At 38.9% G+C, this 127,967-nt stretch overlaps 5 protein-coding genes and 2 pseudogenes across 11 annotated transcripts; 6 read left to right on the top strand and 1 right to left on the bottom strand.

Moving 5' to 3' along the window:
• The first annotated feature begins 2,318 nt into the window (after positions 1–2,318).
• EMB2004 (RNI-like superfamily protein) lies at positions 2,319–30,264 on the top strand. 3 transcript variants are annotated; one of them, XM_088975920.1, is made up of 19 exons: positions 2,326–2,635; positions 2,724–3,015; positions 5,604–5,813; positions 7,022–7,080; positions 7,229–7,366; positions 14,820–14,894; positions 15,004–15,087; positions 15,203–15,264; positions 15,460–15,529; positions 23,402–23,477; positions 23,578–23,708; positions 25,203–25,262; positions 25,377–25,451; positions 25,528–25,632; positions 29,369–29,464; positions 29,564–29,644; positions 29,725–29,826; positions 29,911–29,991; positions 30,146–30,264. In XM_088975920.1, the coding sequence occupies exons 1-18, from the start codon at positions 2,591–2,593 to the stop codon at positions 29,977–29,979; spliced, it is 1,830 nt and encodes a 609-aa protein (XP_088832046.1). In that variant the 5' UTR covers positions 2,326–2,590; the 3' UTR covers positions 29,980–29,991; positions 30,146–30,264. The 3 variants fall into 3 exon arrangements, with proteins under 3 accessions (XP_088832045.1, XP_088832046.1, XP_088832047.1); XM_088975919.1 differs by having other exon boundaries at positions 2,319–2,635; positions 29,911–30,264; XM_088975921.1 differs by lacking the exon at positions 29,369–29,464 and having other exon boundaries at positions 2,340–2,635; positions 29,911–30,264.
• A 3,857-nt stretch (positions 30,265–34,121) lies between these two features.
• Positions 34,122–36,372, top strand: LOC148862934 (gibberellin-regulated protein 11-like). 2 transcript variants are annotated; one of them, XM_088975923.1, is made up of 5 exons: positions 34,122–34,781; positions 34,858–35,258; positions 35,441–35,488; positions 35,617–35,659; positions 35,803–36,372. In XM_088975923.1, the coding sequence occupies exons 2-5, from the start codon at positions 35,205–35,207 to the stop codon at positions 35,985–35,987; spliced, it is 330 nt and encodes a 109-aa protein (XP_088832049.1). In that variant the 5' UTR covers positions 34,122–34,781; positions 34,858–35,204; the 3' UTR covers positions 35,988–36,372. The 2 variants fall into 2 exon arrangements, with proteins under 2 accessions (XP_088832049.1, XP_088832048.1); XM_088975922.1 differs by having other exon boundaries at positions 34,494–35,258.
• Positions 36,373–44,710: 8,338 nt separating this feature from the next.
• On the bottom strand, positions 44,711–44,953 carry LOC148862933 (large ribosomal subunit protein eL43 pseudogene; annotated as a pseudogene).
• A 6,017-nt stretch (positions 44,954–50,970) lies between these two features.
• On the top strand, positions 50,971–70,757 carry LOC148862932 (calmodulin-binding protein 60 A-like). 2 transcript variants are annotated; one of them, XM_088977227.1, is made up of 7 exons: positions 50,971–51,394; positions 52,201–52,276; positions 60,905–60,957; positions 61,067–61,560; positions 67,595–67,755; positions 69,648–69,854; positions 69,940–70,757. In XM_088977227.1, the coding sequence occupies exons 1-7, from the start codon at positions 51,261–51,263 to the stop codon at positions 70,546–70,548; spliced, it is 1,734 nt and encodes a 577-aa protein (XP_088833353.1). In that variant the 5' UTR covers positions 50,971–51,260; the 3' UTR covers positions 70,549–70,757. The 2 variants fall into 2 exon arrangements, with proteins under 2 accessions (XP_088833353.1, XP_088833355.1); XM_088977229.1 differs by lacking the exon at positions 52,201–52,276 and having other exon boundaries at positions 50,995–51,394.
• A 6,682-nt stretch (positions 70,758–77,439) lies between these two features.
• SDH7 (succinate dehydrogenase subunit) lies at positions 77,440–100,120 on the top strand. 2 transcript variants are annotated; one of them, XM_088977226.1, is made up of 5 exons: positions 77,440–77,562; positions 77,666–77,734; positions 85,796–85,898; positions 99,568–99,689; positions 100,060–100,120. In XM_088977226.1, the coding sequence occupies exons 1-4, from the start codon at positions 77,506–77,508 to the stop codon at positions 99,648–99,650; spliced, it is 312 nt and encodes a 103-aa protein (XP_088833352.1). In that variant the 5' UTR covers positions 77,440–77,505; the 3' UTR covers positions 99,651–99,689; positions 100,060–100,120. The 2 variants fall into 2 exon arrangements, with proteins under 2 accessions (XP_088833352.1, XP_088833351.1); XM_088977225.1 differs by lacking the exon at positions 100,060–100,120 and having other exon boundaries at positions 99,568–100,058.
• A 17,239-nt stretch (positions 100,121–117,359) lies between these two features.
• LOC148862930 (LIM domain-containing protein WLIM1-like) lies at positions 117,360–123,805 on the top strand. Its single transcript, XM_088977224.1, has 6 exons — positions 117,360–118,278; positions 118,371–118,784; positions 121,172–121,268; positions 121,368–121,408; positions 121,508–121,597; positions 123,175–123,805. Exons 2-6 carry the CDS (start codon positions 118,647–118,649, stop codon positions 123,382–123,384), a joined length of 576 nt encoding a protein of 191 aa, XP_088833350.1. The 5' UTR covers positions 117,360–118,278; positions 118,371–118,646; the 3' UTR covers positions 123,385–123,805.
• Positions 123,806–123,953: 148 nt separating this feature from the next.
• Positions 123,954–126,610, top strand: LOC148862929 (pentatricopeptide repeat-containing protein At3g62890 pseudogene; annotated as a pseudogene). The gene has a single exon (XR_016109748.1). The product of XR_016109748.1 is annotated as a pentatricopeptide repeat-containing protein At3g62890 pseudogene (transcript).
• Positions 126,611–127,967: the final 1,357 nt, after the last annotated feature.

The raw sequence follows: 127,967 nt of genomic DNA, 5'->3' as shown, positions 1-127,967 counted from the left end.
TTTACATTTCTGCCATACTCATTTTTTAGCACGTTTTCTTAAATGCACAACGATTTTTCCTTTTAGCTGTAATGGTATTCATCTATCACATAAGATTCCGAATACACACCTCCATTTTGCCCATCTTGCTCTGATTTTATAGATGGTATATTCCTCAATATCTCCTTTGTTATGAATTATTAGCCAATCTTACAAAAGTGGTCTCATTGAATTATGTATTGGTCTTCAATATAATCCTAAGTGTACTTTAATCTTCACACCTATCATTATTAAATTTATATTGTATATATATTCTATAGCAGTCCTACTTATTTTAAAACCTCTCGTTTTTTATACGGTTATCCATAGGCCTGATTTTGCATTTAATACTTCACTAGTTTATTCATTAACACTATGTCACCAACAAACATTAGGCACCATGAACCTCCTATTGAATATGTTTGGTTAATTCATTTATGACTAATGCAAATAAATTAGGGCCAAGTGCTAAACCTTGGCAAATACCCATTGCAACAATAAGTTTTGATTTATTCCCCACGAATGCTCTAACTTGTTTTTTGCACTCTTATGCATATTGTTAATTAGGTCTACATACCCATTTTGATAATCTTTTGTTAGAAGAAAAGGAGAAGAAAGGGGAATGAAACGTAGATGAATTTGTGCACCACTTGCTATTGGCAAGTGCTTTCTTTGTCTCTCTTTTCCTCTCCCTTCCTCTCATGTTGGTTAGGGGTGCAACTGAAGCAAGCTTTAATGGAACAATTCAGGATTGAGTTTAATTAGGCTTGATTATTATAGAATATAAAAATATATTTTGTACTATATGTTATTTTTATGCTATATATAATACACACATATTTATACATTATAAAAATATATTGTATATATTTGTAAAACATAAATATATATTAATCTTTAGAAATGGATGAAGGAGAACAGAAAGAACTTAAGCAACCAAACAAAAGTGAATAAAAGTCACAAACAGAAGTAGATAAGCACATCTCCAATCCGTCACAAACGGTGAACAAAACTAACAGGAGAGGTTTCCAAAAGAGACTGTAACTGACAGGAGAGGTCGCCAATCCGCAAAAGACGGCATGGACATAAACTATAACTACCATCCATAACCAATGTTCAAAGTATCGACACATATTGACCGATACGTTTCATTCTGGGACCCCTCTGATATGCCCCTACAGTGGGTGTGTCGAAGGTTAGACCGGTTCAGGGGTAGAGGAGACCTAAACTGCCCCCTGAACCAGTTGCAAAAAAAAAAAAAAAAGTCTCCAAAATGTGTATCGATTTACTCGATACGCCCCTATCGGCATATTGGGCGTATTGATATTCTGAACCTTGTCCATAACGCCGGAGAACTACGAACTGAAATGGCAATGAACTGCATTTATTGGAGAAATTGCAAGCTGACTCAATCGTATATGGCAAAATGTGAAACAACCTCCACCGGTGTCAATTGCCCAATAAAGGATCTAAGAGAAGTAACCCCATGTAAAAATGCCCGCAAAAGGAAAAGAAAGCACAAAAACTCTTAAGTGACAAAAGAAATTAAAGCATGGAGGATGAGAGAAATGGAGAACAGAGAGAACAAAAGAACATATGGGAGTAAGAACGAAGAATAAAAACAAGGAGGGGATAAATGGAGAATAGAGAGAACAAAAGAACAAAAAGAAAAGGGACTCCCCGAAGAGAATAACCCCTTAAGAAAACTCTAAGACGAAAAGCGAAACAACGAACAAAAACCTCATGAAAACTCGAAAGGAAGCCTCTCTCGAAACACAAAGAGAGTTACACGGTGGTTTCGACTGTATTATATGATCATTTGGTTAAAAACACTTGTTTACCTATATATAAATAATTTACTATTTACTATCATTTTTATAAAGCTTATATCATCAAAAACGAAGTTCCAAGTTGTTTCTATCACAAGTAATTATAGGCGTAAAGTATAATTAGGTCTAATCGAGTCAGACCTGATTATTCCCATCAATAATTAATTCGGTTCTAACATCTAAGTCTATTTTATACTTAATAGTCGGTTCGGATCGGTCCACCCTATCCCGACCAGACCCAACCAATTGACATGTGAAGGTAACTTTTGATCCACATACAGTATGCCATTTTGGTAGTTTTACTGAGGCTTATTTATTTTTTGTTTTCCTTTTTATTTTTGGAAAAGAGGTTTATTTATTTTTTATGTATTTAGTTTTGTATCCGCTGAAAACAAGATAAATACACAGATACCTCAAAAAGGGAAAAAAATCAGGACTAATAAATAGTAAATACTTTGAAGTTTTAAATATATCTTCATTTTTCTTACAGAAGAAAAAGGGGGAAATAAAACATAATCGACGGAGAAAGGTATGCTCTAGTTGTTGTTCTAGACTAGAGAGTAGAGGGACTGGAGACTGGAGACTGGAGAGGGTGGTTACCGCTTTATCCCCCGCTCTACTCAACACAAACTCTCTGCAACACGAATAAACACGCAGAGGCAGAGAACTCGCTCGATAGGGGCAAGGATAAAGAACCCAAGTTCTCTCGCGAATGCATTCCTAACATCCATTCCCGCCACTTCATGGGTTCCGCATCAACCATCTATTTCTCTTCCGCTCATCCTAAGGTAGGCGCCCCCCTCTTTCATTATCCATTCCCACACATCAACTGTAATCCAAGTCTTCTTCACCTCGTTCCATCTTGATTTTCCTCAGGTTGCGTTCCACCCCTACTCTCGCAGACACCAACTGCAGAATGGACTGTTAGGCACTACATCCTTGGGCTATCATGCGCATCTAGTGTTATTTCCTACCACACTGCCGGTTGTAAGGAGGCGAAGCTTGACTCCGAGGGCTGTTTCTCGAAGTGATGGAGCTTCAACCCGGGCTACCGGAGGTCGGAGGGTGTATAAGCAATCCCAAGCCGTAAGGCCTTTGCCCCGTGTTCCCGCTAAGGAGCTCGTCGCGGCTGTTGCACCTGCCGGCGTGTTTGTTGCTGTTACATTTGGTATTATTTCGGTCATGAATTCATCCATTTTGCTCGTAATTCATTGTCATGTTCCATTTTTTTTTTTTATTTTATGTTTTGTCCTTGTTTCTGTTTAAATTGCGGATTTCATATTGAAGTGGAACGATAGATTATACATTCCAGTCATAATTGATTCGCGCTCCTGATCCTGGGTGTTTATGACATTACTCCAAGTGCTCTATCATAATATGTAATAGTAGTATTTCCTAATTACAAGTGCTCTATCAAAAGGGGAAAAAGGAAAAATAAATTCGAAGTACTTCTATTGCCAAATAGTTAACAGGCAAAACTTGCCTTGTGTTGTAGCCAAGTATTTCTAACTTTGTAGAATACATGAGCAAGGCATTGACTATCCCTTAGTAATTTTAGATGCGCTGTACAAATTGAACAAGGTTGGTGCTTCTGAAAGTTTATAAAATTTGGGAACTTCCGATTGGTTCGCTGTACAAATTTTAGGGCCCGTTTGGTTTGCTGGAATAGGGGTCCGGAATTGGATTCAAGTGGGCCATTCCTATTCCAAGTGTTTGGCTGGGCGGAATTGGAATCCCATTCCCATTCTTGGTGGAATGGCATTCCCCCATTTGAGGGAATGGCTTCCCCTCCCTTGGGAATGAAATCCCATTCCAGCTGATTTTAATTCCCATTCTGATTCCTGTCTGAACTAAACAGACTATTGGAGTAGACCATTCCAATTTCGATTCTGATTCCAACTGTGAGCTAAACGGACCCTTAGGAACATTGGTATTCTGCATATGAAATGTTAAATTTGAATCAAATAACTGTTGTGAAAAATTATGGTACTTTGGTATCACATTTTCTTTCTTTCTTTCTTTCTTTCTTTTTTTTTTTTTATCTTTATCCTTTAAGAAAACATTCATACCATATTTCTTTAATTATTTATCCTTGTTCACCCTCAAGAAATCTTTGGATTCTATGCAATGATGGATGCTATCCCTGGTACAAATGACTGACATGCTGAAGGGAGAGAATATCATGTAGTGATATTGGTTCCTTTATGATGGATTGGCTCTTCATTCCTTCTAAGTTTGAAGGTGCTTAAGGATCCTTATTTGGAAAAAGCTTTTGAAACATATTGGACCTTATTGTAGATGATGCATAAGCATATAGTTGTATCTTTTGTATCCTATTGGTGGGAAATGCTTGTTCTTATGGTTGGGTGTCCTCTAAGCACTTTACTCCTAGTAAATTAGTTAATGGTTGTTCATTTCCTCGTATCTCTTATTTCTTATCTCTTAAAGTGCAATCATTCAACTTTTTGTTTTCCAATTATACCCCCCAAAAGACAAACAAAAACTCTAATATATGGGGTCAAAATGGATATTTGATAATTTTCAGAATTCAGAATTCAGAACAACATTCTCTGAGTTCAGAGGAAAGAAAAGTTCACCAATACCAATATACCTCTTAATGTAATTATTGCACTTTCAGATGTTAGACTTCAGAGCATCACCAATATCACTGGGATATGTGCACCAGAAACTGTATTTTAAGATGCCATCAGAAATTATCTGGAAAATGCAGGCATTTGAAAATAGAAGTTTAACTGCCTTTGAAATTTCATGTATTTCAGATATGAAAATATGCTTTGGATCGGATTATTTACATGATGGCATTGCATTCCACCTTAAATACTCACATAATTGGTTGTATGTTCCCCCTGCAATAAAATTCTATCACCTATCCCTCTCTAGATGCATAGTGTATTATGTCGTTTATCCTAAAAAAAAAAGAAAGAAAGAAGGCACACAAGACTTGTACCTTTCCATTCCTTCTGCTCAACCTTTGAGTGTGTTTGTATTCACTATTCAGGGGAATGGAAAGTGAAAGCAATTCCATTCTCCCACCGAATCAGTGGAAAACATTGCTGCCCCCTCCTAAAAGCATCTCCACTTAAATGGAGGAAAAGACAGCAATAAAAGGCACTACTTGTGGGGTTCCACTCAGCCTTATTTTTTAAATAAAAAATAGCTACCTGAAAATAATGGAAAACTAGGAAATTCCATTGCCTTTTAGTTTCTGCTTCAATCCAAATACAAGTATACAACCTTAATGAAATACCCATAAATCTTATGTCTGAGACTGAGACAGTAGAAGAATGCTGGAATCTGGATCTTGGCATCCTTATAATAATACTGCATATTGTTTGGGATCAAACTTGCAGCACCACTTGATGCTGTTAAGATTCCCACCCTTTCTTTGACTGTTGATATATCATGCCATTGAATTAACCACCTATACACATAGACAGCTGTTTGGATTTTGGAAATCAAAGAAGCATATATTTTCCCTACCTCTCATTTTGCTTGATCTTTAATGAATATCTCACTTTTAAGACTATAGCTTCATTTATTAACTCAATCTTTTTTCTTCCCCCACTTTTGTCAGTGCTTGAAGCACTGATTTAGCAATGGCTTCTTGATTTGGGTTGAAATCATATGACGAAGTTATTAAGGTTTTTGTTGCAATTCTGTGGTTTCAGCTATAACTTGCCATGATATCTAAAGGAAGTGTTGATGGTTATCATAATTTTTGTTTCTTACTGACAGTTTTATGGAAGCTTGTGGAAAAGTTGCTCTTGCCAAAACCAGGAAAACCTTTAGGGGAGAACATATCTTCCTCACCAAGAATAGGATGGTCATTTGCTGCTGGCACAAATTTGTCACCAGATGCTAGTTACAAGATCGAAAGAGAATCCAGACAGAAATTGAATGAATTTGCCAAAGAACTTAGGACATACAGAAGTGTTGACATGTCAGGTATACTATTCAGATTGATAAAAAAGTGAAATTGTGAGGGATGCTGCTCATGCATACATGCTAATTGAAATTATCATTGATTATCTAGCTATAGTTGCATTGCATCCCTTATGTGTAATACAATTTAATTTTCGAAAAACTGTTAAGGTATGTATTAATAAAGATCGTCACCCTTGTACTTCAAGGGACTGTACTTTTTTTTGGTAAGTGATGTCAATTGAGAAAAGGCTGTAAGCATGACAAACTAATTACAAAACAGCATATTGGGATCAAAAAAGGGATTATAGTCTCATGTTTGATGTAATATTGACTAACAGTCAAGCTTTATGTTATATACAATTTGACATCATTCTTTCTAATGGCTATCCACTTGAGAGGAATTCAGGAAGGAACACTCCATGTCTTTTTTTTTTTTTTTGATTGGTATTTTTTGACTGGTCCCCCTTGTCTTTTATTTTGATGCAGCACACTCTTATCGCATTATATTTTCTTAGAAATCTTTTTGTCCAATTCGTATTACATCTAGTTGAACATGGTCTATACTTATACAAGTTTTTGCTCTCACATCTGATTGAAATTAATTTACCTTCTCAAGCTATGGCTGCCAAGGTATTTGGCCTGGTCAGTCTTTGAACTCAGGAGTTTCTAGCTCTGACTGGGTAGCCAAGTAGTTGTACTTTGCTTTCCCAAAGAAAAATTCTTTTTTGATTTATTCTTATTATGTTGGAAAATGTGTGCCTCTGTCCATGCTCACATGAACATCTATGTGCTTGTGCATGTGCTTGCATACTTTAATTGTATGATCAGAATAGGATGAAATCAGCAAAAACTATCCAGAAATTGGCATTCCTAGAAATCTCAATGTGGGTGCAGAATTTTTTTTTGAAGGTGTGTAAATTTATTTGCATTATAAATCAAGAGGAGACCACAAAATTACAAATATAGCCCTTTCAAGAAGAAAGTACTGGCAGTACAGGCCATTCACAACATATACCAAAAAAAAAAAGAACTCTATTACTGCTGATGATTTGGCTCTACTGGGAGTAGAACTGCTCATATGATAAGTTGCCAAACTCCTTCCTGAGAGATTGGGCCAGGCATACCAGGCTTCCTGATAATTTGTCCTTTTACTATTCACTCCAATGAATATTAAAATGCACCTTGTATTCGTGAAAAAATGTGATTTGATCTTACCAAGCTGTTTATAGGTTGCAACTTTGGGGATGAGGGGCTTTTCTTTCTTGCTGAGAGCTTAGGCTACAATCAGGTTAGAGCTTATGTAATCTTTAAGCTTCCATAACTTAAAAAATGTTCATTATGGGATATCTATTTTTAGGGTGGTACTTCTTCTTCTAAGTGCAAAATATGCATGTAGTCAAGGATGTTTGTTGATTCATCTTTCCATTGTGTTTTAGGCTGTAGAGGAAGTTGATTTCTCTGCTAATGGAATAACTGAAGCTGGAGTGAAGGCATTTGATGGTGTTCTTCAGTCAAATATTGTCTTGAAGACTCTCAATCTTTCGGGAAACCTTATTGGAGATGAAGGAGCTAAGGTAAGGTTAAGTTTATAGCCACATTTCTGCCATAACATTATGTTATTATAACCAGTAAAAGTAGGTATGGCTATGCTAGCTATCTTCTAAGGTTCAGTAGTGTCTGATCTCTATCTAACTACTTTTTCTATATAGTTTTCATGAAAATGACATAAAAAATCCTGTAACTTTTAAAATTCTGTAGTGTTCATTCTTTTAAGTAAAAGAATGGAGTAGGAATTTTAATTGGATATGGTTCACAATTTTGAGAACCATTTGAATCAAGTACTGATTGAAATGGTTTCCAAAACTTAGACAAAGTTCTGTTATATGCACCAATTAAAAAATGGCCAAGTTTCCTTTAGGTCCCAATTCCGATATGATTCCCATGCCTCATTAGCCCATGCTATGATGCTACTCCTGAAAGAATGCCCATGGTTAAAAAGATAAACTCTAGACTAATTATATGACTCAGTGACCCAATTGTTGCCTGTGATAATTTTTATAAGTAAAAGAAGGAAAAGAAGTGTTTCACTAAAGCATTGTTTTTTCATTCACATATTGGATCTCACAAAAGTAAAGTGACCCAATTAATAAATGATCGCTTTTACTAAAAATCTCTATTTTTTTTTCCAAATGTAATAACTAGAAGAGCTATCGGTAATGGTAATGATGATCTACATAAAAGAGCTGCATAAGTCAATATCAACATACTCATGTGCATTACTAACCATTGGAATTGAAGAGTGGGCACTAATATTGTAGATAGATGCATTTCAGTTAAAAGACCTGAAGTGGCAAAGCCTTGGGTAAAAATAGCACTTGGTGTGGTTATTGCGTTTAAATTATATTTATGTTATCCAAATGAAAATCAACAAGATTTGAAGTTAGAAATAGAAATCACATCCTCTTTTTTTTTTTCAAGGAGTAGATATAAGGTTATCAACCAAAAATATCATTGTCAACAGTGACTAATTATGCAATTATAATAATCAGTTCTATAGAATATGGTAATGAACTGTATAGAAGTAATCACTTAAATAAGATACTAATATATAGAAATTTATACTTATATTATTATATATACTATATGGTATATAGTAATTATTCATAATTATAAATAAAAAATATAAATAAGTATAGGTAATGTGAAAAATTTGAAATTTAATAAAAAATGATGCATAAGATAAATACAAGAAGAGATTTGCCCACCCCAACATTATTCATCCCTTTTCCTACAAAGAATCTTGTAATACCCGTCCATAGTTTCATCAGTTACTCATCTATCAAGAAGAAAAGGAAAAAAAAAAAGAAGAGTTTGTTCCGATAATTATCCTAAAGCCATTTTGGATGTGTAGATGCTTGCTGAGAATTCTCTAAAGGCTGGCCTTTGGAAGGACTTTTCATTTTTGTTTTGTTTTATTTTTACTTTGGGGGGGGGTGTTGGTGATGTTATTGCATAGAACCTTCTATTTTTCTTTTCGGGTTTTGTGTTTGAGATATGCTTGCATATCGTATACTAAAACTCCGATTAGGTCTACATCCACTCTACCCCTCCCAAGATCCCAAACAGAAGGGGCCATCATTGATTGTGTTGAAGTTTGACCTGCCCTAGAATTCTGTCTTGTTCGTTGACTGCAAAGTAAAGTAAACAGCAAGTAGGAGAGGAAAGAAGAAGAGAGAAAAGAGAGAAAGGCTGGTTCGAATTAGAGAAAGAAGATATCCCTAGATTCGGCCAGACATGTTATTATATTATTAACTTATTGGAAAAGACTTAAGTGCCCTTCTTTAAGTAAGAAGCACTCGAACTAACATAACAGTACACATCAACATTCTCAACAAGTACAAAGACCGAAATACCCCTTCACTAACACCACTAACACTCCCCCTCAAGCTGGTGAGTATATATCATATAATCCTAGCTTGTTACATATGTAGTCCACTCTCCCCCGACTCAAACCTTTTGTAAACAAGTCTGCCCACTGGTTTCCCATACTAACATATGTAGTTTCTATCACCCCATTCATCACCTTCTCTCTCACAAAATGACAGTCAACTTTGATGTGCTTGGTTCTTTCATGAAACACCGGATTGGAAGAGTTATGAACCGCTGCCTGATTGTCACAATAGAGCTTCATTGGAGTACTGATGTCATATCCTATCTCCTGTAGAAGGTTCCTCAGCCACACTAATTCACAAGCAGTATGTGCCATGGCCCTATGTTCTGCTTCTACACTGCTTCTTGCCACAACTGTTTGCTTCTTACTTTTCCACGTTACCAGGTTACCCCCCAGAAAGGTGCAATAGCCTGTGGTGGATCGTCTATCAGACATAGAACCTACCCAATCAACATCGATGTATCCTTCTACTACCAGTTTTCCACCACTCCTGTACAGAAAACCACGACCAGGAGCTCCTTTTAGATACCTCACAATCCTTAGCACTGCATTCCAATGTGGGACCAAAGGTTTCTGCATGAACTGACTCACCACACTAACCACAAATGAAATATCTGGCCGAGTAATGGTTAGATAGTTTAGTTTGCCTACAAGTCGTCGGTATCTGCCAGGGTCTTCAAATACTTCACCTATATCACTGCTCAGCCTCGTATTTGTTTCCATAGGTGTCTCAGCCAGTTTAGTACCCAACAACCCTGTTTCTTCCAATAAATCAAGCACATATTTCCTCTGACACAAATTAATGCCATGCTTAGATCTTGCTACCTCTATGCCCAAAAAGTATTTCAACTTGCCAAGGTCCTCTGTCTGAAAGTGTTCCTGTAGGAATGCCTTCAATCTGTCAATGCCCATTTTATCATTCCCAGTCACAACGATATCATCCACATACACCACCAATATTATTTTGCCTGCTGAAGAGTCAAAACTGAAGACAGAGTGATCAACTTGGCACCGTTTCATACCAAACTTCTTGACCACCTCACCGAACCTACCAAACCATGCTCGAGGGGACTGCTTAAGTCCATAAATAGCCTTCTTAAGTCTGCATACCTTACCATCCTCCCCCTGAGCAACAAACCCTAGTGGTTGCTCCATGTAGACCTCTTCGAGCAAATCACCATGCCAAAAGGCATTTTTGATATCTAGCTGATGGAGAGGCCAATCATACATAGCGGCAAGGGAGATGACGACACGAACTGACTCTATCTTAGCAACCGGGGAGAATGTCTCTGTGTAGTTAATGCCATAGGTTTGGGAGTACCCTTTGGCAACCAGCCGCGTCTTCAGGCGCTCAACACGACCATTTGGCAAGTACTTAACACTATACACCCACTTACAACCGACAACCTGCTTCCCAGGAGGAAGAGCGGTGAGGTCCCAAGTGTGATTATGATGCAGAGCAGAGAGCTCTTCTTCCATAGCACGGCACCACTCTGGAGAGGTAAGGGCTTCCTGGACATCCTTAGGAACAACCACAGCAGATAACAAAGAGATGAACTGGTGATGGGAGGCAGAGAGGTGGGTAAGTGAAACAAAATTGGAAATAGGGTGAAGGGTGCAAGTACGTTTACCTTTCCGGAAGGCAGTAGGAAGATCTAGGTCAGAGGCTGGTGTCGGAGCTGGAGCTGGATCTATTGACGGTGATGAAGCTGGAGGAGCTGTAGCCGGTACACGCGGGCGATGTGTATACACGTGACGGATGGGTAGACGGTCAACCGACGGTGGCACCGGAGGCAAGGACGTAGGCATCACTGGAACCAGAGGAGGTGGATCAGCCACAGGAAGAGGAAGGGGAGGTGGTGATGAGGAGGAAGCAGCAGCACCGGACCCCATGAAGAACGGAGTAGACTCGAAGAATGTAACATCAGCACATACCAAGGAATGACGAGAACTGGGATGATAACACTTGTACCCTTTCTGAGTTCGGGAATAGCCAAGGAAGATACACTTCAGGGAACGTGCATCTAACTTGTCAGTCCCGGGACCCAGATTATGAACGAAGCAGACACACCCAAATACCCGAGGAGAAAGCGGAAACGAAGACATGTTGGAGAATAAGACACTAAAAGGAGAACGACCATCAAGGATAGATGTGGGCATCCGATTAATTAAGAAACAAGAGGTGAGCATTGCATCGCTCCAAAAGGTTTTGGGAACATTCATGTGGTGCATGAGGGAGCGTGCCGTTTCTACAAGATGGCGGTTCTTTCTCTCAGCCACCCCATTTTGTTGCGGAGTATAGGTACATGAAGTTTGGTGTATAATGCCATGTTGGTCCAAGTATTCTTGAAAAGATGAAGACAAGTATTCACGTCCATTATCAGAACGGAAAGTTTTGATGTGAACACCAAATTGATTGCGGATCTCAGCATAAAATTTCCGGAAGATGGCAAATAATTCACTTCTTTCTTTCATTAAATAGAGCCACGCCATTCTTGAACAGTCATCAACAAAAATAACAAAATATCGGTGTCCATTATATGGCATCACTTTATAAGGACCCCAAACATCTGAATGAATTAAAGAAAAAAGACACGGTTATCGACCCTAGAACGAAAGGGAATACGATGGTGTTTCCCAAATTGACACGACTCACAATCTAAAACAGAAAGTTGACTCAATGAAGGGACTAAGGACTGCAACACTTTCAACGAAGGATGACCAAATTTACAATGCCACTAGAGAGGAGAAATGGATGACTGAAGGGCCATCGACGTTCGTCCACCACCATCAAGATAATAAAGTCCACCGACTTCATGCCCTCTACCAATCTTCATCCCCGTCTTGAGATCCTGAAAAACACACATAGAAGGGTAAACTGTGATGGAGCACTTAAGGGACTTGGTCAGCTAACTAACAGACATAAGATTAAATGGAAGCTTAGGTACATATAAAACAGAGGATAGGGATATAGGGTCTAGGTCAACATTACCAACACCACAGATAGATGATGTGGAGTCATTAGCAAGGGTAACAGATTGTGATGTTGAGCAATGAGTGAGAGATGAAAACACACCTGGAGTTCCCGTCATGTGATCGGAGGCTCCAGAGTCAATAATCCAAGGGTTGGGTGTGGATACCAAACAAGCCATACCTGAGTGTGCAAAGGAAGTTGTGTTCTGCTGCGACTTGGATTAAACAAACCTCTCATACTCATCCCGAGAAACACTCACCATCTCCTTGCCTGGACCATCTGAGGGAGTAGAAGGCATCGGGTCAATTGACCGGTTCTCCTATCTAGAGCTGAAACTGGTGTCACTAGTCATGGCATGGTTAGCCCACGTCGAGGGAGGACCATGTAAGTCATAGCAATAGTTAATGGTATGTCCATCCAATCTACAATGAGTACATTTCCGTGGACCCGAGCCACGTCCTCTACTACGAGCTCCCCCTGAATCTCTGCCCCCAGTACGACCACCACCACGGATATGTGTAGGTCCACCACTACTACTCCTGCCAGGCTGGGCTCCTCGAGCCCCAATTTTGCCACCTCGACCTCTCGACACTGCAAATGCTGATTTATCGGAGACATTAGAATCCATAGATCCAATGGAAGCCCTCCGAAGACGAGCAAACACCTCCTGTAAAGATGGAAGAGCAGATCCCCCTAGTATCTGAGCTCGTACTGGTTCATACTCAGACTTCAGCCCCACCAGAAACCGTGTCACATCAAGCTGCTCTCGCTGTTGCTGTTGAACTTTGATATCAGAAGTGAGAGGATGATAGACATTTAACTCATTACGGATATTCCTCACACTGGCATAGTGCTCCTCAAAGCTTTGATTTCCCTATTGCAGATTGAAGTATTCCTGATATAGTTGATATACCCTAGTGGTATTATCCTGACCTGAATACAATTTCTTAGCATGATCCCGCACCTCTTTGGCGAAACCGTGTCACATCAAGCTGCTCTCGCTGTTGCTGTTGAACTTTGATATCAGAAGTGAGAGGATGATAGACATTTAACTCATTACGGATATTCCTCACACTGGCATAGTGCTCCTCAAAGCTTTGATTTCCCTATTGCAGATTGAAGTATTCCTGATATAGTTGATATACCCTAGTGGTATTATCCTGACCTGAATACAATTTCTTAGCATGATCCCGCACCTCTTTGGCTGTGTCAAGAAACATGAAGTTCACACTGATTTTGGGTTCCATACTGTTCCACAACCATGTAATGATCTGTGCATCTTCTTGTTCCCAGTCTTCATACTCTTGAGAGTTAGCGGGGGGTTTCTCCTCTCTTGTATGCTTCACTTTCTTCTTCGCCTTCAGAAAAACCTCTACAGACTTGGCCCAAGGGACATAATTCTCTCCATTTAGTTTAATGGAGGTCATTTGGACATTCAAGTAGTCAGTAGAGATCATGACACTAGGTTTACTATCACTGTTATCTGCCATTGCCGAACTCCCTTATCACTGAATTCTGAGCACTGAATTATGAGCACTACACACAGACACTTCACCGAAATCTGCACACTGATTTCAACAGCAATAAATGCTGAGAACTGCAACACCACAAACCCTACTCACCGAAATCTGCACACTGATTTCAGCAGTATTAAATGCTGAAAACTGCAACACCACAACCCCTACTCACCGAAGTCTACACACTGATTTCAGCGATATCAAATGCTGAAAACCACACTTGTAACACCACAAACCCTAATCCACAGCTACGGGAAGTTTCATCATTAAGTAGACACTATTGCCCTTTGAATCACACACAAACTAGAATAAACCCTAGCATACTGCAATCAAAAACCCATCATGCGAACTGTACTACACCTCTCATGTATTCCATAACAGAAAATATGCATAAAAAAAACTTTACCCCATCGCCTGAAGGCCAACCACACGAAGGGCTGAGACACCACTGCACCACACGTACCAGCCCTAACTAGGGCTTAGAAACCACAGCAACCAATCACCACCGACACAATCGGAGGCATAGGAACCTCCTAGGGAAGAGGGCGATCACTCCTTTTCAGCCCTTTTCCTAGTCTCCAACTCACAGCTGAGAAACCCAAGAGAAACCCTAATTCGAATGCGCAGAAGACAGAATTCTAGCAAGTCTGATTTGTTGAACCTCGCTTTGATACCATGTTGAAGTTTGACCTGCCCTAGAATTCTGTCTTGTTCGTCGACTGTAAAGTAAAATAAACAGCAAGTAGGAGAGGAAAGAAGAAGAGAGAAAAGAGAGGAAAGAGAGAAAGGCTGGTTCGAATTAGAGAAAGAAGATATCCCTAGATTCGGCCAGACCTGTTATTATATTATTAACTTATTGGAAAAGACTTAAGTGCCCTTCTTTAAATAAGAAGCACTCGAACTAACATAACAGTACACATCAACATTCTCAACAAGTACAAAGACCGAAATACCCCTTCACTAACACCACTAACAGATTGGATAAGGACTTTTTTTTGGCCTTGCATATTGTATACCAGTGCCATTGGTCCATATTGAGTAGCATAGCTTTGTATTATCAATAAAGAATGTCTTCCTGTTTACAGTGTCTGAGTGATATCTTGGCGGGGAATGGAAGTATTGAAAAGCTCCAGCTGAACAGTATTGGTTTAGGAGATGAGGTTAGCAGATCTTCTGAAGCATTCTTCTGTATTGATACACGGCTTCTTTTGGGGTGATATAACATTGTATGTGCACTCCCTTATTTACTTGCTTGTTTTTGTGGTGCAGGGAGCCAAGGCTCTTGCAGAGATGTTAAAAAGAAATTCAAGCCTACATGTTCTTGAACTTAACAACAATATGATAAATTATTCTGTATGTGATTCTCTTTTTTTTTTTCTATTTTATTTTTTGGCCACCAAAAGTTAGTTTGAGCTGTAATTGGTGTCAATTGAGCAGTACCTTTTCTGCTTTTGCAAACTGGTGGTAGGGATTTATGAGTCTTGCTGGAACACTTTTAGAGAATAATACAATCCGGTCAATACATCTTAAGTGAGTAATGCCTATTCTTTATGTATGTATCCTGTTAGTGTAACTTTGTTTTATACCATTAAGGAGTTAATATCTGTAATTCAATACTTGCATCATATCTTTGATGCCAACAGATTTTTACAATAAATATCCTTGGTTGCTCATTAACTTTGTTTCTTTAGGACTTATGTGCCATTTGCCATTTTGTTTTTGTAGTGGCAACTATGGTGGCGCTCTTGGGGTCGCTGCTCTAGCTAAAGGGATTGAAGGGAATAAGTCTTTGAGGGTACAACTTTGTTCCAGTTACTTCTCTCATCTCTCTTGATTTTATTACAAAAGATGAAAATAATACCAATTTTACATCAATCACTCCTATGTGTTTATGATCTTTGAAGAACTTATATGATAAAGTAGGCTAAGGTAGAAAATTAATACGTTGTAAGAAAATTAATGGGCTGCACAACAGGGGTAGCCTGCCCCCAAACCCCTAGACCCCCCGCCCCCCAACTGGGGTGAAGGCGGGAGTCAATCCCAACTCTCCGCTACAACCAGCTGGAGACTTAAACAGCATGCTAGCTGACACCTTCATGTTGTAAGATTGAATTAGTGCATTTGTTATGTGAAAATTATATTGTTATCAGAATCACACACAGGATCCATACAAACATCAGGAGTGTTCGAATGCAAACTTGGCAACTAGGGCTTACCATTATTCATGATCTATTAAAATTACAATCTGGTCCTTGGGTGGATATTTTTTCAGATAAGTTTCAACATGTTTAAAGTTTTATTTGAAAATTTTGTAAATCCTTTCAAAATAACAGCATTTGGAGGCATGACTTCACTAATCAAGGCCAGGATTGTAGAGGGGACAAGATGACTGGTGCAAACTGCAAAGTGGACCATGAGACTGGTCCACCTAACAGAGGTGACATTTGGGTGGGTATGGGTTGAGCTACAAGTCTACAGCCCACCCATTTAAACCATTTATGACCCATCTGCATGGAGCCTAGATGGGTGATGACCCACCACAGACCACATCACCCTAACCCAACCCAAACTGCATCATCATCATCATCATCTAAGCCTTGTCCCAACTATATGGGATTGGCTACATAGAGTCCTGTTTTTCCATTCTGTTCTGTTCAGCGCCATATCCATCACTAAATTATGGGCACTTAAACCATTTCTTTATTACTTCCACCCAAGTCCATTTTTGCTCTGCCTCTAGCTCTTATAGCCCTTCAACTTTTGGCAGATATCTTTCTAACAAGTGTCATGGACGGTCTTTTGGAGCTACTCCTAGGTTCCTTTGTATCACTTCCTTTCTAACCTTGTTCTTTCTAGTTTTACTACCCATCCATCTAAGCATTTGCATTTCTGCCACACTCATTTTTTTTGACATGTTTCTTAACTGCCCGACAATCTGCTCCAAGGTTTTAGATATCGATACACCTGATATGCATGAACCTTGTGTATGAGGTATTTCTAAGGCACACATGCCTTTTTTTCTTTTTTTTTTCCTGAAGTCCACAGAGGGGTCAATCTTAGGCCTGACCACCCCCTGAAATTGCCCCAAACTCAAATATACTATTATTTAGGCATATCGGGGTGCTACAGGAATGATATGTGACGAAACTTTGATCCTTGCTCTGCTCCATACAAATAGATGGCTTTATGATTGTTTTGTAGATTCTTCCTTCTAGTTGAAGTGGTATTCGCCTATCACATAGAACTCTAGATGCATTCTATTTTGCACATCTTGTTCAAAGTCTGTGAGTGACATACTCCTCAATCTCTCATTTGTTATGAATTATTGAACCAAGGTAATAGAAGAGGTCACGTTTAGTTATGTCTTGGTCTCCAATCCTAAGTGTACCCACTTATTATTATTATTATTATTATTTTTAGCCCTGCTTATTTTAGAACCTCTTGTTTCTTATGCAGTTGTCTCTAGACCTAATTTTAAATTTAATCTTTCTCTAGTTTCATCAATTAATACTATTCATCAATACAATACTCGTGTAGTTGTCTATAAAACTAATTTAGGTGGTTATAAAGTTGATATCAATACAATACTTTTAACTTTTCGAAAAGAATAATACTAATGGTACCATGCCTTCAGCAAACATCAAATACCATGGGACCTCCTTTTTCATGTGTAGTTAATTCATCTATGACTAATGCAAATAAATAAGGACCAAGTGTTGAACCTTGGTGAAGACCCATTATAACTGTAAAATCTGGTGTTTCTCCCACAGGTGTTCTAACACTAGTTTTTGCACCCCTGTACATATCTTTAATTAGGTCAGCCAGATGGGGGCGAAGACGAACCGCGATCTGGGACTCCAAATCATTGCTCAGGTGGTGTCTGTGTGTCATACTGTTTCAAGATGCCATGTGTCATGATGTCATTGGAGGGCCAAATCCACCCTCATCAATTGCCCCTCACTCCCAAGTTGAGGGCAGCTCGGCGAAGGGAGTAGATTATTCCTTTGGCCCGGAATGACTATCTGATGAGCTCATAGTTGTTGGCGCTAGTCCAATTTGCTCATCAGGTTGGAAGAGTCCAAGTGTTTGAATGCAGCCTTACGCAGGACCTCGCCGTCTTGATTATCGGGGCACGAGAGCAAATTCATCCGCTTGAGGAGAGGTGGAGCAGGTACCCTGAGGAGATATACCTTATTAGGGATGTAACCATCAAGGGGTTCTGCGATCAGACTAAGTACCTCAAGAGCGAAGCTCATCATGCCGTCCTCAAGAAGGAGTTCTAACTATGTGATTGCCTCGTCAAGTTGCTCCATTCAGGTAGACTTCGACGCAATGCCCCTCAATCCAACTCTCGAAGGAGTTGATAACAAGGTTGATGCGGAGCCTAAAACCGAGGTGGAGGTCGACTATGAAGAAATCAGCCAAGTTTGCATTTCTGCCATGGTGTTGAAAGTGATCTAGTCTTCTTTTCCTCCATTTCTATTTCCTTCTCTTTTTTGTGGTGAGATGCTGACGTCCTTTGAGATCGATTTAGGCGTGCTGCCGAGCTAGAATAACGGGTGGGCTGTCCTTCTGAGGTCAGTCTTCCTATTGTCAATGTGCTTCGAGGTTGGCTTGAGGGAGCCTTAGCTAAAAGCAATATGGCTTTCCCTTAGAGTTCGGTTTAACCAAGTTGCTGAGGTGGATAGTCATTTTGTTGTAGCTTTAAAGGTGGTTGCTTCTATGTCATCACTTGGGATTTGCTTCATCGGGTAGGTGCTCGCAAGATCATGGCGTACATGTATTGCACCTGCTTCTGGAATTGCTGGTCGCCTCCTACCGGAGTCATGGGAGGCTCACCTAGAGGGGGTGACTCTATTGTTCGCGGGTCGCCTACTCTCACGGGAACCATGAAGGGTTTGACCTCTGAGGTCGGTTCCACATCCAGTTCACTTCTAACTCTCATAGGAGCCATACAGAGCCCGATCAGTAGTGAGGCTTCGCAGTTTGGGCTGGGAGACAATTTGGGCCAAATCGTTGAATTTTGCCCAGGCTGGTCGTTCATGTTCTACCCCCCTTGTGATGATTGCTTTTTTTTATGAATAATAATAAATTTATCGATTCAGAAGCAAATTTAGAGTGAGTTCATACATCATCCCAGCGAGAGGCGCGAGCTGCAGCCCCTCCTTGAATCTTACAAGTAAACTAGGAAAGAAAAACAAGAATCACAACTGAGCCCAAAATAATTCTTCCCTATTTACCCCTTGCTTAGCTAACATATCTGACAAAGTATTTGTTGATCTCCCCACCCACTGTACAATGACCAACATATTCCTTGTCAACCAACTAAATTTCTTCATTTCATTCTTGTATCGCTACATAGCCTCTTCAGAATTTTTCAACCAACCCACCACCACCACTTTGGAATCCCCCCCGATTATTAGGTGTTGTACCCTCAGCTGGTTTGCAAATTGCACCCATTGTACAATAGTTAAAAGTTCTGCCCTGATGGAGTTCCCAAATCCCAAGGGACTTGAGTAAAGCAACAAAATCTCTCCCTTCACATTTCTCAAAGCACCCCACATTCAGGATAAACCTGGATTACCCATGCTACTTCCATCAAAGTTCAACTTTAGTGAGCCTTTGGATGGAGACCAACTTGTAATTGATTTGTCCTTTAGAGATGAACACCTCGCTACTATTGACCAATTTCTCCAAAGGTCATTAAAGGAGAATTGATGAAAGATTTCCAAGGTCTTCAGCCAATGTATTGCCCTATTTAACACACAGTCTTTCAAATCCTGGCTGCTCCTTTCCTTTTCTTGAAAGATTCTAAGAATTCTTTCTTCCCAAAGAATTCAAATCAAGGCAGCACGAGCACATCTCCACATAATTCTCCCTATTTTTGTAGGCCAATAAAAGGTAGAATGGTTGAAGAGCATGTGAACTTCTGCTGGTAGACCCCTAAACAACGAAAGTAGCCAAGCCCAAAGGTCTGCAGAAAAGGGACAAGATATTAATAGATGGTAACAATCCTCACCGTGAGCTCTACAGAGGATACACCAATTAGGAGAAATACAGAGGAAAGGTCTTCTCTTTTGTATGTTATCTAAAGTGTTTACTTTCCCATGGAATACTTCCCAACAAAATGCCATAATTTTTGGGGGAACTGGCCTACACCAAATTTCTTTTGACGGAAAGGGTTGGTGAGTAGAAAGTTGAGAGATGGACTTGATGAAAGAACCACAAGTGAAGGTCCCATTAGGTCTAGGAGTCCAAACCCTCTTATCTGGCTTGGAGGGATCCAAACAAACCTGATTAAGACAACCAAGCAAAGCAGAAAGAGAATCAATTTCATCATCCCTAAGTCCTCTACGAAACCCAAAATCCCAAGTAGGATCTAAGGGTGTTCTCAAAGGTGAGACAAATTTTGAGACCACCTCTTTTTTGTACAAAGAAATAGAAAATAGCGAAGGGAACAAATCCTTTAACGGTATGTCTCTTACCCAATTATCCTCCCAAAAATGGACAGAGTTGCCAGAACAAACTTCATACCTGATAAAATTGAGGAATTGAGGAAGGGTGTTGTGAATAGCCTTCCAAGGTGCTGCTAGGTTAGCTTGCCTCGATACACCAACATCCCATCCATTCTTTGACCTCCCATGAATGCTTCCCACCACCTCATGCCACAATCTCTCTCTTTCCAAAGGCCATCGCCACAACCATTTCCCTAACAGAGTTTGATTTTTTCTAGTTACCCTCTTAAGTCCCAAGCCCCCCTCTTCTTTACTTCTGCACACAATTTCCCAAATAACCAAGTGATTCTTTTTTTCTTGTTCCGGCTCCCATAAGAAATCTCTCATGAACTTCTCCAGTTTCCTAGCTTCCCTAACTGGTATCATAAAAGCAGACAAATAATAGGTAGGTAAGTTAGCCAAGGTAGCTCTTATTAGGGTAATTCTCCCTCCTAAAGAGATATAATTCCTCTTCCATGAGGCTAATCTCTTCTCAAACTTTTCTATCACTGGGGTCCAAAATCTACTCTCCCTAGGATTTTCCCCTAAAGGAAGCCCTAAATATGACATAGGCCAAGCAGAGGTGGAACACTCAAGACACTCCGCAATAGTCTCGACCTCCCCTACCTCCAAATATACCCGCTATGCAACTCTCTTCCAGATTTATTCTCAAAATAGAGATACTTTCAAAACCTTTTATTAGCTTCTTTAGGTTTGCTACCTTTTCGCTAAGACCTCCTTCACAAAAGATCATTAGGTCATCTGCAAACTAAAGGTGGGTGACGAGGACTTGGTGTCTCTCTATTCTCCAACCCCTAATGACATCTTCGTTGTCAGCCTTAGTAATGATCCTACTAATCACATCAGCTACTAAGGTAAAAAGGAAGGGTGAGAGTGGATCCCCTTGCCTGACACCTCTGTAAGCTGGAAAAAAGTCCCTCACCATACCATTTACCAGAATAGAGTAGTGACAAGTACTAATACACCCAAAGATCCAATTACACCACTTGTCCCCAAACCCACAGTTTTGCATAACCTCTAATAGAAACTTCCAATCCACCAAATCATAGGCCTTTTCAAGATCCAATTTACAAATAAATCCTCTCTTACTAGACCTTTTCATTTCCTCCACACACTCATTCGCAATTAAGATCCGATCTGTTATTTGTCGCCCTTGAATGAAAGCCCCCTGTGTTTCACTAATGATAGAAGGGAGGACTGTTTTGATCCTCAATGAGAGCGCTTTAACCAGAATTTTATAAATGCTTGTCACCAGACTAATAGGCCTAAAATCTTTTGGGTGGTTGGCATCATTCTTCTTAGGTATTAGGGCCAAAAAGGTGGCATTAATTCTAGGGCTTATAGTGTGATTGTTTGCAAATTCCTTAAAGACTTCAACTAAGTACTCTTTCACCACCTCCCAACAGTCTTGATAAAAGCCCATTGTAAAGCCATCTGGACCCGGAGCCTTGGATCTATCCATTAGAAAGACAACTTTCTTAATCTCTTCTTCCTCGAATTCCCTTGTGATGACTGTTGATACGTATGTTGGCATTGGCCAGTAGTTCGGTGCCATGGCTGCACTGCATTAGCCCGCTGATCGTCTACTCATATTCAAACCTCTAAAAGATGTGAAGCAGTTCCAAAAGTTAGTGGGAAAGTTGAGTTATCTGTCAATGACTCGTCCAGACATTGCCTATTCCGTTGGGGTTCTGAGCCAGTTTATGCACTCTCCTAAGAAGCCACACATGGAGGCAGTAGAGAGAGTCCTTAGATACTTGAAGAAATATCCAGGAACAGGCCTACTATTCAGTAAACACAATCACCTAAAGGTGGAAGTCTTTACAGATGCTGATTGGGTAGGAGCTGTGGATGATAGAAAGTCCACTAGTGGGTATTGCACATTTGTGGGAGGAAATCTGGTGACCTGGAAGAGCAAGAAGCAAAGTGTGGTAGCAAGGTCAAGTGCTGAAGCTGAATATAGAGCTATATGGCACATGGGGTGGCTGAAGTCCTTTGGCTAAAGAACCTTCTAGGGGAGCTTGGAGTTGTTGTTCATAGTCCTATGTCCCTTTACTGTGACAACAAGGCTGCAATAAACATCGCCAGCAACCCAGTCCTACATGAGAGGACCAAACACATTGAGGTGGATAAACACTTCATAAGGGAGAAACTGGAAAAAAGGGAAATTTGCATACCTTATGTCAATTCCAAGGAACAACTTGCTGATGTCCTTACAAAGGGGCTTCCGTGCTCGCGGCACAATGAGTTAGTGACAAGCTGGGCATGATAGACATCTTCAGCCCAACTTGAGGGGGAGTGTTGTAAGGCTTACTTAATTGTTACTACAGTTACTTGTTTCTTTTTTCTTCATTCTTTTTTCTTATTATTCTGATTCTAGGATATGCCTCCAGGGGCATACTTGTAATTTCTGATTCTTTTATGAAGTTAATATAAATAGAAAACTGGCGGCGGCCAGTAGTTACTTTTTCCCTCTCAACCGTACCTCTCTCTCTCTCCCAATCCCCGCGAATCACCACAGGAACTTGAGTTATAAAACCAAAATGAAAGCTGGAAGCTCAAAAAATGAGCAAGAAAACCTTAAAACCCAGCCAATCTGCCTAGGCCTGTCTGAGCTGCTCAGGCCCAAGGCCAGCCTGGGTTTTGTTGGGCTTAACTCAATTTGGGTCTGGCCTGGCTTGGTTAACTTGGGCCTTGACCTTAGATTAGGCTGGTCCAGGACTGAGGTTCTAATATCAGTGTTGGGTTTGGTTGGACTGAGTGAAGTCCTCTGGGCCCTAAACCAAAAATGGATACTTCTCTTGGGACCTGCTCTAGATCATTGTCCTCCTTGTTTCTTTTTCTCATTTGGAGCATGCATTTATTTCTGTTCTTACTCAAATGAACTAAAAGCAAAAATTTAGCCCAACTATTTTGGGTTGGCTAAATGAATCCTATTTTTCTGTTTCTTGTTATACATGTTCAGATATAAGCTTCTGCTCTTCCCACAAAAGATCAAAAATATAACAAAAAGATGGAAACCACACTTACACATAAATACCTGCTATACTTTATTTGCAATAACAGAATGACCATGCACATGTTTTATGCGATAGATACATGAACTTCCACTATTCATGGGTTGAATATCTCATGGTTAACTGCATGTTCAGGAACTTCATTTGAATGGAAATTCTATTGGTAATGAGGGTGTCCGGGCTTTGATGTTAAGCTTATCAACACACAAAGGTTTGCCATTCTCTATATCAATCTCCTCTTTGCCCTTGTTTCTACCTTGCAGCCTGTAATTTCAAATTAATGTGTATCTGTTATGCATGGTTGCTTGCAGGGAAACTTACACTTCTGGACATTAGCAACAATGAAATTGGTCCAAAAGGTGCCTACCACATAGCTGAATTTACCAAGAAAAGCAAGAGCTTGTTATGGTTGAATCTTTACATGAATGACATTGGTGATGAGGTATTAATGTTTAACATATCTTGTTCTCACCCTTCTAGTATATGCTGCTGTAAGGCTTGTTTTTTTCTTATTTTTATCAACTATCACCTGCTACCCATTTTTGGACAGCATGGTTTCTTTGTTAATGAATTAAAGTCATTCTGTTGATTATAAAAAAGATAGTATTTGTAGTTATGTACTTTGTGAGGAAGGGTTATGTGAACTAGTGTGAATAAATGCTGCAAACAGAAAACAGAGTGTCAATTTTAGTCTTAGGCTAGTTCAATGAGCTTTTATATTATCATGAACAGAACATTTAACATGTGTTTCTGAAACTGGATTGAACTAGATAGATGGATGAATCATTTGAACCACCAAGGAATTTGCCTTCAGTGTTCAAATTAATCCCCAAACAATGATTTGACTTAGACCATTGACTTTGTCAAGAACCGTTTGCAAACCATTTCTTTCTGGCCTGACAGCTGGGAGAAGGTGGTGTGATTATGATAATAACTATAAAACTGTTTTAACTATAGAAATAGAAACTAAGTTTCTCTTTTGTACAGTGATTGGTTATAATCACCTTCTGTTTGAGGTGTAAATTCAAATTTTACACTATGGAAAAAATGAACCAATTTAGTGATCGGTGGAAATTAAAACCGGTTGATTTTGAAAATTTACACCTACCTTGTTTGATTGTCAAGGTGTAAATTTGATGAGATGGTGCAGAGGAGGGAAGCAGGGGAAGAAGAAGAAAAAGGAGGAGAAGAGAGAAAGAGAGAACAAAAGAGGAAGAAGAAGAAAAAAGGGGCCGACTGGACTACCTTGTTCCGGGTCCTCTCCGACTCTCCTTCAGAGGTGGGTTCAGATCTGCCGTTGCAAGTGGTTGCAGCGGCGGTGACGGAAAGAGAAAAAAAGGGGGAAAGAGGAAGAAGAAGAGAGGAGAAGAGAGAGAGAGAGATCACTCGCAACGGAGCCAACCGCAGCCGAAGGGGCCAACTGGACTAGCGCTTTTCTTCCTTCTGGGTCCTCGCCGGCTCTCCCTTCGGAGGTGGGTTCAGATCTGCCACTGCAACTGGGTTGCAGCGGTGGTGACAGAAAGAGAAAAAAAAAGGAGGGGGGGGGGAAGGAGAGAGAGGAAGAAAGAGCGGTTAATTTTACATCAATAATTTTGATGTATATATTACATTGATTATTGATGTAAATAAAATTCAAAATGAAATTTTACACCGATTTTCAGTGTAAAATTACATGTCTACCAAACACCAGTAAAATCGAACCCGGGTGTAAACTTTACCCCGGTTCGATTTTCCACCCCAAACAAATGTAGCCTAAAGGAAAAAAAAGGAAGAAAATGACCTATTGTTGTCTTAAACGATATCCACGGCATTATTCAGTCCCATTTCATGGTACTTTCTGTTTATATATCCATTAAAGCACCTTTGGAAATACTTATGAGATGGTGATAAATGTGCTATTTCATTGTTGAGTGATCTAATACTTATGATGAACCAGGGAGCTGAAAAAATTGCAGATTCTTTGAAGCAGAACCGCTCAATTACAACCATAGACTTGGTGAGCTTAACATGCATCTTATGATTCTTTTACTGTTGCACGTTTACTTCTTGAAACTTGAAGGGTCTTAAACCAACATTTTCTCAAGGTTTTTGATTGAATGGACTCTGTCAGGGGGGGAACAACATTCATGCTAAGGGGGCTAGTGACATTGCTCAAGTTTTGAAAGATAATTCTGTCATTACAACTGTAAGTCCTCTTCTGTTTCTATCTTTTTTTATATTTTAGCACATAAATATCCTTACTGCATTTTTTTGGTGTGCAGTTGGAACTTGGCTACAATCCCATTGGACCAGATGGAGCAAAGGCTTTATCTGAAGTTCTTAAGTTTCACGGAAAGATAGAAACCCTCAAGCTTGGTTGGTGTCAGGTAATCCATATCTTTCTACTGATGTTAATTCGAATTCAAAGTAGTTTTTTATCAATAACTGAAAGAATTTCATTGAAAACGATTAAAGAAGTTATAGAGGGAAATTCTTCGAGTTGCTGGTAAAAAATGGAGAGGGGAGATGAACTCTCTTAGCTTCCTCCAAATTGTAAATAAAAGGAATACAACATTGCCTAGAAAATATTGCTTCTTCCCACCCCTTGCTTAGCCAATACATTGGCCAAGCAGTTTGCATCTCTCTTAATCCAGTTCAGATGAATTTCCATTCCTTGTGTTAGATACCTGGACTTCCTTTTTTTCATTTATGTAATCCCACCATCCCATCTCCTCCTCCTTTTGAAGCCAGTCAATAACAAGCTTTCTGAATTATTTATCAAATAGAGCTTTGTGAGTTCCTTCCATAACAGCAAAGATTTCAGCTCTCAAAGAATCACTCACTCCAATAAGGCCAAACAAAAGAGCCCTAATTCTGCATCCTCGTCTCTACAAGGACCTCCTATGCCTGATGGTCCTAGATTACCTTCACTACTACCATCATAATTTAGCATAATAAATCCATTGGTTGGAGGGGTCTATGACAGTCTTGTAACAACTTTTAATGGAGCAGAGTCAACCACTTACCTTCACTTTCTCATCAGATGAGCATTAGGGACTCCTTTAAAGATTTTCAAAGTCTTCACCCAATGGATCACTCTAGTTGTAATTGCTTGAGTTAGAACTTCCCTACCTCTTTTCTTTTTCTGCAAATAGTCTTTGATTTCTTTCTTCCCATATTGTCCAACACACAACAGTTCTCGTATTCCTCCATAAAATTCTACCCCTTCTTTTCTGCCAGCTAACAAAGGTAGGATCAAACAAGCTTTGAACATTTGGCAGGGGATTCCGCCTGCACCCAAACAAGAAAAGAAACCATTCCCATATTGGAAATACAAAAGGACAAGATATTAATAAGTGATGGGAAGACTCCCAATTAGCCTTATAGAGGAGACACCAGTGAGGAGATAAGCACCAGTTAGGTCTTTTCCTTTGGAGAAAATCACATGTATTAACACTACCAAGAATCACTTTCCAACAGAAGCCATCAATCCTAGGTGGAATAAGCTTACCCCAAACCTCATTAATTTGAAAAAGTTGGCTACGAATATCATTCATTTGTGTTTGGAACACAAAGAAAAAAGCGCATGTGAAGGTACCTGATAGGGAGAGAGTCCAGATTCAAAAGTCACTTCTTGAGGGGTCCAAATACACTTTCCCTCAAGGCTTTGGATAAAGGTAATAGCACTATTGACCTCAGTCCCTTGGACCTCTCCTTAGGCCCAAATCCCAAACATATCCAAAAGAGTTGGAAGAAGTCACAAATAAAGCAATAGGTTCATCCCTCCAGTTAGGGATTGCATAAATTGAAGGAAATTGCTCTTTGAGGGTTAAATTACCCAACCATAGATGCTTCCGGAATTTAACAAGATTACCAAAGCAAGGATTATACCTAACAAATGGTAAGAATGAAGAATGGCATGGATAGACTTCCAACCATAGATGCTCCCAATCATTAGCTGCAAGTTTATGAATACTAATAATCACTTTCACCCACAACTTATCCTTGTCAAATGGGAATCTGCAAAGCCATTTAGCTAGTAAAGCCAGCCAAATTCTTTTCCCAAGTATTCCCCAACCCTATCCCATCAAACTTCTTACTCCTACCACCTCCCAACTAACTTGGCTCCCACAAGAAATCTCTCATCATCTTTTCTATCTTCTTGCTAACCCCTCCTGGAATCCTAAAGGCAAACAAGAAATAAATTGGCAAATTTGCTAGAGTGGACTTAATTAGGGTTATCCTATCCCCCAAGGACAAGTAGCTTTTCTTTCAAGAAGCCAGTCTTTTGGAAAATCTCTCGACTATCAGGTTCCAAAAGTGACTTCCCCTTGGATTATCCCCCAAAGGTAAACCCAAATAGTTCAAATGCAAGTGATCCACCTTGCACTCTGACAACTCAGCCCCTTCTATAACTTGTCTATCCTCCATGTTCAAGCCCACAAGACAACTCTTATCCTAATTCCCTTTTAAATCTGACATTGTTTCAAAAATAAGCACTACCATCTTCAAATTTCTCACCCATCTTGAATCATTTCTATCACAAAACAAAATCGTATCATCATCAAATTGTAGGTGGGTGATAAGAATCCTCTCTCTACGAATTCTCCAGCCCCCCACCAAATTCCTAGCATCAGCCCTAGAAATCAATTTCCCAAGAACTTCTGCAATCAATGTGAACAAGAATGGGGAAAGGGGGTTTCCTTGCCTTATTCCCCTAATGGCTTGGAAATGATCCACCACAGTTCTATTGTCCAAAATCAAGTAATAATGACACGTCTTGATACATCCTGAGATCCATTTGCACCATCCATCACCAAAACCAAAATTTTTCTTAACTTACACCAAAAGCCCCATTCAACCAAATCATAAGCCTTTTTCCAATCCAATTTACAAATCAGTCCCTTCCTTTATGATCTCTTTATCTCTTCAACACGTTCATTGGCAATTAAGATCTAATCAATAATTTGCCTATCCTTAACAAAGGTCCCTTAGGATGATGAGATCAAGGAAGGTAATACCAGTGTTTTAAAAGCGCAAGGCGTAGGGGCCAATTTGCATTTGAGGTACAAGGCAAGGCACAAAAATACAAAAAAATGCTAAAAAAAAAAGTCCGAAAATTCAAAAACATTGTCAAAAGAATAAAAAGCAATAAAATGAAAATATTAAACATAATATTAATAAAAAATAAAACTTAAATTTTAAAATAATTTTTTAAAATCCCTATTATCTAAAATTAAAATACATAAACATAACATGTAAGGCATATTCAAATGAAAATTTAAAAATAAAATCAAACATATAAAACATTTTTCAAGCATGTAAAACCCACAATCTCTTTTTTTCCTCAATTGCATTACTTCAAGTAGCTAATGTGATGTAAAACATATTACATTCCTAATTCTACGCCCCTCGAGGCTGGGAGCTCTTGTTTGGGCTTGCCTTGAGGGGCATGGTACGGGGGTCCAGGGGCGGAGCCCCCGACCCAGCTACCAGGTTAAAAAAAAAGCAAAAGAAATTTTCAAAAGGCACATACCTGAGCTGAGCCGCAAGGCGCATCAGGCATACACCTTTTGAAAGGGTTGCACTTAGGACCTAGGCGAGGCGCATACCCTAAAATGTGCCTCGCCTGTGCGCCTAGACGTGCCTTTTAAGTCACTGGGTAATACATCCCTAATTCTCCGAGAAAGCACCTTAGCAATGATTTTATACAAACTATTGATCAAACTGATTGGTATGTAATCCTTATGGTGCAGGACCTCAGGTTTTTTAAGGATTCAGACAATAAATATGGAATTAAGCCCCAAATTGATTACATCTCTCCCAAAAAATTGGTTATAGATTTTTGTAAATCTTTTAATACTTCCTAGCAATCTTGGTAGAAAACACGGCTTCTTTGATCTCCTCAATCTCAAAGCTCCTTCCCAACCAATCCTTAGAGTTTTCAGTCAATTTGGGCCAATCTAAACCATCAAGCTACATTCTTCCATCCAAAGGTCTCCTAAAGATTGATTTGAAGTGATCCACAAAGTCTCAGACAATCTCATTATGATGAGTCAAAGTAACACCCCCTGCCACCAATTCAAAGTAGCTTTTGACAACGAAGATTTGAACTTTTTGCAGATAGGGGCAAAAGGTGCAGAATTCATAGCAGATGCTTTGAAATACAATACAACCTTGTCAACTCTGGACTTGCGGGCAAATGGGATTGGAGACGATGTAGGTGTCTATGGATGAAATATCATTATGTGTTGCTAGATGCTTTTTTGGTCTCTTTCTCTTTTGTTTGGATTGATTTTATATTACCTTTATTTGCAGGGTGCTATTGGTCTAGCTCGCAGCTTGAAAGTGGTTAATGAAGCTTTAACTTCTCTTGACCTAGGGTTTAATGAAATAAGGGTATGCACATCTTGCTTCTTGATATTTTAACTCATATTGCAAAATCTAGCAGCATTTAATTGTTTTGCATGCATAAACAGGATAATGGGGCATTTGCTATTGCTCAAGCACTGAAGGCTAATGGAGATGTGGCAATTGCATCCTTGAACCTCGCCAACAACTTCCTTACAAAATTTGGGAAGGTAGCTACACCTCTTTTACTTCTTACTTTTTCTCAGTTTATTGCTTGAACAGGTTTACACATCTAATTTGATGCAACCGTACAGAGTGCCCTGACAGATGCAAGAGACCATGTGTATGAGATGAGTGAAAAGGAGGTCAACATTTTTTTCTAGATGACTTCACAGGTAGATCCCTTCTTTTTTTCTTTTTTTTTTGTGTAAATACTTCATGATGATGTCCGTCATGTCAGAGGCCATTTTTTTCAGTTGATTCATGTTTGCTAAAGTGTTAAGAGCTTCATTCTCTTGGTTTAAACTCGAGTTGAGTTTCTAATCACAGGAGAAAGATTGGGAAGTTTTGACAGTGGAATGTAGCAGAAATCCATCCTTTTCTGATGAGAAATATGATATCCCCTATTATTCATGCGAGGGAAATAAAGTAATGCATTTTTATGCTCATTTAAGTGTTCATATGGTAGAATATGGTGCACAATATAAATTTCTGGCTTTCCGACAATGACCATGAAATTGGGGTGCAAAACTGACAAACTTCTTTCAACTTGGGAACATGGAAAACAATGCTTTCACATGGTCAGGTAGAGTTCTCCTTTTGGGGCAAAATTCTAAAAGAAAAACGTCTAGAGTATTTGTAGAATATTCGATCTGTAGACTCTGCCAAGTGGACTAGAATTCTGCAAACATATTGGTTGGGTTGTTGCGAGGTTCAAAGTATTGATACGGTGCGGGCGTATGGTATTGTATCCTTTGGGTCCATAGGTGTATGCTGTGGATCCCCTTTATTTTTATAAAAAAACCTCCCCAAAAATTAAGTTTTGAAAATCATAAACGTGCATGGTTCTTACTTTTTAGTACTGATATGCTTCTGCCGATACACGGGCATATTGATACTTTGAACCTTGGGTTGTGGCTCAAGTGAGAGAAGACCCATCAGCTTGGGCCCATGGGTGTATGCTGTGGAGTCATCGCCTGCAAGCGTAAGAAAACTGTCCCGTTTAAATTAAGATTCTGTTTAGGCCACTAGCCAATGTTGGTCAAAGCATTTTGGGGTCTTGGTAACGGTGGATTGGATATAGACCTATCTTTTCCTTTCATGTTTTTCACACAACGCCCACTTTGAGATTAAAACCCGAGTTTTCATGCTTGTCAGTCAGATTTTACCATTACACCAAACAATGGCCCCTTGAGGGCTATTTTACAGTAAGTTTACTAGTGTATGTTGGTTGTCTGAGATGGAAGCCTAAGGGGGTGTTTGCTGATATATGTGTTTCTTTTTTTTTCTTTTTCATTTGTTTTAGACAAATTACTGCCACATGATCAAAATGATATATTTTTTTAAACCCCCTCAGTTTGGCAAGCAACCTCCAATGAGTATGGACACGGTTTTTTCAAAACAAAACAAAGCACCAGTTTAAAACCATCTTAGGTTATGTTAGAAATGTAGATTCAGCTTGTTTTCTCATATTTGGCATTTTGATGGTGTGTTCATGGTTTTGGGAACTTGGACCTGAAAACATGAGTGTTTAGACATTGAAAACTACCCTCATCATTATATACTACAAATTTAGTTTCAATATTATAAAGTGGATATTTGTCTTGAGGTCATAAAAGCTAAATTCAAATACTATTTCATTTATGTTTTACACTAACTTTCACATTCCATAGCATGTTTTCCTATACTAGTGTGATGTAAATAGAAAAATCTTTGCTGCCGAAAGACATGATACCAGAAGGGCTTGGATCAGTCAAACCCCCACCTCTACCCCCTGGTAAATTTTGATAAATAGCTCTTGATACCACTTTAATACCAGTTTATTGGTTAAAGTTCTTCCAGTATCATAGTGGGACCCAATGTAAACAAGTATTTGTATGTTCAGGGGGTTTACATGAGAGAAGTAATGGTGAGTATACAAGTACATCTGTTAATAGAGTCGACTTTATAAGTATATACATAGGAAAAAGGTTCACCAGTCAAGTCATCCTCTGTACAAATCAACCAATTTCTTCCATTTGGAGGGTAATCCATTAGATTGCTTTTTTTAGAAGGCTAATCCATTAGATTACTCACTTGCTTAATGCGAGTCCATATCATCCATATGACCACCTTGTTTTCGGTGGGTTTCAGTTTTCACGTAGTCCTATGTTGTAATTTTAATAAAATTCATCTTTAGAATTGGTGTTTTCTTTTAGGCCCTGTTTGTTTTTTTGGTAAATTACTTATTCGGGTAAATACTGAGTAAGTTTTTGTTGGGAAGCACTTACCCAGTTAAGTGTATTTATCCATATTCTTTTGATTCTCATGTAAATAATGCAATGACTATTTTAACCATAAAAATTTATTATTAAAAGGGATTTTTTTGTCCCATTCAAGTGTTGGGCAACTTTTCCCTAGGTGAGAATGTTATTTACCCACCTAGGAGATGGATATGGCTTACCCGGGTAAATGGTACCTAGGAAAATAAACTTTCCTTAGGCCCCAGTGGGAACCAAAATCCCGTTGACCAACTTTCACTCTCTCAAAATCCGAAAAAAAAAAAATGCCCCCTTATTTTGGATAAACAGACCGTAAGGTGCTACACAAGACTGGGGGTAGTATGTCACCACACATTCAAAGGATCAAGAATTGGTCTCATCTTCTCAATGTATCAAGGTATTTTTGGGTTGAATTTTTTAATGATTACAGAGGCAAATTGGAAGACATTCTAATACTCATTTAAGCTCCCACACAGCAGTGTTTCACTCCAAAATCTCTATGGAAACCAGAGGAAACTAGGCAAAAAATGATGTATCATTCTCAATGATGTTGGACCATGTGTATGAAGCTTATGTGGTTATCATGATCTCCCGAAGCTGTAATGGTGAGGGTATCCGAGGGTTGCATAATAAACTTGTTTGTCTGCTACTAAGCGCTTTACAAGATCACCAAATGTGTTTTAACTGGTTGTCTGTTCATAATTTGTATTACACCGTCGCACACTCTGAGCTTGAAGACTGGTTATATATAGCCTTCTAAGTGCCAAGGGATTCTCAATCGATAATTATTCTATTGGGAACAAACGGCCAGAAAACCAGATGAGAAAATTGGGAAGAATTTTTTTATAAGAGTGCCATGGCCACTTGGCCAGAGCCAGGCTCTGCCGCTCTGGTCTGTTCTGGTGGGTTAATGATTAATAAATGGACCAGGTAGGGGTAGGGGTAGGGTTGGGTCCAGATCGACCATCATCCACGTGGGGCTGGGTTAAGGTACGAAACGTTGGAAAGCTGGTTTCCATGACAGGGCCAGCTGTAATTACTCTGCAACTCTCATCAAATTCCTCCTCACTCCTTCATCACAATTCCCAACAACATTACGACGATTTTACAGAAACGAAATGATGACAATTACGTGCTGAGACTGAGAGTACGGACTCCTCGCAGTAGCAGCCTAGCAGGTACCTTTGGGTCCCGCGTGTGTCTGTGTTTGTTTTTTAAGTCTGTAGTCTGTACACCTAACTTCACCTCAACTCAACACCTGCACTTTTATATCTGACCGTCGACCTTTGCGCCAAGCCGCCAATTGACTACACGTTACCGCTCAGAGCTATCCCATTCTCTTCTGTTCTAGTTTTCCATCACATTTCCTACTACTCTATCGTTTTTATTAAGGAGAAGTACGGATACATACGATACAGAATAATGAATTCCAGCCACTCCTACAACTAGCCCTCTCCCTCTATAAATTACATCCTGCCCGTCAGATGCATTCCCCCTGTATTTTGGTTTTAGAAAATTACTGATTGATATTTCTCCCTTAGGGATTTTTCATTTTTGGACTGCAATCTCCTCGGATTAATTTATAACCGTGCAATTTAATTTTGATTTTATATTTTGTTAAGAGTTTGTTTTGATTCGTTCCGATTCCAAACAAAACAAAATAAGGTAAAAATTGAACAGAGATTAATCAGAAATTGTATTTAAATGGTTTGCACAGTTATACTTCCATACTTTTTGCACCGGTGCAATTTCATTTTCACTGCAAACAAACCAGGCCTTGGGGTTTAAAAAAATATTTTCTTGCAATTGTATATCAAATACTATTAAGAAGCGTATAAAGTTATGTGCATTTTTTGTTATATATATATATATATATATATATATATTATCCATCCATTTATTCCATCTAATGCTTGGACTTCGGTGATGTCAGATACATGCTATAATAATACATCACGGCCGGGTAATAAAGTTGTTCTGTCGCAACCTGCTATAGATATTAAATAGTCGGAGTATATTGACAAAACATCCGTCCTCTGTAGCACAACTCAATTCCAGCACATCGCTATTCATCACGGCCGGGTTGAGTGAATTGTTGAATCTCCGGTAACTGTACAATGAACGACAAACTTTGAAGAGAAAGGGAGTTCTACATCGTGTCGTTACCATCACAGGTGACGGAATGGTGCATCAGAAGCGTGTCGAGATCTCGGGATATCATTACTGATTATTGTCACCCAATGCTTGATGACAAGTGATGGAGCTGGAAAGCCCTCAATCCGGGCCCAGCTTTTAAGTCGGACCCGTTTGGCAATTTTTTTAAAGGTCGAAGTTTTGACAGTCATGGAGTGAGCTTTTGCATTATAATGTTATAGCTTAAAAGATTATAAATAAACCTAAACGGAACCAAACACAACACATTTTATTTGTTGACTCCACAGTCCATACTCTAGACTCAAGAGTTGAGATAAAAAGCGCGAGCTAGACAGGGTAATTTCCCAAAGTCGCATGCCCAGTGAAGCCAGTCAGTGGGTACTACCATTTCATTGCCGTAATGAAGAAAAGGACGTGAATTTGACAAGCACGCTTAGCTGTCTCCCCTGTCACACCTTCCATCTCCTGCTCTACTCTTCTCTGTGCTCGCGCGCGCGCGCTTTACTTTGAATAGTTCTATTCACTTTAATGCTCCCCAACCGACAGCTCCGGTATTCTTCTTTCCAATTCATTCCTTCACTCCTGTGTTTACTCTCTCACTCTCACCTTTTCCAATATTGTATTTAGATCCATGTTCCAATATTGCATTTGTTACCGCTTCACGACGGCATGGGCGATTATGCGTCTACGGTCGCAGGAAATCTTCTACGAGCTTGGCAGTTGGCACAACTCCAGCTTCTATTAACATAGGTTCCAGCGGTTGGACGGTTTAGATTAATCCATGTGCGCAGAGCAGCATAGCTTAGATTTTCTTATTGGTCTGGTCGGATCGTAAATATAATAGCGGGGCGTGGGTAGTTTCTATCTAGGGTTGACAATGGAAATGTTATAAAGAGAGATGGAGCCACGTCTATCTCTGTCTGCTAATCACTTCTCTGCGTCTACTGCACTTAGGCGACTTCCAGCTTGCTGAAATGGCGTTACGTGCTCTTCTAGTAGTAGCGGTTTTGCTCATCTGCGTTTCTGAGGTCAGTAAGATGGAGATATCTTCCAGTTTCTACTATCCTTCCAAAAGAACTTGGAGCACAGAGTGTCACTGTGTGGAGTCTATTTATCTGTGGCTATGTGTTGATTAATTGGTTACCTTGAGTTATTCTTGGTCTCTTCTTTTGAGTTTCTTGATCACAATGTGGCGTCTTGTATATTGTAGGTTCCGTCGAATGTTGCCATAGAAGGCGAAACGAACTATCTTGACCAGGTCTGTGGTCTGATATCAATCAAAAACCATTTGGATGTTCCTTTCTATAATTTTATTTGAGTTTGGAAAATGTTTTAAGTGTTTAACCCACCGATAAGCGCGATTTTCTCTTCTGCCTTTGTCTGCAGGTTGTTTCGAATGGTGGGAACAGAAGGCTTATGCAGCTCATGGGTGAGTATTCTTCTTTTTCTTTTCTGAATTTTTTATGAAGGAGAAGCGTCTCATTCATGCATCAAGATTCAGAAATCCAACTGGGGGAACCTTGAATGATGTTTTCTGTTCTGTTTTGGGGGTGTTTTAATTTGTTGTTGTAGATTGCGATGGGTTGTGCAAGGTGAGGTGCAGCCTACACTCGAGACCGAACTTGTGCACAAGAGCATGCGGGACATGCTGCAGGAGGTGTAAGTGTGTTCCGCCGGGGACTTCCGGAAACAGAGAAATGTGCGGCACATGCTACACCGATATGAAGACTCACGGCAACAGGACCAAGTGCCCTTAGTAAGCCAGCTCGCAACGACACCACACAACTAGAGATTAGAGGCTACAGCGACTCTGTTATACCACTACCAGAGAAGAATTGATAAAGCTTCTCATTTTAATTTGTCATCGATCGGCTTCTGTTTGTGGACTGTGGTTCTTCAATATTACAGTAGCTAGAAGGTACTACTATGGTAGTTGCAGTAGTGTTACTCTTTTACGTCATGTTTGGGTTGGTATCCCTGTGATTTGCTTTATATGGACCTATATCTGTAATGTGCTTTAGCTTCGGGGGTGGCTAGTTTTAATTGAATTTCGAGTCATTTGAGTCGCACGAGAGAGAGAGAGAGAAGCGCATGGCTGTAGTTGATGAGGCTATTATTAGTAAAATGGAGATTTTATGTTTAGCCTTTCTCTACTGTAGAGTGTAGAGTAAAGTGGTCTTGCTATTTACCAAATGCCTGATCCTACTTCAAGTTTACGAATAAACAAAACAAAAGCAACCTTCCCTTAAACGCCCTTTTATTCTCCACCACCACCGGCGTTCCAGTTGACTAGTTTCCGACCGGTCTCTGGACAGCCGAATGGGGGGTTCAGGTTGAACATCAAAACCCTCTACTGTGTGTTGAACTTCCATTGCTGGATATTTGGTTCATTACCATGCCAAAGAGGCAAAGACCCTTCTTTGTCGTCACTCCAGTCCAGGTTGTACATGGAGGGTGCTTTAATTATTGCAGTGGGCATTCTTCTTCCTTGAGTGGATGGGCCAGATTTTTGTTGTGTAGGTTGGGAGTTGGGACCCGGGACAACTTATTCAATTTTCAGCCCAATAAGTATATGAGGCCCATGACCCATGCATGTTGCAGAAAAACCTTCAAGTGGAAACTGCAAAGCCTTAGCTTATATTCTCTGTTCTTCTACTTCCTGCAATTAAAAGGTAATAATTTTACGGAGTCGGGATCTCCTGCACTCCTCTTGGTGTGAGATGGGGTGCTCTTTCATTTACTGTTTTACGCGTCATTTATCTACAACAGTGTGAAGTCATTAAACCGCTTATTGCCTCTCCTCTCCTGTTATACTAACTAAATGACATTTATGCTTGAATCACTAAACTATTTAACAGGAAAACGGATTATGATTAAGATATTAATTCATTTTTCTTTGTATTTTAGTCATTTCTATCTTTATTAATAATAATTTTTATTTTTTAAACATATTTTTTGTTTTGATACGAAGGATATATAATATTAATGCATGTTCAAAATTTTCTATAAATTTTATAAAAATTTTATATATTTTTGTTTATTATTAATTATTATTTAATTTATGACATAATAAAAATTATTTATTTACCAAGAAAAAATGCAATTCTAATATATTATTTGAATAGTGGTTTTTAATATTATAGTCAAATAAATTATTTATATATATATATATAGATATATCATTTATATATAATATATATGTTATTTATTATTTATTTATAAATATGTTGTTTATACTGCATTTTTGTAAACTTTTAAATAATTTTTTTATTATTATTATATTTTCTTTTTCTTTTAATAATTTATTACTTTTTTAAGTTAAATCGGATCATATTAGATTCGGATATCCAATCAGATCTTCAGATCAATTAAATCATTGAAACATTTGACATGGTTAGTGTTAGACATTAATGCTCTTTATTTTTTATCCTAATTTTTATCTCATTTTTATCTCATTTCTATTATTAATGAAAATAAATCTCATTAATCACACTTTTTTATATGAATATACTCAAAATTATCTACAAATTTCTACATTTTCTAGAATTTTATGTATTTTATTTTTTAATAATAACATCATGTGTTGATCCATAAAAGTAAATCTTATTTCGCATTTATTTGAACGTGGCATTATAAAATGATGATGATGATAATAATTAGTAACCAAAGGACCTTACTAGTTGAACCGTTAACCTATTTAACCAGGAAAATGGACTATGATTAAGAAATTAATTCATTTTTTTCCTTGTATTTTAGTCATTTCTATCTTTACTAATAATAATTCTCATATTTTCAAACATATTTTTGTTTAATATGAAGAATATATAATATTAATGTATATTCAAATTTTTTTATAAAATTTATAAAAAAATTCTATATTTTTATTTTTTATTACCAAGAGGAAATGCAATTCTAATATATTGTTTGAACATTGGTTTTTAATATTGTGGTCAAATCAATTATTTATATATATAGCATTTATATTATTTATATATAATATATATGGTATTTATTATTTATTTATAAGTATGTTATTTATATTACATTTTTATAAACTTTTTATATGATGGAAATAGTTGAAAATTATTTATATTTTTGTTTTTTATTTTAATTCTTATATTTTCCTTTTTCTTTTATTAATTTATTACTTTTTAAAAAAAATTAAATCAGATTGTATCATATTTGAATATATGACATTTTGATCGAGTTCGGATTAAAATCAATATTTATGAGATCCGATCGAATTTTTGGATCAAATAAGATTTGAATATACCGATCTGATATGTTTGCATCCCTACCAAACCACTTGCCTACGACAACCTATGTAATTAAATTATTGAACCATTTGACATGGTTAGTCAGGTCATGTGTTAGATATTAATGCTCTTCATTTTTTGTCCTAATTTTTATCCCACTTCTATCATTAGTGAAAATAATTCTAATTAATCATACTTTTTTATATGATTAATATAAAATATTATAGAATGTACCCAAAATTATCAACAAATTTCTATATTTTTCTAGAATTTTATGTATTTTATTATTTAACAATAACATCAATTTGACATGGATAGTTTAACCACTAAGCCACCACTTGAATTGAAAAACCATTTTGCTTTTTCGGTTGATTTTAAATCATGTATTCCATTTTCATCATCGATAAAAGCAATTCTTATTTTTATTTTTTTTTGTTTAATATGGTGAATATATAACAATATAATTGTATCAAAATGCTTTATACAAAGCTTATATTTTGACCCAGTATGCATGTATGTATTTAATATTCGTTAGCTATGACATCATAGATTGACCCATTTGGCCCAAAATGTCAAATCATTGACCTACTTACCATCTATATATGGAAATTGTTTCATTTTCAAAATGGTTTTAAATTGTGTATTTCATTTATATCATTGATAAAATAATTATTATTTATCATACTTATTTTTGTTTATATTATTAGTATATAATATTATAGATGTGTCCAAAATTATTTCATTTTTTTGTACTATTCTATTTAAAAAAAAAATTACTTTTAATTATACATCATTAGTTAACTTATTTGATCCAAAAGGTTGAATACTAACCCACCCCTAGATAGGAAGATAGTTTAATTTCCCATCGATTTGAAGTTGTATATTTGATGTCCATCAATAATAAAATTATGTCTATTTTATCATAGTTATTTTTTAATATGACAAATATATAATAGTAGAAACATGTCTAATTTTTTCCAAAATTTCTTTTTTTCTATATTTTTTATATTTTTAAATTTGTATTATTTATTTATGACATCATGAAATTATCCATTTGACCAAAATGGTTGAAGTACTTATCCACAACCTAGATGGAAAATATGATTTCATTTCTAGGTTTATTTTAAAAATATAAAATTCCATTCTGTTAATAATCATTGTGTATGGATTTATTAGTGGAATTTAATGATGATAAACAAAAATATTTTTTATTTTTCTAAATTTGTATTATTTATTCATGATATCATGGAATTATCCATTTGACTCAAATGGTTGAACTATTTACCCACCATCTAGATGAAAAATATTTCATTTCTATGCTTATTTTAAAAATATAAAATTTCATTCTATTAATAATTATTGTGTATGGATTTATTACTGGAATTTAATTATGATAAACAAAAGTATAAATGTTGAATTCAATGAGAGAATGTAATTTATTTAATGACTTAAATGTGAGGCTTAATGAGAGGTAATAGAACGTATTTAATAGTATTCTTTTAATTACATCATTTGTCCTTTGAATGGAGACGGACTAAATTCAAGAGGAAAGGTATTCTGATAAATAAAAATCCCAAAAGCCAATACCTCTTCATTCACACTTTTATAAGTAGTATAGATATAGATATAGATAAAAATTAAAAGAATTTTAAAAATAGATTTAGTTGATCAGTTTGACAAAGAGGATAAAAGAAACAGGAAAAAACATTGAAAAGAAAACCTAGTTATTTCTTCTTTGAATAAGGAGAAAACCATTTAGAATAGAGCCCCTTTTTTCTTCGATGGGAAAGTAGACCAGTGACTTGAAAGGCCACCAACAATCACCCCATGAAAAAAATCAGAGAAGTTTTTTGAATGGTTTAGAACATTTACAATATTATGGATACAAGGTGCAGCATAAGACGAGAAGCTCAAACAAGCTAAGTGTTGCAAAAGGTGATTTAATGAATCTCTCTACAACCTTGTAACCTTCTTGACAAGATAGGCATTATAGGTGATTCTTTTCCTGATTGGTGATATTACAATCAGTGATAAAACCGAAAATCTCTCCATTTTTCTTTCACTCTTCTTAGAAGTACCAATCGTCACGAAAAATCTTGGTCCAGCCATAGATATCAGATATCTATTGTTTCTCATTGACTCCACTGTATCAATGAGCGACGTGACTGTGAAAAAATAAGAGCATGAGATATATCTATGGGCTAAATGAGGTCCGCTGATGAAAGAACTAGGTTTTTTTCTTCAATGGTTTTACTTTTTCCCACTTTTCTCTTCATCTAACTCATATTGGGCATTCAAACCTGTTTTCTTTCTTTCTTTTTTTTTTATTTTATTTTTTACATTTGAAAAATGAGAAAGAGGGCATAATGGAAGGAATGGCCTACCGTTTGATGATTTCGCACATGTGAGACGTGGGTATTATGTGTGGCTGGCATGTTAAAAGTTGAATGGAAGAGCATCCTGTCTCACACTAACTAGAGTGCAGGAGATCGAGGCTCAATTTTACGGAGCACTGGCACGTTGGGGAATTAGTGCCAACTTTTCTTTTCCTGTCCACCAAACAATGAAAATTTCCATGGCCCATTCCTGCCTGGGCTGTAAGCTTGTCATTGTCAGAATGGCCACGAGGGTTAAATCCAACCCAGAAAGCATTCTTTTTGGGCTGGACCTGGTCGGACTGGAACTACAAAGTCTATTATTGGAAAGAGATGGACCGTGGACATCAGAGAAAAAACAAAAGGGAGAAGCTCCAGAAATTGAGTGGGTTACTCAAAGCAGGAGTACGTTATATGGTACAAATCGGATTTATTGCCCACTACTCTCTACTGAATTTTGATCTTCTACCAACAAAATACATTACAATCCTCTATCAACTTAATCTAACATCACACATCTCACCATGAGAATGGGATTCATCATAAAAGTTTCATCATAAAAATAGGATCTACCATGTATGAGATGTGCTGTGTGAGATAATGCTGATATAGAATTGGAATGTGTTTTATTAATAGGTGATCCAGATTCCTCTCTACTCATGAATTGCAAGAGCCCGGATCATCTGTCAATAAAACACATTCCAACATAAAGGGTTCCAGTCTCATGGTGAGATGTGCGGTGTCAGATCATATTGATAAGGGATTGGAACACATTTTATTGGCAGATGACCTGTGATCCCAACTTGAATTACAGCCACACATTACCATGTTAAATTATTAGATGCATGGCTACAATTCACAACCAATATAGTGTAGATAGAAAAAGTGAATAGGAAACCCTAGTCCTAATTGGTATGGGGGTATAACAGAAAAAGAGAAACCATTGGAAAGTTGTTCTTGATTGCTGACTTAAAGTGAGAATATGAGATGGTAGCTAAGCTTCATGCATAGATTTGACGTGTGCAGTGGATCCAAAGTTCCAAATCAGGGTTAATTTAGGAAAGCTTCGGAAGCATTGGATGTTGTGACTCGTGAGACAGGATATCCACTACTTAATGGCCCCATGGTAAGTATGGTTGGTGGGAACCCTCCACTAATGATCCCTGATCCCTCTGAACATATACGCAGATTGCAGCAGGTGGAAGGGTTCTAACTTTTAATAGGGATCTGGATTTGGTAGGGTGGAATTGGAATTACATTTCCCCATTTGAAGATGGTCATCGCCTCTCCCTTTTTTGGGAAATAGAATCCATTTCAGCCGATTCTGATTTCAATTTCGATTCCAGTCCGAACTAAACAGATAAGGAGAATAGACCATTCCAACTCTAATTTCAACTGTGAATCAAACGGGCCCTAAGTTCGGCTGGTTTGTTTGATTTGCAGTCAGAAACAAAATCAAAATTCATCGGAATCAGATTCCGAATGAACAAGAACAAGGAAACTAGAAAACTATTTAATCTTAGCTAGCTATATGCCTATATTATAGCCTAAGCTTTTGTTTCTCTTTTCTATTTAATTTTTAGTAACAATGAAGGTAGGGCTGAGCATTGGTCCCGAATCTCCTGATATTGTTGGGTCGAGGCGGACCCATTACCAGCCTGTCTTAACATAATTCAGTATCTAGGCAAGCCGAGGCCCAAACTTAGCCCAAAGAGATGGACCGGAACTCGGCATGAAAACGAAAGATGGGCTTTAGGTTCAGGGTGATTCAAACTCGAACGAATAATACAAAAGAATAAGATCAAAGCCTCAAACGAATAATACGAAAGAATCTCCATAATTTGTGTTCGTAGAATCAACACCTGCATTATTTAATTAAAGTAGAATGCACACAAACTTAACAAGGAAACGTATTATACCTTGTGCCTAAAATGTTGGCATCTTGTGCCCAAAATATAACTTTTGTGATCAAATTTTGTCAGTTTGCTTTGTCTCCATATCAAAGGCCCAAAACTCTTAATAAATACTTTTATACGTACATAAGTCTTATCTTTATCTCATACCACTTGTGTAGGGAAGTTGTTAGGAGGTAACTTGGCTTCATCTACTACCACTCTACCAAGGAGACAAAAAACCTGCGAATAATAGCATAGATGGTATCTTTTTGGTACATCAAGAGAAAGACCCCTTCAACTCACAATGACCATTTGACCAAGTTGATTTGTCCACAAGGTTGAACCAAGATTCTCTCTTCAAAATACAAAGTTTTGCACTATATATATTTATTTGTATTTGCATTCCTTTAAAACTGAGCCTACACAACAGATGCTTGATTTTTAACTGTAAATCCGCTTAGCTGCGCAATGCTTTCATACAGTACAAGGATGGAGACACCCCACCAATCTGTTGGATTCTAGTCCATGGTTCTGATATCAAGAGGTGGCCCACTTAAGCTGGGCTTGTACCTATAGAACTTGTCAGAGACAAATGGGGACAAGTATCGGGTGGTCTCAAACTCAAGTATTCCACTATGTCGATATTTGATGGGAAATTCACGGTTCAAAGTTCAAACAACACCTTTTTTTAAGGGTAAACCTCCCTTAATTTTTTGATAAATATTTTTCAATTAGATTAAAACCTGTCTTGTCGAATTTTTCATTAATAAAATCATTTAAGATGCCACATTTATCCTCGCTAATAATTCAAATTTTCAATTTAATGGAATTCAACAACGATAGTGATCACTGATCGTCGACGAAACAGTCCTTTGAGCAAAAACTCACGAGGGTTACTAAGCAAGGTTTTTTTAGACAAAAACCAACCTCTTTTAGTCATTAATTAACCAAGCTCATCGCCAGAAATTAGGGCCTCATTTCCTTCGTGGGAATAGGGGTATGGAATCGGCTATTCCCATTCCAATTGTTTGGTTGGGCAGAATCAGAATCTCATTCCTGATGGTGCACGATCTAGATATTCCTAATTGGAAGATGATCTGATCTCCAGTTATGTAGTAGAACAGAAAACCCATGGTAGCTAACTTGGCGAGGTCACTCCAATGTTTAAGTCAGTAATTATACTATAAATGCGAACTGAATACTTGAGTGCTTGAATGCTAGTGAGTAAAATAATCACGCGTACCTTTGCCTAGGGATTTCATGTCCTTATATAATGGAGTAGTCGTGGGCCTTACGAAAGAGTTACGGGATCTCTGGGCTGTACAAATAAGGTTTGTTCCGTTTTTTAAGGAAAGCAATTTGTTGATAAGGTTTATCGTTTATCTCCGATTCAGGCGGAGCCAGGATGAGTCTCATCATGATCCCGAGAAATTCAGGGTCCATTGGGGAGGCCGTTGGAGTTGATTATGTGGCATTTCGTCTCTTTAACTCCGAATTGGCACTTCGATTCTTTAGTCCCAAACTAGAATGAGTATCGAGGTGTCTCTACACCGAGGTGGTTTTTTAAGCCAAGGTGACTGAATACTCAAGCTCCGAATGTTGCAAAATGGGTTCGTTTGGTTGAACTGTCACCCCTCAAGCAGATCGTGTCTACATGTCCCATTCTTAATAGGTCGTGCCAAATCACCCTTCATCAATTCCCATTCCTGCTAGAATGCCGTTCCCCCATTTGAGGGAATGACCATTCCTTGCCCCTCCTTTGGAAATGAAATCACATTCCTATTGATTTTAATTCCCATTCTTATTCTTATCTGAACTAAACCGATTATGGGAATTGACCATTCTAGTTCTGATTTAGAAGGATTTCAATTCCGATTCCAACTAGAAACCAAACGAACCCTAGGAAAACTTGCTAATTAACGAAATAGAGTTGCTGTAAGCCTGCAACAGCTGCCTATCCCTCTGTCTGTTCCCTCAAACGACGGATGGTGCTCTTCATTGTTGTGTTCAGGGTATAAACACCCCCAACCTTCACTTTACCATAGTCCTTGCACAGTTGCACCTTTAGATTCCAATTGCTTTTCTCTTCAGAGCAGACTGGCTTACTTCCATTTTCTTAATTTGCCTTCTTAAATTGGCACTGTATCTTGTGCTATTTTTTGCCAACAATTCCGGCCTTCTTAGTTCTCTTTGTCATGTTGGCAGAACTCAGCTGATGAAGAGCGGAATGTCATGAGCAAATGCAAGTAACCAATTTACCTTTTGTCGACTTTCATTTTTAGAACGTTAGAAAGATTTAAAAGAAATATATTATTAGAGTTTTCATCCATGAGATGCTCATGAGATTTTGGTCGAAGACTTGGTCATAGCAAGAACAACTGTCCGTGCCATTTTGTGTGGGCCTCTCTTTTCTACTGTGTTTATTTTTTATTAAAAAAAAAAAAAACTTTGGCATCATTCTTGTCCCTTTCAAGGGCAATTCTTTGCCATCTCAGTGCCTATCTCAAATGGGCCTTTGATTGCATGCACAAGTTGTCGTTCTCCACTATGAATAATAAATGGGAAAACATGCAGAAAATTCAGAAAGTTTAAAATGAAACTTGTGGTTTTTCGGTGCTAAAAATACCCTCTCCGGCCCAACTGCTTTTAACAGCCCAATAGACCAAAATGCTTACCAAACAGTCAAAGACCCCAAAATCTTAATATATGGTCTTGTTTGAAAGAACTACCTAAAAACACTTAACAAATGCCACCAAAGTTTCTAGTTTTCCAATTTTCCATCCAACATAACCCCTTTTTGCTACCGTTGAGTCTTCATCCTCCTCGACACAAGATATTTTTCATCACCTTTTAACATTTATCAATCCATCAAGGTCCCACATGATAATAGCATGAGCATAGGCATAGAGAATACCAACCATCAGTTGGAATCTCATCAATCACCTAGAATGCATGATTAAGAAGTTTGAAGGCATTGGACACTTCAGCTTGGCCCCCAGCTCCAAGAAGATAATTCATTAGAGTTTGTTTGCTTGATGGCAGAAATGAAGAAAAACGTACATCCACAGACCACAATTATTAGCATCTACTACTGTGAAGCTTTTTCTCTACATACCTACGTGGTCATGTATTTACTAGTGCAGGCTAAAGGTAACATTAAGACTATATTTGGTTTGTAGGAAAAGGAAGGGAAAAGTAGGTATAAACCCATTATAAGGTTTATAAAAGCTTTCCTACCTTTCTTTTTTTTACCTTTTCCTTCAAACCAAATACACCGTAAAGGAAAGGTTAACGGTTAACCTGATCATGCCTATTGGGATTTGAGAACATCTCACTTTCGTTCATGGGATATGGTTTCTGATGTACGGATTTAATGACTGGTTGTCCTATCTCTCTGTCCTCCCATATAGCTAGGGAGATACAAGACAACAACCCCATCCATTAGTTACATCATTTCCTTCATGTTTTAACAAAATATAAATACAAATTATAAGTAAGAATTCTAGCGTTAACCTCTGCTTTTAGATTCCCAAAACCCACAGGCAAACGGTTTTTCTTTTCTTCCCTCCCTCTCTACCGTTATAATTAAATCTATTTATATTTTCTTTCTCTTTCACCGGCTGATATTGCACCAACCCACCTTCTCTCTTTCTCCACCGGTTATTCTTCCCCTTCCACTCTCACTCTCCAGCTTGAACTCTCTCTATTTCATGTTTTCCTTTTTTCTTTTTAATAAACATCATGGACTACTGGTCATCTATTCTTTATTGACATGTATATATATATATATCTGATGAAAATAATTGAAAAATATTTATATATTTTTTTGTTTTTTTATATAAAATATTATTTTTTCTCTTATTAATTTATTATTTTTCAGAAACTAAATTAGATTAGATCATATTCAGATATCTGACATCCTTAATGGATTCGATCATATCTAAGATTTATATTATCATATCAAATTTGGACATTCAAATCACATCCGATCCGCTTGCATCCTTAGTACTAAGCACCCAAAAATTGATACGAATCAAGAAGACATAATTCATGTATTGGATTATTTGGATACCTAAAAACTATCCGGCTTGATAGCTTCAAATACCAATTCGTACTGAACTGAACCAATCTGATTTGATCGGTTTGACTGGTTATGCAGATTTGAAAATAAAAAGAGCAAACAAGAGAGTTTCACTAAAAATAAATTTATTAATTAGAAAATATCATAAAAATAAGGGAAGATAATAGAAAAATATTAGTAGCTTTGTTAATTAACAAAAAAAATGATATCATAAGTAACTAATAAAATAAGAGAAGTTTTCACTAAAAATAATATAATTTTTTAATATATTAAAAGTAATGTTTATTAAGAGAATATTAAAAATCATAAAGTAATAGAAAAATGCAGATAAGGGAAATTAAAATTAGCAACTTACTTTGCACAATTTAATTAACAAAAATTAACATAATTAATGCAATAAAAAATTGTTAATAGACTTAGAAAAAATATTTTACTAGTTAAATTTGATAAAAACGAATAAACATGGTTGAACTAAAATCAATAAAATTTATTCTTTATTTTAATTTAATCAAAAAGTAACTCTCCCCCACCCTAATTCCTTATAGATTTTTGTTTTCTTTAATTTATTATACAATGCATAACCCACGACTAATGCTTAGATGGATAGGGTTAACGTTCAGCTTGGCCTGATTAGAAATGTCATAAAACTCCTATTTAAATTTCATTTAACAAAGCTTGTGTGCATTTAACATAATAGAATTAATAAAATATAATAAAAATATTAAATAAAAAAATAAATAATAGTTCACGTTGAAATTAATACTACTTGATCCATTTGATGTTCTCATTAGGCTCCTGCCACAGTTTCTGTTAACAACATTCGTGCATCATACGGGGCCAACTAAAATGTAAACATTATTAATATTGTTTATTTATTAGTGTATTATATATATATATATATATATATATATATTCTGTGTATGTGTTGCAAATACCTTAGTCCACTTGGTAGATTTTTTCAGATTCCTCTTAATAATGGATTTATTAATATTCCCAATCAAAGAGATCAATTTGGTTTAGGAGAATGACTAAACTGAAAATTTGATTAGGTTCTAATTGAAACGACCGAATGAACACTCATGCACATCCTTCTGCCCATTGAGAACATCTCCAATAAATTTAGCATGCATTAAAATATTCAATGTTGTGTTCATAGATTTTTTTATTTCCTTTTAGAAGATTGGGCCGGGCTTAGCGGGCTTGGCAGGCTTGGCTTCAAGTTTCAAAGTTGAATCAGTTCCAACCTATCAACCAATGATTGTCTATATGTCAACTTCACCAAGAAGAAATAAAGGATATTATCTAAAACTCACCATGAATTTTTAACATTTCTCTTAAACTGACAATGACTTTTCAAAACCTCTATATAGCCCCATGTCGATGAGTTTTATTATCCAAAATTTACCTTCTATTAGGTCACCATTAATGAGCAATAATAGAAGTTGTCCACATAAACATTTAAATATTTTACATGACTAAACTACTCCTAAAATGAGTTCAAATCAACCCCCACAATGTTCAACAGCACATCCCCACTGTGTATTGGGAATATCTTCCTAAGATATCTTCATATCTGGTATTATCATCAGGAGATATTCCCAATGCACAGCAAGTATGTGCTGTAGGATGTTGTGGGGGGCAATTTTGTGGCGGCTGATTTGGTCTCCCCTAAAATGACTAATAAACCTTATTAAAAATTTTATTATAATACTACCCCTGATTGCTCATATAATAGTTATGCATATATTTTAAAGATATGTGGGCTGCGTCAGTCATAGGCTGGCTTGAAATATTAGCCCCAACGACTCTAAAATTTGCAAGTCTAGAGTGGGCCTAATCATGTCAGACATGGGACTATGTAGAGAATTTGAAAAGTCATGATAATGTTAAAGAGAAATGTGAAAAAGTTATGATGAGTTTTAGATGATATAAAAAAAATAAAGGGTGATGAAGCTAGATGGTTTAAATTGAATGATTGTAAGGCCAACGGGCATTATGATCATTTTGGCTATTGGTGTATATACCATCAAGTTTTTTTCCCCTTCATAATTTCCAGTTTTTTTTGAAATTTTTATTTTTTTTAATTCCACATAATTACCAATTAAACCAATAAGGAAATAACATTTGGCTTAACTATTTATAACAACTATAAAGAATGAAAGATTTGCTTTTCTAATGTTTAGCTAAGTGGCACCACTTTTTCCTAAATTGTCTATAATTCATATTTCTCTCATAAATTATCTCTAACTCCTATTCATCTCTTAAATTATATATAATTTAGTAGATAGATTCTATCATAAACTATCTCTAATTCCTATTTATCCTCTCCCCCACTTTTTATCTATATCTATTCACAGAAAGTGTCAATTAAAAAATTTCAGAAATATTTAAATATTATAATGAAATTACAATACTAACTTTAAAATATTTATTCAAAACAAAAAAAAATATTTATAATAGATTTAATAATATTCATATTATTAATAATTCTATATTTTTACAAAACCCATCATGAAATTATGTAGTAACAATGAAAATTATAAATTTACAAATTATTCAATTTAAATGTTATTCAAATAATAAAAATTTAACATTAAAAAATAAAATATGATTTAAATATTTCAATAAAAATATATTAAATAAAAAAACATTAAAATATCTAAATAATTATATAACAGAATATTTAATATTACGTAATAAATTTAAAACAAAAAGTTCATATAATAAAAACTTTTAAATGTTTTACATATTATTTAAATATTTAACATGACTAAATTTCAAATATTTAAAATAATTAAATCATGTAATAAATTTAAAATAATTGTTAAAAGTAGAAAAATAATTATAGTAGATTTCATAATATTCATATTAATAATAATTTAATATTTTACAAAATTAATAACGAATTATGTACTAATAGTACTAAATATAATTTTATAGTTTATTAAATTCAATAAATAATTAATATTTTAAAATTTTAAACAATAATATTATTTAAATAACTAAATAATATTGTAAATAACTAATTTCTATTATATAAATTAATAATTATAGAAAATAACTTTCCAAAAAATAACATTTTTTAGTAATAATTTTACGATAATAGTTTATTTTCATTATATATTTATATGTACTAAAATTAATATTTATTGTATTTTCAGTAATTGTTTATTATATTTTTGTGATAAATATATTTTCAATAATTATTTATAAATCTATTTTTGTTTTGTTACTTGATAGAAATTTCTTAATAATTATTGAAGATTAAACAACTATTATGTAACTTTTGAAATTTAATTTATTGTATTTTTGTTATAAATTTACTTTCAGTAATTTTGTATTTTTTATAATTTATTGATTAATATTTATTAGAGATTAAACTATTATTTGAGATTACACTATTTATTGACTAATTTAATATATTTTTTGTATTTATTGTATTTTGACTATAAATTTGTTTTCAATAATTGTGTACTTTTGCTATAAAATTTCAATAATTATTGGAGATCAAACTATTAATTTAGCTAAAATTAGGAGTGTTCAAGGATTGGTTCAGTTCTGTTTTGCAGGCTGTTTTGCCTACCAAATCGATTTGGTCAGGCCAGGAGTTTGTCATCCAAAATTGACTAACCATTAGTAAAAAACCGTCAGCTCAGGTTGTATTGATTTGGGTCTATTTTCAATTTGGTTTGTTTGTTTAAAAGATTTAAGCTTAAAAATTGAATTTAAATTTAATAAATTATAATGGTATTATTAAAAAATAAATTAAATTTATGATATAAAATGTTTTAGACTTAGAAATATGGGAACTTTCTCACTTTTCCATATTAAAAAATCATATTTAAAATATAAAATATTAATATATCTATAGTCGGGTCGACTTAATTTTAATTGCTTTACAAATGGTCAAACCAAAATTGACCTAACTTAATTGGGTTGAAAATCTGCTAAATCAAAACTGATAAAAAATATTAGAAAACCAACCAACTCGAATAAAATTGTATTAAATTAATTTTATTAAAAAATTAATAATTATATAATTTAATATATTTCTATTATTTAACTTTGGCTTAACAAAATTGATGCATCGCGCGGGTTACCTATATATATATATATATGCCACCAAGCCGCCTATGTGACCGAATGCGTGTCGATGTAACACCTGCTTACATTACGCGCTTTGAGAAGTTTACCTCTATAACGTCCCTCTCTCTCTCTCTCTCTCTCTGAATTTGACAATTCATCTTGGATACTTTAAGACTTAGAGCCAAACTGTGTCATGGTCATGGATAAATATCCAGGTTTTGGCACTTATCTACTTGTAAAGCTTTTTGCCTTCCTTATTTATTGCCATTCCTATCTTTTATCGCCCGCTTAAAAGATAGCCCTATCTTCTTCTTCTTCTTCTTCTTCTTCGTAGTTGATGATCATCAGCTGTTTGTTGCTTTTCTTCCAAACTTCGAGTATGTCGCATAAGCGGCAAACTGAAGATGGAAAGATTGGGTCGGCAGGCAACAGCCCCGAGGAGAAGCGTCCAAAGGTTCCCGCCCTGAGAAAGTGAGAGAATTGCAATATCTCCCTCTTTTCTTCTTTATTACTAATACTAGTAACTGGAATTCCATATTATAATAAATTGGGTATGCTCAGGCAATTGAAGATTTTAGTGGGTTGTACTTGTAATCAAGAAATATGAACTGGTTTGCTTCATATTGTGAAAATAGAAGAAGAAATGATATGATTGTGCTTTTTATTATCACAAATTTAGTGGTTATGCTTTTCATCGGTATTTATGTTTTCGATCATAAGAAATGAAATGGATTTCCTTATTATCGTGAAAAAAGAAGAAATAAAAGATGGGTTAGGACTTTGCTTGTTTTAGTGAAAATGGATATTAGTTTGGTTAAGTTCTGGCCATTGTCTGAAGGAACTGCCGGTTAAAATTGAATCATAATTGCAGGGAACAACGGTTAGAGATAAGTCATCTGCTGTACCTCTTTCCTTTTGCTTTTCTTTTCTTTTTCTTTTTTTTTTTTTTGCTTGTTTTGATAAGCAGTTTAGGAGGATAGATCTTTGTTCTAGTTATAATGATGTGGTGAAAAAGGGATGCTTTGGATGCTGTATATAAGTAAATAAGAACCATATAATGTTTTGATCATCTTCCATTAGCAAAAGAAAAGGAAAAATGAAAAATAATATGAAACTAATTAGGCATCATCTGTCAATTTGCTTCTTGTTTTCAAGGCATTTGGGCTTTGGTTCTTACTTTGGCTCTCATTTTGTTTGTTGCTTTCCAGTCTGGTTTATGTATTGAAATATGCTAATACTGCTTTTTTTTTGTGTTTGATATTTTATTATGAGGTTAGTGTGATATTGGAAGTAATGAAGACGCAAGCCATTCAGAGATTCATTTCTACTTTGGAGCCCTTAATCCGTAGAGTTGTGAGTGAATCACTCTCAAATAATTTGGCTTAAAATTTAAGTTAGCAACATTACAAATAGTTGTTATATTCTAGTTTGGAGATAGTGAATGAAGATTTAAACTTTTCTATTACAATTCTTTTTGTCCAAAATGCTACCAAAACCTCAGCGGTGATTCTTCTAGGAATGATGCATATCTGATTCTTGTGTTGCTCGTCTCATTATCTCCAAGGTCTGGTATTAGCTATTTTTTTGCTACAGCTGCTTCATGCATTTGGTGCTAGAGTGTTATTCAGAGTTCTAATTTGGGGCTACTTTTTTTATTATCAACTCAAAAGGCAATTACTTCATAATTGATTTTATTTTTGTTATTTCTCTATTTTTTTTTATTCAATAGGTTTTCCATCATCTATCCAACAAGACCAAGATCTTGTTGATTTGACATGTTCTGAGAGAGTTTTGGTCATTTATCTAGTAGCAGGTTAGTAATTGATTAGATTTGGAAATTGTCATGAAAGAGTTCAAAGGCTTAAAGGGGAACTGACATCAGAAGGCAATTGGAAGAGATTGTCAGTCCTTGACTCTTTTGCAATTTTGTTTACTTAAACTAGAAGGTTGCAGCATATTGTATATTCCGTTTATGTTTGGTGTCTGTTTAGGAATCTCACAGATGTAATATCTTTTCTTTTCAACTTATACAACTTTAGCCTTGACTAACAAAAAATTGATGGGATTTAAATCCTTTCAAATTTTCAGTTTTTCTTGGAATTGTTTTTGGCTTATTTGGTATAGTAATGAGTATTTAGAATTCTTTTAGGAGTTAGAGTCAATATTTGAATGTCATTATGTGTTACTTAGGATTTTTCTTAGTTTCAAAGAATTTAGTAGTTGTGTTTGATCAATTATTTGAGTCTAAGGGGCCATTTGATAACCGATGAAATGCTGAGATTTGTCTTTTAGTGAATAAGCTTTTAAGGAGATTGTGAGCTTCTTAATGGCTGAAGCTGAATTTAGGTTGATTACTATACTGTTAGACCCATGGGAATAACCACAGGAGCAACAGACCCAAGATATATCAGGGTTTATTCAAGTAAAAGGTTAAGAGGTCCATGTGGACATAAAAAAATGCAACAGCCAAGAGAAGTCAGTTGTAACAACCAAGATTTGTCGTAATCAGTTGTAGCAGAACAGTGATTTTGTTGTAAGCCTATATAAGGCATACTATTACATACATCAAGGACAGGAAAAGAATACCATAACTCTCTCTCTCTCTCTCTATCTCATCAGGAGTCTAGACAACTCGAAGTGTCTTTTAGTTAGGCAGTTGCTTGTTACCTAATGCATACCCTTGAATATGTTATTGTTTAAATATGTTAACCACTTAAAACAATAGGTCATTTAGTTCAGCCACTTCAGCCATTATCAAATGGCCCCAACAACAGAGACTATGAAGGGAGATCTGAGCTCATATTGAGTTTATATGTAGTATCATTATAATTGGAATTTTTATAGTTGGATAATGAATTTGAGTTGAGTTGAAACCCCTCTCAACAAGTCTATTGATCCCCTCTCTTTCACCCAGGATCAAAAGCCCTTCTTGCTTCTACCTTTTCAGATCTGAACCTTCTTTGTTGCCTGCCATAGCTGATATATAGGACACCTCCCTACTCGTCTCACTTCAATTTGGCATCAGATTGAACCTTAGGAGTATTAGCACTCACAGTTTTACAATTTCAGTATAGATGGACATAGGGAAATTCTAGAGATATTTCACTAAGATATTTGGAAAATCTAAAAAATCGGGAGAGTTTTCTAGAAACATGGAATTAGTTCATAAACCTTCAAGGAATTGTTAGAACTATTATTGCACATTTAAGGCTCAAAAAACCATAGCAAAGAACTATATAAATCAAAAGGAGAAAATTAAGAGACTTTAATAGGTATCTTTCTCTTTGTCTCTCCTTTAGTCTTTTAGCCATCCATCTTCTCTTCATTAAATATGTCACTTACTTTCCATTTTGACTTTTGTCATTTTATTAACTATATGTTTTGATTAGATTGAAATACTTTTTTGTAGTTATATGCAATTTTCTTTTTCTTTTGAATTATAAGTGAGTTAGTAAGTGAATCATATCAAAATAATAAGCCAATTGTCCAATCACATTCCCCGTTGGATCTTTTGGGAAAATATTTTCAAAAAGTTGTAATGATTTTAATGAAACATCAACAAGTTTTTTTTTTCAACAATATTCTAACATTTAAACCATAAATATATATTTTATCAATGAAATTCAGAATATCACAGATATATCGACAAAATATTAGAGATATTTGGAAAAAAGTATTTTTGAAAAATTTCGTATCACCACCTAGCAAAATGGAGATATTTCAGGGATTTCTACCAAATATTTCTGATATTGTGAACAATGTTAACAATATTCATAAGGGGACGACGAAGCAAGTTTAGCCTTCGGACCCCCTCTCAGGGAAGGAGCAACAAGACAACAAGGTGAGTATTGACAGTCTTGAATCTGATGCAAAGGTGATTTTGCAAAGTAATGAAGAAAAGAACGAGGTTTGAGGATGTGTGCCTCTTCAAAAACTCTTTGTAAGAGAAGTCACGATTGGTAAAAGTCTTGGTCTGTGTCTTGTTGAATGTTTAATTTGTTTGGGGTTCTTGAGGTCTATATGTTGGTTTTAGTAGTTGTGTCCCTCTCTTGGGTGATATCTTATCACCTTTCTTTTGTATTCTTTTTCTTTTCAATGAAAATTTCTCTTTATTCTTCAAAAAAATGTTAGCACTTTAGGTTTATCGCCATGCCTTCAAATACGTGGTTGATCCTTTCAAGTTGAAAATCATCTTGCATTCCTAAAACATGTTCATCATATACCTGAAGGAAAAGAAGAGGATGGAATGTGCGTTAAACTTTTCATCAATGTTTTAAGACTCGGATTGGACCGGATAGTTGGGCCATTCAATATGGGAACTGGAAGGCATTTTTTTTAAACCCGGTTTTTATATTTTCGAGAAATTGGAAGAACCGGTCAAAACCTGGTGGAACCATTAAACCAGTCAAGTTTCAATGATCCAACCAGTTTTCACGATCTACCCAGGCCACTAAATCCATATAAACCTCAAAAATGCATATGGGAAGACTTGAACCTAAGACCTCAAACTTATATGGTTATACCTATAAGTGCAAAACCATCAAGCTATCATTCATCTTTTGAATTTTTGTCTATATATATATCGTATAAATACATAAGTATTTTCAATAAAACACTAGTACCAAGACTTGAACCTTGTTAATTTATGTTAAGAAATGATCTTTTACCGTCCAGCCACCACTTACAATTGAATTATTTTTGGGAAAGGTTAATTGGGATTTTATTAAAAGTTAACTGAGAAAAGCTAATGAAGTACAAGGGCCTTAGAAGGCAGAAACAAAATTACAAGGGCAAGTCTTGTAAGTAGGGGTAAGATCTATTGGAGTATGGTGTGATCCATGCAGTGATGTGGGGTGTCTGGGAAGAAAGGAACAACAAAACTTTTGAAAGCAAAACCAGGAATATTGAAAACCTGATCTCTCGTATTACCTTCCTATGCAACATTTAGGTTATTAATTCTGAAGTTTTTGAAGGTATTTCTCTATATGACCTTCTGATGCAGTACAAGAGAAGGCCGATAAGTTCTATGCAAGTCGGGACCATTCTAAGACATATAAGAAGCAGAAATGATGCCATCGACCCATCTTAGTAAATATTTACTGATATAGCATCATCATAGGAATTCTATCTTAGTACGTTTTTACCAAGTTGGCGCCATCTCAGAGTTTCCATCTTAGTTTGTTTTTACCAAGATAGGACTTTCCTTTTGAAGAATTTTAGTAGGATTCTATTTTGGGGTGTTTTCTTAGATTAGGATTTTATTTTTTAAGGAGTTTTAGTAGGATTCTATTATGGAGTGTTTTTAGATTAGGGTTAGGAGACATAAGGGTGTATGCCTAAATAAAGAGTAGCTAGGGGAAGGCTAAGGCAATTCTCTTGTTATCAATTTTCTCTTAATTGTTTAGTGAAGAATTCTTCTTCCTAAAATTTGACTTTGCTCTTTCTTTGAATCTTTTCTTACGTGTTTCGTTTCTGTTTTGCATCACCTTCAGAGTAATTTAGCAGAAGTCCTCTACTCGTGTCTTGGAAATGGTTTTACTCAAGCAATTCTTTCTAGGGAGGAGAATCTGATAACTCTAAGCTTTGATGGTAGTGCTCAAGGATCCACAGGTCAAGCAGGAATTCGAGTAATCCATGGGACAGGGGGGAACATCTTTTGGGCTTCCAATGGGCCAATTGGGAGAGCTGACACTACCAAGGCAGAGACCTTAGCTGCCCTCATTGGTCTCTGTTATGTCAAAATGTTAGGCCTTTCCTCTATATCCATCAAAGGTGATTAAGCTAATATGATAAAATGGCTAAGGCAGAAGAGCGGAGGACCTTGGAGGCTTGCTCATCTGCTGAATGGAGCTAAAGATATTTTGGATTCTCTAGTGTGAAGTTGGTTTGCATTCCTAGGGAACTAAATACTATAGCTGATAGCTTAGCCAAATTTGGAGCCCATAGAGGCTTACAATTGAATTATGATGCAGGGTGATCTGGCCCGACCTCGTAGCATGGGGACACGTGGACATGACCTGGCATAAGTGACAACTCAGCGCGGTAGTCTGGTCACAACTCGGCGTAACAAGCTCGTCGAGGCCCAACCAAACGACTTGGCGGGTTTGACAACTCGCTGAGAAGCAAGGCCCAGCTCGCCCCAAGCCTTAGGGTGGAGCGCCCTGATCTCCCTCCGTGCAAAGGGACCCAAGCACCCCTTGAGACCCAAGCTCCTCCTAAGGGGCTCCGAACTCTCCCTCCCTAAGAAGGGAGCACCCCAGCTTTTGGCTAAGTGTCTCGAGGGAGAAACACCTCAGGACAGCACTGTCGAGACCCCTTTCGTACTTGCTTAAGGCTCGCCTCCAGTGCGAGCACCTCGGCACCTCGGTGCAAGGCAACCCAGCCTTGGGCGGTTCGGTGCAAAGTAGTTCAGCAGCCTGTAGGGAAGATCCGCCTGACATCCGTACCTGCCGGATCTGGTGGCAATGCCCACATCTCTTGCCAGGTAGTGCCGTGCCTGCCATCTCTGAAAAGCATGGCATGCCTGACGAGTCTGTACTCTGCAGCAGTAGCCTGCACCTGCCACCTCAACCCTGGCAGTAACGGCTAGGGCAGTGGCGGTTACACCTAATGTGACTGAGCTCCGGTATAAGAGGACCCCGACCCTCACAAAGCAAAGGTATTGAAGCTAGCACTTTCAACACTCTTAACTCTTTGTGTTTTCCTTGAGTTTTCCTCAGAGTTCTAACTTAGCCATCGGAGTGTTCCCACCGGGAGAGCTCCCCGGGAACCCTTCACGTTCCTCTTCATCTCAGGTGCCATCTGTCACAGCTAGGAGTCAAGTTTCAGCCAGCTAGGAGTGCCCAGATCGTGCAGCATCAAATTATATACAAAAACTATTTTTTTTTGTATTTTTTGCAACTTGCGGTCAAACTGTTTGACTTGGTACGCTTTCAGGTTTTGTGTTTGGTCCAAGTCTTGAAACATTGTTTTTCATTAAAGAGTATGATGCAGCCAAAATATATGTGATTTAGTTATTGATAATGGTAGTTATTTCAATGGTACATCATCAATATACTAAATTTACAAAGGCTCATTCTCAACCCTATAAAATTACCTGGGACATGCTATCATGGAGGCTTGGAGTCTACATTGAATCTCATTGGTGTGATGTCTTCCCATTGAAAGTAGTAAATAGCTTGTGGGAATGACCATATAGTTGAGAAAATTATAATATTTATGACTATCTTGTTGATGAAGGCTAGCTTTTGTATTGGGAAGTCCTCTCTCTTAAGGATAGATTCCCTTCTATTGATGCTCTTTCTTTGAATAAATTCAAAACCGTATCCTTTGTCCATGGTATTGGAAACTCTTCAGATCTAGGGCTAAGGAGAGGAGGACTTAGGGACTCTGAAATGGAGGTTGTTGATGAGATCCCATCTCTCGAGTACAGTGTTCTTGGACCTTTCTTGCTTGGATGGTAGAGTTTGGTCAGCTTCCCCTTCAGGTTTTCTCTTGTTTCTCTTTCTTAGTGTCCTCCACTCCACAAACCTCACAGGGTCTTTTTCCAACAAAAGAAGTTTGGTGTAACCCTGTACCCCCCCAAAGGTTATGGCCTTCTGTTGGGAGGTATGTTATGTGCCATGGGAGAACTCACCCCTAAAAACTAGCTGTTAGAGGGAGGGAACTCAAGCACATATATACCCCACAACAGCATCCCATACTACCGATGTGGGATACCTCACATTAGCATCCCATATTACCAATGTTGGACAAATGGATCGTAACATTCCACCATGCTCCGCAATCCCGACACCCACGCAAGCTGGCTTTGCATTAGTCCACCTAGTCCCAACCGAACACTGCAATACCGATGTCACCACCAACGCCGCACGATTGCAATTGGGAGGTATAATGTAGGCTTTGATACCATTTGTTATGTGCCTTGAGAACTCACCCCTAAAAGCTAGCTGTTAGAGGGAGGGAACCCAAGCACATATATACCTCACAAGGGCCACAATAGCATCCCATACTACCAATGTGGGATACCTCACATTAGCATCCCATACCACCGTGGGACAAATGGATCGTATCATGTGCCTCCCAGTTGCAATCGTGCGGCGAAGGCGGTGACATCAGTATTGTAGTGTTCGGCCAAGACTAGGTGGACTAGTGTAAAGCCAGCCTGCATGGACATTGGGATTGCGGAGCGTGGTGGAATGTCACGGTCCATTTGTCCCCACATTGGTAGTATGGGATGCTAATGTAAGGTATCCTACATCTGTAGTATGGGATTCTGTTGTGGGGTATATATGTGCTTGGGTTCCCTCCCTCTAACAGCTAGCTTTTAGGGGTGAGTTCTCCCAAGGCACTTAACAAGATAGTTCTTAAGAAGATCAACACTTATGATACGCTTCAATGTGGGAGGCCCTTTTGGTGCCTTTCCCTTTATATGTGTATCCTTTGATGTGGTAGTGGCGATACAGTTTCACACCTACTAATATCCTACCCTTTTGCTTCTTTTATTTGGGAATGGTTTTCTTGTCTCTTTGGTTGTAGGTGGAACCCTCCCTCTAATGTGGCAGGCCTTTTTGATGCAAGCTTTTTAGACGGCTGAAGAATAGGAGAAGGATAATGTGGAGAGCCACAAGAGCAGTTATACTTTGGTTGGTGTGGGAGGAAAGGAATAACAAAATTTTTCAGGGGCTAGACAAGACTAAGGAAGATTTAATTGATAGCATTTCTATGAAGGTAGCACATTGGTTGAGGACTTTAGACTTGTTCAAGGAACCTTCAATGGCTGATATACCTAGAGGTTGGAATGTTGTGGCTTGTTCTCCTACTTCAAGGTCTGTGGTTCTGGAAGATTAGGCCCCATTAACACAGCAAAAGATTAAATTGAAATTTGATGGAAGTTCAATTGGTAATCTGGGTCCATCAGGCATAAGGGGGATCTAAGGGATGGAGAAGTAAGAGTGTTGACTCTCTACTCAGGATCAATAGGGGTGGGAGATTCTTTAAGAGCTAAAGTGATGACCCTACTCCATGGCTTGAGGTTGGCTAAACAGTTGGGACTTCAACAGATTGAAGTGGAAGGGATTCCAAGCTGGTAATAGGTTGGATGCAAGCAAATGATCTAGGGATTTGTTAAACAGATTGAGGGGAATAAGGTGTTTGTTATGGGAGATTGGTGTATCCTTTAGATGGATTAGAAGGAAAACAAACGGGTTGGCTGACACCTTAGCTAAACAAGGGGTTACTAGGGAAGAGATTTTTTTTTGTGCTTTGCTGTAATTTATCTCATGTAAAGGGTCAACACCTTTTGGGTGTGTGATAATTGTACTTTAGTCTTTAATTTTGAATGAAGTTATCAGTTCCAATAAAAAGAGGTTACTTTTTATTTTCTCCCTTTTTTCTCTGAGTTGTAAAGGAGCTATAAAGATTTTGAAAGCTTGTAACTGTGGGCATGGACAATCTGATTTGCAAGGTTAAGCAATGCTGCGATAAATAGCCATCTCCTCTCACTTTACAAAATTAATAGAAGGATTGACGGTGTCTTTTAATTCTTTTCAACCATGTGTTTTGCTTGATAAGTGTCCCACATCCTCTAGGTTAATGGACTCTATTAAAAGGCTGGAATTAGAGTAGTGAAACAAACTCTATCCATGTCCTCCATTCTTCTCTGTATTTTTATCCTACTTTTTTGTTTTCCCATTCAATTACTGTCTGAGAATCGTTACCAAAGCTTCTTTCGTTCGAGTTCTATAGTTTTCTTCCTTTTTGTGCCATTATGATTTTGGTGTCCTGTTATTGTTTAAGTTACACTGTATTGGATGCACAGTAAGAAAATTATATTTAAAAAATGACCTGCTATTACTAATGAGGATAATAATAATTGTTTATGGTTTCATTAAAATATTGTCTGCTATGCCTTGTTTACATCTATGAAGTTGTCAAAAGTGCTGCAGGAATAGTTTGTTGATGTTCTATCTGTGCTTTCAGGTAAAAGAAGAAGTTGATGTGGCATTTAAGAGGCATCTAGCCACCACTAAACAGTAAGAGCTAATTTTTACTTGGTGAATAGTGCTTATTTTCTACTCAGTAAGCTTCCCTCATCAAGATAATAATTGAATGGTTTGTGATGACCTTGTATTTCTTCTTCAGAAATTGCGACAAACAGGTAAACCCCTCTATGACAAGAAGCTTACAGCTACAATTTACAACCAAGCTTTCTCTTCCAGTTTTTACTGGCACAAGAATTGAAGGAGATGAATGTTCTCTGGTAAAGGTAGTTCTAGTTGATGGCTTGACAGGGCAGGTTGTTGACTCAGGTCCTGAATCTTTGTCCAAGGTGGAAATAGTAGTTCTAGAGGGAGATTTTGAAGGTGATGAAGAAGACAACTGGACGGTTGAAGAATTTAACAATAACATTGTTCAAGAAAGGGAAGGCAAGAAACCACTTCTTATGGGAGAGGCTTTTCTAAATCTTTATAAGGGTACCGGCATTGTAAGTGATCTAGTTTTTACAGATAATTCAAGCTGGACAAGGAGCCGTAAGTTCAGGTTAGGAGCTAGAGTTGTTGATAATAACTATGATAGAGTTAGAGTGAGAGAAGCCAAGACAGAACCTTTCATGGTTAAGGATCATCGTGGAGAATGTGAGTTTTCTGTTACTATTCTTTTGTTACAACTTCATTCATGTTTCATGTTGTCAAAATATCTTGCAGATATATCAGTTATGTGAAAGTAATTGCTGAAGTTTTTGCCTAAAAGACATACAGTATACAGTTTTTGCTGATATGTCTTACTTGTATATCAAAATAGGAAAAGACAATTTCTTTAGGAATCAAATCTATGGAATGAAACTAAATCTTTGAGGATTTTTTTTTTTGGAACAATTGAGCTTCCAATGTATCTGATGTAAGACCAAAAATCCTTGAGAAAATACAAAATAATTTTAAAACATATTTATCGTTCATTTCCAAAACTGTATTAATATGGTTTAATGAGATATGCAAGAAAAGGGATGAGGGATACCCAGAAAAAAAAACATGAAATTAAGTATTTGTAAATCTAAATATTAATTTACAATTTGACATTCTCCAATAACATGTATGCATAATTTGTAAATCTAAACTGTATTAATTGGTTTCATTTTGAAAAATTAAATGAAGTTTGCGTCTCTACTCACACATGTACATGCACCTATGTATGTATGCATACATGTTATTGACCTCCTGCATCTAATATATGTGGAAGTCCTTTTTCTGCTTTATTTAATGTCAAATAAAGAATGACCTCTTGAATCTCTTATTACCACTTGTATCCACGTCTTTCTTAGCCTTTCCATTATGGTTTTAAGCCTTCAACTTGCAGAAAAGTACTGTTCTCCGACACTGATAGGTTACTGCCTATCTCAGGGCTCCTTCGAGGGCAACCGACCTCCTGAGAGAGAGAGAGAGAGGGGGGGGGGGGAGAAAACGAGTAGCTGGCCGTTACATTGCAGAGAACCAACTCAGTTGGTTATGATAGTGGAATTAGTTGGGATTCCATCGAACGTGGCTTAGAGCTGCTCAGGTGTTGGGCGGGGATTCCTCTTACTTGTATACACCATAGTGATGGGTGGTCGAGGCCCATTAGCATAGCGGCCTGGGCTTGGGCCAGCTCCTGTGTTCTCACCATCTCCTCCCCCCTTCAGATTGACCTTGGCCTCAAGGTCCAGATCTGGGAACTGGTTTTGCAACTCCCAGTAAGGTTCCCAAGTGGCGTCTGTTGTAGGTAGTTCCTCCCACTCAACTAGAGCCTCCTGGATGACCTGTTTCCCCTTTTTAACCCACCTGAAGTCCATGATGCTCTTGGATTCAGTAACTAGGCCTCCGTCATCAGTGAATGTGGGCAGTGTTGGGCTGACGATGGCCTGGGGGCTGGTGCACTTCTTGAGTAGGGACACATGGAAGACTGGATGAATGCAGGAAGAGAGGGGAAGCTCCAGCGTATAGGCAACAGGACCAATTTTCTCGAGGATCTTGTAAGGACCGAAATAACGGGGTCCAAATTTCGGCCAGTCCCTCTTTGTGACTGAGACTTGACGGTAGGGTTGCAACTTCAAGTAAACATATTCCTCGACCTGATACTCCACCTCACGATGCTTCTTATCATAGTAGAACTTCATCCTTTGTTGGGCCCAGTTCAGGTTGAACTTGAGTTCTTGCAATATCTCATCTCGATTGATCAGTTGTGTCTCTACTGCGGCCTTAGTGGACCCTAGTTCATATGGCAAGATGGCAGGAGGGTCGCTTCCATACACGGCCCTGAAGGGGGTCATGGCTGTACCCCCTTGATAGGTAGAGTTATACCAGTATTCGGCCCAAGGCAACCATTTGGCCCATTGCCGCAGCCTATCCCCTGTAAAACACCTCAAATATGCCTCCAAACACCTGTTTACTACTTCAGTTTGGCCGCCGGACTGTGGTGATAGCTGGTGGACCGGTATAGCTTAGTTCCCTGGAGTCGAAAGTACTCCTTCCAAAGCTGGCTAAGGAAGGTTGGGTCCCGATCCGAGACAATTAACTTGGGAGTCCCATGTAACTTGGCAACATCCCTGATGAAAACTTCAGCAACCATTGCAGCAGTGTAAGGGTGTGGAAGTGCTGAAAAGTGTGCATACGTGCTCAGGTGATCGACAACCACCATTATGATGGAATACCAGTTGGACTTGGGCAACCCAGTAATGAAGTCCATTGAGATATCCTCCCATACCTGGGCATGTATTTCGAGAGGCTGCATCAGTCCAGAAGGTGCTTAAGAATCATACTTTTGCTGCTGACAAACAACACAGGCATCCACATATTGTTGGATTCTTCTTCTCATACCAACCCAATAGTAGTGTGAAGGTAGCCGTTTATAAGTCCGTATAATGCCAGATTGCCCCCCTTGAGGAGAGTCATGAAACAGTTGCAAGAGAGCAGGAATGTGAGGGGAGGAGGAAGGTAGCACGTACCGTCCCTTATATAGGAGGTCTGGGCCCATCATGCTGTATCCTGGGACTGAGGTGGGGTCCTGCTGATAACGGGCCCTTATCTGGGCCAGTTTTGGTGCTTGACAAGCCTCCAACCTGATTGTCTCGAATAAGGGATGAGTGGGCTGGGAGCCCGTCAACTGATGGAACTCAATTACCTTTTCGATCAATAGAAATTAAACTCTCCTCCACGGTTTGGGTTGGATTAGCAGGTTCCTAGCTTTCTCCTTATAAGTGGAATTACAAGACAACTCCCTCCTCCATCCTCTTCTCGAATAGAACCCTTTGCCTCCACTTCTCTACCTTCTCTCTCTCTCTCTCTCTCTCTCTCTCCCCTCCCCACTTCCTCCTCTTCCAACACAACCATCACTAAACGCACACAAAAACAAAAATCAACATTCCTTTTTTCTCTTTCATCAAAGATCATATGTACCTCTATGAAATTGTCTTCTACCACTAACCAATTGTAAGCAATGCAAGTCCTGTGCTGGCCCTGTCTAGCTTGTCTCCTTTAACAGCCGGCGCGCAGCCTTTCTTTTCACAACAAGAGGTGTTTGAAGATTTGACGGTTGTAGAAGTTGTCACAGAACGTGTGGTGGAACCTGACTATGATTTGCTAGAAAAAGAGGTTAATATCCATATCTTTGAGGAGCTTCCAGTTGAGAAGGCGGTGCTTGAGACATTCCCAGTGGAACAATATGGGAGCCAGGACAATGAAGTGGGGGTGGAAAATAGGAAGAGGAAGGCCGTGGAAGAGGTGGGAAAAATAAGTTATAACAGGAGGAGAAGAGTGGGGGATCTTGACTCTGGATTGGAAGGGGACGAGGGAGAAGTAGAGAACCGAACTGGCTCTATAAAGGAAAAACAGGAGGGAGATAGTGACAGAAGGGGCAAGAAGGGTAGGGGATCAAGGGATTTTGGAATAGGCATGTAAGGGCAATATGGATTTAAATACCTTAGTTGAGAAGGAGGTGTTAGTGGGTAAATCGTTGGGTTTATTCTTCTAGGGAGGGGAAGATTTTGCAAGAAAGGCCTTTGAACAGTTTGAGAAAGCCAGGAGGGAAGAGAAGAGCAAGAGAGAGGAAGCCCTTTCAGGAGCAGTGGCTGGGACAAAGAAGGGGGAGAGGAGGAGTTTCTGGGGGAGGATTTGTGAGAATTTGGGCCTCAAGCTGGTGTAGGGGTCAGGCAGGATCTTCTAGATGAGGATTTTGAGCTGGAACGTTAGGGGTCTGAGAGAGAAGAAAAGAAAGAGCAGTGGTCAGGAATTTGATTAAACGTTTCAAACCAGAGGTTGTCCTTCTCCAGGAAACAAAGTTAGAGACTTTCAACATGAATATGAAGAAAAGAGGTTTGGGGGAAGGGTGGCAGGGAGTGGCTGGAACTGGACACTGAGGGGCACGTTCTCAGTTTCACTGTTAAAAATTTCATATGGAAGAATAGTCTGGAGTTTCATCCCTTTTGCTGTGTGTTGGGTCATTTGGAACAAGAGGAACAGTAGGCTGTTTGAAGAGAAACCAAAAATATTTAGATGTTGGTGGCCTCAGTAGGACATTGTGTCTCGGATTGTGTTCTGGTGCTCCCAGAGTTTGAAATGATTAGTAGGGACACAGGTTTGGAGGTGAATTTTTGGAATGTACTTGAAATCCAGAATTTAACAGTCATTAATATGGAACTTTCTGTTTTGTAGTTGCTGTGTTTTGTTGAGGTGCCATCTTGTCACCTCTTTTTGTAATCTTTGTTCTATTAATAAAAAAATTATTATTATTCTTAAAAAAAATTGTGGGCTCCTAACATAACCTGGATTAGTTCTCTCTCCACATCCAGATCTTGAACCCCATTTTCAACTAACTTCACTTCTCAAACACTCTCATCTTCTACTGCTGCAGTTTTGTCTTCCTTTTCTTCATCAATTAAGATCTCCGTTGCTCTCTTACTCAACCACCTTATCACCTCTAATGGAACTTCAGTCCTTTTACTCATCAAAACCTTTGGACCTCTAGTTGTATCCTCACTTGAAATTATATTTCCTTTCTTTCAAGTAGGAACTCAAACATGATCTGTCTCCTTAAGTTTTAGGTTTACATTCGATGGCTTAGCCACATGAAATTGATGGACCAATGCATAGGTCTACCTCTCTCAAACCGACAAACCTTCTTAGCCCGATCCAATGTTCCACAACCATTTGAACGGTTGCCAAACATCTTAGCTCCCACATGATTCTTGAAGCTAGGGGTGTTCAAATTTGGTTACCTAACTGAAAACCAAAATGAATAAGATAATATGGTAAGGTTTGTTCAATTTTTAGTTTGTTTCAGCTTGCTAATTTTTTTAAAAGAAACTGGTTTTTGGTTCAATTCATGAAAATGGCCTAACTGAAATGTCAGTTGGGTTCCAGTTTTGAACCAAACCGGATCAAGCCAACTGAATGAACATCCCTACTCGAAGCCACTGCACACCTTACCTTCATTAGTATTCTTAGTTTCCAAACAGCCCTTCTCATCTCCCTCTAGTCCCTCCCTTGCTCCCCAACCTTTCGTCTGTCTAACCCTTCAACTGCTGACTGTTCAGCTTCCTGTCAGCAGTGGTCTATTACCTGTGGGAACTCTTCCAGTCATCTCAGAAGAAGACAGCCTTCAACAGCACTCCTCAAATCAAACCATTCTCCAGTGAAATACAACACCAAGGAAGGGACCAAATGCACTGCTGTTACTTCTACTAACAGTCTTTCCATCAACAAGTTTCTCCAGCGACTGGTATGAGGATCAATTCTCCTGAATCTACTGCAAGTCTCATCAATTGCACGAAATGACTGCATGAACCATGCATGAAGTGGTATCTCAAAACATTTATCCAAACTAGATTTGTTATCCCATTTTCTCATATTGTGCCAACCAGTGGATTCCATCTTCCTAATCTCAGCTCCAGTGATCTGACTTTGCCTGATTCCCGTTTTAGAACTTCTACCACTTCTGAACTCTTTAAAATGAACAGAAAGAAACCTGCATTAAGCTCCCAACTTTGACAATTCCCCTCGTTTGCCAATCTGCATTTTCCCATCTAAAAACATCCTCCTCCTCAGGATCAGAATTGATGAAATGCCCATTTAGACATGCCTGTAAAAACTTCAACCAGCTAGTGAGGTTGCCTTTAGACTTCACAATCACCTCCTTCATCTTTGTCTTCCACTGCAACAGTTATTCTCTCACACATGCCATGGAAGTGAGATGGGCTGCACTGGACTTGATCACTTGTACTGCATAATTGTGAACCAATCAATTGGGAAGAGAAGATACACAAGCCACAGGGATAACAATGAGATGATTGTGCCCTTGATCAAATTCAGTTTTTTTTTTTTTTTTTGGGTGGCATATTGGATTGAAACTTCTCTTTAAAAGAGGCTGATTTTGTGAGCATGTGGGTCTCTTTGTTGTCTCCATGTGATTGCCAGATGAAGATCCCCTCCCTGTCTACCTGCATTAGGAGAGAGAAAAGGAGTTCTCTTTCAGTCTTCTGTTTGCACATCCCTCTACCTGATCATGTATCAAAGCCATGGCTAAGAGAGAAAAAAGCGTCTTTATTGATTTCTTGTTGACTTATAAGTTGGAGTATTTTATGTGTATGAGAAAACAGATGGAAAAAAGAAAATGACCTTAATTTCTGGTTTATTTTTGCAGTGTACAAAAAACATTATCCTCCCTCTCTTGTTGATGAAGTATGGCGTCTAGAAAAGATTGGAAAAGATGGTGCTTTTCATAAGCGGTTAAGGAGGGAAAACATCAACACTGTGAAGGAGTTTCTTACCTTGCTCTGTATTGATGCTTCGAAGCTCCGGAATGTAATAATCCTCTACTTTTTCTCATCATACTCTTTTTACCATAGTAGCATGATCATTTTTTTATGAATAATTAGAGTTTTACTAAAATACTTAAAGTAAAGACTTTACAATCATCCCTTAGAGTGGCATGAGCTGCTACCTCTCATACAAAGAAACAACATATTACAACTGTGCCCTGAATAAACTAGACCTGTTCACCCCTTGTTTAGCCAAAGCATCCGCGATCCCATTTGCTGATCTTCTCACCCATTGTAATCCTTAAATTCATGTTCCTGGTTGGCCTAGTAAATTTTTTCATTTCACACCTGTAGCACCAAATTATAGACTCAGGATTCCTTAGCCATTCTGCCACCACTTTCAAGTCCCCTTCTATGACCACATTTGTCAAGTTTAGCTCACTAACTATCTGCACCCCTTGACTTGCAGCAAGCAGTTCAGCTTTGAGAGAGTCCCCCATACCCACAGGACCAGAAAACAGTGCTATAAATTACCTTCTCCATCTCTCACCACCCCTCCAATTCCACAAGGGCCTGGATTACCTTGGTCACTCCCATCAAAATTCAGTTTAGCAAAACGTTCAATTGGTGATGTCCAGGTCACCTCCACTCTGTCCTTTCCCTTAGAGCTTTTAGCAACTATCTCCCAATTCCTCCAAATGTCATGAAAGGAGAACTGGGAGAACAACTCCTTCTCTAAGAAGATTCTTGCATTCCTCTTTTCCCAAATGGTCCAAATCAAGGCTGCTCTGACACATCTCCACATTACCCTCCCTCTCTTTGGCCAAGTAAAACAGGTGAGATCAAATAACATGGTAACATGATCATTTGAAACCTAGTTTCCTATTCATGGTCATGCAGTGCTATATTTTGTTAATTTGTTCAAATTGAGATTGTCAGATATTATCACTGTGAAGCTTATTACAATCATGTCATATTATATTCTATTTTTCTGCTTTTTTTTCTAAAACTTACCATTATCAGTTTGGAAAGAAATCGTCATCATCTAAGCCTTGTCCCAACTATATGAGGTCAGCTACATGTGTGTGTATCACAATTCCCATTCTGTTCAGTGATCAGCTTTGAAAGAAATACCCACTCAGTACAAAATATAAAAGAATTAATATTGTAGGTTCCAATTTTTTTTTGGTAAAAATGTTGAAGATATCATGTCCTGAAATTGAAGAGAAAACAATGCCAATGGGTAAAATTCTGACAAATTGCTGGGAACCATCCCCATAGGGATGTCAACAGACTCTGAAAGTCCGAAATCCGATTCAGTTATCTTAGATTTGGATGATCTGTTTACATAATTCTATCAGATTTGGATTTTATGAACTGCATCCAAATAATAATCAGATTAGATGCATATTTAACTCCATCCAATCCAATTAAAATATGAATCTGATTATTATATTGATTTTAATAAATAAAATTTAATATAAATATATAATTATATATAATAAATTCAATATTTCATATTTATATTAATGTATTATATATAAATTAAAAGTAATTAACTTTTTAAAAATTTTCTTTATTTTTTAAAATGAACCAGGGTCTGATTAAATCCAAATAAGATCCGAGTCGAATAAGATCTGAATCCGATTGGATTTTGGATTTCAGTTTTCATTAATCAGATTGAATTTAGATGTTGTTGAATCATATCTGTTTACAGCCCTACATCGCCATATATTATTTGGGGTGCCACCTCCTCCCAATAGTATGGATATATGGATTTTATGATAATTTAAATCACACTTTTAAGCCTTTGCCAGAAGTGATTTCTATAGTTTTTAACCGGTTAATTTCATTTTTGCGAAAGAATTGGGTGTTTCACCAGCTACATGAACTCAACACCCCATTATGTGCATCGCTAACTATACTTGATTTCAGATTTTGGGTACTGGTATGTCTGCTAAGATGTGGGAGGTCACTGTGGAACATGCTTGGACATGTACGCTTGATAAACAAATATATGTATATTACCATCCTGATACTCAGCAGAGAGTGGGTGTGGTCTTCAACACTGTAGGACAAGTCTTGGGGCTCCTTTCTGAACAGCAATATATTCCCAGTGATGAGCTATCAGAAACTGAAAAGGCATGGTTTCTTCTTGTATGGTAGTTTCTTTTCCTCCTATATTGCTTCGATCTTCTAACTATTTGGTGATAAACTGTTCCACCAGGTTGATGCACAAAATCTGGCAAAAATTGCATATGAACACTGGGAGGAAGTAGCTCCTTTGGAAGCTGGGTCCATTACTGACTCTTCATGCTTATCTGCCGTTTGCTTTCCCTCAAGCTCACCTAGTTTGGAGAGTTCCTATGGTGGAAAGTTCCTGGGTTCTCACCAATCAGGTGGGTTTGGTTTTGATCAGGCAAGTTCTTCTCCAGATATAATTTCATCCATTCTATCCATTGGGGGTACAAGGGGCCTGGATAGTTACACCTTGCAAGGTGAAGACAACATGGATTTTAGATATGCCAATCCTTCCACTATGGCAAGCCAAGATACTAGCTCCCTTATTTGTGACACAGAATCCTTAGCAACTTTCCATGGTGAAGACCATCTGCAATACTTTGATCCAGAGCATGGCCTTCAACCTCAGGGCTTTATTTTAGAATCACAGGCTTGCCTACATGGTGCTGTCAGTGGCATCCTTGAGGCTGGTAGAACAGGCAAAGCTTACACACAATGGACAATTTTGTTTAGCCTCCTGAGATGGAAATTCTCAATTCGGAGGATTGTGGCTTCCAAGAAGAGTCAGGTGAGAGAAACTGAGAGATATGGTTAGCAAATGATATGAAGAAAACATGCATTCTAATAGTGGATGCTGTCCCATTAAGTTTGTACAGCTGTAGAGTTTTGGGGCTTTTTAGTAGTATAGAAAGTAGATGGGGTTGGTAGAGTATACCATATTACCATTATATTGTTCATTCGAGAACACAGCAATTTTCGTCAATCATATTAAAATACACAGATGCAATTGCTTCTTTGGATGAAGTTGACATCTTCAGTTGAAGCTTTGTAATGTGAGTGATAGTAACTGAATTTTACTCGAGGAGTTGATGAGGGCACCCGTTGAATTACTCCTATATCAGGATGAGGGCAAACTCATGATAAGAATATGAACCATTCATTTTTTTTGAATGGAGTTCTTTTTTCTCTGACAGATGGTCAGAACTTCATCTGGGTTCGAATCCTACTGAGAGGTCCACTAGAGATCAGAAATTGTTGAAGAAACAACAAGATGTTTCTTTTGTCCCTTCCAGGTGATTGGAAAATAAAGAAATGGTTGATATGTTCAAATTGGTGTTAGAAACGTTTCCTATTCTACAGTGTTAGGGGCTGTTTTAGTGCGAGAGTTGTTTGGTTTAGCTGCATTTCATGGCTGTGTTAGGGGCTATTTAACCAATAATAATGCCCCACGTCAGTCATCAAGTGTATTTGCTCAACCCACTCCAACCTCTCACGTCGCTTGCATAGCTGAACTGGGAAGTTATTATTGGTTAAACAGCCCCTAACACCACCATCAAGTGCAGCTAGTTTCGGCTATTAATGGCTTTGTAATTACTTCCTCTTATATTTTATATCTCTAGTCGTTGCCTTGGTTATATTTTGTACAATTTTTACTTCAAAAAAATTGGCACTGAAGAACATAGGTTAAAAAGAATAAGGTCTTAAACTACATGACAAGACACAAATGAAATATTCTAAGTTTCCAACTAGCCCATTAGTGGAACCTGACTTCTTTAAAAAAAATAGTGGAACTTGACTCTGACAGCCCCTCCTATTGGAGTATTGGGTGGGTAAAGGTGAATTGTGTTGCTAGTTTTGAAGGGGAGGGTTCTGACTTAGTTATCTCTGTTCGCAGTTTGGCTAAGTGTGTTCTTCGGTGGAAGATGCTGAGTGCAGAGATGTTCGGTTCGGCTGTTTGAGAGCCCTCATCCCTCGATAAAGATAAACAGAACCAAACACCCTCAATATAAATAGCATTAGAAGAACAAAAATGATAAATGCCCCACACAAAAAAAAAAAAAAAAACTAAAAAAAAATGACATGAAACCAGACCACTTTGACCACTTGTTTCTGGGTCAGTGGTTTGGCTGTTTGGTTCAAATGGATCAGTCTCAATTTAAAAAAATAAGTTAAAATTATTAACCGTGTTGAACCAATTGATGGTTGGACTGCCCAGGTCCATGGGTTGTTGATTAAATCGATGGTTTTTAGCAAAAGAATGGTTCAGGAATAAAGCTGAACTAATTGTCTGTCTGGTTTCCGGGCCAAATGGTTAGGCTATCTGGGTCAACCACAGTTTAATAACCATGATTTTCATTTGTAGGGAGGAAAGTTTTGAATGTTTGGTGAGGTGGCTTTGACATCCACGGTGAAGAAGTGATTGTACCTTAATAATAGGATCATAGTATCCAAAGTTCTATCCCCAACCATCTTCTCCACCCTTCTCCTTAAGAGAAGAGAAAGAAGAAAGTGGAGAAAAGAAGAAGCAACAACAGAAGCCATGTTGTAGTGCTAGCCCACGCTTGAGGGGTTGAGCCTAGGTTTGCCGATTGTGGCAGTGCTACAGTGGGCTGATCAAGCCACCAACTCCAAGTTTGTGGCAGAGGTGTGGGACCGGAGTCGGGTTGAAAGCTAAGGTCGATCACAATGGGATTGTGAGTAGAGAAGAAATCAAATCCTGTATAAGAGAAATAATGGAGGAAACTAAGAGGCAGGAGTTAAAAGAAGAATTGTGAGAAAGTGGAGGCAATTCGCTATACAGGCAATTGACAAAGGCGGTAGCTCAGATATGTACATTGGTCAATTTGTTGGACAGTTGATCGCTGGTTAAGGAGAAATGGAGGAGACTGAATGTTAATATATCGTGAAAGGGACCATTTTGATCCAGTCCACGATAAAATGTGGCATTATGTTTTGTGTAGATGGTCCCCGTCTACAAGATACCATAAGATAATGTGGGCAGGGACAGGCCACACCCCAAATGATTGGTACATTGCAATAAGAAATCTCATTTTTGTAGTAGGTTGGGCCAATTTACTCAAACCGAGAAGCTGACTCAAACTAATTCTTCATGTTTGGGTTGGTTTTCGCTCAAGTTCAATCGGTTTCAGGTGACCTACTCATCAACCCGAGCAGGTCATTTAAATTGACAAAATACCTTGCGACTGAATCAAATGACCGTTTTCTAATGTTTGTTTGGCATCGATGCTGTAGATACAACACCGTTTTCTAATGTGTGGGTTGGAAGCACAATTTTTTGAGAAAATGGTGTCTATTTTTTGTTTGGAAATATTGTTGCCAGGTAGGACATTTCTTGGAGCAACAAAAACGTTTTTTGTTTGGTACCAATGCTCAAGGAAATGTTTTCAACACTGGTACAGTGGTACTTATTATCAAGTGCTGCATCATGTCCTTGTCACTGCCACCTCATGTCCCTGTTGGTAGTAACGAGTTGCAGGTCCAAGAAATGCCAAATCTGGTGTTGCTCCAAACTATGCCTTCTCAATTTCCAAGGCGTGGCTTGGAGCACCGCTTTTTATAGAAAAATGGTTCCAAACAAACAGACATTTTCTGGAGCACCATTTTTTTTGACGTGGCACTGATGTGGTGTCATTTTTTAGAGCAACGGGATCGATGCCAAACAAACGCTGTATATGTTTGGCATTAATGTTACAAATGCAGCTACTGATGTGTGGGTTAGAAGCACCATTTTCTGAGAAAATGGTGTTTTTTTTTTGTTAGGAATCGTTGCTGCCAGGTAAGACGTTTCTTGGAGCAGCAACAACTTTTTTTGTTTGGTACCAATGCTCCAGAAAATATTTTCAGCACTGGCACCCATTATCTAGTGCCACATCATTGCCTTGTTGGAAGCAACAAGCTTCAGCTCCAGGAAATGCTAAATTTAGCATTGCTCCAAGCCATGCCTCGGTGCCTTCCCGCTTTTCCGAGGCATGGTTTGGAACACCATTTTTTATGGAAAAAAAGGTTCCAAACAAATGCCCATTTCCTAGAGCATTGTTTTTTTTCCAATATGGCGTTGATGTGGCATCATTTTATGGAGCAATGGCAACGATGCCAAACAGACACTTTGTGGCTGATTTCTCAAATCACATGTATAATCTTATATCAATGCAAGGTTTTTAAAACCGACCCGATCAAGGGTCTAATTTTCGGGTCAAACGGACCAACTGTTTGAACCAAACGATTAGTCTGTTCTAATAAAAGAATAAAAAAAATAAAAAACAGTCAAAACTATTGAATGATTCAAATAATTCAACTACCCATGTCAGCAATTTGCTAACCAAATCAACGTTTTTTTTATAAATATCCAATTTTGGAGAAAAACGAAATCAGTCACATGATCGATTTCAGTTTTCTCAATCCGTCCCGTCAGGTCCAGTCCGGTTTTGAAAACCATGTATCAATGAATCCATGTGTAACTGAACACTCGTCACATCACATGCTGATTTGAAGTGCTGGAGAAAAAAAATGGCCGCCAGCTAAGTAAGTTTCAAAATCCAATATGATAAATATGCATATTCCTTTATCCAACTAATAGCTTGCACCTTGCCCTAGAGGAAAAACGACCTCTCTAAATGAAACCCTATCAACTTTCTTTAAATATCTTTGACTCAATGCATGATTATCTTTAAAACTTAAAATATTTTCACAACCATCATTTACAAAAGATAATTTAAATGTCTTAATTCATTGATTGGATTTAATGATTAAAATGTTGGGGTTTTAAAAGTCACTCCACCGTAGAATTCATAATTTTATCTTACTGTTCAGAAAAATAATTTATAAGAGGAGCTAAGAATAAATACATTTGGAAAAATAATTTCTCAAATCTGAGGTGGTGGAGTGGACTATAAAAAGGTCTAACATGTTTGAATAACACCACTTGCAAAAAGATGAAAGGCATTTAGATTTTTGAAATTTTTTTATTCTATTTTAAATGTCTTGACTCAACTATTGAATTTAAAAGATTAAATTATTTTGGCAGCCACTAGATGGTAATGGATATATAATATTTTATATTATATGATGTGTAATATTTATTATATATATAGTCTTGATACTTGCCCTCGTTCCTATGGAGGCTATAGAAGTCAAATCAAGTAATTTAATATCATCTTAATTACCATTTAAGGCTAAATTGTTCAAATATTTTAAATTTTAAATAACAAATTTAAAGAAATATAATAGAAAGACAAAATCTAAAACATTCTAGATAATATGTAAAAATAAGATAATGAATATATTACGGGTTGGGTTAGGCATATGGTGTTCGGCATGGGCCCATGCTTGGTCCAAAAAATTCTATGCATAGTTGAAGCTAATGGCTCAAAAATGTAACTGTAAGCCTCAATTAAAAAAAAAACAATGAATTAAATAAAATTTATCTATATTATATAAAGTGGATATTTGCCTTAGGTGCAGGTCATAAAAATTAAATCCAAATGTCGTATATATTATGCATATGCATATATATACCTCAAAAAATACTTACACTAGTAAATAATAAAAAATAGCATACGATAAATTAGAATAGAATGATAGAATTTACAAGCATTAATAGGCCTGTAAGGCTCAATTTTTGAACAAATATGTAGGATGAAAAACCATGTATATTTATTTCTAAGCCTTGTAGTTGCACTACACATATTGTATATGTAGTTGTCCCAAATTGAGCCATAATTTATCAAATATGTAAAGTACAAAACCTTGTAAATGCATCTCTAAACCTTGTATTTGCACTCTTAGAAGGAGTACAACAAATACAAATATGTAAAGTGAAAAACCTTGTATTTTGTATTATTTTTACTTATTTGCATACATATTTGTATTTGTACTATTTCCAAATTGAGCCTAAGCTGTGTTATTAATTCACAACTTGATTCCTAAGCAGTACAGTAGTTTGTTTGTTTGTCTTTTTTTTTTTTTTTACTATGTTGTATTTCATGTTGAACCATAATACTACCTTGTTTCTCACAATTTGATGCTTGGATATTCAAAAATTGCATATTTCCTTGACTAATAAGTGAACTATAACATGCTTTAAAAAGAAAGTTGGTAGAATGCAAAACCAAACATGCCCAAGATTTAGTCATACCAAACCTAGAAAAATAATACATCATACCACTAACAAAATCTTTGGTGTCAAACACAAACTTCGGTTTTAGCTCATGTTGAGGGAAGGTACCAAGTTTACCGTGATTGTTGAGCCTTACCTTCATATCTTTCAATGGATCAACAACATATGGTTCCCAATTGTTAATGTCTTCTTTGTGGAAAACTTTCTGTGGTCTATACTATTCTAGCATTATTTTTAGCTAGAATAGTGTAGAATAATAACAAAAAAAATCCCATTTGATTTGACCGATAATGAAAATTATGAATATCCATTTTAGCCCTTGTTACATTTAACTCTTTTAAAACCCTAAGATAAATTATGAACTCTATTGCTTTATTAGCTTTTCATATTATTTTTTTTATTTGACCCATAATTATGAAAATATTATTTTCATATATTTAAACTCAAAATAAATATAAAACAATCGTTTTGTATTAAATAACTAAATTCTCATAGATTTTGAGGCTTACCCGTTTTTATACCTCACACCTTGAGGTTTAAGGCTTATGTCTCTTTTTGGCATAGGTTTAAGCCTCAAGCTTTATATGACTTTGTGAAGTAGGGGCTAAAATGTCATCTTAGTAAAGTCAAGTACTCGTTAGAGAATTGATTCATTAGGGGTGTTCATAGAAAACTAAAAAATTGAACCAAATCGAAAAAACCAAATTAAAAATGTGGTCAACTGAACCAGTGAGTTTGATATTTTTGAAAAACCAAATGGCCAATTCAATTTTCGATTAACCTAAAAAACTAGCAGTTAACCGAACCAACCGATATATATATTTATATGTATATTATATATATTTTAATATATGTTACATATTATCTATATATTATATATAAATATATATGCATTATATACAAACATATATACATATATTATATTTATAATGAGCTATTTATGAAATCTATTATATATCATTTATAATTTATAAAATAATATTATGCATATATTTATATAATATATATTATAAATATAAAAAACTGAAAAATCAAAGAACTGAATTAATCAAAAACCAAAACGGATCAATTAGTTAACTGGTGGTACCAGTTTGACTTCAATTCGGAGAAATAAAAAAAAAAAAACTAATAGGACCGATTTGGTTTGGAAAAAATGTCTATAATTTGGTTAACCGAACCGTAGACATCCTATGGTTTACCAAACATCCTCACTCCAATAAATGGTTTGAGAAAGGGGTCGCCAACAACAATAATACTTATTTGTCAAACCACTTATTCTTCAAAAAATAATCCAAATAGTATTAGAACTAGACTAGTAATAAAATGTCCTGATCTGGTCTGATTTTTACACTACCAAACAAATTTTCAAACCATAATTTTGAGGTTTCCTCCAAACCAGATCGAACCGGACTGTGAACACCCTAAAGCGACCCGACAAGTCATTTGTTATTTGTCCAAGATTCTTGGGTCGTGCAGGGAAGCCCACTAAACGACCCACCTAGCAGATCCGCTTCCGTAAAGAAAACTATTGGTAGTTTTTTCAATGACGGTGGGAAGCCATTCAGCTTCGCTGCTGTCGCCGCTGGACATCTCTCTCTGGTGATTCTCTTTAATCAAGGTTTTGATATCGCAGTAATGGCCTACCTACTGAAGCAAACCGCGATGTTTTCCCGTTTTCGACCAAATTCTCAGGTGGTTTCTTTGTTCTTCTTTCTTGAACTGTTATTCTTTCACTAAACAATCATGCAAAAACGCAGTCATTCTCCCTTAAATTTATTGTGCTTGTGTTGAGCAGAAGACGGGAGATTCCTTTGCTTTCTCACGTCGCCAGTTGCACATCGAACCAGGGCCTCGCGAGAAAGCTGTGAGTACTCATTTCCCTCTTTCTGTCGGTTTTTTCCCAGTTTAGCTCAGTTGTTTGTTAGAGTCATCTAGATCGCTATGTTGTTTCTTCACTTCCTTTTCAAAAGAACTTTTATCTGATGCATCCAGAATTCTGGGAAATTCCTCTATAATTGTTGTGTTTTTCATTGTTTTTTTTTTTTTTTTTTTTGGGGGGGGGGGGGGAGGGGGGGTATGACGATGGTTATCATGATGTAAGAAACCGCAGAATGAATCTAGCAACGATTGATCAAAGATTACGAAGTTTTGATCTGAAACTAAAACCCGACTCCATCAATTGAATGAAATAAAACAAACTTTTGTTTCAGGGGGCACTAAAATCAGTAGAGAGGCGGTGATTCTGTTTCCGAGCTCAGCAAAATATCTATCCCAAACAAATTCTGCAGGCTGTCCTACTTACCAACTTGCCAATAGCGTTTCACTTACTACAATGATCAGTTGTAAACCGAATCCTAGTAAGGTTGAAGAAGCACTAGTTTGGCGCTTTTTGTATATTTCCAACATGTCTAGATCTAATCTGTTTTTCTTTTTCTTTTCGCCTATCGTTTCCTATTGAAAACGTGCCCATTAAAGCAACGCTATTTTAAAACGTTCCATCTCATTTTTAGGTTTGCATGAGAATCATTCTAAAACAGGAACAAAAACTTTTGTTTGATGTATAACTTTCATGCTGATGAATCAAGTGATTGGTTGATCTGGGTGACACCAACTCTGCTTGATGGTGGTAATTTTAGTTTCTTATCTTTTTTATGATACTATATTGTTTGTTTTATAGAGGAGCACCTAATAAATTAGAAAAATGATCCAATCTGCTATACTGCTTGATATAAGCACTAGCTCTGAATCTGCAAATCATTTGCTTCTTTTGTCATTTTAAATCCCATTAAGGAATAGGACTAAAAAACTGTTCCATTTTAAATTATTCTTCATGTGCTAATGCCTTCATTGCCTTAGAGAGAAGTCAATGATAAAGTAATTTCAACCAATGTTTTAAAATGCGGAGGCGTGACGTGAGGCATTCCACTACCTAGAGGCGTGAGGCATAATTCAGAACGTAAGAGGGAATATGCCTCCTGAACACAAGGAGGTGTAAGCCTCTTTAAAAGGAGGGGGATGAGGAGGAAGAAGGAGGATCTCATTTTTCTTTATTTTTAATAAAAATCTTTTATATTAAAAAAATGAAGATGTATAGCTCTAGTTGAAAGGGGGGGTCTTGTGGGAATAATTTATATGATTAAGTTCCATATGACATTTTTCTTTTTCTCCTTGTTTAGTCAAAATAAGAATCAACAATTAATGTACATAATAATCAACAATTTACATGGAACAATCCCCACATAAATTTTCTCCTTGAAACTTTCATATGACTTTTTTTTTTCTCTTTGTTTAGTCAACATAAGAATCAACATTAATGTACATAATAAATCTCATTTTTCCTATAAAATGTCATTTAAGTAACAAAATGATCTTTTAGACCTTTTCCTATAAGTTCATAATGTTGAAATTCAATAAAATATGGTCTACTTTAATAGTTCATGTTTTTTATAGATAGATTCACAATTCTTTTTTTTCCCATTTTTTGAGTCAGACTCCCAAACAATAATTGGTTGGATTGTGATTCCCATATCTGTTTCCATGTAACACTGGTTCAAATTAGATAAATCTCTAGAGAGAGGCAAATGTAACAACCATTAGTCTCACAAAATTTTCTGTGGATAGGGATTTTTTGTACAACAATAGCTTTTTTTTTTTCTATTTAGTTTCTTTGTTTTGGAAAATCCATTTATTAATAGTTATCACCTTTTTTATATCATCTCATAAACCAATCTTTTTTTTTCTCATTAATAAGAAAAGATAATTCTTCTTGGTAGGACAAAGGGGTATAAATGAATATTTAGAACTTAAATGATGCTTAAGAACAGTTGGAACTAAGGAGGATGGTTATTTTGCCTTAAAATGCCAATCCCAAGGCTGGATAAAGGAGGGTTGTGTTACGTTGGCGAAACCCAAAATTAATATTATTGAAGCAAAGCCATCATGGAGGAAGGCTTCTCCCTCAAAGCATGGCTAGGTCTCCCTCTCAGAAAAAGGGACTAAACAATGTCAGTCCCATATAGATTTAAAAACATTTTGTTTCCTTGTTCAATAAGTAGCAAAGGCGCAAACCTTTGTGAACCACTTCAAGACACTTTATGAGTGTCTGACTGTCCGAGGAGTTTAAGAGAAGGTTTAGAGGATTTGGAATGGAGGGTTGTGTATAGAGAATTGTTGGACACTTTAGAAGAGAATTTTGAATTACAAGAAGTGAAAAATGCAATTTTCTCTATGGATTTATGATCTTGATGATGGTTTAAAATGTCCCTAATTTCCCTAATATTTCCATTTCCATGGGTAGCGATATGAATTTTTATGGAATCGACATTTCCCCGATGAACACTACCAACACTATGTGGAGTACAAGAGAGAGTTTCCATGGCATACTTCCATTTCCACTTCCATGGGTATTAACATGAAAATTTACTGGAATTGACATATTCCACATTGAACACTATCAATACTATGTGGAGTACAAGAGATAGTATTATAACATAAGTTGGTGACAATATTGTAGGTATATGAAGTAGCAAGTTATTGTCCACCTAACTTATATGATTATCACTTTGAGCTAACTCAATAGTCATTTCAAATATGAAGTTAAAATTAGTTTTTTTTTTTTTTTGTTTGTGTGATAGATTATTTAGTTAATCTATTACAACCATTTACATTTTCTATGAGTTTGAATTTTGTTTTAACTCATTCTATTATGAAACTCTAAATCTTAAGGTTTATAGGGCAACTTTAGAACATATTCTTTTGTCTATAACCTTAGTTTCTTAGCTTTGTTTAATGATTTAGAATAAGATAATAATTTAAAAAGGTGTCCCTATGCCTCTTCTATCATTTCATAAAATACCATTCTATATTTTGCACATTTTACAATGCTTCCACCATATCTATAATTTTTACAACATTTCCGTACGATATTTCTGACATTTCTGACATGTTTCTTATATTTGGATGACCGACATTTCCACCAACTTCGACATTTCAAACCTTGTTTACAATGGCATTCTATCAATATTGTTGAGAGATTATTGGGGGCGACTTAATGGAGGTTTTTGAAGAATTCTTTGAGAGGGGAAATTCAATTCGGAAGCAAATACAACTTTATTGCCTTGATACCAAATAAAGTAGATGTAATTCAGTTGAAGGATTTCAGACCTATAAGTTTGGTGGGAAGCATGTATAAGGTGTTGATCCTAAGAAAAAAAAATGTCCTCCCTTTGCTGATCTCTCCAAATCAAGAGACCTTTGTTTTTGGGAGACAAGTAATGAATCAAATACTCATTGCCAATGAATGTGTAGAGTTTAGTAGAAGGGAGAAGGAAAAGGGGTAGGTTTGTAAGTTGGATTTGGAAAATGCTAATGACATGGTAGAAGGAGGGTTTTCTTATGGAAGTTCTCAACCGTAGGAGTTTTGGAGCAAGATGGTGTAGATGGATGAAGGGTTGCATGTTTCAAGTGAGATTGGTGCATGTTTCAAGTGGACATGAAGGTCAGTTAATGGATTAGCTGATATCTTAGGCTCTAAAGGCTTCTAAGATTTGTCTTGTAAATAGTGGTACCAAAAATAAATATATGTGTCATTGCCCCATCATGAGGGCAAGGTCATTAGCTACTAGTTGGGAATAAGACAGCTGAATCGATTAGAGTGATGCTTTGGAACATAATAAGAGAGAAACAGAAAGTTGATGTCTGAGAATACCTCAAGGCCATGATTGATTTGGTAGAAAATAAGAGAGAAATAGAAAGTTGAGGGGAAGTTCTCAACAAATTTTGTGAAATTCCTTAAGAACCTTCCCTCAATTTTCTGTTTCTCTCTTATTTTCTTTCAAACTTAATGCAGCCCAAATGATGATATACAAGCTGAGATTCTGGCTGTGAGGGAGGGAGTGCAAAAGGCAAAGGACATGAATGCGAAAAAGCTGATTATAGAAGGTGATTCAAAGCTGGTAGTAGATTGGCTGCAAAAGGAGGAGAGTGGTTTCTGGATATTCAGCGGTGAGAAGAAGAATTCAAGTGGCTAACTCAAGATACGGAGGTGAAGGTTTGCTAGGTTAAAACGTAAAAGAACTAATGCTTTTGCGGATGTTCTAGTGAAACAAGGGGTGTGAAGGAATCAATTGTTTTGGGCACAATTGTAATCTGTTAATTTGTTCCCCCCCCCCCCCCCCGATGGGGGAGAGTTAAGAAAGGTTACCTCTCCTCTCTTGTGTAATTTTCTTATTAATTAATTAATTAATTAATGAAATTCTGTCATTGATAAAAAATGATCTACAAGTAGATAGATATTGAAACAGATGTTTACCATAGAATTGAAGTTGGGTCATTGAAATGGGGATGTACTTTTGGATTACTCTATGTTTAGGAAAAGCTTCATTCTATCCTAAGGTAATGATCCATTGTAGCTAGCCACTCATCATGGAGGCATGAAATAAATGCAGTTTGGAATGTCCCTGGTTTGGGGGAGGGGCATTAAATTGAACTTTATGAAAGCTTCCTTGGAAACCTGGGTCAATCAAGTATAATGGAGCTTTTGGAGACCAGGTAGATCAAATTTTGATTAGTTATGCAGGGTCAATGGGGGTTGGCAACTCCATAAGAGCAGAACTACTTGCACTATGTCAAGGTCCTAAGCTAGCAACAGATGCAGGTTGGAAGTTGAAATGCATTGAGGTTGAAGGAGACTGCCAAGTGGCTGTAAGCTGGTTCATTTCAGGTGAAGAAGGTCCTTAGACCCTTAGATTTCTGATCATGGAATTCAAATACCTGCGTCCAATCTAACTCAGTCAGATGGATCCCTAGGTTGGCTAACAGTCTGGATGACAATTTAGCAAAATTTTTTTTTTTTTTTTTTTGGGGGGGGTACACACAATGCACAAGAGTGGGTTATGCCAAGGGTAGGGAGTATAGAGAACATACTTTCTTGCAAACCCCAATAAAATATGGACACACCAGCAATTGTTTTAGATTGAAAACAATCGTCGGTTCCAGGAACGGTTATCTTATTGGTAAGGCTGGTCTGTCTTCAGGGACACGCGATCAAGACAATGCTACCTGGCCATCTTAAGACTACAGCCTTTCCTTGGTGGATTTGTGTATGAGAGTTTCAAAAGAGGATGTTGAAGGGGTGAAGTTGTGGATGGGAGGAGTGGGGGATAATAAGAAACATCTGAACAATATTATGAAGAAAGAAAATTTTTTTGTTGATGCTGAAGAGGGTGGCTCTGCCGGACATGCAGCTAATAGGTTTATCAGTGAAGACAACATCTTGACATTCCAGCTTGTTTGAGGAGGTTGTGGTTGGTAAGCTGGGTGTCGATCTGGGTGTAAGAGGAAGAATGAGGAAAGATGTGAAGATAATGAGGTTGGATTGGGCCCTAAGAAGTCTTGGGATTCTAGCAAGATGCATATTGTCCATGTAACTAAAGTTTTCTCTAGGCTGAAGCTCAGATTGGTTAGAGCTGGTCCCACAAAAAAATTCCAAGAAGGACTAAAGAGAAAGGGTGGGAAGATGAAGTCGTTGGAATTAGTTGATCCCGGTGGGAGAGAACAAATTTGTCTTTTGAATTCAGAATTGCAGCTGGTAAACAAAACAGGAAATCAAGAAGATGAAATACTATAAACCACCATGTTTTTTCCCATCACATTCTGGTACAAGTAATCATGTGCTGGATAAAGCACTCAGATGACTAGTGAGTGCAATGCTTTTATAGATCTCATGTTCACTTGTGATTGTAAAGCCTTATGTCTTGATAATATGTGTTGTATGATTGTATCCAAATAAAAAAAAGTTCTGAACTTGGTTGGGGGCCTCATTGCCTGGTGGTGTTTCAGACTTTGGGGAGGATGTGACTGGAGTGGGGACCTCGCCAGGTCATCCACTAATGCTTTGAGAAAGGCAAAGAACTTGTCCGGACAGCCAAGATTTTTTATGCATTGGGCACTTGAGCAGGAGAGGATCAGGCAGTGGGTAATGTAGTAGTAAAAGGATGATATGTTGTTAAGGAATCCAGCTTGCAAATCAGCTAGGCATAGAGCATCTGATTATTGAAAGGGATTCCCAGGTGATAGTGGGTTGGCTGAAGGATCTGGACACTGTGATTTGGGATTTTAGAGATCTTCTCAAAAAAGTTAAATGGTTAACAAGGAATATGACAGTCATAGTTCAGTGGGTAGGCAGATCAACCAACTCAATGGTTGATCCACTTGCAAAACAAGGGGTTCTCTGGGATACTTTTTGGGCTTCTGTGTAATTTCTTTTGTACTTATAATTCTGTAACTAGCTTTAAAGTAAGGTTGCATCTCGTGCCTTTCCATGGGATGTGTGTAACTCTTATTTGCTGGTTTAATAAAATCTTACTCATTTATCAAAAAAAAAGGATGATATGTTGTTGAAGGATTGACATGAAAAAGAGGGAGTGGAACTTCACTCTTTCACAGGTGCACAGAAAATTTCTGGGATTGGGTAGACAACAAATAGTTATTACTAGAGTCTTCGCAACTTGCAAGTTTGTAACTAATGCAATTATTGTTGAGTTAATAAGCAATGGGAGGAGAGAAATGCTAGAATATTTCAAGAAAAGGAAAGAAGTCTTGCTGGAATTAAGGAATGCATATTGACAAGGACAATCTCGTGGTTAAAATCTTCACATTTGTTGGCAGATTACTCCTTTGATGACTAAAGGAGAAACTGGGCAGCAGTGGCTTCTACAGTCTCCACCAAGAACAAATCACAAGCTGAATGGAAACCCCCACTGGATGGAATGGTAAAATTGAATTTTGATGGCAGCTGCCAAGGTAACCCAAGGCCATCCGGAATTGGAGGGATTTTGAGAGACAAAGACAGCAATATGTTGTCTTTATTTTCAGGAACACTGGGTGAAGGTGATTCTGTAAGGGCAGAGTTACTAGCAGCGGTACAAGGTATACAGATGGCTAGTCAAATTGGAGTGACCAATTTGATAGTAGAAGGGGATTCCAAGGTAGTAGTTGGGCTGGCTGATAAGTCCAGAAACAGCTTGTTGGGGCTACAGGGATCTGTTAAAGAAAGTTAAATGGATGACAAGAAATATGATTGTCAGGTTTCAATGGATTAGCAGATCAGCAAATGCAATGGCTGATTCTCTAGCCAAGCAAGGGGTGTCAAGGGGAGATCTGTTTTGGGCTACTTTGTAATTGTGTTTCAGGCTTGGGTATGTTTAGTGTATATGGTTGAGTCCTCAGGGGAGGTAACATCTCGTGCCTCCTCTTAGGCTGATTATACTTTCGTTATTTGAATTAATAAAACTACTCTCATTTATAAAAAAATAAGCAATGGGATCCTTCGGATTTAAAGATAATGGTTTGTTGGTAGAGCATGCTATCTTTTCATTTCTCAAATTTGTCATCGCTTTTACCCCTCCAATCAGATTTCTCTTATGATAAGGTATATATTCAACTCAACAAAGCCTTGTTCCAACTGTGGGGTTGGCTACAAGAATCCTGTTTGGCTGTTCCATGATTCCTCTCTGATCAGTGCTATGCCCTTTGTGATTTAGTATATGGGAGTCTCATACTCAAAAAGATTATACATTACATGGCCATCAGACATATGCACATAATCACAAGCAAAAAAGAAAATCCTCATTCCAGTTTTCTTTTTAAATATAAACAACCCAAGCAAAATAGAAAAAGAAGAAAATAAAAATGAAGGTTTTGGTTTCTTTTACACTCAGTTGAAGAAATCGTTGCTCACTTCCATGTGAAAAAAATGTGATGAATTTATTTTTTGAGGAATTATTTGGCTATTAAAGATGTCTTTAGAGTTGCATTTTTTTCCTTTCTTCTAGAAAGACTAAATCAATTTGTCAGTGGCATCTGAGTTCAGTGGTTCTCATGCACTTTCCTTCCTATTGAACAAAGCAGTTGTTTTTTGTTACAGCTCTTGGAAGAAGATCCTGCATTAAAGCGGTTCAAATCACATAAGAAGAGTGTGTGGCGACTCAAACGTATTGGAGATATCCTCACTATTGTTGTTGTTGCTGGTATGCCACTTATTATAAATTGGATTTACTACTGGTTTCGGGCAATGATTAAGGCTGTGTTCTCTTCCTTTCCCCACCTTTTCCTTAAAACCAAACAGTCTCGAGGAAAAGGGGGGGAGGGTGGGAGAGGAAGAGGAAGGAAAACTGGGGTTAAATAGATTGTACTTTTTTAGAGTTCACTTTCTATGGTGTTAAAATGTGCAATGTTTATGGTGAACTTTCTGTTCCTTTAAATTCCCATGGTTGGTTGTAATTATAGAATATATATTATGTGCCTCCAGTAATTTAAAGAGGTTATCCTATAATTGTGGTCAATAGGTTAAAGAATTTAAAACAGTGCTTTTTAATGGCAGCTATAATTGATAAACTACTAAGTTGGTTAACTTGTTTTGTATATGTAACTCAAAATGGTAAAATTATGAACTTTATGAATGAAAGTTTTCACTTTATTGTAATTCTTTGCATTTTTTGTTTGAGATTTTATATCCATACTAAGGCTTCTAAAACTAAAATTGGTTGGTGTTTTTGACATTTTTTCTTGTTTGGAGGCTTGTAATTTGTTCAGTCTCCTACTGGACACTGCAGAGAAGATAAGCATACAGTGGACCTATCTATCTTTGTTAGTTTGTTATTTATGTTCTATGTTCTTTATCTAGTTTGGACCTGTTAGTGGGCCTTGGGCCTTGTATTTAGATCTTTCAGTGATGTATAACCGCTGCCACCTTATGGGGGATATTTATGTAATCTTACATCAAATTATAAAAGAGTATAAATTCTCATAGGACTCCAATTAGGATCCTGCAATTTGTTCTTCCCGAAATTCTGTTCTTTTGTTTCTCTCTTCCTCCTCTTCTACCTTGTTGAAACTCTCTTCCTACTTGATTTTTTTTCCTATTTAATTTTCCCTTGCTGAAATGAACAAGTTGGTACCAAAGCTTGTCTTCTATTCTCTATGCTCCCCCTCAAACTAATGCAGGGACATAAGCATTAGTTTGTTAACAAGAAAGGGATGTCTGGAGTGAGGTATAGCCTTGGTGAAGGTGTCATCAGTAGAAACGTTGCTGAATTAAAAATCTGTAAAGAAAAGATGTTTTCTTGAAGAAAAGAAGAGAGAAGAAGAAGAAGAGGAAGAGGTTTGAGAGAGAAAAAGAGAGCTCATAATCTGGCCGCCCCCTTCACTAGTATTTATTAAAAATATAAAGTGGAGTACAATGACAAATATGCCCTTATAGGGTGGCAAGCATCTAAAACTGCATAAAACACTTAAAAGGCAACCAACAAAGGGCCCAACAAGAGTGTTGTGGTCCCCACTTCCTATCTAAACAATAAACATATAAAAGATTATTGCTAAATCTGCACAAAACTGATTAAATCCTCAACACTCCCCCTCGAGTTGAGAGTAAATGTCACACATTCCCAACTTGCGTAGATCATGTTCAAGCTTGTTTTTTGCAACTCCTTTAGTGAGGACATCAGCCAACTGCAATTCTAGAGAGACATAAGGCAAGCAAACTTCTCTGGTTGTTACTCTTTCTCTTATGAAGTGCCTATCAACTTCAATGTGTTTTGTCCTGTCACGCTGAATTGGATTGTGGGCAATATTGATTGGAGCTTGGTTGTCACAATATAACACCATAGGTTCCTCTGCTTTTATCCCAATCTCACTCAGTAGGGACCTAACCTAAAGTAGTTCTGAGACACCATGAGCCATAGATCCATATTCAACCTCTGCACTTGATCTAGCCACAATTGCTTGTTTTTTACTCTTCCATGAAATCAAGTTTCCACCCACAAAGGTACATACCTCTGATGTAGATCTCCTGTCATCTAAACAACCTGTCCAAATCTGCATCTGTATAGGACTCCAATTTTAAATTTTCATGGTCTGAGAAAATAATAACTCTGTCAGGGTGCTTCTTTAGGTATGCAAATATTATTTCAATGGATTCCCAGTGCTGAACTCGAGGTGAATGCATGTACTGACTCACAGCACTGACAACATAGGAGATATTTGGACGTGTCATACACAAATATAATAGTTGGCCTACCATTCTCCAAGATCTTTGATCTCAAGCTCTTGCTGTAATGATTTCTCGAGAGCTTCCATCTCCTTCAGATCATTTCTTGTAACTACCATATCATCCACATACACAATCAGAATTGACACAAGTGCATCTCTCCTTTTCGTAAAGAGGGTGTGATCAGATTGGGTTTGTGTCTACCCAAAACTAATAAGTACGCATCTGAACTGTCAAACCATGCCCTAGGTGATTGTTTCAAACCATACATTGATTTTTTCAACTTATAAACATTTTCTTTACCAACATTGTCATAAAAACTAGCTGGAATGTCCATATATACCTCTTGCAAATCACCATTAAGGAATGCATTTTTAACATCAAGCTGAAATAGGGCCATGAATAGGTGGCTGCTAGAGACATGAGTATTCGAATTGAACTCATCTTAGTAATTGGTGCAAAGGTCTCCAGATAATCAACACCATAGGTCTGTGTATAGCTTTTTGCGACCAACCTTGCCTTATACCTCTATACTGCCATCAGCCCTGTATTTTACAATGAACACCCATCTACATTCAATGTCTCCTTGTTTGGAGGAAGATCAACTATCTCCAAGTTTGGTTCTTAACCAAGGTTTTCATCTCTTCTTGCATGGCTATTTTCCACTCAAATTTGGAGAGAGCTTCATTTACATTCCTGGGTATAGACATAGAATCCAAGGAAGAAAGGAATGTTCGGTAGGAGGATGATAAGGCATTATAGGAGAGATGGTGTGAGATGCAATGGGCAATACACTTTCTCTTCCCTTTGTGAAGTGCAATGGGAAGATCAAGGTCAATGTGATCGGCTACAACAATAGTGTTAGGTATAGGAGCATTATCATTAGGAAAAGTAACAGGCTCAGCTCAGGCTCAAGGGGAATACCTGGAACTGTATTTGCTGAATCTGGAACCTCAGAAGGATTGATAGAGAGTGGTGTAGGTTCTTCTAGTTGACCATGTGTGGAATCGACCCTCTTCTAGCAGCAGCGCTAATAGTGTTGTGTGGCTGCCTGTAGTGGATCAGGTAATGGAACTCTCCCCCTGAGGAGAACCATCAGAGAAAAAGAAAGCAAACTCAAAAAAAGTAACATCCATAGTGACAAATCTGCTCCTTGACACAAGACCATAACAACAATACCCCTTTCGGTTTTGAGCATACCTAAGGAAAACATATCTCTTGGCCTTGGGACCCAATTTCTTGCGATGAGGGCCAAGAATGTGAACAAAGGAAACACACCCAAAAACCCTCAAAGGTATATGAAACACCTCCCCATCCGGAAAAATATGATTGAATGACACCTTAAACCCCAAAATACGTGAAGGGACACGATTAATCAAATGCACAACTGTGAGAACTGCATCCCCTCAGAAACGAATAGGAACTGAAGCACACACCATAAGACTTCTTGCTACCTCCACAATGTGTCTATTTTTCCTCTCTATTACTCCATTCTGTTGCGGTGTATATGCACAACTACTTTGATGAATTACACCATGCTCCAAAAGGTATGTGGTCAAATCCTTCTCAAAGTATTCTTTGGCATTATTTGATCTGAAGACCTTAGTTCTCACTCCAAATTGTGTGAGAACCATCTAGTGAAACTGTTGTACCAAATTAGGTACCTCATCACGGGATCTCATTAAATATGTCTAAGAATACCGTGTGTAATCATCCACAAACAAGAGGAAATAATGGTAGCTACCCATGGAAGGAATATGATATGGTCCCCATACATCAGTGTGAACAACATCAAAAGCAAAAGTACTTTTATTACTTGATTTAAAAGAATGTTTACAATGCTTTCCCAATTGACAACTTTCACACTCTAAACTAGATAACTAGACAGACTCAAACAACTTTGGAAACAAAAACTTTAATGACTTGAAAGAAAGATGACCTAACCGATTATGCTAGAGCATAATCTGACTCACTGACTCTGATCCACTACTACTGATGCTACTAATATGGTGGCTCTGATTTCTTGGTATCTCATGTAGACTCCATTCACTTCACAACCACTCCCAATCGTCCTCTTTGATCTAGATCTTGCAAAACACAATTACCAAGGAGGAAGATCACTGAACAATTCAAATATTTTGTCAAAGAAATAACAGAAAGAAGGTTAGTATGAAGTCTAGGGACATTTAAGACAAAGGATAAAGTAATATTATTAGTCACTCTAACTGTCCCTTTACCAACAATAGGGACATGTGAACCATTTGCTGTAGAGACTGTCTCTACCAAAGAATAATTGGTAAGAACTGAAAATGGTAGGTATGTTAGTTGTGCTTAGATGCTCCTGAGTCTATAATCCAGGGAGGTCCGTCCTTACCTGAGGTGGATGCATAATTTGTAGTTGCATATGAGCTACCTGTATGGGCAAAAGAGGTGGTGTGATTAGCTCCTGCACTCTGCTGCCCATCTGAAGAACTAGAACTAGCTGAATCCTTCTTACTCATAAGCTCTAATTCGGTTTTGACTGTTGTTACTGCAATGGTCTCCCAATCAGCTTGGGTAAGGGGTCCCGAAGAGTCTCCTGTAATTGCCACATTTGCATTTTCCTTCTTGTTCTTGACCCGAGCTGGTATGAGGTGTGGGTAGAGCTTCTAGCAAGTGTCTCTGGTATGCTTAGTCTTCTTACAATAATCACACACCAAGTCCTTCTTGTCCTCCCTCTTAGTTTTACTGCTCCCCTTGTCTCCATCTGGCTTGGGTTTGGTTGTACTAACCATAGTTGACTGATCAATCCTAGTTTGTCTTAGCATGACATTTCTCCTGCTCTCCTCTCTAGAAACAAAGGAATAGGCTTGAGAAAGTGTCACACTCTCTCTAGAAAGGATATGTTGCCTAGCAATGTTGAATTCAAGGTTTAACTTGGTCAATAACTCAAAAACCCTATTCTTCTGATAGGTTGCTGCATCATGCTCACTTTCCCAAACCACAGTTTCTAAGTGACCTATCTCTTGCCAAAGGGTTTTCAGCATGGAGAAATACATGGCAAGAGGTTTATCTCCCTGTTTTATACTAATCACCTGATTCCTTAACTGATAGGCTTTGGCTACATTCTGTTTCTGGGAATAGGTTTCAGTCACTCCATCCCAAATCTCCTTTCCTGTATTAGCCCATAGAAAATTTTTGCCAATGTGGGGTAACATAGAATTACATAGCTAGGACATCACCATGTAATTCTCTTGTACCCATCGGGAGGAATTTGTATCAGGTCTCTTTTCTTCCCTAATTATGTACCCTAGTTTTCCACGAGCACCAATGGCCATCTTGGCTGATTGTGCTCATTCTAAATACTTAGTACCATCCAATTTAATTGTGGTAATAATTCCAAACCCAAACATATCACTTGTACCTCAAACACCTGGACCCATGTTACCAGTGGACTTTTGCTTAGTACTCCAGCCCTCCATCTTGGCTTCAAACAATTCAAAACCAGCAAAGCACTAGGTAGAAAGTCTCTAAGATCAGATCGATCTCACTCACAGTGGCGGTTGACCTTTCTGGAAGGAGAAAACCCTCTTCTCCCACCGTCTCTCACTGGAGAGAAGAGTGATCCGATCACTTTAGAAAGCTTAAAAATATCCAAAAACCCAACTGCCCACTCTAAAAACCCTAGAGAAGTCCAACAAGGTCCAAGCGCCCAAGATCAAATCAAGAATGAAGAGGCTAACTTTCGTAGGATTCTTCCCCGCACTCCAGTTCTTCCTGATTTTGATGCCAAAACATAGATCACCTTCTTGATGACTGAAATACACCAAAAAATCCAAGAACTAGGTAGTCTGAAGTAGATGGATTAACCCTTTATCTCCTCATGCAATCGGCTGATCTAGGGTTGCATGGGGGAGCTCCAAGAAGCCGTAACCTTGCTCTGATACCAAGTAGAAATCTTGCTGAATTAAAAAATCTGGAAAAGAAAAGATGTTTTCTTGAAGAAGAGAAGAGATAAGAAGAAGAAGATGAAGAGGTTTGAGAGAGAAAAGAGAGCTCATAATCTGGCCACCCCCTTCACTAGTATTTATATTAAAAATATAAAGTGGAGTACAATGACAAATATGCCCTTATAGGGCGGTAAGCATCTAAAACTGCATAAACACTTAAAAGGCAATCAACAAAGGGCCCAACAAGAGTGTTGTGGTCCCCACTTCCTATCTAAACAATAAACATGTAAAAGATTACTGCTAAATCTGCACAGAACTGATTAAATCCTCAACATTGTCAATCTGTAAGTCAAAGGCTACATGAGGAAGAGTGAGAGCAACAAGAAATAAATCTCCAATGATGTCACCGTCCACCTTGATGTATTTAGTACTCTCATGTAAAACATGATTAGAAACAATCTTTATTGTACTGGTATTATTGGTATAGAGAGGAATGGATGAAGGAAGAACAACACCAAGGTCAACAAAAAGAGTTTGTAGCAAAACAATCTCACTGCAAACAGATGACATAGCTCAATACTTTGTTTTAGTAAAAGAGTCAGAGATTCTTCGGTGCTTCTTCCACTTCTAGGAGATAAGACACTCACTCATAAACACACACCATCCAGTAATAGAACGATGTGTGTTTGGGTAGTCAGCCCAATTAGCATCAGCATAAGCCCTCAAATGAATGGGAGAAGAAGAGGACAAGTGCAGCCCTTTTGGTAAAGTACCAGGAACAGATTTTAGATCCTATGAACAACTATCAAATGGGAGGATGGCAAGGGGCAAAAACAAATTAACCTGCAACTTGAACTGCATGAGAAATGTCAAGCCAAGTCATAATCAAATAGATAAGTGATCCTAAAAGTTGCCGATATAAAGCTATTAGCTGCTTTACAAGGGGTGCAATTTGCAAACCAGCTGGGGGTACAACACCTAATAATTGAAGGGAACTCCAAAATGGTGGTAGGTTGGTTGAAAAATCCTGGAGAGGCTATATGGCGCTACAAGAATGAAATGAAGAAATTCAGTTGGTTGACAAGGAATATGTTGGTCATTGTACAGTGGGTGGGGAGATCAACAAATACTTTGTCAGATGTGTTAGCCAAGCAAGGGGTAAATAGGGAAGAATTGTTTGGGCTCAGCTGTGATTCTTGTATTTCTTTCCTAGTTTACTTGTAAGATTCAAGGTGGGGCTGCAGTTCGCGCCTTTTCCTCGGATGTTATATGAATTCACAACTCTAAATCAGCTTCTGAATTAATAAATTTATTATTGTTCATCAAAAAGTTGCCGATATAAAGTTGTTAAGAAGAGACTTGAGGTCATTAATCCTTACCATCCCATCATCCTAGTCACCAAAATATCATCGACATACAACAAGGGTATAGTAAGGCCATGACTCATGAGGTCCTTGATGAACAAATAAAGAATAATCAAAAGAACTCCAAATGTATCCGGCAGCTAATATAACTTCTTTGAAACACTCCAAACCATGCTTTGTGAGCTTGTTTTAACCCATATAAAGTTTTCTTCAACTGACATACAAGAGAAGGATCATCACAATAGCTAGGAGGACATTAATCTCCTTCAAATATCCAAGAAGAAAAGCATTATTCACATCCATTTAAAAAACTGGTCCATTGCCAAACAGTAGATAAGGCTAAAAGAAAACAGAGTTGTGGTCATTTTGGCAACTAGAGCTGTCTCATCATAAATAATATCATACTGCTGTTTATAACTTTATATCCCTGTGCCACCAAATGAGCCTCATATTGATCTAGGGAACTATCTGACTTCAACTTTATAGCAGATGCCTTAGCTCTATGAAGCCCACACCTCATATGCCTTTTGCATGAGGTGTGCTAGAGGTGTAGGCCTCATGCTTCTCATGCATGCCTCATACAAAAAAGGTAGAAAGAAACAAATGCAACCTATTTCATAAAAAAACCAAAAAAATGAGATCTTCTTTCCCCCTCCTCTTAAGGAGGTTTAGGCTTAGGCTTATGCCTCTTACGTTCTGAACTACATACACCTTACTAGGGGTGTACAATCATCGATCGGTTCGGTTCAAACCGATGACCTAACAGACTATTTGGTTTTACCATTTCCAATAACCGAACCGAACCGATTATATTTTAGAACCGAACCGACCCTAATTGAATTCGGTTTGGTTTGGTTTGGTTGGACTTGGACCCTAGTTCCACATAAATGATAAGCATTTAATAAATGTTATTAATTAAAACTTAAAGTGGCCCCAAAACCCAATGGTTTTAATTAATTATTAATTAAAAGTTAGAATGACCCCAAAGCCCAATGGTTTTAATTAGTTAGTTATTATTAATTAAAAGCTAGAATAGGCTTGAAGCCATATGCCAATTGGGAATTGGTGAATTGGCCATTTTCAAAAATAATTAATGATTAATGAACAATTAATAATGAGTCTAGGATTTAACTAATTAATTAATTAAAAGTTGGAATGGGCCTAAACCCAATGGGGAATTGATAAATTGTTCATTGGGAAATATAATAATTAATTAGCATAAAGTATTAAATAAAACATTAATGTTTAATATACTTAACTAAATAACATTCATAAAAAAATATACTTAACTAAATAACAACATTAATTTGGTTTTCGGTTCGGTTCGATTGAAAATTTCAGTCAAACTGAATTGGAACCAAAAACCGATCTTTTTTAGAAAATAAAACTGAACCGAATTGATACCCGAATTAACCGAACCAAATTAGCTTATTCGATTTGGTTTAGTTCGGCTTTCGGTTTATCAACCGATTTGAACACCCCTACACCTTACACCTCCAAGTAGTGAAATGCCGTGCCATGCCTTTGCGTTTCAAAACATTGCTTTATAGTATTATTGTTAACAACTCACAATAATAGATGCATTTGGAGGAGCAGGCACCAAATCCTAAGTGTCATTCTCATTTAGTGCTTGAATTTTTGCATCCATAACTTCTTTCCCAAAAGAGCTGTAAATCAGGCCGTGCTCTCCGCGGCCCAGCACGATTTGGTCTGGCTCGATATGATCTGCAGTCCGGCTTGGCCCGATATATTTTGTTAATACAATACAAGCAAAGTAGGTGCTGGAAGTAAATGAGAGAGCTGTACCAGAATTCTGGAATCTGGATCCCTTGTCAAGGGAGAGTTAACAATACAATACAATTTTCAATTTTTTGTCTATTTTGTTAATTTATTTTAAAATTTTCATTATTTTTTTCAATATTTCAAAGACATTCCTTTCATTACACCTATATTTCCCAATGGAGTTTACTAATGGCCTATTGGTAAGAATAAGGATATCTGTGGTGGATAAAACAACAGACAAGGAGCTTTGGTTTGCATAAAAACCATGGTGGTTAGGAGGGTGAGAAACACAAGTAGAACATAAAGGATAGAAGACACACTAGGAGTATCACTTTTCACTTATAGTGGGTGAAGAAAGCTGTTGATCAAGTTTTGGAGGTCGGGGGGTAGTTGCAAGAGCTATAGTCAGCAATCTATGTCGAAAGAGCTGAAAATCTCTCTTGTCAGGGGATTTAGCAATGTCCTGTGGATCAAAACTCCGCAAAACAGAAACAAAAGAAGGAAACAATCAAGTAATACTAGCAAATAAAGAAACATATTCGAGGAAGACAACATGCCAAGAGATACAAATGTGACAAAAAAGGATCAAAGCAAAGAAAGCCTTTATGATATACCATGAAAACACATAAGGCAGATAGAGCTGAGAGCTTAATATGTTCATGTGGAGGTACATGAACAAAACAAAGACATCCAAAACGTGAAGACGAGAAAGATTAGGAGAAGGACCAAGCAATTTTTGGAAGGGAGTAAATGAGAAATATCTTCAAGAACTTGAGTAGGAAGAAGATTGATCAGGTACACAACTGTACCTGAAACAAGTTTCATATTCATACTGAAAAAAGTTAACCATCTAAAGTGGAGCTATTCCTGGTTATTAGGATTTCAAAGAAATAAATCAATTTCATGTGAAATAGTGTAGGTAAAATTTGTACCCAAGACCAAAATGAAACAATCTGATTTCAAATAATACCCATAGAGCTTTTGTATGAATGAATTTCCTATGTTGATTCAATATATCAAGTATTACTTTTGGTGTCCACCTCCCAAGATTACCACAAAAGATCATTTGGGCAGTTTGATTCTCTCCATATGCAGAAAACATGATCCGTACCTCTGGATAAGCTTCATAATTGCTCAAATGCATATTATAGCTATCCAAGGGCATAAATGATTATAATTGGCAGCCATCAGAGTCATAGCATCAAACTCGTAGATAAGGTGGTGTTCAGTGATATTCCAAAAGAATATATCCGTTGTTCCATGGCTGCTCCTGAAACACTAGAAATGTTTCATTGGAGCATTACAAAATGCCATCTAAATTGGTAAAGTTTTTGGGCGGACAACCTAAGGCTAGATCAGGTTTCTGAGCTTTTTAGAGTTCCATAGGAGCAATATATTCCTAAAAGTAGTGCATATAATACACTTGGTTGTTTAGGTTCAAAAACCTGTTCTATCTTGTTTCCTTGTAGTTTTGGCTGATGAGATTTGGACTTTCTTGTTGGACATCTTTTACTAGGATCATGCAGCTTTAAGGATGACCAACCTGTTGGAGGTTGGCTTTTGAAGGTGAATTAAAAGTTGTAGTAGATCCCTACTTCTCCACTTTGGGATGGTTGCAAAAATCATAATGATCCAAAGAACCTAAGCTTTGCCCCTAGTAAGAGCAGCTCCCATCAATGAACATGGGAGGGCCATGGTTGAATTATTCATCTAAGTCATACATGGTCAAACTTTTAGCAGTCGACATCTATTGAACAAAGTGGTGTTGGATAATACAATGTTAACCATGGTATTATAGTCCTCTTAAATAGACTCCGGAGACCATTTCTAACCTAAATTATAATTGTCATTTGATATATCCATTCAGCATTATTTAGTATTTGAGCATTAAGATAATGAAGAAGTAAAGAAAAGAGAGGATTCACAACCTCCTTGGGGATTAGATTTTGTATCTTGATGTAGAGGTACATTTTGACTGGTAAATCTCAATATTCTTGTTGGATCTGGGGAAATCTCTCTCTCTCTCTCTCTCTCTCTCTCTCTCTCTCTCTCTTCCTTGGATTGTATCAGTGTTTTCAACCTGTCATTTACCTTGGTGGTCAAACCAATGACACTGTGACCCAATCACAATTCCAGATTGGGCCAACCTCTAACCTGCCATATTTCAAAAAATCGTTGGCTTTTTTTTCAATGATCTGTCAGCTCTCAACAGTTGATGCCGGAGCTGAAGAGTCAAAATTGGAAACTTATGAAATTCTATGTATTTATGTATTTTTGGACAGTAGGGGTATTTTTGTCATTTTGCAATTTCCTGTGGGGTCCAATGTTGGGTTTGTTTTGTCTAGTTATAGTTTGTTTATGTTTAAATTTTCAGAGTCATTGCGTAAGTAGGATTATAGTTTGAGTCCTATTAGGATTATTGAATCTAATAGTTTGACTCCTAGGATTATTGAGTCTAACAGTTTGACTCCTATGATTATTATGAGTTTAGAGTCTATAAATATGTATGGACGTTTTACACAAAGGCAATGAAGTTTATTGAGTTTCCTTCAACTTATGCTTGCTATGGTGAGTGATTCCCATAGCAAGGGGTGGATAGGGTTTCGACTTTTTGGGCTAATGTTTTTATTTTTCCTTTTATTCTTTGGTGGGGAGTTAAGTCTTTTTACCTCCCCTTTGTACCTAAGCTTCACATTTCATATCTTTAATAAAGTTTCTTGTTATTGATAAAAAAGAAAAGAATGATTCTAGGCACCCTGTGAGTGATTCCAGGTATTTTCTCTCTTTTCTCTCCCTATTTTCTCTCTTATTCCTTCATGAAGCTATTACAACCATCAACAGCTATAAAACTCTGATCAAGAAGACCATTCAACATTCTCTTAGGACTAGAACTGAGCTGGTCCTACATCAACAGTTGAACTGTTGACCCATGTTACTCATTTAATAGGTTTTTGATTTTTGTGTGATTTTATTTTTTGCTTTTATGACATTACAGAGGGTGGACCTTGGCGCAATGTTGGGTTGCTCCATTGTGACCTGGGTGACCAGGGTTCAAATCTTTGAAACAGCCTCTCTGTATGTGCAGGGGTAAGGCTGTGTACATCTGTCCCTTCCAGACCCCGCATTGGTGGGAGCCTCGTGCGCTGGGCTGCCCTTTTTTTGTTATGACATTACAGCTTGACTCATTGATGCGGACGGTTGAAGCACTGACCTTTGACCCAGAGGAAAAAGCAGTTACTGCTCTGGGAGCTTTCTTTTTTTTTTTTATTTCCTCTGGGTGGGGTTTTAAAACATTGGTCTGTATTACCAAGGTTTTGAGGAGCTTTGCCATCCTTAAACTAAGGATTTGAAGGGGGTGGAACATCTGATTCATACATATTCTCAGAAGATGTACAAGGAAATGACAATTCTTATATTATTAATTAGATGAATGAGTTCTGCTGAGGACAGACCGTAGGTGTATGAAATGAAACACAACTACAAAAGTAAGGTCCTTGGCATATGGTTGGAACTGCTATTACAACTGAGTTTCAAGGTTTGCCAATGGCTTAGCAGATCTTCTAGCCCAATAGTACTTCCTACACAGTAAACTAGAGTCAAAACTTGATATCATGGTTGCAGCATGATTAGGCTATAGCTTAAGCCCAATTAAAGTACTCTTAATTGGAAGAAAAACCATACCTAGGGTGATCCATTGTTAGTTTGCCTCTACCTTTGTTAGTTGGCCGAAGTAGGGATGCCTTAGTTGAAGTCATTACAATTAGGGTGATCCATTGGGTGAAGTCTCTTGATATATTTGAGGGAGTCCATGTAGATGATTTGGTGAGAAATTGGAAGGCAGTTGCTGATTCAGCGCCTAGCAAGGCTGTGGCTAGATCATTATGGTCCCCTCTGCCAGGTGGTTTTGTTAAGCTGAATTTTGATGGGAGTAGTGAAGGAAATCTGGGTCCTTCAGGTATAGGGGTCATATTTAGAAATGAGGAAGGAAGAATTATTGCTGTTTACACAGGATCAGTTGGTGTTGGTGATTCTTCGAGGGCTGAAATAATGGCTGTGCTGGAAGGTCTTAAAAAGGCTAAAGAACTGAATATGCAGAAGCTAGTAATTGAGGGGGACTGAAGTTAGTTATTGAATAGCTGCAGAAGGAAGAGGATTGATGGGTGGTGCTATATAAATGAGAAAAGAATGGGTAAATGGCTGTCTCAGGGAATGGAAATCAATGTGCAATGGGTAAAAAGGAATGCTAATTCCTTTGCTGATGTATTAGCAAATTAGGGGGGTGGGAAGGGTTATCTATTTTGGGCTGTGTTGTAACTATATTTTTGTACTTGGGTGAGCTAAGAGAGTTTCTCTCCCGTTTCCCATCTGCACACTATTAATTTAATAAATCAGTTTCTGTTATTCATAAAAAAATCGTAGTTTGGGTAATCATGATGTGTTGTGATTTTGTTAATATTTGGTTAAAGTAGTCGCTGTTATCAAATTCATTGTGTTAGATAGTAACAACTTTTGCTTTTTCCCTTGTTCTTCAACAAAAGTTCTGCAAGGTTGCTATTAATTTCCTTTATCATTTCAGGTTGTTGTTATGAAATTTATGTTAAAGCGGTGATGCGGGAAGAATCTCGTAAACAGGCACAGGCTATAAATGAGGGCGCATAATGAACAATGTATCCCCTCATAAGCATTTCAGTTTTCTAGGTGAGATCATTAGCTGCTCCTACCGAAGGTTTTCCATCAGTGTTATTAAATTGTAGTTTCAAGTTGTCTGAATAAGTGGGAGCAAGTCCGTTGGCTTCAGTTGGTTTAAATGGAACTTGGAAAGCATGGTGGTAAAAAGAGCTGGCTTCGTCCTCTTTCTCCCCAGTTTGGAGTTGTGGAAAATGTCAGCCAATAAGCTTAGTATCGAATCACCCAAGTGGTCAAGGGAATGCCCTGATGCTAAAAGCGAGGCTGTAATTTTCCAGCATTTCTTGGCTCTAGGGACATCTGGATCTTTTTAATGTAGCTGAATTAATTATGCTTACTGGAACCCTTCAATAAATCTGATTTGAGCTTGTAATTTTGCAAGGCATGCGGACTTTGAAGTTTGAAAATTAACGGTGGGAGGATTAAGTTTCCATTCACGCCAACATGCACTCTATTCTGTAGGTCATCGCACACCCAGTTCCTCTTGATTGCTCCATTGCTCCTCTCCCCATTTCTATTATAATTTTGCGAGGCCTACTTCTACTGAAGGGTCATGCATATCTTGCCTTGCCGTATGTTGTTTCTTCTGTCACTCAAATGGACGCTCGGAGTTCAATTTATAGGAGCAAGTTTGAGATTTTAACTTCACGGTTGGAGTTAATTAATGGGACTTCTTATGGTGCTTGAACATAGCAAGTGAAAAGAAAAAAATAAAAATAAAAATCTTTTCTTAGTATATTTATGGCGAGATTTGATCGCACGTCTAGATGCAAACACCCTATGCCTTGCCAACTAAGCTAGCTGTTTGGTAAGATGTAATAATTAACAAGTAGAAGCTTCCATTGTTTTCCTATCTGATTCCCATGAAACCCAATAAAAGAGAGAGAGAGAAATCAAACTATTTTTTGTTCCCCCGAATCAGAAAACACCGGTAGTTTTTCTGAAACCTTACCAAACTCTGCCTAAGATGCTGAGAACCCAGTAGTTCAGGAGTCCGGATCACCTGCCAACAAAGTGCATTCCAACACCCTATCAACATCTGACACCACACGTTGCATATACGGTGGGTCTCACTTTTATGACGGGCCCAGTTTTGTATCGAGATGTAAAGTGTCAGAACTCACTACAAAATGCATTCCAACACCCTATCAACATCTGACATCTTACATTTCACTCGTGGTGTGTCCCACTTTTATGCTGAGCCTCAGTTTTATATCGAGATATGTGGTGTCAGATCAAATTGATAGGGTCTAGGGTGTTAGAATGCATTTTGTTGGCAGGTGATCTGGAGTTGAAGTTCAGTTGGTTAATTGACATTCCTCTGTTCAGGAGTAGATTTAAACTTTAAACCCAATGGGACAAGCTCTCCACGATTGCCAATGTGACCATGCATTCATCCCTACTACCACTAACCACGCTAGCTGGAGGCTGGGTCTAGTGTATTAGCACCCCACATGTTAGCCGCCTAACATGACTTGTGCTTTGAATTTTTTAGGCTTAGTTTGGAAAGAGTACAAAATCTAGTATTTTGTACCTATTTGTATTGTACATACTTATATTATACTCTTTCTAAACTGAGCTTTAAATCTTATATACCTTGTCACCTATTGTCAGGGGGACGGTTTATTGCCCTCTCTACGGCTTCCTGCCATAGTGGATATGAAATGAATCTGGATCATGGTTCTGGGCCAAGATAGCTGATATAGGGCATGCAGTGAATTAGATCGTTAGGACGGCCCAACATTTGACGGGTCATCCTTCAAAGAGAGCCAAATACTAAGCAGCGGTTAGCCGCTTAGAATTTGGATCATAGATTTTATTATGCTGCCACATACATTAACATGAGTTAGTAATGCTGTCATAATTTCATAATGGAAATGGTAGACAAGAAAGCAGTCCAATGACCTTTGGGCTTGAAACTTGAAAGAATTGAAAAGGAAGCTGGGAAAAGAAATAAAGAATAATAGTAGAAGGATCGTGGATGGAAGTTGAAACAGAAACAGACAGTTATGTTATAAACTTGAAGTGTTATACCATAAAAGAATCCCCGACTTCCAATTAAACGGGCTCCCACTTTGACACTTTCTTTTGCTACCCAATCCAATCCATATTGGTATAGATAGAGGATTGGACTTATAATAAAAATGTAATTCCATACATATCTGCCTTACTGTCACCCCTGTAGCAGTTAGGTAGGTAGGGCCCATGAAGGACTCGTTCTTTTTTTTTTTTTTCCTTTCTTTTTACTGCTGACTTTAATTAAATCCTTCTTCCTCTTTTTCTTCTTTTGAATCTTACAAGAAATTTATACTTTTCACTTTTGGATTACTTTCGGCCACAATCTATGTGGTTTAATAAATTGACTAACTCTATCCTTACTGTTTATACATTACTTTATGAATTTAATGAGCTTGATGTCACGGACCCACTAATGGGTCATTAGTGGGCCCACTTATAGAATGTGGTTTAAATTAGAAGAATTAAGTAGTGGGTGTTTTTTTCTGTTAGTTGTTGAGCCATGCATGTAGTGGAGAGCCACGTGGCCCAGTTGTGAAACTTGTTGATAATTTGTTCCTTATATATGGGGACAATTAGTAGTGGGAGAGTGGCATGGTTAATCACGTAAGGTAATAGGTTATGGATAGTTGTATGAGTATGTTAGAGGAGTTTGTATTTATACTTCCTTTGCTCTTCGTGGGTAATTTGATCACGTAAAATACTTAAGGCTGTGTTTGGTTGCAATGCAAACAAATTTGTGGTGATGCAAAACCATGGCAGTGCAAGTGGTTTAAATGTAAATTCGGACCTATTTTTGTTTCAAATTTTAGCTTATTTTGTTTGATTGCAGTTCAAATAAAATAAACTAAGACATGAAGCAGAATAAAATAAAACCTAAAGCAAAGTTAAATAAGAATTTACATTCTTTTCATTTACACTCATGCATTTGTATTAGTACAAATAAATTTGCATTGCAACCAAATACAGCCTAAATGCTTATATGGATGATTTCTGTTAACAACCATTAACACTAAATAAAAAATAAATAAAAAATAAAACTAACGGACGGTGAATTTTAGACAATAAAATTCACTGATAGGGGGCTCTATGAAATTTCAAAAAAGTTGTTGAATTTTAGATAATATCTCTTATTGTTGTGTTAAGGATCAGATCTCAGGTAAGCTACACTCGACGTACTCTTCTCATGGATGATGGATCACTACTTCTAACAACAATATTTATGTTTTAACAGTTGATCGATTGATAACACGGCCCATGACTCGGTCTCCCTTTTATTGCCCTGTTGTGATTTAAAGAAGATGGTCACCATTGTAAAACTAGGCAATCTTGATTCAGCAAAAAACTAAAAACTGATTACAAGCAACACAAGAAGGCGCGTTGATCCAAAGTCTTTCATGTGAAAGGCCCATGGTCCTATTATCCAATTTTTTCCACGTGGCATTTGATTATTGGGCCCATACCCCACAAAATAAAATAATAAAGGATGTGACCACAGGAATAGGACAGGAGGACGGGGCGTCAGCTGTGTTGACTTGCAGTGCCAAAAGGATTCATGTAGATCTGACAAAAAATCGACCCAACCCGCGAACCCGACTCAATCCAACCCGAAAAAGAAGGATCTCATATTTAGCTACCGAATGTGAAATTGATCCGACCCGAACCGAAAAAGACTGGGCTGAATTCGGTTGGTTCATGGGTCAATCGGCTGATCTGATTTCAAGTTTAATCGAGATCATTTATGTATTATTAGAAATTTCTATTCTTTAATTTCTTATATTTAGTCTTTACTTTTTATTGTTTATTCTTTAAATTATTAAAGTTTTTTATTTTATATTTGAAATTTTAAGATTAATTCTTTTAATTTTGATATTTTGATATAGTTTTTATTTATTTTTTGGGATAGTCTGAATTGACCCATGGATCAATCCTAACCGGAACATGTAAGATTAAGATCTAGCATTTGACAATCCAACCCGACCTGACCCACCCGAACCCAATTGCCAGGTCTAGATTCTTGGGTTCAGGAGTGGATTTTTCGGTGAGAGAAGTCTCATTCTTCTCCGGTCATGTAGCCGGATCTGTGATTGCTTCACTGGAGATTTAGGGTTTCAGAATCATTTTTCCTACTTTACTTAGATTATTCCAAAAATAGGGTTACGTGCCCATACTTTTCACCCTTTTTCTTTTGCGTTGATGGATGTGGTGTAATAGAGAGTAAACCTAATCGATTCCTCGCCAAAACTTGTTTGTTGGCTCTGTCCCCCTCCCAGTCGAGAATTCGGAATTTGTTCTACGAAAAAAACTCAAAAAAAGAAAGAAAAAAAACTGAATGTGTTCTTTATTCGCCGAGGATCCATTGCTTGCGTTCTTGGATTTTGTTTTTTTATCATTTTCTCCAATTTTGTTCATTTTCCACATATCTGAGATTTTACTTCCATTGTGAATTTGGTCACTGCTTATAAGTTCTCTCCCTTGCTTCACAAGGTCTATAATCTAGAATACCATGGTTGTCTTAATTTTGTTGTAATTTTTCTTTTCTTTTCTTTTCTTTTGTAATTATTTTCTGCTGAAGGTCATCGTAAGCAGGGAGGTTATCAGCTGTTGTCGGAAGAATTTGAACATGGATATATGCCTTCCCGGTCAAGTGAGAGGATGGTGGAAGACGAACTCTGCTGGCCATCTGCATCCCGTGCTAAGTGGAAGTATGGCAGGAACAACAAGGAGAACAAAGGGTTTTTCAGGCAGAAGGAATGGAAAGGGCATCTCAGGTCCGGGAATGCAAAACATATGAAACGGAGGGAGAGGAAGAAGAAGAGGAGGGTGAGGAAGAAGACGTACAGACGCTTGTTCGGACGATTTGTCCCTTGCCGCCAGTGGCGCCGCCTGAGGTGAAGGCACTAGTGAGCTTGGAGGTGCTAGGGTTTCAAAATGAAGAGAGGGAGAGGGAGTTCTAAGTCATGAAAACAGATGAATGGATTTTGTCGTTTTACGTGCAGTTGAACCGGACGGAATCAGTTGGCGGACCTCCAAACTCGACCATTACACATTCAATGCCGATTTCGACGTGATCGAACGTGATTAGAGGGTTCACTCGATCAATGCACCCACGGGTGCACAGAACGTGGATAACTTGAGTCTTGCAGCAGCACAGAGGAATCACACGTTGGCAGAATATCAGCATACGACTCAGAGAGACAGAGACAGAGACAGGTCCATTGTAAATTTCTGATTTCGACTGTAAAGTTATAAATATTCAAAATATCAATAATTCACATTTTATGCATCAACGCTCGCTCGTGAATTTTGTATTTTGAGTCCACAAATTCTAACCTGGGCTGAACCGTCATCCTCCCTTGAGGAGGTTAGTGAGAAGAGGAATCCAACGACTGTACATTAGAGTTGAATCTGATTTTGTTCTGTGTGATGGAGGTCGAGACTGGATGTGTTGCTCCCACGTGGCTGAATCAGAAGGACCTTAAATTAAAAGGAGGCCAACCTGCTAGAAATATATCTCCATCAGATCAGCAGATCATATCATCTTTTTCGCACAACTTAAACCAAAAAAGGGGCGTTTGATTGCTTTTTAAGGATTCTTTTGAGGGTGTGGGGTGGGCGCAAAGCGCACCTCCTTCTTCATTCTTCACCCTTTTCTGCAGAAACTTTTTGTATGGGGTTCGTTTGGCTTTGGCAGTTTTTGGTCATCACGAGTGAGCCTTGGTAACATACAAATTTTAAAGTCGTTTTTGTCATTATGCCATACGGTTCAGTTCACAGTCACAACTCATCGTCTTTGTATCGATCACACTTCTCACTTCTGTTTGGTCACAAGGACATTTTTCTTCGTTTTTGGGCTTTCTTTTCCTTTTTCAAATTACAATAGTACATTACCCCTTGGACCTTGATTTTCCTTTGATATACTTTGAAGGGCTATACAACGGGGTATTCCGTCCCCCAATCCAGGTGCAGGCGAGATTCGAACCCCATTCGAACCCCAAGTCTCTGCTCCGGTCAGTAGAGATATACGGCCTGTACGCGGTCTGCGCAAAGTGCAGGCTGGGCTGTACTGGCCCATGGGCCATCTCAAGCCGTGCCTCTCTCCTCTGGAATATTTTGGGGGCTGGCCTAACACAGCCCACAGTCCAAGCCCACGTGGGCCCATATCGGGCCGAGCTAGGTTAGTCCACGAGATGAGCTTTGGGCCAGGTCGGGTCGTGGATCATACCAAAGTTATTTATTTAAAAAATAAAAAAAAAACTTAAAATTTTAATTTTATATGAATTTTGATGTACATAATTGCTTATGTATACTGATGTAGCGCGACCCGGGCACTCCTACTTGACTGTTGACTGGCTCCTTGTTGGCAACGAACGACACATGAAAAGATGAAATGAAGGATTCCTGAGGGTTTACCCAGTGGGAATACTCCGATGCTTAAGTTAGTATTGTGTATGGGAAGTAAAGAGAAAACGAAGGCTAAGAGTGGAAGTCACGCTTTATCACTATATTCGAGTGATTAGAGGTTTTTCCAAAAGTCCTTTCTCCTTTGTCCTGAGGGCTTTTATAAGGGCGCTCTTGTGAGATCGGGTATAACTGCCAGTGGGCCCCTGCCACAACCGTTACCTACCAGGGCTGCGCAGGTGGCCGTTGTGACGTACTCCTTGCCCGGGGAAGTGACACGTCTCCAAAGTGACAGGCACGCCTCTGCCTGCTGAGAGACGTGGGCGTAGACTGTCAAAAGGACAGGGGTTGTGCTGTCAGTTAGGGATGTGGCGTAGTCTATCTAGTACGACCTGTTAAATAGAAGCTTCCTGTTATGGGCCCAGGCGTAGGATCTCGTCACGGGGCGGCCTGTGGGGAAAACTCCTTGCCTTCCCTTGCCCTTTCCTTTGCCAGGTGACTCTATGGTGGCAGACTGAGGGGTGATTTATTCAAGAAATCACCTAACTCTCCTTGCTCTCTTTCTTGACTGAAAATTCGATACCTTTATTGAATAAAATCATCTCCTTAAATAGGAGATTACAAGAGGGTTTCCTTCTTGTATTTGGCTAAGGTAGTCCCTCTCTTATCGCAACTTAAACTTCTATCGAAACTCAAACTCCTACTTCTAAGGGGAACACAAAAATAGGGGATAAGGAAAAGGTACAGCTGGCGTTGGCACGCAGGGCTGCTGTGGTCGGATAAGTGTGGGCCCATCCGGATGAGCTATCATGTGGGCCCGCTCTACCACTGGCGCGTGCGTCTCACCTTGCTGCTACCGTGAGGTGCGTGCTGCTGCCGTGTGGTGCGTGCCACTGCCGTGTGGTGTGTGTTGCTGCCGAGTGCTGCTGCCAGGCGGTGCGTGCAGCCTGTACCGCAGCGCGCTGTCGGGCGGTGCGTACCGCTAGGCGCGCTGTTGTGCGCACTGCTGCCTACGGTTGCGACACAGCGTGTTGCCAGGTGTCGTGTCCATAACATTGCACCCTTCCTGGACAACGAGCTTGTCCTCAAGCTCGAGGTCGGGGTAGGCGTTGTGCAGGTCGATCCAAGGGATCCAAGTGGCCTTCGCTGATGGTAGTCCGTCCCAGTCTACTAGAACCTCGAAGATGCCCTAATTGATGCGTGACCAGACAAGAGCTCTAGGTTGGAGGATGGGTCTGCCGTCCTTGAGAGGGGGTAGAGGAGGCACTTGCATTGGGGGAGTTCCTGTAAAAGGCTTGAGTAGGGACACATGGAAGACGTCATGGATTTTGCTGTGCTCTGGCAGTTCAAGTTGATAGGAAACCTTTTCGATCTATCGAAGAACCTTGAAGGGCTCGTAGAACCTTGGGGTCAGCTTTTGGGGGCCCCGTTGCCTGAGGGAGAGCTACCGGTAGGGCTGGAGCTTTAGCCAAACGAACTGTCCTGGCTGGAAGGTGACCTCGCGGTGGTGCTGATCGTAGGTTATCTTCATGCGTGCTTGTGCCTGCTGCAAACATAAGGAGACTTCAGCCAGTAGGGCATCGCAGTCTTGGAGGCTGCGGTCTACTTCTTCCAACCGTGTTGATCCCGATTCGTAGGAGAGGAGATGAGGAGGGTCTCACCCATACACCACGTAGAAGGGAGTCATGCCAAGGGACGAGTGGTAGGATGTGTTATAGCAGTATTCGGCCCAAGGGAGGTAGTCCACCCAACGTCGTGGTTGGTCCCCTACGAAGCAACGGAGGTACATTTCTATGGTGCGATTGACAACCTCCGTTTGCCCGTCCGTCTGTGGATGATAGGTGGAGGAAAAGGCTAGGGTCGTGCCCTGTAATCTGAACAGCTCCTTCCAGAAGGTGATGATGAAGACTGCATCCCTGTCACTGACGATGGACTCGGGCAGCCCATGTAGGCGGAAGATGTGTGTGAAAAAGGCGGGGGCCACAGAAACTGCGTTGTAGGGGTGGGACAATGTAATGAAATGAGCATATTTGGAGAAGCGGTCCACCACTACGAATAAGATGGATTTCCCACCGACTTTAGGCAAGTCTTCAACGAAGTCCATAGAGACATCGGCCCAGATCTACGTTGGGAGTGAAAGGGGCTGCAGGAGTCCTGCTGGGTGTAAGTTCTCCCACTTTTGTTGCTAACATACAGAGCAGTTCTGGATGAAATCCCTAACCGAGCCTCGCATACCATGCCAATGAAAGTCTGCACGGACGTGGTGTAACGTCTTCTGCACCCCTTCATGGGTGGCGTTGTGGATGCTGGCAAGGATAGCTGGAATCAAGGGACAATCTGTTGGGAGATATACCCTTCCTTTGTACAGCATAAGTCCCTCGTGGATGGTCCAGTTTGGTTAGGTCGTGCCAGACTGCAATTCTTGCACCAGGCCTCTCCACGTTGGTGATTGGGGCAACATGTTCCTTAGGTCCTCCAGTAGGGTCACGCGGGGCTGGGAGACCGCGCAGAGGTGTGCCGTGTTCTCTTCACGCCTGGACAGCGCATCAGTAGCTCAGTTAGAGGCTCCCGCCTTGTGGTCTACGCGGAAGTCAAACCCTAGCTGTTTGCTTGCCCAATGTTGTTAGGGTGGAGTAGTGAGCCGCTGCTCTAGAAGATATTTGAGGCTGTAGTGATCTGTCTTGACAATGAAGGGCCTGCCCCACAAATACGGCCTCCAGTGCTGGACGGCCTTGGATAGTTCGATCAATTCACGCTCGTAGGCCAGTAGCTTGAGGTGCCGATCTGCTAGTTTGCGCTGAAGAAGGCTATGGGGTGCTCTTTCTGTTGCAGTACTATGCCGATGCCTATGCCAGACGCATTACACTCCACCGTAAATTCTTGGTCAAAGTTTGGTAGTTGCAGCACGGGGGTAGTGGAGAGTGCGTCCCTTAGGTTTGTGAAGGCGGTGTTAGCTACTTCATCCCAATGAAATGCATTCTTCTTCAACATCTTGGTCAATGGGGCTGCCAGGAGTCCATAGTCCCTTACAAACTTGCGGTGGTATCCCGTGAGCCCCAAGAACCTGCGGAGAGCCCTAATGGTCCAAGGCTTGGGCCACTCCCGGATGGCTTGAATCTTGGAATTATCTACCGAGACTCCTTCCTTGCTGACTATATGGCCTAGGTAAAGGACTTGCGACTCTCCGAAGGAGCACTTGGTTCGTTTTAGGAAGAGCTTGTGCTGTCGTAGTAGCTCCAGAACTGTCCTTAGGTGACAAACATGCTCCACCCACGAAGTACTGTAAATTAAGATGTTGTTGAAAAATACTAGGACGAATCTGCGGAGGTGGGGCCGAAATACCTCGTTCATCAGGGCCTGGAATGTAGATGGGGCATTGGTGAGACCAAAAGGCATGACCAAGAATTCAAAGTGGTCGTGATGCGTTCGAAAGGCTATTTTCTCCACATCTTTAGGGGCCATTCGGACTTGGAAGTAACCTGACCTGAGATCCAGCTTAGAAAATTACTGAGACCCGTGGAGCTCATCTAGAAATTCGTCTACCACCGGGATCGGGAACTTGTCCTTAACGGTTCTACTGTTGAGCTCCCTGTAGTCCACACAAAATCTCCAGGTGCCGTCTTGCTTTGGCACCAACAAGACTGGTGAAGAGAATGGAGAGCTGTTGGGCCGTATGATTCCCTGTTCCAGCATCTCTATACACTGCCTCTCTATCTCGTCCTTCTGTAGGTGCGAGTAGCGGTATGGCCTCACGACAATGGGTCCTGCCCCTGGTATTAAGGGGATCCGATGGTCACACGACCGGCCAGGTGGAAGGCCCTTAGGCTCTGAGAACACGTTTGAAAAATCGGCAAGAAGCCTCTCCATCTCTGCGGTGTGCAAGGCGTCGCCATGGAGAGTATGCACCTGTGGTTTTCTTGCTCTCATCTTGGTCCCTTTCCAAGTGACCCGTTTCCCATGTAAGTCAAACGTCATGGTCAAGGCACTGAAATCCCATAGAATGGGGCCGAGGGTGATGAGCCACTTAATCCCCAACACTATGTCGAACTCGTCTAGGGTCAATACAAATAGATCTACGAGGAATGGTTCAGAATCCACCTGGATTTGGACGCTTCAGCAGATCCCTGGACTGTGAACTCTCTCCCCATTTGCTACAGCCACTTGGAGCCGCGGTCTGTCTTCCATTGGTAGCTTCAGTTGGAGCGCAACCTGCTTGCTAATGAAGTTGTGGGTGCTCCCTGAGTCAACCAGAATCCGTACCTGTTTTCCTGCCACCTGGGCCTGTAGCTGCATGGTTTGGGAGTTTTGGACTCCAGTGATGGCATGGAGGGAGATCTCGGGTTCTAGTGCCGCATGTCCCTCTTCTTCCTCCTCCAGCTCGTCTACCAAGAGGCAGAATAACCGCTTGCAACGATGGCCGGTTGAGTACAACTCATCACAGTTGAAGCATTGGCCCTTGGCTCGGCGCTCTGCCATCTCAGCCCTGGATAAGCGTCTGATGGGAGGTGCTATCGTGCTGCTACCCATACTAGTTGCAGCTCAGGTAGTGTTGTTGGTGAAAGGGCGTTATTCCCTGTTGGCAGCCATCGAAGACCCTCTTGTGGTAGACCTTGGGTTCGCCCAAGTCGTTGTGGGACGCCCCATGCCGGACGGCCCTCAGCTAACTTTATGAAGGGCTAGGTCGCCAACACGGAGGTTTCACCTCTTGACCCTGGCGTTATAGTACCAAGCTATTGTCTTCTAGTAGGCTGTGGTCCTAATGTACGCGAGGTTCCTTACTTCGTCGAGTAAGTCGAGGTTGGTATGTAGCTCATCTTCGTTTGTTTGATCTCTGTATGCTTCTAGGCTCAATGTAGGTACTTCGATATCTGCGGGAATCACTGCTTTGGTGTCGCAGGTGAGATTGAAGGGTATTTCTCCTATGGTGGTCTTCTCCGTGATTCGGTAGGCCCATAGGACACTAGGTAGTTCATCTGCCCACAATCCTTTAGCTCGGTCCAGTTGTGCCTTTAGTCCGCGGAGGATGGCTCTGTTTGTGACTTCTGCCTGACCGTTTGCTTGAGGGTGCGCGACTGAAGTAAAGTTCTATTGGATCCACATGTCTCGGCACCAGTCTTGAAATTTGATGTCCTCGAACTGTTTTCCATTGTCAGAAATCAATACCCAAGGTAATCCGAAGCGGCATACGATGTTCTTCCAAAAGAAGTTTTGGACATTTCGGGTTGTTATCGTTACGAGGGGTTCGGCTTCTACCCACATGGTAAAATAGTCCACTGCTACTACTAAGAACTTCCTTCCACCTGTTGCTGGCGGGAATGGCCCGAGTAGATCGATGCCCCACTGTGTAAAGGGCCATGGGCTGGTGAGATATTTGAGATTGGTAGCGGGTTGGTGGTAAATATTGGCATGTCTCTGGCATTTGTCACATTTTCTAATGAGTTCAATGGCGTCTGCCTTCATTGTTGGCCAATAATACCCTTGTCGAAGTGCTTTTTGGGCAAGGGCCTTGCCCCCAAGTGTCCGCCGCACAGACCCTCATGAGTGTCGCAGAGTACGAGCTCGGCTTCGGTAGGTCGCAATCAACGCAGGTAGGGGAGCGTGTAGGATCTACTATACAACCGCTCGTCTACCATGACGTATTTAGCTACCTGGCGCTGCACCCTTATGGCCGCATTGCGATTTGCAGGGAGGGTCCCATGTAACAAGAAGCTCATGAATGGGTCAATCTTGCTCGGCTCTGCTTGAACGACGGGAGTGACCTCCTCTGCCCTCTTCGAGAATGCTAGCTCGAGACAGGTCCTCCATGTACACGGTTCTCATGGTGATGTCGCTAGTGCGGGCTAACTTGGACAGGGCATCGACCTTAGCGTTCTCCGACCTAGGGATCTGTCTGATGAAGTGTGACTGGAATTTTAGCAGGGCCTCTCTGACTTTGGCTAAGTAGGCAACCATGGTCGGCTCGCGAGCTTCATATTCGCCTATGACTTGGTTAACCACGAGCTGGGAGTCGCTGCAGATAACGATGTGCTTGGCTTTTACTTCTCTAGCTAAGGCTAGTTCGGCTATCAACGCCTCGTATTCTACTTCATTATTAGACGCCTTGAACTCGAAGCGTAGCACGTACTCCAGTTTCATGCTGCTTAGGCCGTGCAGAACTATTCTGGCACTGCTGCCCTGTTGGTTCGAGGAGCCATCTACATGAAGGATCCAGGGCTCCTCATCCTAGCTCGCGGTTGGCTGAGCTAGGAGAGGTGCCACACTGGCTACTACTTCACGGGGTTCGGACTCGACCATCCCGGGAGCTTCGGGCTTACCCGAGATGGGAGCCCTGCGCTCAACCGGCCTGGGAACTTCGGAATTGAATGTGCATTCGGCTATGAAATCTACTAAGGCTTGGGCCTTAATGGCAGTTCACGGCTTGTACAAAAGGTCGTACTCGCTGAGCTCAACGGCCCACTTCGTCAACCGACCGGAGACCTCGGGTATGATAACAGTATGAGATTGGAAGTACGGGCGGAGCTTCCGAGCTGCAATTATCAATGCGTATGCTAGCTTTTCCATCTCTGGGTATCTCGTTTATGCTCCCTGCAATACTTTACTAACATAATAGATGGGTCATTGGACCCGATCTACTTCCTTTATTAGTATTGAACTGACCACCTCGTCGCTCGCCAAATGGTAGAGTTCTAAAACATCGCCCTCATCGGGTCGGGTTAAGGTCAGTACGCTAGTAAGGTATTCCTTGAGCTCGTCGAACTCGAGCTGGCAATCTTGGGTCCATTCGAACCCTTTGCTCTTTAATGCCTTAAAGAAAAGCAAACAGTGGTCTGCCGATTTAGACATGAAGCGGCTTAGGGCGGCTATGCGGCCATTCAACCTCTGAACCTCCTTCAGCTTCTGGGGTGGTCTCACATCTAAGATGGCCTTAACCTTATCCGGGTTGGCTTCAATGCCACGCCGGTTAATGATGTATCCTAGGAACTTACCCGATGTTACACCGAACACACACTTGTTTGGATTCAATCTCATATTAAACTTATGCAAAATTTCAAAAACAGAATGCAAGTCTTGTACTAATTCATGTGAGAATTGAGTTTTGATGACCATGTCGTCCACATAGCATTCTACTTTTCTGTCGATTAACGGCGCAAACAATTTATCTACAAGCCTTTGAAAGGTTGCCCCTGCGTTTTTCAACCCGAAGGGCATAACCTTGTAACAGTATAGGCCGAACTCTGTGATGAAGGCAGTCTTTTCTTTGTCTGCTGGGTCCATCTTGATCTGGTTATAGCCCAAATAGGCGTCCAAGAAACTTAGCAACTCATGCCCTGAGGTCGCGTCCACCAAACAGTCGATTCGGGGGAGCAGGAAGCAGTCTTTTGGGCAAGCCCGATTCAGGTCAGTGTAGTCGACGCACATGCGCCACTTGCCATTGGCCTTCTTTACAAGGACAGGGTTGGCTACCCAGCTCTGGTATTGGACTTCTCTTATGAAGTCCGTTGCGAGGAGCTTCTCGACTTCCTCGTCAACCGCTTTCCATCATTCCGGGGCTAGGTTGCGTTTCTTCTGTCTAACGGGCCAATTTGGATCGTAGGGGCTCCTGGACAGAAGCGCCGATCTAAACCGTTCGAGCTGGGTCTGTTGTCGAGGTCGGGACCGCGACTGTTTCTTCTGTGGGTGCGGCTCACTCTTCGCCTTGCTCCGTGGGTCGTTCCAATTCAAGGTCATCGGTCATCTTGGTTTTCCCCTTTAGGGTGGCAACGTAGCACTTGCGGGACTTGAGTCGGTCGCCCCGCGCTACTCCCACACCGAAGTCTATTGGGAACTTCATAGCCAAGTGGTAAGTGGAGACCACCGCCCGTAAGACATGGGTGATCGGTCGACCTACTATGGCATTGTAGGGAGAGGGGGTTGCTACCACCAGGAAGTTGTGTTTGAATCTGACCACACAAGGCCATGTGCAGATCTCTACAGGTACTGTTATTTTCCCAAGGGGCCAGACTTCTTCTCCGCTAAAGCCTACCAAAGGAGTGCCTGCGGGCTTCAGGTCGCTTCTCTGCAACTAGAGCTGGTCAAACGCAACTTTAAAGAGTATGTTAGCCGAGCTGCCTGAGTCGACGAGTATGTACCTGACCTCGAAGTCGTTGATTCTTAGCTTTATTACAAGCGCATCGTCGTAGGGGTAATGGACCCCTCGCGCATCATCTTCTATGAAGAAAATTGGCTCTTCCGTTATCGAACGCTTTGGGGGGTTTTGCTCCTCCTGGGTGACCTCACGAACCAACGTCCGAGCTGCCGCTGAAGTGCAACCCGCAACAATCGAACCTCCCACTACCATGTGGATGGTCCCCCGAACTGGCCTCTCCTCTGGAGGCTGCCTCTGCGGTTGTTCAGTCGGCCTACTGTTGGACTCGGGAGCATCTTCACCGTGCTCCCTTGGCCGACTTGCTCTATTACTATTATTATTATTATTATTATTATTATTATTATTTTGTACAAAGTTCCTCAAATATCCGCGACGGATGAGCTCCTCTATCTCGTCGCGGAGGTTTTTACAACTCTCGATACTGTGACCGTGGTCTTTGTGAAAGCTGCAATACAGACTTATTTCATTCATTGGGATTCCCCCTCAAACGGGGTGGCCACTTCACGTATGGGGCGTCCTTGATCGCCATCAGGATTTCGGACCGCTTTGCATTCATTGGGGTGTAATAAGCTCGGTCATGTGCAGGAGCTCGAAACAATTGACCCAGCTTTGCCCCCCGAACTATTTCTTTTTTCCTTCGGGTGTCCTCTTGACTGGAAGACTCTCCTTCTCTCTTTCTTTTTTCGGGTGCGCTCTCGCCCTTTTGGTTGATCTCCTCTTTAGTGGCTATGAACTTATCCACAAGTTTCAAAAACTTGGTTATGGTCGCAAGTTGGTTGATGACCATGTGCCACTTGAACTCTTTGTGCTTCACTCCCTTCTTGGCTGCTACAAGGCGTGCGGCGGGGTCCAGGCACGGTATCTGCATATAAACATCGTTGAACCACTTGATATAGCTTCGAAAGGACTCTCCCTCTCTTTGTGCTACGTTGAAGATGCTTTCTTCAATTCGCAGACACCGTTTGCTGGTGACAAAGTGGGACATGAAGGCTTGTGCGAACTGGTCCCAACTTCTTATCAACCTGGTGCCAAGTTCTGGTACCACATGCGGGCTGCTCCCCTGAAAGTAGTGGAGAAGGCCACGCACAAGCATGACTCACTGGCTTGTGCCAGGTGCATCTGTGACTAAAAGGCATCTACATGATCATTCGGGTCGAACGACCCGTCATACTTGTCAAGAGGGGGGAGCTTTAAATCCTTAGGCATCGGGACGGCCAAGAGTTCGGAAGACAAGGGGGACAGAACCGAGAGGAGGGGAGCCTTGGCTTCGGCCGAGCCTACCTCTTCTTTGCCCATGAGATCGGGCAAATTGTGGGTGACAGATCGGCGAGCTCGGCGGCGGCGTCTCTGCTTCTTGGTGGGCTCGGCGTTCGTGCTGCTCACCTCCGCGCTGCCCAGAATGGTTTGCACCGGGAGTAGCACGGTCTGTTGGTGATGGCTACGAACAGAAGGGGCCTGCTTGGAGTCTGTTTCCAGGATATCAAACCGGTTTTCATGGATCGGGGTTCCAAACTTCAACTATCGAGGCGACGTTGACCTGCCGAGCCGGGGTCCTCCCGACTTGTCCGCCCGCGGCGAGATCGGGGTAGCCAGTCTCTCCTGTCTACCGTGGGGGGAGGCCTGGTTTTTTGGGAGATTTTGGGGGGCCTCTCCTCGGCCAAAGTGCTCGCTCTGGCGGCGAGATTTGGCTTGCTGCGAGGCTAGGCGCTGAGGCGGGAGCTAAGGCTGCTAAAGCTGAGGTTGGGGCAGCTGGTGAAATTGCTGGTGGTACTGGTACTGGGAGACCTGGTGCAGTACGTGTTGTTGATAGAGCTGAAGTTGTTGGAACTGTTGCATTTGAGCCTCCATGGCCCTCATGCATTGCATCAAGTCCTCTAGCTGGTTCGGTCTGGCTGCTGGGGGCATGACCGAAGGTTCAGTGAACATCGTTCTAACTGTAGTAGGGAGTGGGGTGACGATGGGTGCCATTGTGAGGGGCACGTTCAAGCTGGGGATTTCGTCCACTAAGAGGGGGACGGTGAATTGTCCGATACAGACAATAGGAAGCTGGGGTTGTTCCCTGGAGTTATCCATTTCTGTGCTTCGTCCGACATTGCTAGAGGAAGCCATGAGCGTTGGTTTGTTTCACAGAGGAAGAAGGGACTGAAATAGTTTAGAGAGAAAGGCTTTTTGAAGCGTTTCCCACAGACGACGCCAAATGATGTAGCGCGATCTGAGCACTCCTAACTGACTGCTGACTGGCTCCTTGTTGGCAATGAACGACACTTGAGAAGATGAAATGAAGGATTCCCGGGGGTTTACCCGGTGAGAATACTCCGATGCTTAAGTTAGTATTGTGTATGAGAAGTAATGAAAAAACGAAGGCTAAGAGTGGAGGTCATGCTTTATCACTATATTCGAGGGACTAGAGGTTTTTCCAGAAGTCCTTTCTCCTCTGCCCTGAGGGCTTTTATAGGGGCGCTCTTGTGAGATCGGGTATAACCGCCACTGGGCCCCTGCCACAGCCGTTACCTGCCGGGCTGCGTAGGTGGCCGTTGTGACGTACTCCTTGCCCGGGGAAGTGACATGTCTCCAAAGTGACAGGCACGCCTCCACCTGTTGAGAGACATGGGCGCAGATTGTCGAAAGGACAGGGGCTGTGCTGTTAGTTAGGGATGTGGCCCAGTTTGTCTAGTACAGCCTGTTAAATAGAAGCTTCCTGAGGAATGCTCATGTTGCCCATTTGCGAGCTACTTTGCAGCGAGCTTGGAATACTTCAGGAGTACCCTTAGTAGAATTAGTCCTCGGGACGACTTGTCTGTTTGAGAGCTTGAGCGAGCTAGTTTTCTTAGCTCACAAGTTAAAGTTGCCTCGGAATATCCCTTTCGAGGTAGCTCGGGGAACCTAGAGCTTGCGTTGTGGCAAGCTGCTTTATGGGCCCATTACTTAGTTGTACTGGACCACAATGCTAAACTGTCGCTTATGCGGAGTCAGTGTCCACGTGTCGCCGTTTCATAGGTCGGATCAAATCATCATTCATCATATACAATAATTAAATAAATAGTATAACAAAATTGAAAAAAATATTTATTTTTATAATATATACTATATATATATATATTTAGGTCAAGCCACAGGTTGTGCTAACCGGCAGGCCTTGGGCGGCATGGCACGACAGTGCGGGCCATGCCGACCTGTTCTACTGACCTAAAACCCCAAGCCCGGCATACAATTATGCCAGGTCACGGCACGGCCTGTAAACCTTCATCCAAGCCGGGCCGGTTCAAAATCGTGCCAGGCCTTACTACCTTGATTTTCCTTTGGCCTTTGCCCTTTGGTGCTTACTTCGGAACACCGGATCAACAGTGGCAACCAGGAAATCCACCCGTGAACCCAAGAAAACGTTTTCGTTGACAACTTCCTATCTCTATTCCTGAGCACGGTGTGGGTTCAGCAATGGCTTATCCATAACCGTTGGCCCTTTGCCGGGCACAGAGAATCACCATTGAAATGGGACAGAGCGATTTAAATCATGTGGACTTCGTGGTGGAGAAACCAATTGCAGGGATGCCAGTGGAGCTGCTCGTCTATAACCGAGAGTTCATATGTTGCATCATAAGTCACTCTTCTTCATTGAGTTTACAGGGAAGGAGGAGGAGGAAGAGAAGCAGCTTACGGTTGATCACTGATTGATCCTTTGTCGCCGGCATCGGATGGTATTGATTGCTGATGATCTGATAACAGGGCTAGGTTTGGATGACAGAGGGGGTTTGAGTCGAGTTCTAACATGAGAGAAAAAGCCAAATCGTGTTTTGTGGCCGGTTCAACCAGCCCAACCATTGATAACGGAGAAAGTCTCCGTTAATTCGCGGTTAAGACTGATGAGATGACGTGTTCGCCTTTCATTGATGGGTGCACTCGTTCAGTGCACAGAACGCGGACTCGAAAACATGAATGATTGGTCCAATATCCACCGATTCTACTACTGAGGTCAGGAATCAGGATTCCAATTGGTCGTTCAAATCTACCCGCTAAAAATACGGATACCACCCACGCTTGGTACGTACGCAGGTACAGATTTTGATTGTCTGTAATTGTAACTTCTCTTACGGCTCACGCCGTCTTGTTTTATGTAATGTTTATGTTTACAGTTTACAGTAAATTAAGCAGCAGTTCAATTAAAGTTAAAAACAACAGTCAACTCAAAATATATTGCTGCTTAGTGCCGTTATTTCTCCTCTAGTGTCCGAGCTGGAATTGTGACAAAGACAGAGATTGATAGCCTGATAGGAGACCTCCTCATCTTCTACCTTCATTTTGGTTTCTCTTTTCCTCTATTATCTCTGAAAATCTGATTCAGAATCTATCTGGGCCTTTCTTCCTGATCGATATTAAAGGCGGTGAAAAGAGGGAGAGAGAGATCTGAAATGGCGACATTTGCAGGAACAACTCAGAAATGTAAGGCTTGTCAGAAGACGGTTTACTTGGTGGATCAGCTCACTGCTGATAACAAGGTCTATCACAAGGCTTGTTTCCGATGCCACCACTGCAAGGGTACCCTCAAGGTGTTCAATTTTTCTCTTTTTTCATTTATTTAATTATGTTATTATCCTTCTTGTGTAGTTCATCTACCATATATATGTACAGACTTCCTGTTCCACCATCACTGTTGCTTTTCCTATGTTTGTCTAAATTCTACAGCAGTCCCCTTCAGTCTTCTTCATGTTCTCATGTTTCCTTTGTTGTTTGATTTGGGATATCTTCTTTGGTAATAACGGTCACGAAGATGTTTATGCCATCTGCTTGTTTCTCCTAATATGGCTGTTTGTTTTGTTTGTTTCTGGACTTTCCACATTTTTTTTCTTTTTTCTGTTGACGACTCCTCGATTCTAATTTCTAAATTTGTTCTTTTTTCCTCTTTCTTGAAAATTTTATTTTTCTTTACTGATGATGTCGCTTATGATCTTTCCTTGTCTTCCCCTGCAAAGATTTTAAACCTGAGATTTCTGTATGGTGGACTCTGATTTACATGCTCGCTCTTGCTTTTGACAAAGGTCGACTTCTCTTACCATGTTATCTTTTGGATTGTCTCCTTCTTACACAGATCGATTTCAAATTCAGTGCTTTCAGGACTGTTCTCTTACGCCAAATAGGAAACTTGATGCTCTGTAACTCACATGGTTTTGGTAGAGATATGCTTGACATGATCCTTGATTATTGGCTTTATTCGCTTATCAATTAAAATCATCAATAGCATTCTGTAACTTCTGTGGTCCTGTTTCAATGGCAGATAACACGTTCAGCACAATCTTCTTAAACATATGGTGTTTTGTCTTGTCAAAGCACCAACATGTTTAGCTTGCTGTAGCTACTAAATTAAGATATGTGAGATAAACACAAAATTAAATCTTTATGTGACTCAGATATCATAACGTGCAGATGATCCTACTATGGAACCTCTGCGACATGCTTGCTTGGTGTTTCCTAACAAATCTTATGTCAGTTCATTTTGGTGTCACGAGTAGAAGAAACAAACCTGAACTTGGTCAAGAAACACTTACAAGCATGTCATTCTAAGATGGTTGCCTTGGTGACATGACAGGAAGACCCAATTAGATGCCCTGAAAGAGGCAAATTTAATTAATTACCACTGTAAATTTTAGAATGCTGAACCTTGGCCTATCTGATTGAGCAGGAAGCAAACATTTGAAGCTTCGGGCTTCCTAAGTGGAGGCCTATCTGACTGGATGTGCTCTGTTCTTTGAATTTGGAGATATACATTAAACATAGTATGAAGTCTGAATATCCAGCACAGCTGCGAAACTAATAATTGAAAGAATAAAAGCAGCCATTTTGTGCACTCTGAAATTCAAAGCAGCATCGAAGTCATAGGATATCATAGGGAATTTTTGAAGAAGAGTATCTTGGAGGAATAAAAAATAGTTGCAGTTCTGTTTTTTTTTAATCATGGAAGATTTTTGAAGAATATCTTTGTTGTTCTGCTTTTACTTTTCAAGTTTTATTGTCATTGCATTTTGGCATGACAGATTATCAATGATGCAGTGTCTCTGAAATTATCCAACTTCATCTACTTTTTAGCCATATCAACCATCTGGATTTGCTGTTGGAATGTAACTTAAAAAGACTTGCCAACATCATGAATCAGAACCGAAGATATGAAAAACAAGAATAACACAGGAATTAAACAGGAGTAGGAAGGCCATTGCATGATTTTAGTAGATCCACCATAACATATTATTTTCTTTTGAAGCATAGTTAACTATTTCATGATTTCTGAGCCACATGTTGATAGTTATGTAGTAATTTGAGTTTATGATATTAAATATCATATCTCTGCTACTGCCTTGATCCTTTACTTCTTAAAATATTAAGAGAAATTATGAGGATTCTTTGAGTTAGTGGAGTGAAATTTCATCTGATGGCATAACCATTGCCTCATCAGTAAAAAGTCTCTGCACTAATGTAATTTTATATTTCTCCAGTGAACCTAAAATCTAGCTTCTGTTGGTTATTTAGTTAAACTTGAATGTATAATTTCCTATTATGATAGAGTTTTTTTTGCATGACTTGGTGATCAAGAGAGACTTGTAACTTGCAATGAATCTAGCTTTCTTTTTCTGGAAACATCTGCAGCTTATACATCATAGGACATGGGTGTTATTGCATTAATGTTGCATCATATCTTTCTCTTTCCGTTTCTGAGAGACCCATGTAAGATTTTAGTGACCAAAGTGTTGTGTGAACTATTGGTGATGCCCAAATTCCTCATCCGACACTGCACACAATTAAGATATTATACACATCATCATCATTGGATAGTTGATTAACAGATATTGCACATCATCTTATATTTATTTCTTCATCTGTAATGTATAATTTTGATCTGTTGTTTCTCACTACCCCTAATGGTTAATGGTGTTAATTTTAACAGCTTAGTAACTATTCCTCTTTTGAGGGCGTTTTGTATTGCAAGCCTCATTTTGACCAACTCCTTAAAATGACGGGCAGTTTGGATAAAAGCTTTGAAGGTGACTAGCAGGCAGTCAATTACTTCCAGTCATTTTTCCTGTTAATATTCATTTGAAACTAATCTGAACCTTTTCCCTAATTTTTCAATTATTTTCTAGGTGCTCCAAAAGTTTCAAGAACAGATAAATCGGTTGATCAGGTATGCTTTCAAGATTGGAAATACTTTTTCCTGTTACATACAAATTTTAATTTAATATTAGAGTTTACTAAGTTTGTTTTGTTATGAGTTAATGAACAGGGTAATGCCAACAATAAAGTTTCAACTTTGTTTGCTGGAACTCAAGACAAATGTGTTGCTTGCAAGAAAACAGTCTACCCAACTGAGAAGGTATACCCTTATCTACTTACCTATTTTGGTTAGAACATCCAGGATGAATGTGTTGTGAACTTACGAGCACGCAAACTATTATCTGCTTGCAATATTCATCCAGTGAAACATTTAACTTTTCTCTATGTTTGCACTTTTTGTATTGGGTAAATTGCAGATAGGTACCCTGTACTTTGGGGTAGTGATAGATAGGTACCCTGAACTTTCAAAAATAGACACTTAGGTCCATCCATAGTATTCCGTCAGTTAAACATTACATAGTGCCGAGAATACCCTTGTGTATTTCTGAGATCATTCTCGGGTAGCCGAACGTCTTCCCATGATGACGTTCTCACATGGACAGCAAATAACATATTCAAATTCTCCAACAACGGTATTCTCTGGTGACGATTTTACTCTGTAGAATGATCTTAAAAATACATGAGAAGGTTACTTTAGACATTATGTAATGTTTAACTGACGGAATACCTATCTGTCACTACCCCCAAAGTACAGGGTACCTATCTGTAATTTACCCTTTTGTATTTGATTGTTTGGGTTAGAAGACTAGAACCATCACAATTATTCTGTTTTTGATAATACTCTTTTGTCTCTTTCCTTGGTAATTAAGCCCCAATAGGTGATAATGAGGAAACGTACACTAAAATGGTTCTAGTATAGGTAAGGTCAGCTGACCTTAAATGGGTTCAAGCCTGCATTACTACAGGCTCTCCATGGTAAGGTCAGTGGACCTCACATGCACCCTGCTCTGTCCCCACCCCTTCCCCCTACCAAATAAATAAAAAAGATGGTTCTAGTGTGCACCCTACAGGCTCTCACACTTGCCAGCCTGAGATTTTACCATTACACCAAGTAATTGCCCCTTTGCACTAGAAAGTGATAGTATCAAATTACTAAAGGTATTGCCAGTTCTATGGAAGTCTACTTCATTGATAGAGGTGCCTAGAATAATACTTGATATAGCTGCCGTCTTGACTCAAATTATTTGTAGTAATGAGTTTGTGACACTCGTGCTATATATAAAATGTTCATAGTAAAGGTCTACTCTTGAGTATCCTTTACACATGGGAAATTCTAGTATTGTAATCATGTTCAGTTTAGATTAATTACTTTTTCTTGATGGTGGGCACATGCTTAGAATATTGAATCGAGTATTTATATTTCACCATGTCCATAGTCCAATTTTGGAAAACATCAACTATATATAACTGTATGCTTTGATCCAAATGTAGTCAGAATTCCTTGTCTGTGTATGTGGTGGTCCTTTGCAGTAAGGTTTTTTACCAAGTCAGTTATCTGAGATTTTTTTTTTCACTTCAATAGATAAGGAGCAGCCATCTATATTTTGAAGAATAATTATATCATAACAAACTCAAAATGAAAATAAGAAATCATTTTCAGCGGTAAGTGAAAGTTTGTCATGTGTGGGTGGTGAAACATTTCCTTTCATATATTCCAAGAATCTAGATAACAATGGTGTCTCATGCCCACTTAACACTGCATTTTAGTTGTCTGATCAAATGGATTTTTTTTTTCTACTTAAGAGGCATAATAATTTTATTCTTATCTTCTTTCAGGTTGCAGTGGATGGCAGCTCATACCATAAGGCTTGCTTCAAGTGCACACATGGGGGCTGTGTGATCAGCCCGTCTAACTATGTTGCCCATGAACACAGACTCTATTGTAGGCACCACCATTCTCAGCTCTTTAAGGAGAAGGGGAATTTCAGCCAGCTTGACAAGAATGAACACAGCAAAGGGATGACTGAGAACACAGTGTCTGAGTGATGCATGGGAATTATGCATATTCTTCTCTTGGTGCAGTGGTCTATGTCGTCTATCGTAGACTCGATGTACTGGTGTAAGACCACATTTAAAGTTGGATTGATCAGCATGAATTGGAGGCAGGTTCTGTTTATAACAATTAGTAGTACAAGGTCTTCCCTAGTTTTATCTTTATTAGGAGGTCTATATTCAAGAGAGGGAGGCTTCAGTTGTTGATTCTTTTTGATTGTGAGTGAGTTTGAATGAATTAAAGTTTAGGAGAAGCAGGTTCTGTTTATAACAATTAGTAGTACAAGGTCTTCCCTAGTATGTGCCGGCCTTGGAATAGGGTTTTTGTCATATCTAGTAGTAACTGGTTTGTTGTTGTAAACTTTGGAATGCTTTCTCTTTCGAGTAACAACCCTGCCTGTTTATGTTTATTTTCCATATGGTGTAGTTACGTACCTGGAGTTTGAGGAGATACATGCTCAGGCAATGGCCACATCAGGTGGTGGTGCCATGCATCTGAATCCCATGTAGACTCATAGTACATATAAGAACTGTTTTAAGTTAACCATTATCTCCGTTATATTTATGTATTGTGTCTAGGAAAAGCCCTGAACGTAGAAGACAATCTTTTTAGCTATTTGCCCCCGGATATCTATCTTATTTGATCACTTGATTGCAAATGTCCTGATGATTTTCTGCTACTCTATCCACCACCTAAATGCCCTAGAGAATGTTCCCCAATTGACTAAGATGCCCCCGGATATCTATCATAATTAATTAAATTTCAACATACTCATACCACCTCCAAACCCCAACCCTGGTGATAGGCTGATAGCGGGATTCAACCACGGGTCCCTGCTAAAAGCAGTTAGAGATCTTCTAGTTCTGAACTCATTAACAAAAAAAAAAAAAAAAGTCAGAAACCTTACCGATCAAGCCACCGTCACCATCAATTGGACCCCTTAAATCCATTGCATTCGTTTTTTAGTATTCAGGCTCTATCCTTTCCATTTAAAACGCATCATCGAATTCCAGGTTTAGCGAGAGAGAGAGAGAGAGAGAGAGAGAGAGAGAGAGTAAGCATGATTATGATTTACCTTAGCAACACCAGATGCATTTGATCTCACGATACAAACCATTCCTACCATTCAAAGCTCAATGGCTGACATTCAACAATTACACTCTGTCAACTACCTCTCCGACAATCTCCAAACCGACCAACAGGGCTTCATTCTTATTCCTAAATCCAACAATACTTTCTCAACTGCTAAAGCAAGGTTTAGGATTATCCCAGATCAAGCAGGTACATGCCCAAATCATCACCCATGTCCTCTCTTTCTCTCACACCATTTATTTTCTTGGAGCCCTCATTCGCTCTTATGCCTCCACAAACAACCTCCGTTACGCCCGGATCTTATTCGATCAGTATCCTTCTTCACTACCAACCCTTGTATGGAATCTCATGATCCAAGCCTACTCCAAGACACCCAATTCCCGAGAATCACTCTATCTCTTCTGCCGCATGCTTGCACTTGACCCGTCCTTGGCACTGGCAGTGAAACCTGACAAATACACCTTCACCTTTGTGATTACTGCGTGTTCCCGTCTTCCAACGCTGGTGGGTTACGGTGAAAACGTTCATGGGATGGTCATAAAGAATGGTTACGAATCCGATATCTTTGTGGGGAATTCGCTAGTAAGCATGTATTCCATGTATGCGAAGATGGTGGACGCACAGAGGCTTTTCAATGAAATGCCTCAGCGGGACGTGGTCACTTGGACTAGTCTTGTTTGTGGGTACGCCAAGTCCGGGGGGTTGGTTAAAGCTCGCGAGTTGTTTGATAAGATGCCGGAGCGGAACGATGTTTCTTGGGCTGTTATAATTGCAGGTTATGTTGGTAGTGGAAGATACAATGATGCACTTCAACACTTCCATGGTATGTTATGTCATGATAAGGTGAAGCCCAACGAAGCAGTTCTTGTCTGTGTGTTATCGGCTTGTGCTCATCTTGGGGCCTTAGAACAAGGGAAGTGGGTTCATGTTTATATAGACAAGAATGGAGTTCCAGAGAGTTCAAACATTTCCACTGCTCTCATTGATATGTATTCAAAATGTGGGGGGATAGATTATGCCCGCCGAATTTTTTACGAGACAACTAAAAAGGATGCTCTCACATGGACTAGCATGATTTCGGGGTTGTCGATGCATGGTCTGGGTAAGGATGCTCTACAGGTTTTCGCCCAAATGCTAGCAGAAGGGGTTAAGCCAGATAGCATCACTGTCCTTGGGGTATTAAATGGTTGCAGCCATTCGGGTCTGGTAGAGGATGGTTGTTGTATCTTCTATAACATGCAAAACTTATGGGGGATTGAGCCAAAAATTGAGCACTATGGGTCTCTAGTAGACCTTCTTGGTCGTGCTGGACAATTGGAAAGGGCATTTGAAGTTGTCAAGAGCATGAGGATGGAACCTGATATCGTTGTATGGAGGGCCTTGCTTAGTGCCTGTAGAATCCACGGCAATGTTGGCCTGGCGCAGAAAATCATAAATCACATTGCCCAATTGGATCCCAGTCATGGTGGAGGTTATGTGTTACTATCGAATTTGTATGCATCTCTGGGTCAATGGGACAAGGTAGTTGGAATGAGGACCTCAATGGGTGAGAGAGAGGTTGAATCCAGTCCTGGTTGTAGCTGGATTGAGGTTGATGGTTATATTCATGAATTCCTTGCTGCTGACCGGTTGCATCCTCAGCTTGTGGAGATACAAAAGAAACTGAGTGAGGTACTGAAAAGAATAAGTATCGAGGGATACTATGTTCCTAATACAAAGCAAGTTCTGTTTGATTTAAGTGAGGAGGATAAAGAGCAGGCAGTGTCTTGGCACAGTGAGAAGTTAGCAGTGGCTTTTGGGCTGCTTAATAGTGTGGAGGGGACTCCCATTCGAATAGTAAAGAATCTAAGGATTTGTGAAGATTGTCACTCTGCTATGAAGGCCATTTCAAATGTTTTTTGTAGAGAAATTGTTGTCCGAGATCGTTCTCGTTTCCACACCTTTAAAAATGGTGAATGTTCATGTATGGATTATTGGTAGATAAAAATTAGTTCATATTGCTAAACAGAACCAATATGATCCGGTTTGAACTGATAAAATGCCAAAGTAGAAATGCCTGTTGGCTCTATCAAATTGAGCAGTTATAACATTTTAATCTAATTGTTAAAGGGAAATTCATGTCTAAAACTTGCCTCCATCTTTTAATAGCATACTGAGCACATAGGTTTTCACTGAATATTTTGTTGCTTGACATGATTTCGTAGTAGAACAGGTATAATTGAATCTGATCGGGTGAAATGGACCTATTTCCACAGTTAAGACTGATGTGTTGTCCCATGTGGAAGTGTTTTTATCCTCTCTAAATAGTTAATATTGATGCATTGCACCTTTTTTTTTTTTTTGATAATCAATCATTGTTTTTTCTATAATAATCACTTACATCATCCTGGGACACATTTGATTTAACCAACTAGAAATGAAAATCGATTCATCTTTGAGTATAAATTAAGAAGGATACTATTTTATTTAAAGTGATCTATTTTTATTTGATGATTATAGCCAATCAAATCAAAGCCTCAACCAAATGGTTTGTCGTCAAACCAAAGCATCTACCAAATGGGTTCCCATAATTGTTTATATATCAGTTCCAAAAGAAGCCGACCCCAGTATCCCACCAATTGTCTCAACTCTCAAATAAACTAGACAGATACGCCATATTTATGCTCTATAGGAGGTGCTACATGTGTAATGTGTTTTTATGTTGCTCATACTTTGAATTTAGATTAAATTCTATTAAAAGTTTAAAACGTTTCAACACTCGATCAGAGGCGAGATATTCAGAATGCATTTGCATTTGCTGAGACTAGACACATCTAAGATCCACTCTGTTGGACCCGTAATTTGTGATACGTGATAAGACGGATTAATGGACTCCACAACTCTTCCCCGCCTCTCCATGGTCCATAGAAAGCCTGATATTACGAAGAATTCATTTTCATAGTGAAAATATAACCATTTGATATTTTAATTTCCGTTTTAACTTAAGAAGTTCAGTTTAAAAGTCAGCCCTATAATGAAATACGAAATTTTACCATGTCACAGAAATCCAATTGGGCCAGTTCTTGTGGACAGGAAGAGGGATGAGCCATTTGGTGATGTGGGCCCAAGCTCCAAGGACAGGTAAGGTCTAAAATAACACATTGCAATTCAAAAAATTCAAATTAGCGTATGGTGGAGAATGGAAGTTGGGATGATGAACTACAAGATGGAGATCGATCTCCTAATAATATAAAACATCCAAAAAAAAAGTAACGAAATGAATTTGTATGCGTTTGGTTCCATGACATTTATAGATAGGGTGTTTCTCAGATAAATATTTTATTGAAAAGCATCACTTTAAACGTGTGTTGTTTTCGTTGTTTGATTGGGCATTTCAAGTAATACCCTATAAAGCTATCTTCTACCTCACCTTGGTTGGGCATTTTAAGTAATACCCCGTAAAACTATCTTCAACCTCAGCTTACAATGCTCCAGATCAGCATTA

This window comes from Nelumbo lutea, chromosome 3 (genome assembly GCF_056320005.1).
Source record: "Nelumbo lutea isolate HS-2025 chromosome 3, American lotus-T2T, whole genome shotgun sequence".
Lineage (NCBI taxonomy): Eukaryota > Viridiplantae > Streptophyta > Magnoliopsida > Proteales > Nelumbonaceae > Nelumbo > Nelumbo lutea.
This window is presented reverse-complemented; position numbering and strand designations above follow the sequence as displayed.

Coding starts and splice junctions, on each gene's coding strand:
- SDH7 (XM_088977226.1), top strand. CDS start 77,506: ATGGCCTACCTACTGAAGCAAACCGCGATGTTTTCCCGTTTTCGACCA. Junction 77,563..77,665: donor GTTTTCGACCAAATTCTCAG/GTGGTTTCTTTG, acceptor TGTGTTGAGCAG/AAGACGGGAGATTCCTTTGC. Junction 77,735..85,795: donor CAGGGCCTCGCGAGAAAGCT/GTGAGTACTCAT, acceptor TTTTTGTTACAG/CTCTTGGAAGAAGATCCTGC.
- EMB2004 (XM_088975919.1), top strand. CDS start 2,591: ATGGGTTCCGCATCAACCATCTATTTCTCTTCCGCTCATCCTAAG. Junction 5,814..7,021: donor CAGAAGTGTTGACATGTCAG/GTATACTATTCA, acceptor AGCTGTTTATAG/GTTGCAACTTTGGGGATGAG. Junction 29,827..29,910: donor TCCTTACAAAATTTGGGAAG/GTAGCTACACCT, acceptor GCAACCGTACAG/AGTGCCCTGACAGATGCAAG.
- LOC148862934 (XM_088975923.1), top strand. CDS start 35,205: ATGGCGTTACGTGCTCTTCTAGTAGTAGCGGTTTTGCTCATCTGCGTT. Junction 35,259..35,440: donor TGCTCATCTGCGTTTCTGAG/GTCAGTAAGATG, acceptor TGTATATTGTAG/GTTCCGTCGAATGTTGCCAT. Junction 35,489..35,616: donor AAACGAACTATCTTGACCAG/GTCTGTGGTCTG, acceptor CTTTGTCTGCAG/GTTGTTTCGAATGGTGGGAA.
- LOC148862932 (XM_088977227.1), top strand. CDS start 51,261: ATGATCATCAGCTGTTTGTTGCTTTTCTTCCAAACTTCGAGTATGTCG. Junction 51,395..52,200: donor AAGGTTCCCGCCCTGAGAAA/GTGAGAGAATTG, acceptor TTATGAGGTTAG/TGTGATATTGGAAGTAATGA. Junction 52,277..60,904: donor AGCCCTTAATCCGTAGAGTT/GTGAGTGAATCA, acceptor CTGTGCTTTCAG/GTAAAAGAAGAAGTTGATGT.
- LOC148862930 (XM_088977224.1), top strand. CDS start 118,647: ATGGCGACATTTGCAGGAACAACTCAGAAATGTAAGGCTTGTCAGAAG. Junction 121,269..121,367: donor TTTGGATAAAAGCTTTGAAG/GTGACTAGCAGG, acceptor ATTATTTTCTAG/GTGCTCCAAAAGTTTCAAGA. Junction 121,598..123,174: donor CAGTCTACCCAACTGAGAAG/GTATACCCTTAT, acceptor ATCTTCTTTCAG/GTTGCAGTGGATGGCAGCTC.